Source organism: Anomaloglossus baeobatrachus, chromosome 5 (assembly GCF_048569485.1).
Source record: "Anomaloglossus baeobatrachus isolate aAnoBae1 chromosome 5, aAnoBae1.hap1, whole genome shotgun sequence".
In the NCBI taxonomy this organism is placed as follows: Eukaryota; Metazoa; Chordata; class Amphibia; order Anura; family Aromobatidae; genus Anomaloglossus; species Anomaloglossus baeobatrachus.
Window position 1 is genome coordinate 385,970,985 of NC_134357.1, and position 144,179 is coordinate 386,115,163.

A 144,179-nucleotide genomic window follows, 5' to 3' on the forward strand; every position below is an offset into this window, starting at 1 on the left:
TTTATGTCACCTGTGTTTTCTCCGGTACGTGTCACACTGTCACATAGGTCACATCAGTGTGCCGTCCGTGTGACACCCGTGCTGCTGGCAGAAAACGGACATGTCGCTGCATGGAGCACACGGACATGTGTGTGCTCCATATGGACACAGGGTCAATGTCAAAACACAGATGTGTGCGCAGACCCATTGATTTTAATGGGTCTATGTTGCGGGCGGGGTACAGACCATGGCAGGAGGGCTGCTCGAGACGCTCAGATCCGGGCGGTTGCTGTTGCTCCGTGGTAGCCGGACCCGGGCTCGCGCAGCGGTCCGTCGCCCACAAGTGAAATAAAGGAATTATTTACAGGGGAGAGTTTGTCAGTGACACCACCCGTGGGTTGCGATGATTGTTGGTGACACCGCCGCTGTCTGGTATGGGTGCCCGGGGCTGATGGAGCGGGGCAGCAGGAGGTATCCCCTCCACGGGTAGGGGAGGTGTTGTCCCGGGGCCCAGGTGTAGTTGGAGTGCTGGGGCGCAGTCTGCAGGGCTGGACCGGATGATACCGGTGTACTCACTATTTTGAATAAAGTCACACAGAGTCCAGATAGTAAACCAAGTGCCTGATACAGGTAGCCTCCGGAGGGGTGTACTCGGGTCCCGCACACCGGTAGACAGGACAGGATCCCTTCCTCCTGTACTTCTGTGTTGCTGTCTTGTGTGTTGACTAGTCCGCTTGAAACGGGGAAAGTCCACTCCCTGTGACTTTTCTGTGGGAGCTGTGGCCCGCGAGATCTGACCCTTGGGATTTTAACAGACACTTGCAGATGCCCTATCCCCCACGTTGGGCTTCCATCTCGCTCTATCTGGGCTGCTAGTGGGACAAGACTTGGAATCTTGTCCCCTACTAGTTAATTGGAAAGGTGCTTGCAGCTGTCCTCGCACCCAGGGTCTAGGTACCCCGACTGTGCATGGCCTCCGGACCGGATTCCCACTGTCGGCACCGGTGGGCTACAACCCTGCACCGGTCCACTTAAGGTGTCCCGCGACCGGATCTCCGTCTCCTGTGGCCCTGCTCTGCCGTCTTCCACCTAGTCAGCTCAGGTAATCCGGTAGTCCGTGAGCTACAACCCCCGACTACCACTTAACTCCTCTCACTTCCACTGTGTCCACTCAACTCCGTCTCTCCACTCTAACTGACGTGTTCCCTCCCCTTGACACCTCAGGTCACCATACCACTGACCCTAGGTGGGCGTCACCATCTGCCTGGCCCCGCCCACTGGTGTGTCCCTATTGTCCTGGGGGGGTGACTAGGCTTTTGTGGCTGGTGTTTGTACCTGTGTGTGGGTTGTGTTGGAGGGCCAAGGAGGAGGGAATCCTGCACCTGGAAAAGGGGTGCAGTCATCTGTGACACCCTGATTTTGTCAGGGCGTCACATCTACACGTGTCTGTGTCTCCGAAACGTGTGAAAACGGAACCACACGTCCCGAAGACACGGATGTGTGAAGGAGGCCTAAGAAATGGAAGGGTCCTGCCCAAATTTCTACTCTTAAGGTGGCGTTACACGCTACGATTTATCTGACGATATGTCGTCGGGGTCACAGTTTCCGTGACGCACATCCGGCATCGTTAGCGACGTTGTTGCGTGTGACACCTACGAGCGACTCCAAACGATCGCAAATAGGTTGAAATTCGTTGATCATTGACACATCGTTCAGTTTCAAAATATTGTTCGTCGTTTGGATCGCAGCAGTAATATTGGTACGTTTGACACCTTGCCAACGACGAACAACATCCAAACGATCGCCTTGGTCAAACAATATATCGCTGAACGATGTTGCATCGTTTGTGCGATTGTTACGTGTGACCGCTAATAAACAACCTATGTGCGATCTCGGCAAATCGTATCAGCGATCTGGGCGTGTCACATCGCTACTGAGATCGTCAGATAAATCGTAGCGTGTAAAGCGGCCTTTAGAAACAAGGACTGGGGCTTGTTACTGACACATTACAGCACAGCCTGGAGACTGACGGCTTCTGGAAGCAAAAACGAAAGCTTCCCATTCACTTTCTGAACGTAGAGGCCTTTAAGGGGTTGTTCTCATTCAAAAAACTTCTGCCCTCTCTTTTAAAACAAACTGAGCTTGGTTAAACCTCCAGTGCTGTCTCTGCTCCTGCTCCAGTCTCTGTTGTTAGGCTGCATTGGTGATGTAACATGGCGCTGCAGCCAATCACTGAGCCAATGTAGACAGCACGGACCGTTTAGTGATTTCACCAGTGCAGCCAAACAATAGACACAGTGCTGGACCCGGGAAGGAATGGAAAGCTCAGTTTGTTTTTTTTAATTGAGCCTATGGGCAAAGATTTTATAAAAGGGGACAACTTCAAAATGTCATAAGAGCGACCTTACAAAACTCAAAACCGTCGAAAAAGAAATGACTTTGTTGCCCATAGCAACCAAGCAGAGGGCTTCTATTTTCCCAAAGCAATTTAAGAACGAAAGTTTAACTGGTTGCTATGGGCAACAAAGTGAGCAATCCTTTTATATAGTTCTGATCGAGGCTGAATAATAAAAGAGAATTAGAGACATTTTCAACAATACAAGAAATAGGCTCTTCCCCAAAAATCATGTATTTTTAAGGTATGATAGAGCCCAGCATTTTGATTGGTTGTTACAGCTGCTCTGCACCTGGCGCTAGGCCCCTCCCACAATGTGTTTACCTTTACACGCTCATAAGACAATAACTCGTAGCGTCTTATCCACCAAAAAAATGGCGGCTCTCTTCTCTTGCGACACTTTTCAGATGAATTGGTGCATCTGACAGATCTATGGGCGGAGCGTCATGCCACTGCATGGAAACAGGCCCCACAGCTGTCACTCAGAAAACCGGAAGTGACGTCGCCTTGTATCGGATACGGGGGGGCCGGCTCCGATGAGGGAGCTGTCGGAGCTCGGGCAGCGGAGCTGGGAGAGGCCGAGGCTCGGGCCGGGGCCTTCAGAGCCACCGGGGACATGCGAGGCGCAGCGGCAGAGGAGGAGGCCGCGTCCTACCGGGTGCTGAGCCGGCTGCTAGGCTGCGGAGCTGAGGCCGGGGAAGAGGCAGCCAGACCCAGGCTCATGGTGTTCCGGAATATGCTACGAGGGGAAGAGGTGGACGATGCGGAGGCCTCCAATGAGCCGGGGGCAGGAGTGGAAGCGGTGCCTGCTGAAGGGGTGCCTCCGCCGGCAGAGCTCTGCAGCCGGCACCGCAAAGCCGCGCAGCCTGGAGAGGGCCTGGAGCTGCAGCTGGGGGCGCTGGGGCTGCGGGGGGCCGGCTGTCCGTGCGAGGAGACCAGCGATGCTCTGCTGGTGCTGGAAGCCCCTGAAGCCCGGAGGCTGGAGGAGGAGGACGGGGAGGCGATTGAAGGCCAGGCCGGAGCTGCGGCCCGGAGGAGTGCGGGAAGGAAGGGCTCTCTGCGGATCCGGCTCTCCAGGATCTTCCGCACCAAGAGCTGCGCCGGAACCGCGGGGGCTGCCGACAGGAGAGGAGCCGGGGAGCTAGGGGGCTCCGGGGGCAGCCTGACCGACATGTCCCGGGACAAGGAGCTGGAGCTGGGCAGGTGAGGGTCCTTCTCGGGTCTACACAGCTGTGAGGGGGCAGGTGAGGGTCCGCCTGGGGTCTATACAGCTGTGAGGGGGCAGGTGAGGGTCCGCCTGGGGTCTACACAGCTGCGAGGGGGCAGGTGAGGGTCCGCCTGTGGTCTACACAGCTGTGAGGGGGCAGGTGAGGGTGCGCCTGGGGTCTACACAGCTGTGAGGGGGCAGGTGAGGGTCCGCCTGGGGTCTACACAGCTGAGGGGGCAGGTGAGGGTCCGCCTGGGGTCTACACAGCTGAGGGGGCAGGTGAGGGCCCGCCTGGGGTCTACACAGCTGAGGGGGCAGGTGAGGGCCCGCCTGGGGTCTACACAGCTGAGGGGGCAGGTGAGGGTCCGCCTGGGGTCTACACAGCTGAGGGGGCAGGTGAGGGTCCGCCTGGGGTCTACACAGCTGAGGGGGCAGGTGAGGGCCCGCCTGGGGTCTACACAGCTGAGGGGGCAGGTGAGGGCCCGCCTGGGGTCTACACAGCTGAGGGGGCAGGTGAGGGCCCGCCTGGGGTCTACACAGCTGAGGGGGCAGGTGAGGGTCCGCCTGGGGTCTACACAGCTGAGGGGGCAGGTGAGGGTCCGCCTGGGGTCTACACAGCTGAGGGGGCAGGTGAGGGTCCGCCTGGGGTCTACACAGCTGTGAGGGGGCAGGTGAGGGTCCGCCTGGGGTCTACACAGCTGTGAGGGGGCAGGTGAGGGTCCGCCTGGGGTCTACACAGCTGTGAGGGGGCAGGTGAGGGTCCGCCTGGGGTCTACACAGCTGTGAGGGGGCAGGTGAGGGTCCGCCTGGGGTCTACACAGCTGTGAGGGGGCAGGTGAGGGTCCGCCTGGGGTCTACACAGCTGAGGGGGCAGGTGAGGGCCCGCCTGGGGTCTACACAGCTGTGAGGGGGCAGGTGAGGGTGCGCCTGGGGTCTACACAGCTGTGAGGGGGCAGGTGAGGGTGCGCCTGGGGTCTACACAGCTGTGAGGGGGCAGGTGAGGGTGCGCCTGGGGTCTACACAGCTGTGAGGGGGCAGGTGAGGGTCCGCCTGGGGTCTACACAGCTGAGGGGGCAGGTGAGGGCCCGCCTGGGGTCTACACAGCTGAGGGGGCAGGTGAGGGCCCGCCTGGGGTCTACACAGCTGAGGGGGCAGGTGAGGGTCCGCCTGGGGTCTACACAGCTGAGGGGGCAGGTGAGGGTCCGCCTGGGGTCTACACAGCTGAGGGGGCAGGTGAGGGTCCGCCTGGGGTCTACACAGCTGTGAGGGGGCAGGTGAGGGTCCGCCTGGGGTCTACACAGCTGTGAGGGGGCAGGTGAGGGTCCGCCTGGGGTCTACACAGCTGTGAGGGGGCAGGTGAGGGTCCGCCTGGGGTCTACACAGCTGAGGGGGCAGGTGAGGGTCCGCCTGGGGTCTACACAGCTGAGGGGGCAGGTGAGGGCCCGCCTGGGGTCTACACAGCTGTGAGGGGGCAGGTGAGGGTGCGCCTGGGGTCTACACAGCTGTGAGGGGGCAGGTGAGGGTCCGCCTGGGGTCTACACAGCTGAGGGGGCAGGTGAGGGCCCGCCTGGGGTCTACACAGCTGTGAGGGGGCAGGTGAGGGCCCGCCTGGGGTCTACACAGCTGAGGGGGCAGGTGAGGGTCCGCCTGGGGTCTACACAGGTGAGGGTCCGCCTGGGGTCTACACCGCTGAGGGGGCAGGTGAGGGTCCGCCTGGGGTCTACACCGCTGAGGGGGCAGGTGAGGGTCTGCCCCGGGGGGCACAGCTCAGGTGGCGGTCCGCTTGAGGGCCACAACACAGCTCAGGTGGCAGGTGAGGGTCTGCCCGGGGGCCACAGCACAGCTCAGTTGGTGGTTGGAGGTCCGCCCGGGGGCCACAGCACAGCTCAGGTGGCGGGTGGAGGTCCGTGCAGGGTCTACACAGCACATCTCAGGTGGCAGGTTGGGGGGGTCTGCCTCGGGTCTACATAGCTCAGGGGGCAGTTTAGGTCTGGGTGCCACACAGCTCAGGGGGCAGTGAGGGTGTCCACGTCAAGGAAACACAGCTGAGCTTTGGGGGCAGGATCCGGTGCCTGTGGCTCAAAGTTAGCAAAGCTTCTGATTACCAGGGGTCTACATCTTTGGGTGACTTGGCACGGGCAGACTGTGATCAGCGGCATCGTGTTCTAACGCAGACGCACAGTACCAGCCACACGTCCTAGCAGTGTAGTCACCAATCTGGAAGTGGAGCCAGAGGACCCCATCAGGGGAGCGCTGTGCTCCTGAAGAATGCCGTGAGATCACCTCTTTCAGGCTTTGTTCATGTCTGTTGGGTAAATCAATTTCCATGTTCGGTGAGTAGGTAATTCCTGCTACAGATACAGGACAGATTGTAATCGCACCCAGGATTCCCACTGCCTATAATGGGAGCCATTTAGTTTATCTACTGGGATAACTGACGTTGTACTTTTATTTTATTTTTTCCTGGTAAAATGCTGGACTCCATAACGGATACCAGTCTCACCCTTTCTTGCTAATGGTGTTTTCTGGTGCTTTTTGTGTCATGTAATGGATCCATCCTCTCCATGAGTCACCGTATTTTTCGGTTTATAAGACGCACCCCAAATTTAGAGCAAGAAAAGGTGAAAGGAAAAAAATGGGTCCATCTTGTAATCTGGTGGTGTCTTACCGGAGGCGGCAGTAGCGGTGTTGGAGGAAGCTGTGCTGGTGCAGACTCTGCGGCGGAGACTGGGGCTCGAGCTGCGGCGGAGGCTGGTGCTGCCGTGCTGGGGCAGCTGTGCTTGGGCTCGGGCAGAGGCTCATGCTCAGGCTGCGGCGGAGGCTGGTGCAGCTGTGCTCGGGCTGCGGCGGAGGCTGGTGCTGCTGTGCTGGGACTCAGGCTGCGGTGGCTGCTACTGCGGCGGCTGTGGACGGTGAGGGCTTCAGAGAAAAGGCACCCGGAGTCAGCGCAGATTGAGCTCTAGGCTTAATGGCAAGCTGAAATTTCATCTGCGCAAGCGCCAATTCCGGGCACAATTTTCCTGAAGTCTGCTGCAAGGATTAATGGGCCGGAGACAGCGCCTGTGCAGAAGAGAGCATGAGCCGAGAGCTCCAACCGCGCATGCGCCTACTCCGGGCGGAATTTGAAGTCATCACCGCCCGATCCGCAGCGCCAATAAAGCCGTTGGAGACCCTGCACAGCAGCCCCAGGACCAGTTGCTGAAGGCCACGCTCAGGCCCCGCACAGCAGCTGTGGACATTGAACAGCCGTCCCAGCACCAGCCCAGCCACCGCAGCCCCTGCACAGCCGCGGCAGCATTCCCCCAGCCACTTGCGACCCCTCTCCACCACCCGGTAAGCTACATTCAGATTATAAGATGCATTCTCACTCTCAAATTTTTGGAAGGAAAAGTGCATCTTATAATCAGAAAAAATACGGTAGCTTTCTCATCCTAGACCCATTTTTCCACACAGATACTGTAGTATTGATTTTTATAATCTACTTCTTTTGAGTGTTCTTGCTACAGATTTCATCCCTTTGTAGCCATAAGGAGTAAATTCTGCACCTGTTATGAAAGCTGTCCAGTGCTGTGCTGTGCCACTTCTGGTTGCTGCCGGAGCTGATAGCCTCTGATTGGTGGGAGTGCGGAGTTTGATTGACAGATCTGATATTGATGCGCTATCCTGAAGATGGGTCATTAATATCAAAGTAGTGGGCGACCCTTTTAAAAAGTTGAGTTGCAAGAGCACACTGCTCATCTGACTCCAAGCTTCCTACTTCCCGGGAGGCTGCACGCTACTGATTGATCGATAGTTTATAATGTTGGGCTGCCTGCCCATATTATGCACTCTGATGCTGACAAATGAGCAGCTTTGCTTCTGCAGCATCAGAGAAGTGCAGTTTCACTGAAACAGGCCACATCTGGAGATAAGTGCGCTCTAGTAATTCCCCTTGAGCAGCGCTTACAAACTCGATTGTAAAAAGCTAAACACTGCACATATTTTGCCACCAGTGACTTGATAACATAGGCCATAGGTAGTAAGCTTTAGAATCCATCTGCTCTTGAGAGCGGAGAGGATGTTGTATAACAAATTGCAAAGTTGCTTGTTTTTGAAAACACTTTGCAAATTTTAACTAATAAAGAAGCATGAGAATAATCTTTTAAAGGCTTATCAAGGACTACATTTGTATGCCCATAGTAAAAAAACAAACAAACATAGGCAGATAGTTGCTAACTACCTGCCTGTTCTACCCGAGGCTGGCTCAGATTGGTCACAGACCGTTCCTGCCTGCGATTCAGCTGCTCCACGTCAATAGAGCAGCTCTCCCACTTCTGGGCTACTCTGTGGACTGGCCATGACTGCCGACGTCCTGCTGACAGTCTGCTGCAGTTAGGCAGCATGGAGCTAGCTGTTAATCAGCATAATGTTTGAGATCACTCCTTATCAACCGAGTAGAAGAGAAGCCACCGCTCTGTCAAAATCATATTAGTAGAATCGCTGGCAGAAGTAGTCTATTGACCACTCTGAGCTTGGAGACATCGGCGCTGGGCACAAACAGGCAGGTAGTTAGCAACTACCTGCGTGATTGGTCTTGGGCTTATGATAAAAATTAAATAGTCTAGGATAACCCCTTTAAGGATTTCACAGCAGTCATTGAAATCAGTAGATTTGCTACTTAAGATGTACCCTATGTATTGATTTCCAATAGGTAAATGTGGTGCCCAGCTTGAAGCCATCCTTTTCAGTAAGGAAGGAAGCTGGCCTTGTTGCCTTGACAAATGGGCACCATAATCTGAGGGACTGTAGTTTTCCACAATTTCTAATCAGGACCGTTATGACAGGTCTGTAGGATAATTTTACTAGGCTGCTAACAGGAGCAATTGCAAATTAAGCCATAGAGATTTACTGCAGTTTCCCAAATGTATTCTTGAAGGGGGTTTCCAAATTGTCATTGCCTGGGGTAGTTGTGGCACACAGAGGTCCACAGCTGTGAGAAATTGGAGCAGAAAGTTTGTGTTGTCATCCAGCCATCAAATCACAGCTTTGTCAGGAGCCGGAATATATGTAAAGCTTGTTACTTTCCATAAAGAGCAGTGGTTTTATCATTTAGGCTTAGAGAAGACCTTCTTAGTTGTCCATTAGGAGGCAATGTTACTGCAAAGAACCCCACATTCTGTCAGTACTCTAGTTTTTTCCTACCACCCATGACAGCACCACGGAGAGAGGGTATACGTGGTGCTATCATGGGTTTCGAAAAAACATTGTCGGTAAGTAATTATGTATTTTCTTGGTAAAGCATTGACGCAATGTTCGTAGACATCGAATGTCTCACTGGTGAGCGTGGGACCATGAAATGTAAAGGTGATAGTAACTCTTAGGCTCCTTCGCTGCAGTCCCTAGTAGCTGACAGTCCCTGTATATGTGGCTGTGCCTACTAGTGCCGCTCAGCTCTGCTCCGTGCTGGGTCTGGTACTATGGCTCCTTTGTTCTGCTGATTGGTGTGGATAACTGGTTGGACCACCAATTACTTATGGTCTTTCCTACGGATCTACTGTCTCTTCACTACTTGTAAATGGAGTAATTGCAGATACACATGATCTAATGAGAGAGACCAGTTGCACCCTACAGACCTTATCTAAGAGTTTGTGCTGAATGCAGCACTATTTTTGTGAAATGTCAAAAAAAACAACCATGCTTTCGGTATAACTTCTTATACAGATTGATCCTACGAAGTTTAAAGGGGTTGTCCCCTTCCAGAAAATTTTGGTTCCTCATCGCAGTTCATTTTTTAAAAAAAAAAATATTTGCTTTACTCACCTTTCTTGGGTCAACCACTGAGTCAGTGCTGATGCTCCCAATGTCTGATTTTGGTCTGCAGTGCTGACATCATGTTGACAGCACAATAGCCAATCATCATTGAGCTCCGCATCTCTGAGCTGGCAATCCCTAGTACACTGGCAGAGCCGCTGAGCTCACAGATTAGCTGCCTCGCTAATGGCGCTGACTAGCTAGGGGAACTAATGTCCAGTTGCTTAGTCACTGCACTCATTATCATACGGTAAAAGATCTTTAGAAATAGTTTTTCTTAAGATCTCTTTATCTATGCGACTGTATACAGGGATGGTTAGGCAGGGATTATCAATATGCACCCAGAACTGCCCATGGTTCTGGATATATATATATTACCCCCGACAGGTTCCCTTTTAATCCCTCACCACTTTTAACCACTGGCCCATGTTTCCTCTGGCCACATGGGCATGAGATGACTGACAAAATCTGATTATGACTGGAAATGGTTTTATTTTGGAAGATGGGTTATTTTTCTTGTATGTATTCAGCATCACACATGCTGACAAATACATTGATCGGCCCTGTCGGTGACGGCGCTGGCCTTCATCTATCCCAGTTGCACCGTGCTAGTGCTACTGTGCACTTGTTATGGATGAAGGCTAATCATGGGCTAGGCATAATCACTCATTTTTGCTTGCTGGTCCTACAATTTGGTGAAGTAGGGTTCTCAGGGAATGCACACACATGATTAACTTTTTGTATTGGATTATACTATTGGCTTGGTAGAATGTATTTTCTAGCTCCTGACCCAATGGTTTCTTTTTTACCTTAACCCCTTCAGCCCCGGGGCACTTTCCGTTTTTGCGTTTTTTTGTTTTTTTGCTCCCCTTCTTCCGAGAGCCGTTACCTTTTTTATTTTTCCGTCAATCTTTCCATATGAGGGCTTGTTTTTTGCAGGACAAGTTGTACTTTTAAATGAAACCATAAGTTTTACCATATGGTGTACTGGAAAACAGCAAAAAAATTCCAAATGCGGAAAAATTGCAAAAAAAGTGTGATGGCACAATAGTTTTTGGGATGTTTTCTTCACGGTGTTTACTATATGGTAAAACTGATGTGTGGGTATGATGCCTGAGGTCGGTGCGAGTTTGTAGACACCAAACATGTATAGGTTTACTTGTATCTAAGGGGTTAAAAAAAACCCACAAGTTTGTCCAATAAAAGTGGCGCACGTTTTGCGCCATTTTCCGAAACACGTAGTGTTCTTATTTTTTGGGATCTATGGCTCAGTGACGGCTTATTTTTTGCGTCTCGAGCTGACGTTTCTAACGGTACCATTTTTGCGCAGATGCTACGTTTTGATCGCCTGTTATTGCATTTTGCGTAAAACTTGCAGCGACCAAAACTTAATTTTGGCGTTTGGAATTTTTTTGCCACTACGCCGTTTACCAATCAGATTATATGATTTTATATTTTGATCGGGCATTTCTGAACGCGGCGATACCAAATGTGTATATTTATTTATTTTTTAACCCATTAATTTTCAATGGGGGGAAAAGGGGGTTGATTTGAACTTTTAGTTTTTGTTGTTGTTTTTTTTTTATTTTTTAAAACTTGTTTTTTTTATTTTATTTTACTAGTCCCCCTAGGGGGCTATAGCGATCAGCAATCCGATCGCTCTTATCTATCTGCTGATCACAGCTATACAGCTGTAAACAGCAGATACAGTCACTTTCTTTTTCCCTCTGCTCGCGGCCGAGGGAAAACGAAAGTGAAACATCATAGCTGCAGGCGTCATCACATGACCCTGTGCTACGATGGCAACCACCGATAGTCACGTGATCACGCACGTGACTTCCGGTGGGGGCAGCGGTAAGTAAAAAAACATGGCCGCGCGCATTTAGATCTTGCTGCCAGACTTTGGCAGCAAGATTTAAGGGGTTAATGGCCATGGGTGGAAGCGATTCCACCCGCGGCTAGCAGGCACACATGTCAGCTGTTGAAAACAGCTGATGTGTGCCGACCGCCGCCTGCCCGCGGCAGGGGGCGGGGCTTAATGGGACACGCTCCATGACGGATATATCCGTCCATGGTCGTGAAGGGGTTAAAGGGAACCTGTCACCAGTTTTTTGCTTTATAAGCTGCGGCCACCACCAGTGGGCTCCTATATACAGCATTCTAACATGCTGTATATAAGAGCCCAGGCCGCTGTGTAGAACATAAAAAACATTTTATAGTTACCTAAACCGGTCGCTGCTGTGGATGTGGCTCAAATGGGCGTCTTCGTCCTCCGGTGCTGGTGCCTCCTCTTTCGGCTATCTTCGTCTTCCTTCTGAAGCCTGTGTGCATGACACGGCTACGTCATACACACTCGCCGGTCCCGTGCATGCGCACTACAATACTCTGATCTGCCCTGCTCAGGCCCGGAATGCCAGCGAGTGTGTATAACGTCGGATGCGTCATGCACCACGGCTAGAGAAGGAGGACGAAGATGGCCAAAAGGCGGCGCCGACACTGGAGGACAAAGACGCCCATTGGACCCACATCCACCTCAGTGACCGATTTAGGTACGTATTATAAAGTGTTCTTTATGATCTACACTGTGGTCTGGGCTCTTATATACAGCATGTTAGAATGCTGTGTATAAGAGCCCACTGGTGGTGGCCACAGCTTACAGGGCAAAAAAGTGGTGACAGGTTCCCTTTAATAACAGATGTGACGTAATGAAGCATGCACATCTACATCAGTTTGTCAGGGGCTTGGAAGGTGGTACCTGCTCGCCGTGCTGTAGAGGGAGCAGGAATTATTTTCTTTGGCCGCTGTTTGAATGGAAAGCACCAGATGTGTGAAGGTTTACGTAAAATCCGCACACAGTGTCATTCCGTGACCCAGCAGAGCCGTGGACATGCGGCCTGCGCTGATCCCAGAGACGGGGAGACGCTTGCCGTATGTCTTTTGTGGGGGCAGTGTTATGACTGCTGCAGCATTTGATATTTTTGAGTTTCTTTGCCATGGGAACTCTGTATTTTCTTGCATGATTCGTGACAGGGTGCCAGGCCCTCCTTCGAATCCTCTGTCTGTGCACAGTGGAGGTGGCATCACATTGCTCTACAGGCTTTGTGTTTTCTCTCTAGTTATGGCAGGTTGCAGAGAAGTAATTTCAAGTGGTGGAGGGGGTAAAGAAAAAGTACTGGACCTGAACATGTGGTATTCTGGTGTGGACCGCATGGCATATAGATAAGTGAAGGATTTAAGGATCTTTCCATTAACTTCCATCTGTGGCTCATTATGTGGTTATATATCATAAGGTTACAACCTGTGATATCGTCTGTAGTGTTCCTAATGACTGACTACCATGGACGCAACCATTTTAATTATCCAAATCGTATTGTTGTACTTGACGAATGAGAATCTCATCCTTTATTCTGATCTGTTCTAGAAGGTGGCAGTATTGATTTAGTCTGGCTACATTATCCCCTTAAGTGCTATGATGAAATATGTAGTGAAATTTAGTGTATACATGACTCCTGGAGTTGTCAGAGGTATCTGACTCGTTTGGGTGTCTCTGTAGAAGACCGTCCAATGTGTATATTTCAGGCTGCCTATCTTATTGCTCTTGGAAATAAGACACTGCCATGTCTGACACCTCATGGAAAACATGAGTGCTCGGCTAATTGATCTCCCCGTGTATGGAAGAGCTGGCCATGATGGCTTCCATGAACCATCATTTGGTTGATGGCTACATGTGTATGGCAGGCTTTAGAGAACAAAAAGATTAGCAGTCAAAAATCAGATATGCCGGATCCTTAACGCTCCCAATGATCATCGATCAGGCTTTCTCATACTCATTAGGTTGCTGAACTCAGCGATATCGGTGGCTTTGGATGGTGTTAGTTAATTATGCATGGGGGTATAAGTCCTGTCCAAAGCACAGATAAGGATTATTTGATTTCATATAATTGCACTCTGCTTGGGGAGGAGTAATAATCTTGTATTAAGATATATATGATACTCGCAAAAAGTTAAAGATATTTGGCTTTTGGGTGAAAGTTCAGAATGATTTTAAAATGCTCTTGCACCTTTTCAGGTGAACGTAATGTGACCGTCTGTAAACTTCTGAATGCACATGTCCAACTATTGGACATGTTGCTGGACAAAGAGCCAACTGTTCAATGTCTCGGTACTATTTGCACAACTTGCTGTTCTCCAACAATGAGCTTAATGGCAAAATTCACAACGGGTGTTTGATCCGTGAATTGTCCCAAAAATTTCAGGGTTCAATTAGAATTGGTATTTAAACCAATGGTATTTTAGTCCTCATACTATAAACATTTTACACCATGAGACCAATAAGACACCCAACAATTGATCAGCAGTACCTCTCCATTACGAGGCTTAAAGCAGGATGTTCTAGAGAGAAGTGGCCACTGAGCTTAGTGTCATCAGCAGGTTGCAACAGAGATACAAAGAGCCTAGAAAAGTCACAAAGTCATAGAAGTGGACATCCTTTAGCCACATCCCACACTAATGACCCCTTCATTGTGAATGATGACCTTCAGAACTGGATAATGAATGCCACACAACTCCAGGCATATGTAAAGGAGGTGAGAGGCACCCAAGTGTCACTTCAGACCATTCAAAACAGTTTACATCAGTGTGCTAAACAACCTACAGGTATCATCGTGTTGCTGGACAAGGGGCCAGTGGGCCTCTGCTGTGCACTGATCAGTCGGTTCACACTGATCAGTCGGTTCACGCTGAGTGAAAATGATGGCCGCCAATGATGTTGGAGTTGTCAAGGAAATCGCTATGCATCAGCCACAGCTGTCACCATAGGAGCCTTTGGTGGTGTCAGTGTGGGCAGGTGTGTCTAGTCAATACAGAACTGCCCTACACTTTGTGAATGGTACAGTAACAAGCCCCTACTATTTGAATAACCTCTTTAGTCCGGTCATTGTGCCTCTGCATGAACAACTCAGGCCTAATTTCATCTTCATGGATGTCAGTGCTCCAGCTCATCAAGGTTGCATCGTTAGGGGACTGCTGCTGGAGACTGGCATACCTCCTCAAATGGAGTGGCCTGCAATTTTTTCAGACCTGAATCCCATAGAAAACCTATGGGACCAGCTAAGTCACTGTGTAGAGGCTCATAACTCTGTACCTCGGAACTGAAATGACCTGAGAGCCGCCCTTCAAGAAGAGTGGAGTGCCATACTTCAGAGGACAATAACTCCACTTGTGAACTGCCGTAATTGATGTTGAAGGTCACATGACAAGCTATTGAGACACTGACATTTTGGGGGGGGGGGGGTTATACCCGCCACTGTTGCTGGCTCTTGTTTCAATAAATTGAGATGAGGAATCACCATACAATGCTCCTACTTAAATGCCCTACTTTCATGATAAAATATCACTGTAACATAAACATTTTCTATTTTTCATCAATTTCACCTGAAAGCCATATATGCCTCACTTTTTGTGATGAGTAGTGTGTCCTGCATTTGTGTTTTCTATGTTGCCATTGAATTGACAGTGTGGTTTTTCACAGGAAGCCCCGTTTGACCAGAACTCAAAGTGCCTTCTCTCCGGTCTCCTTCAGTCCCCTCTTTACTGGTAAGTGGTTTAAAAATAAAACAAAACTTCTCTCTGGACCATGCATTTTCCCATTCCATTGTCTAATGTAATTTTCTACGTGACAGGTGAAACAGTATCTCTTGTGGACGTGGACATATCACACCGAGGTTCATGCTCTACCCACCCCCCTACTCCACCCCCACCTCCTCGCAGGAGCCTGAGCCTTCTAGGTAATGCTCTGTTCATTGTCTACTTGTTATATTTTTAAATGGTTTAGGCCACCAGAAGATGAACTATTGTTTAAATTATTTTATGTTAAAAGGAACCTGACAGCTGCATCAGCACCTAGAAACTGATTATATGGCTGCATCTGTCTTTAAGGCTCATACAGGCAACCCCATTGTGTGGGGAACGTTTACAGTTGGCCACACCTAGAATATGGGATCCATTTTTGTGTCCCACATTTTAAGAAGTATATTCAGACGTTGGTTCAAAGGTAGAAACTAGATTATTACAAAAGAAATGTCAAAGAGGATCTCATATGTATAAATACATTGTAGTCAATATGAAGGACTGCACCTGACTTACTCCTTCCAAAGACCATGCAAAGGACCAGGAGGCACTTACTGCAGGTGGAAGAAAGGCGATTCCAGCAGCTTAATAGGAAAGGGTTCTTTACAGTTAGAGCAGTTTATGGAATGTGCTATCGCAAAAGGGATGGGCGCTTTCCTCAGCACAAATGGCTTTATGGGTTATAATCTTGTGAAAGAGGAGTGGGTGACGAAAGATTGAACTTAATGGACCTAATTTTTTTTTTTTTTTCCTCCTTTTGTGACTGTTATATAGTGACACTCCTCTTTTAAAACTTTTAGCGCACATTCAAAGGACCTTAACTGTGAGTGGCCCTGTCTGCTGATAGCACACACCCCGAGGCGTAATTATGGTCCGTTTTCCGGCCACACTTTTTTATTTATTTTTTTTCTTTTCCGCCCAAAGCTTTGTATTCCATGTCTGCTTGTCCACTTATAAACACATCCAATTGTGGAACTTATGTCAAGGTTCTACTGATTAAAATTAACTTTTAAAATACAGATGCAGCCATATAATTGGTTTATCGGTGTTGATCCAGCTGTCAGGTTGCCTTTAAATTTTATTTTTAAAGATTTTTGATAACTTTTTTTTTTTTTTTAGCAATTTTCACACTGGCTACTAAACCTAACAGGCTTTTAAAGTACAGTATATCACAAAAATAAGTACACCCCTCACATTTTTGTAAATATTTTTTTCTTTTCTTGAGACAACACTGACGATATGACACTGCTACAATGTAATGTAGTCAGTGTCCAGCTTGTATTAGTGTAAATTTGACATGTTCTATAACTCAACACACAACCATTTAATGTCTAAACTGAGGGTTACAAAAGCGAGTACACCCCTAAGTAAAAATAGGCAAATTGTGTTAATATTTTGTGTGGTCACCATGATTTTCAAGCACTGCTTTAACTCTCTTGGGCATGGAGTACATAGAGCTTCACAGGAGCCGCTGGAATTCTCCAGCTTCTTTTTGAGGATGCCCCACAGATGTGGAATAGTATTTACGTCTAGAGACATACTTGGCCAGTCCAGCACCTTTACCCTCAGTTCTTTTAGCAAGCCAGTGGTCATCTTGAAGGTGTTTGGAGTCGTTATGATGTTGGCACACTGCTCTGCGGCTCAGTTTCTGACGGGAAGGGATCATGCGCCACTTCAGTATGTCACAGTACATGTTGGCATTCAAGGTTCCCTCAATGAAGCCAGCAACACACATGCAGCCCCAAACCATAGCACTCCTACCACCATGCTTGACTATAGGCAAGACACACTTATTTTTCTACTTGTGAAGAGCTGAGGTTGTAGGTTGTATTAATCACCTAGGTGGGTTAATGATGCAATTATTTCTTTGTCGCTCCTAATTGGGAGACCCAGACAATTGGGTGTATAGCTACTGCCTCCGGAGGCCACACAAAGTATTACACTAAAAAGTGTAAGGCCCCTCCCCTTCTGGCTATACACCCCCCCCGTGGGATCACGGGCTCCTCAGTTTTATGCTTTGTGCGAAGGAGGTCAGACATCCACGCATAGCTCCACTGTTTAGTCAGCAGCAGCTGCTGACTATGTCGGATGGAAGAAAAGAGGGCCCATACTAGGGCCCCCAGCATGCTCCCTTCTCACCCCACTTTCTGTCGGCGGTGTTTGTTAAGGTTGAGGTACCCATTGCGGGTACGGAGGCTGGAGCCCACATGCTGATTCCTTCCCCATCCCCATTAGGGCTCTGGGTGAAGTGGGACTTTACCGGTCTCCAGGCACTGAGACCGTGCTCCTTCCACAGCCCCCGGAGAATCGGCTGGATATGGAGCTGAGTATCGTCAGGGACAGGGCCCTGCTTCGTTAAGGTACTCTGTGTCCCCGGGCATACCGCGCGCACACCGCAGCATGCTGGGCGTGTTAGTGCGCCGGGGACATCAGCGCTGCTGCGCTTGTGCCATTCCTCACTACAGCGCTGCTGAGTGAGTAGACTTAGTACGAACGGCCGCGCCGGCCGCTGGGGTCAGTTTTCACTGCGACGCGGCTGGGACTTGTGGTGCGCCGGGGACTTCCGCGCTAGCCGTGCATGTATGACGGCCGCGCTTATTACTACAGTCCCCGGCTTTTGCGGCCTAGTTCGTTTCGTTCCCGCCCCCAGACCTGCCAGTCAGGGGGAGGGCGGGACGCTGTACAGACCATCAGCGCTGAGGGCTGGAGTCTGCTTTACATACTCCAGCCCTCACACTGGGCACAGTGGGACGCCAGTTTCCCGCACTTTGTTTGTGGCACGCCCACGGTCCGCCCCTCCTCACAGGACGCCGGCAGCCATTCCTGTCTGCACGCTGAGCTGGAGAGGGGAGACTGGGAGACCCAGACACGGGATTCTGCGACCTCACACCCGCTTTTCAGCGGGCGGTAAGCAGCCCTCAAGGGCTCACCCCCACTTGTGCCGAAGTGTACTTTGTATTTTTGTGCTTGCATGCTATACATTACACTGTACGGTCGCTGGTGACTCTCTGCTATATACCCTCCTAGGTTACTCAAGGCAGACAACAGCATGTCGTCCGCAAAAAGCAAACGTGCCAAGGCACAGACTTTATATGCTGCTTGTACCGCATGTGGGGCTGCTCTACCGGCAGGTTCCACTGACCCCCATTGTGTGCAGTGCTCGGCCCCTGTGGCACTTGCTCAGCCGGGGCCGCTGCTAGAGGCGACCCAGGGAGAACCACCTGTGAATGCTGTCCAGGTGACAGGGACGGAGTTTGCAGTTTTTGCTGACAGATTGTCTATGACTTTGTCTAAAATTCTTGAAACATTGCAGTCTAGACCAGTAACTCAGACCATGGGCACTGTTGAATCATTGCTCCCTGGTCCCCCTCAGCTGGAACACTCCCGAGCTCAGGAGGTGTCGCATGCACCCCAGGGTGACGACTCTGACTCGGACGACAGTCCCAGACGGCCTAAGCGGGCTCGCTATAAGCGGCCCTCAACTTCATCACACTGGTCAGGGTCCCAGCTGGACGACTCTCTGTGTGATGAGGCGGATGTGGCTGATCAGGATTCTGATCCTGGGACCGTTCTCAATCTGGATACACTTGATGGTGACGCCATAGTGAATGATCTTATAGCGTCCATCAATAGAATGTTAGATATTTCTCCACCAGCTCCTCCTGCGGAGGAGTCAGCCTCACAGCAGGAGAAATTCCATTTCAGGTATCCCAAGCGTAAATTGAGCACTTTTCTGGACCACTCTGACTTTAGAGACGCTATCCAGAAACACCACGCTTATCCAGATAAGCGTTTCTCCAAACGGCTTAAAGATACACGATATCCTTTTCCCCCTGACGTGGTCAAGGGCTGGACCCAGTGTCCCAAGGTGGACCCTCCAATCTCCAGGCTTGCAGCTAGATCCTTAGTTGCAGTGGAAGATGGGGCGGCACTTAAAGATGCCACTGACAGACAGATGGAGCTCTGGTTGAAATCCATCTATGAAGCTATTGGAGCGTCGTTGGCGCCAGCATTCGCAGCCGTATGGGCACTCCAAGCTATTTCAGCTGGGCTTACACAGGTCGACACGGTCACACGTACATCTGCTCCGCAGGTGGCGCCCTTGACCTCTCAAATGTCTGCATTCGCGTCTTACGCGATTAATGCTGTCCTAGACTCTACGAGCCGTACGGCAGTGGCGTCTGCCAACTCCGTGGTTTTACGTAGAGCCTTGTGGTTGAGAGAATGGAAGGCAGATTCTGCTTCCAAGAAGTGCTTAACCAGTTTGCCTTTTTCTCGTGACCGACTGTTTGGTGAGCGTTTGGATGAAATCATTAAACACTCCAAGGGTAAGGATTCAGCCTTACCGCAACTCAGACAAAACAAACCCCAACAGAGGAGGGGACAGTCTGGTTTTCGGTCCTTTCGAGGCTCAGGCAGGTCCCAATTCTCCTCGTCCAAAAGGACTCAAAAGGATCAGAGGGGCTCAGATTCTTGGCGGACTCAATCACGACCAAAAAAGACAGCCGGAAGAACCGTTACCAAGACGGCTTCCTCATGACTTTCAGCCTCCTCTCTCCGCATCCTCGGTCGGTGGCAGGCTCTCCCGCTTTGGCGACATTTGGCTGTCACAGGTCAAAGACCGTTGGGTGAGAGACATTCTGTCTCACGGGTACAGGATAGAGTTCAGTTCTCGTCCTCCAACTCGCTTCTTCAGAACTTCTCCACCTCCCGACCGAGCAGATGCTCTTCTGCAAGCGGTGTCCGCCCTAAAGGCGGAAGGAGCGGGCTGGCGACAGCCCCTCGGGTCTTTACCAAGGTTATGGCAGCAGTAGTGGCAGTCCTGCACTCGCAAGGTCACTCTGTGATTCCGTATTTGGACGATCTACTTATCAAGGCACCCTCTCAAGAGGCATGCCAGCACAGCCTGAACGTGGCACTGAAGACTCTCCAGGGTTTCGGGTGGATTATCAACTTTTCAAAGTCAAATCTAACCCCGACCCAATCACTAACATATCTTGGCATGGAGTTTCATACTCTCTCAGCGATAGTGAAACTTCCACTGGACAAACAGTGTTCACTACAGACAGGGGTGCAATCTCTCCTTCAGGGCCAGTCGCACCCCTTGAGGCGCCTCATGCACTTCCTAGGGAAGATGGTAGCAGCAATGGAAGCAGTTCCTTTCGCGCAGTTTCATCTGCGTCCACTTCAATGGGACATTCTCCGCCAATGGGACGGGAAGTCGACATCCCTCGACAGGAATGTCTCCCTCTCTGACAGCCAAGGACTCTCTCCGGTGGTGGCTTCTTCCCACCTCATTGTCGAAAGGAAAGTCGTTCCTACCCCCATCCTGGGCGGTGGTCACGACAGACGCGAGCCTGTCAGGGTGGGGCGCAGTGTTTCTCCACCACAGGGCTCACGGTACGTGGACTCGGAAAGAGTCCACCCTTCAAATCAATGTTCTGGAAATCAGAGCAGTCTATCTTGCCCTACAAGCCTTCCAGCAGTGGCTAGCAGGCAAGCAGATCCGAATTCAGTCGGACAATTCCACAGCGGTGGCATACATCAACCACCAAGGGGGAACACGCAGTCGGCAGGCCTTCCAGGAAGTCCGGCGGATTCTGACGTGGGTGGAAGACACGGCATCCACCATATCCGCAGTTCACATACCAGGCGTGGAAAACTGGGAAGCAGACTTTCTCAGTCGCCAGGGCATGGACGCAGGGGAATGGTCCCTTCACCCGGACGTGTTTCAGGAGTTCTGTCGCCGCTGGGGGATGCCGGACGTCGACCTGATGGCGTCACGGCACAACAACAAGGTCCCGGTTTTCATGGCGCGATCCCACGATTACCGAGCTCTGGCGGCAGACGCCCTAGTTCAGGATTGGTCGCAGTTTAGGCTACCTTATGTGTTCCCACCTCTGGCGTTGTTGCCCAGGGTGCTGCGCAAGATCAGGGCCGACTGCCGCCGCGCCATCCTCGTCGCTCCAGACTGGCCAAGGAGGTCGTGGTACCCGGATCTGTGGCACCTCACGGTAGGCCAACCGTGGGCTCTGCCAGACCGTCCAGACTTGCTGTCTCAAGGGCCGTTTTTCCATCTGAATTCTGCGGCCCTGAACCTGATTGTGTGGCCATTGAGTCCTGGATCCTAGCGGCCTCAGGTTTATCTCATGAAGTGGTTGCCATCATGAGACAGGCTAGGAAACCATCCTCCGCCAAGATCTACCACAGGACGTGGAAGATATTCTTATCTTGGTGCTCTGCTCAGGGAGTTTCTCCCTGGCCATTTGCATTGCCTATTTCTTCGGCGCTCCATTGGGAGACCCAGACGATTGGGTGTATAGCACTGCCTCCGGAGGCCACACAAAGCATTACACTAAAAAGTGTAAGGCCCCTCCCCTTCTGGCTATACACCCCCAGTGGGATCACTGGCTCACCAGTTTTCTGCTTTGTGCGAAGGAGGTCAGACATCCACGCATAGCTCCACTGTTTAGTCAGCAGCAGCTGCTGACTATGTCGGATGGAAGAAAAGAGGGCCCATACTAGGGCCCCCAGCATGCTCCCTTCTCACCCCACTTGTGGTTTGTAAGGTTGAGGTACCCATTGCGGGTACGGAGGCGGGAGCCCACATGCTGTTTTCCTTCCCCATCCCCCTGAGGGGCTCTGAGGAAGTGGGATCTTACCGGCCCCCAAGCCCTGAGGCCGGGCTCCGTCCACAGACCCATTGAACCTGCTGGATAAGGAGCCGGGGTACCGTTCAGGGACAAGGCCCTGCAACATTCAGGTACTCTGTGTCCCCCTATGGACTGGCCGCGCACACTCCAGACTTGCTGGGTGTGCTAGTGCGCCGGGGACAGTAGCGCTGCGCGCTGGGGTTTGAGTCACTGCAGCTTGGCTGAGTGACTTTATGTGTTGGGAACTACCGCGCCGGCCGCTCCGGGAGCGGCGGCGCGGCTGGGACTTGTAGTGCGCCGGGGACTTAGCGCCGACCGTGCTTTTACGACGGCGGCGCTTATAAATCTAGTCCCCGGCTTTTGCGGCCTAGCTCCGCTTCGTTCCCGCCCCCTCCCTGTCAATCAGGGAAGGGGACAGGCGTTGTGCAATCGTCAGCGCCGAGGGCTGGAGCCTTATTTACATGCTCCAGCCCTCTCACTGGGCACAGTGGGACGCAGGTTTCCCGCTTTTTGTCTGAGCACACCCAGGGCCCGCCCCCCCTCCACAGAGACGCCGGCAGCCATTCCTGCATGCAGTCTGGCTGGGGAACGGAAACAGGCTCTGGGAGACCCAGACAAGGGATTTCTGGCGACCACACACCCGCGTTAAGCGGGCGGTAAGCAGCACATTCGTGCTGGCCCCACTAGTGCCACAGTGTTATTTGGTGTACTTTTTCCTGTACCAGATATATCTATATATATTGCACTGTAAGGTCGCTTCTTGGCTGTATACCCCTATTGCTCTGAGGAGACGACAACATGTCATCTGCAAAACGCAAGGGTGCCAAGACACAGGCTGTGAACGCTGCTTGTGCTGCTTGTGGGGCTAATCTACCGGCAGGTTACAATGACCCCCATTGTGTGCAATGTTCGGTCCCTGTGCCACTTCGTCAGCCGGAGCCTATGGTGGTAGTGGCCCAGGCAGAGTCGCCGGTGAATCCTGTCCCGGTGACGGGGACAGAGTTTGCTGTTTTCCCTGACAGGATGTCTGTCACTATGACAAAAATCCTAGAGACCTTGCAGGCCAGGCCAGTTACTCAGTCCATGGACACTGCTGCGGCAATGTTCCCCGGTCCCCCTCAGTTGGAGTTAATCAGTGCTTCAAGGGGGTCCCAGGCATCTCAGCCTGACGGCTCTGATTCAGATGACAGTCCCAGGCAGCCTAAGCGTGCTCGCTGGGAGAGACCCCCCACGTCATCACGCGGATCAGGGTCTCAGCGAGAAGAGTCTCTACATGATGAGACAGAGGAGGGTGATCAGGAGTCTAATCCTGAAACCGCTCTCAATCTGGATACTCCTGATGGTGACGCCATGGTAAATGACCTTATAGCGGCCATCAATAGACTGTTGGATATTTCTCCCCCAGCCCCTTCTGCAGAGGAGGCAGCTGCACAGCAGGAGAAGTTCCATTTCAGGTATCCCAAGCCTAAACTGAGTACTTTTCTGGACCACGCTGACTTCAGAGAATCAGTCCAGAAACACCATGCCTACCCAGATAAGCGTTTCTCCAAACGTCTTAAGGATACACGTTATCCCTTTCCCCCTGACGTGGTCAAACGCTGGACCCAGTGTCCAAAGGTGGATCCCCCAATCTCCAGGCTTGCAGCTAGATCCATAGTTGCAGTGGAAGATGGGGCTTCACTTAAAGATGCCAATGACAGACAGATGGACCTTTGGTTAAAGTCTGTCTATGAAGCTATTGGCGCGTCGTTTGCTCCAGCATTCGCGGCCGTGTGGGCACTCCAAGCTATTTCAGCTGGCCTGGCACAGGTGGACTCTATCATATGTCCAGCAGTGCCGCGAGTAGCGTCCCTAACCTCGCAAATGTCTGCGTTTGCGACTTACGCTATCAACGCTGTCCTGGACTCTACAAGCCGTACCTCAATTGCGTCTGCCAACTCTGTTGTCTTGCGCAGAGCCTTGTGGTTAAAGGAATGGAAAGCGGATTCTGCTTCCAAAAAATGTTTAACCAGCTTGCCGCTATCTGTAGATAGACTGTTTGGTGAACAATTGGCTGAAATCATTAAGCAATCCAAGGGTAAGGACTCCTCCTTACCCCAGCCCAGATCAAGCAAACCTCAACAGAGGAAGTGGCAGTCGAGGTTTCGGTCCTTTCGAGGCTCCAGCAAGACCCATTTCTCCTCGTCCAAAGGGACTCAGAAGGAGCAAAGGAGCTCAGATTCCTGGCGGGCTCAGTCACGCCCCAAGAAAGCAACTGGAGGAACCGCTTCCAAGGCGGCTGCCTCATGACTTTCGGCCTCAGCCCTCCGCATCCTCGGTCGGTGGCAGGCTCTCCCGCTTTTGCGACATTTGGCTGCCACAGGTCAAAGACCGGTGGGTAGCAGACATTTTGTCTCACGGGTACAGGATAGAATTCAGTTCTCGTCCTCCGCCTCGGTTCTTCAGAACCTCCCCACATCCCGACCGAGCAGATGCCCTTCTGCAGGCGGTGTGCTCACTAAAAGCAGAAGGAGTGGTGATCCCTGTTCCTCTGCAGGAACAAGGGCAAGGTTTTTACTCCAATCTCTTCGTGGTTCCAAAAAAGGACGGCTCGTTCCGTCCTGTTCTGGACCTAAAGCTGCTCAACAAGCATGTGAACGCCAGGCGGTTCCGGATGGAATCCCTCCGCTCTGTCATTGCCTCAATGTCTCAAGGAGATTTCCTTGCATCAATAGACATCAAAGATGCTTATCTCCACGTGCCGATTGCTACAGAGCACCAACGTTTCCTACGTTTCGTGATAGGAGACGACCATCTCCAGTTCGTAGCTCTGCCATTTGGTCTCGCGACAGCCCCACGGGTTTTCACCAAGGTCATGGCGGCAGTGGTAGCAGTCTTGCATTCTCAGGGTCATTCGGTGATCCCTTACTTAGACGATCTACTTGTCAAAGCACCCTCTCAAGAGGCATGCCAACACAGCCTGAATGTTGCGCTGGAAACTCTCCAGACTTTCGGGTGGATCATCAACTTTTCAAAGTCAAACCTGGCACCGACTCAATCACTAACGTATCTTGGCATGGAGTTTCATACTCTCTCAGCGATAGTGAAGCTTCCGCTGGACAAGCAGCGGTCTCTACGGACAGGGGTGCAGTCTCTCCTTCAGGGTCAGTCGCACCCCTTAAGGCGCCTCATGCACTTCCTAGGGAAGATGGTGGCAGCAATGGAGGCAGTCCCGTTCGCGCAGTTTCATCTGCGTCCACTTCAATGGGACATTCTCCGCCAGTGGGACGGAAAGACAACTTCCCTAGACAGGAAAGTCTCCCTTTCTCAGACGGCCAAGGATTCTCTGCTATGGTGGCTCCTTCCCACCTCATTAACGCAGGGAAGATCATTCCTGCCCCCATCCTGGGCAGTGGTCACGACAGACGCGAGTCTGTCAGGGTGGGGAGCAGTTTTTCTCCACCACAGGGCTCAAGGGAAGTGGACTCAGCAGGAGTCCACCCTTCAGATCAATGTTCTGGAAATCAGGGCAGTGTATCTTGCCCTATTAGCCTTCCAGCAGTGGCTGGAAGGAAAGCAGATCCGAATTCAGTCGGACAACTCCACAGCGGTGGCATACATCAACCACCAAGGAGGGACACGCAGTCAGCAAGCCTTCCAGGAAGTCAGGCGAATTCTCATGTGGGTAGAGGAAAGAGCTTCCACCATATCAGCAGTTCACATCCCGGGCGTAGAAAACTGGGAAGCAGACTTCCTCAGTCGCCAGGGCATGGACGCAGGGGAATGGTCCCTTCACCCGGACGTGTTTCAGGAAATCTGCCGCCGCTGTGGGGTGCCGGACGTCGACCTAATGGCGTCTCGGCACAACAACAAGGTCCCGACCTTCATAGCGCGGTCTCGCGATCAAAGAGCTCTGGCGGCAGACGCCTTAGTGCAAGATTGGTCGCAATTCCGGCTCCCTTATGTGTTTCCACCTCTGGCACTCTTGCCCAGAGTGTTACGCAAGATCAGATCCGATTGCGGCCGCGTCATACTAGTCGCCCCAGACTGGCCGAGGAGGTCGTGGTACCCGGATCTGTGGCATCTCACGGTCGGCCAACCGTGGGCACTACCGTACCGTCCAGACTTACTGTCCCAAGGGCCGTTTTTCCATCGGAATTCTGCGGCCCTGAACCTGACACTGTGGCCATTGAGTCCTGGATCCTAGCGTCTTCAGGATTATCCCAAGGGGTCGTTGCCACCATGAGACAGGCTAGGAAGTCCACTTCTGCTAAGATCTACCACAGAACGTGGAAGATTTTCTTATCCTGGTGCTCTGCACAAGGAGTATCTCCCTGGCCATTCGCGTTACCTGTCTTTCTTTCCTTCCTACAATCTGGGTTGGAAAAGGGCTTGTCGCTCGGCTCCCTTAAAGGGCAAGTCTCGGCACTATCCGTGTTTTTTCAGAAGCGTCTAGCACGACTTTCTCAGGTGCGCACGTTCCTGCAGGGGGTTTGTCATATCGTACCTCCGTACAGGCGGCCGTTAGATCCGTGGGATCTAAACAAGGTCCTTGTTACTCTCCAGAAGCCGCCCTTCGAGCCTCTGAGGGATGTGTCACTTTCTCGACTCTCACAGAAAGTGGCCTTTCTGGTAGCGGTCACGTCTCTTCGGAGAGTGTCTGAACTAGCAGCGCTGTCATCCAAAGCTCCTTTCCTGGTGTTCCACCAGGACAAGGTAGTGCTGCGTCCCATTCAGGACTTTCTCCCTAAGGTGGTATCCTCTTTTCATCTTAATCAGGATATCTCCTTGCCTTCCTTTTATCCGCATGCAGTTCATCGGTATGAAAAGGATTTACATTTGTTGGATCTGGTGAGAGCACTCAGAATCTACATTTCCCGCACGGCGCCCCTGCGCCGCTCGGATGCACTCTTTGTCCTTGTCGCTGGTAAGCGCAAAGGGTCGCAGGCTTCCAAAGCCACCCTGGCTCGATGGATCAAAGAACCAATTCTTGAAGCCTACCGTTCTGCTGGGCTTCCGGTTCCATCAGGGCTGAAGGCCCATTCTACCAGAGCCGTGGGTGCGTCCTGGGCATTACGGCACCAGGCTACGGCTCAACAGGTGTGCCAGGCAGCTACCTGGTCGAGTCTGCACACTTTCACCAAACATTATCAGGTGCATACCTATGCTTCGGCGGACGCCAGCCTAGGTAGAAGAGTCCTGCAGGCGGCAGTTGCCTCCCCGTAGGGGAGGGCTGTCTTTGCAGCTCTAACATGAGGAATTTCTTTACCCACCCAGGGACAGCTTTTGGACGTCCCAATCGTCTGGGTCTCCCAATGGAGCGCCGAAGAAGAAGGGAATTTTGTTACTTACCGTAAATTCCTTTTCTTCTAGCTCCTATTGGGAGACCCAGCACCCGCCCTGTTGTCCTTCGGGATTTTTGGTTGTTTTTCGGGTACACATGTTGTTCATGTTGAATGGTTTTCAGTTCTCCGATGTTACTTCGGAGTGAATTTGTTTAAACCAGTTCTTGGCTTTCCTCCTTCTTGCTTTTGCACTAAAACTGGTGAGCCAGTGATCCCACTGGGGGTGTATAGCCAGAAGGGGAGGGGCCTTACACTTTTTAGTGTAATGCTTTGTGTGGCCTCCGGAGGCAGTGCTATACACCCAATCGTCTGGGTCTCCCAATAGGAGCTAGAAGAAAAGGAATTTACGGTAAGTAACAAAATTCCCTTCTTTTCTTTCCTTCCTGCTGTCTGGGTTGGAAAAAGGTTTGTCGCTCGGCTCCCTTAAAGGTCAAGTCTCCGCGCTATCCGTATTTTTTCAGAAGCGCCTAGCGCGACTTCCTCAGGTACGCACGTTCCTGCAAGGGGTTTGTCATATCGTCCCCCCTTACAAGCGGCCGTTGGAGCCCTGGGATCTGAACAAGGTCCTAATTGCTCTCCAGAAGCCGCCTTTCGAGCCTTTGAAGGATGTTTCCCTTTCTCGTCTTTCACAGAAAGTGGCCTTTCTAGTGGCGGTCACGTCTCTTCGGAGAGTGTCCGAGCTGGCGGCGTTATCATGCAGATCTCCCTTCCTAGTATTTCACCAGGACAAGGTAGTTCTGCGTCCAATTCCAGAATTTCTTCCTAAGGTGGTATCCTCCTTTCATCTCAACCAGGATATTACTTTACCGTCTTTGTGTCCGCATCCAGTTCACCAATTTGAAAAAGGTTTGCATTTATTGGATTTGGTGAGAGCACTCAGGATCTACATTTCCCGCACGGCGCCCCTGCGCCGCTCGGATGCACTCTTTATCCTTGTCGCTGGTCAGCGTAAGGGGTCGCAAGCTTCCAAATCCACCCTGGCGCGGTGGATCAAGGAACCAATTCTTCACACCTACCGTTCTGCTGGGCTTCCGATTCCATCAGGACTGAAGGCCCATTCTACCAGAGCCGTGGGTGCGTCCTGGGCATTACGGCACCAGGCTACGGCTCAGCAGGTGTGCCAGGCGGCTACCTGGTCGAGTCTGCACACTTTTACCAAGCATTATCAGGTGCATACCTACGCTTCGGCGGATGCCAGCCTAGGTAGACAAGTCCTTCAGGCGGCGGTGGCCCATCTGTAGGAAAGGGCTGTTTGACGGCCCTATCACGAGGTATTCTTTTACCCACCCAGGGACTGCTTTTGGACGTCCCAATTGTCTGGGTCTCCCAATTAGGAGCGACAAAGAAGGGAATTTTGTTTACTTACCGTAAATTCCTTTTCTTCTAGCTCCAATTGGGAGACCCAGCACCCGCCCTGTTTTCTTAGGGATTTTGTTTTTTCGGGTGCACATGTTGTTCATGTTGAAGAGTTCAGTTCTCCGATGTTGTTCCTCGGATTGAATTTGTCTTTAAAACAGTTATTGGCTTTCCTCCTTCTTGCTTTTGCACTAAAACTGAGGAGCCCGTGATCCCACGGGGGGGTGTATAGCCAGAAGGGGAGGGGCCTTACACTTTTTAGTGTAATACTTTGTGTGGCCTCCGGAGGCAGTAGCTATACACCCAATTGTCTGGGTCTCCCAATTGGAGCTAGAAGAAAAGGAATTTACGGTAAGTAAACAAAATTCCCTTCTTTTATTCTTCGTCCATGGTGTTACAGCAACTCTGGGTAGATGGCCAAAGCAATGGAATAACACCAGACTTGGGAAGCTGGCGGAGGACCGCAAAGCCTGAAGTCAGGTGACTGGATTGCCCCCAAGCTGGATTCCTTCCTTAGGTAGTCCTTGATCTCTCAGCCGAATCCTTGCATTCGATGCTGAAGTCCATGTAGTAGTATAATTCCGGTTCGGTTATGGCTTGCCAATCGGATCCGCAGATCCTAGATTAGTATCATGTAGCCTGAGTGTCTCTGGGCAATGGACAGTCCTCCTTATACACTGAGCTCTCCATTCAGACCATTGAGGTCTTCACGATTGGTGGATAAGACTGGGCTCTTATTGGCTAGATTTCAAGCCGTATACAAAATATTCCTAGTAGTAATAGTCTCTGGCAGAGACGAGGGAGAGACAGCCAAGTTACATCGCATCTAGCAATACACACAGTAATACAATGGGAGGTTCGCATAATTCATTTGTCTGGGTATCTGACCTTCCCGGCCAAGGCAATTACATGAGTCAACAAGAATTTTAACACTAGACTCCTAATGCTGGGTTTACACACTGCAACATCGCAAAGGACATCGCTGTAACGTCACCGGTTTTGTGACGTTACAGCGACCTCCCCAGCGACATTGCAGTGTGTGAAACACATCAGCGACCTGGCCCCTGCTGTGAAGTTGTGATCGCTACAAATCGTTCAGGACCATTCCTAGGTCCTTTGTTTCCCGCTGTGCAGCATGCATCGCTAGAAAGTTTCAGTGTGTAAAGGGGACTTTAAAAAAAGCAAGTGAACTTCACCCGACTTCATTTAATGCCGCGCGGCTCTGTCTGTGTGCCGTGTAAATAAATAATTAAAAAATCCGGCGTGCGGTCCCCCCCTATTTTAATACCAGCCAGATAAAGCCATACGGCTGCAGGCTGGTATTCTCAGGATGGGGAGCCCCACGTTATGGGGAGCCCCCCAGCCTAACAAAATCAGTCAGCAGCCGCCCAGAATTGCCGCATACATTATATGCGACAGTTCTGGGACTGTACCTGGCTCTTCCCGATTTACCCTGGTGCGTTGGCAAATCGGGGTAATAAGGAGTTATTGGCAGCCCATAGCTGCCACTAAATCCTAGATTAATCATGTCAGGCGTCTCCCCGAGATTCCTTCTATGATTAATCTGTAAATTACAGTAAATAAACACACACCCGAAAAATCCTTTATTAGAAATAAAAAACACTAACAAATTCCCTCATTACCAATTTATTACCCACAACAAAGCCCTCCATGTCCGTCGTAATCCACGGTCCTCCAGCGTCGCATCCAGCTTTGCTGCATGCAGGTGACGGGTGCAGCAGAAGACGCAGCCGCTCCTGTCACCTCCACGCAGCTAATGAAGACAGCCTTGTGATCGGCTGAGCTGTCACTGAGGTTACCTGGATCCAGCGGTGGATGCAGCGGTGGCCGCGGGTAACCTCAGTGACAGTTCAGCTGATCGCGCTACTCACAGCCGCTCCTGTCAGCTCCACAATGAGGTGAGTAGCGCGATCAGCTGAGCTGTCACTGAGGTTAATCGCGGCCACGGCTGGATCCACCGCTGCATCCAGTGACAGCTCAGCCGATCACAAGGCTGTCTTCATTAGCTGCGTGGAGGTGACAGAAGCGGCTGCGTCTTCTGCTGCTCCTGTCACCTGCATGCAGCAGAGCTGGATGCGACGCTGGAGGACCGTGGATTACGCCGGACATGGAGGGCTTTGTTGTGGGTAATAAATGTAATGAGGGAATTTGTTAGTGTTTTTTATTTCTAATAAAGGATTTTCGGGGTATGTGTGTTTACTGTAATTTACAGATTAATCATGGAAGGTATCTCAGGGAGACGCCTGACATGATTAATCTAGGACTTATTGGCAGCTATGGGCTGCCAATAACTCCTTATTACCCCGATTTGCCAACGCACCAGGGCAAATCGGGAAGAGTCGGGTACAGTCCCAGAACTGTCGCATATAATGTATGCGGCAATTCTGGGCGGCTGATATTGTTAGGCTGGGGGGCTCCCCATAACGTGGGGCTCCCCATCCTGAGAATACCAGCCTGCAGCCGTATGGCTTTATCTGGCTGGTATTAAAATAGGGGGGGACCGCACGCCGGATTTTTTAATTATTTATTTATTTATTTATTTATTTATTTACACGGCACACAGACAGAGCCGCGCGGCATTAATGAAGTCGGGTGAAGTTCACTTGCTTTTTTTTACACGTCCCCAACGACCAGCTAGTCGCTCTGCAGGTCCGGATCGCTGTTTGGTCGTTGGCCAGGTCTGCCTGTTTGACAGCTCACCAGAGACTTTGTAGCGATCCCGGCTAGGTTGAGATCGCAGGTTGGGATCGCTAGAAAGTCTGTGTAAACCCAGCTTAAGAGTCTTGTTAGAAATAATGAGGGGCTTATCCCCAGTTTATAATGTCTGCCCCGAATTTTCAGAAACTAAACCCATGCTAGGCACTGACAGTCCATGTCGTCACATAGGCCTCTCATATTCACTTGAAATAGAATGTGCAAAAAAAAATTAGTTTTGTAAATTTTATTGGAAAAATGAGAAATTGCTGATGAACTTTTAAACCTAACTTCCTAACAAAATACATTAGCAACATTTTAAATGTAAAATATAATTTAACTAATTAGAGTGACAGAACTCTGTTTAAGGGCATAAAAATTTAAAGAGGTTTTTAACGCACATCACAGCCCAGCATTGCACGTGCTTGTGGCTCTCTATTAAGGAAGCGGTGAAGGAGAGGGCGCGCACGCAATGCTGGGCTGTGCTGTGTGGTGAAACTCCTCCCACAGCCCAGTCACTCAGGGAGATTGGATCCCGCCTCGGTGGTGCCAGGTAAACTTCAATTCTGGAACTTGATGTGACCTCACCGGATATCAGAGAATGCTGCAGCCTGGGTCACGTGATGTGGACTGAGTAGACAGCGATAGCGCCGCTCACAGACAGAATTGGCAACAGAAGGGATTTAGAAAGTCTTCATTCTCCGCTTTAAATTGATGTGACTACCATACATTGTAGTGGACCACCTCTTTCATGTTAGAAAATTACAACATTTTTGCCAAAATGCCGATATTTTCACAATAGGCATAAATAATTTCTACCTAAAGTTATGACTAACATGAAATACAAGGTGTCATGAAAAAAGTCTCTGAATCAGTGGATCCGTTGAAGAGTTCTAGAGTTATTACCTTGTAAAGTGACTGGTCAGAATTGAAAAAAATTGACCTGGCCATTAAGGGGAAACAGGCTTTGGCGGTAAGGGGTAAAGGACTCCCAGTTAAGTAGAAAACAAAAAACAGATTGCATCCTACAGCAACTAATCCGAATTTAGTTTTCATAGATGAAATGTATGGAAAAGCGTGGAAGGTGCTCTAGGATTCTGTCCATTTTGTGTATATTTTGGCACGCTATAGTGTGTATATACATTTTCCTTCTTCCAGATGATATTGGAGGTATACAACCAGCATCTGTTCTAGTAGGTCCTATGGGGTCCTCGCTACAGTCGTTCCCACTGCCCCCTCCGCCACCTCCACATGCTCCTGGTTAGTCTTTACTACTATAAATTCTGTTATCAGAGGTAACCTTTGTATTGACATTACATTTGATTGTATCAATTCATTGTAAGGTTTTTTTTTTCTCTCATTAGCTCATTGTTCATGTTTAAAATCTTTTAATGGATTGTGACCTTAAAGGGAACCTGTCAGGTGCAATATTCACCCAGAACCATGAGCAGTTACGGGTGTATATTGCTAATCCCTGCCTAACCGTCCCTGTATACACTAGCATAGATAGAGATCTTTAATAAAAATATTTCTAAAGATCCTTCATGATATGTTAATGAGCGCAGAGACTTGTAAGGGCGTTAGTTCCTGCACTCATTCTGCCCTCTTAGCATGTTAGCACACCCGCTGGGCAATGCGCATGACTGGAAGTGCGGTGACTTGTGATCTCTGCCCCGCATCTGATGCGGTGACAGTGGACACAGGTACGTGCGTCACTGTGGAGGACGCTGGGCAATGGGCATTGAAAAGCATGTTAGCATGCCCCTATGGGCAATGGGCATTTAATAGCATGTTAGCATGCCCCTATGGGTAATGGGCATTGAAGAGTATGTTAGCATGCCCCTATGGGCGTGTTAACATGCTAAGAGGGCAAAATGGGCGCAGGAACTAACTTTCTTCGTCGCTCCATTGGGAGACCCAGACGATTGGGTGTATAGCTACTGCCTCCGGAGGCCACACAAAGCATTACACTAAAAAGTGTAAGGCCCCTCCCCTTCTGGCTATACACCCCCAGTGGGATCACTGGCTCACCAGTTTTCGGCTTTGTGCGAAGGAGGTCAGACATCCACGCATAGCTCCACTGTTTAGTCAGCAGTAGCTGCTGACTATATCGGATGGAAGAAAAGAGGGCCCATATGGGGCCCCCAGCATGCTCCCTTCTCACCCCACTGGTGGTTTGTAAGGTTGAGGTACCTATTGCTGGTACGGCGACTGGAGCCCACATGCTGTTTTCCTTCCCCATCCCCCTGAGGGGCTCTGAGGAAGTGGGATCTTACCGGCCCCAAAGCCCTGAGGCCGGGCTCCATCCACAGACCCATTGAACCTGCTGGATGTGGAGCGGGAGTGCCGTTCAGGGACATGGCCCTGCACCATTCAGGTACTCTGTGTCCCCGTACACACAGGCACAGCACACTCCAGACTTGCTGGGTGTGCTAGTGCGCCGGGGACAGTAAAGGGTTACAGTCACTGCAGCCTAGCTGAGTGACCTTTATTTATGGGGAACTACCGCGCCGGACGCTCCGGGAGCGGCGGCGCGGCTGGGACTTGTAGTGCGCCGGGGACTTAGCGCCGACCGCGCTTTTACGGCGGCGGCGCTTATAAATCCAGTCCCCGGCTTTTGCGGCCTAGCTCCGCTTCGTTCCCGCCCCCACCCTGTCAATCAGGGTAGGGGAGAGACGCTGTACAATCAGCAGCGCCGAGGGCTGGAGCCTTATTTACATGCTCCAGCCCTCTCACTGGACACTGTGGGACGCCGGTTTCCCGCTCTGACTTGGGGCACGCCCACGGCCCGCCCCTACTCACACGAGCTGGAGAAGGACGCCGGCAGCCATTCCTGCAGTCCGAGCTGAGAGATCGGACTCTGGGCAACCAGGCACAGGACCAGGGCGACCACACACCCGCTTATAGGCGGGCGGTAAGCGGCACCTGAAGTGCTGACCCCACTAAATACCGCAGTTTGTCCATTTGTATTTTATGCGTACACTATCAGCAGCAGGAAAGCATTGGTGCTAAGGCACAGGCTTTCTATGCTGCTTGTATTGCACGTACTGAAGTGTTCATGTGTATTTATGCTTGTATGCTATACACTGCACTGTACGGTCGCTAGTCTTGGCTATATTCGCCATAGAATGGCTAGACTACAGCAGCAGAAAAGCAAGGGTGCTGAGGCACAGGTTTTTTTCTATGCTGCTTGTATTGCAGGTGTTGCAGTGTTCATTTGTACTTATGCTTGTATGCTATACATTGCACTGTATGGTCGCTATTCTGGGCTATATTCCCCTAGATGGCTAGTCTACAGCAGCAGAAAAGCAGGCTTTCTATGCTGCTTGTATTGCATGTGCTGCAGTGTGCATTTGTACTTTATGCTTGTATGATATACATTGCACTGTACGGTCGCCATTCTTGGCTCTATAAGTCGGCAGCAGCATATAAGCAACACAGGCTTTCGATGCTGTTTTTACTGCATGTGATACTGTTCCACGGCACTGAACCCCATTGTGTGCAATGCTCCCCTGTAGCACTTGGTCAGCCGGGGTCTCTACTAGACGTGGCCAAAGGAACCACCTGTCAACCCTGTCCAAGGACAGGGATGGATTTGCAATGAGATAGAGACTTGCAGTCCGGACAGGCCATAGGCAATCTGGATCATTGCTCCCTGGCCACCCTCATTGGGAATAAAATCGGTGCTCCGGGGGGGTCCCAGGAGGCTCTCTGTATGATGAGGCAGACGTAGCTCATCAGGACTTTGATCCTGACACCGCTCTCAATCCGGATACACCGGATGGTGACGCCATAAGGAATGATCCTATAGCGTCCATCAATGGAGTGTTGGATCTTTCTCCCTCAGCTCCTCCAGCGGAGGAGTCAGCTTCACAGCAGGAGAAGTCCCTTTTCAGTAGCTACGCTTACCAGATAAGCGTTTTCTCCAAACGTATTAAGGATACACGTTATCACTTTCCCCCTGACGTGGTCAAGCGTTGGATCCAGGGTCCAAAGGTGGATTCTCCAATCTCCAGGCTTGCGGCTAGAGCATAGTTGCAGTGGAGATGGGACTTCACTTACAGATGCCATTGACAGACAGATGGACTCTGGTTGAAATCTGTCTATGAGGCTATCGGCGTGTCGGTTGCTCCGGCATTCACAGCCGTATGGGCACCCTAAGCTTTTCAGCTGTTCTTGCGCAGCTGGTCTTGAGCACATGTACATCTGTGCCGCAGGGGCGTCCGTAACCTCGCAATGTCTGCATTGCGACTTACCCTATTAATGCTGTCCTGGAAGGACAGTCGAGGTTTCGGTCCTTCCCAGGCTCGGGCAGGTCCCAATTGTCCTCGTCCAAAAGGGCTGAAAAGCCTCAGAGGGGCTCAGCTTCCGGCCGGGCTCAATCACGCCCAAGGAAGGCAGCCAGAGGAACCGCTACCAAGACGGTCTCCTCATGACTCTCAGCTCTCTCATCTCTCCGCATCCGCGGTTGATGGCAGACTCGCTCGCCTTTGGCGACATTTAGCTGCCACAGGTCACAGACCGGTGGGTGAGGTACACACCTCCCCACCGAGCGGATGCTCTTCTGCAGGCAGAAGGAGTGGTAATCCCGGTTCCTCTTCAGGAACAAGACACGGCTTTCCTCCAATCTGGTTGTGGTGCCAAAAAAGGATGGCTCTTTCCGTTCCGTTCTGGACCTAAAACTGCTCAACAAGCACGTGGAGGCCAGGCGGTTCCGGATGATACCCTCCGCTCCGTCATTGCCTCAATGTCTCAAGGAAATTTCCTAGCATCAATAGACATCAAAGATGCTTGTCTCCACGTGCCGATTGCTACACAGCACCATTGTTTTTCTACGTTTCGTGATAGGAAACGACCATCTTCAGTTCGTAGCTCTGCCATTCGGGCTGACAACAGCCCCACGGGTGTTCGCCAAGGTCATGACGGCAGTGGTAGCAGTCTTGCACTCACAGGGACACTCTGTGATCCCTTACTTGGACGATCTACTTGTCAAGGCACCCTCTCAAGAGGCATGCCAACTCAGCCTGAATGTTGCGCTGGAGACTCTCCAGACGTTCGGGTGGATCATCAACTTCTCAAAGTCAAACCTGTCACGACCCAATCACTAACGTATCTTGGCATGGAGTTTCATACCCTCTCAGCGGTAGTGAAGCTTCCGCTGGACAAGCAGAGGTCACTACAGACTGGGGTGCAGACTCTCCTTCAAGGTCAGTCGCACTCCTTAAGACGCCTCATGCACTTCCTCGGGAAGATGGTGGCGGCAATGGAGGCGGTTCCGTTTGCGCAGTTTCATCTGCGTCCACTTCAATGGGACATTCTCCGCCAATGGGACGGGAAGTCAACATCCCTGTACAGGAAAGTATCCCTTTCACAGACGGCAAGGACTCTCTGCAATGGTGGCTTCTTCCCACCTCATTATCACAGGGAAGATCCTTCCTACCACCGTCTTGGGCGGTGGTCACGACAGACGCGAGTCTGTCAGGGTGGGGAGCGGTTTTTCTCCACCACAGGGCTCAGGGTACGTGGACTCAGCAGGAGTCCACCCGTCAGATCAATGTTCTGGTAATCAGAGCAGTGTATCTTGCCCTACTAGCCTTCCAGCAGTGGCTGGAAACAAAGCAGATCCGAATTCAGTCGGACAACTCCACAGCGGTGGCATACATCAATCACCAAGGAGGGACACGCAGTCGGCAAGCCTTCCAGGAAGTCCGGCGGATTCTGATGTGGGTGGAAGCCACGGCCTCCACCATATCCGCAGTTCATATCCCCGGCGTAGAAAACTGGGAAGCAGACTTCCTCAGTCGCCAGGGCAGGGACGCAGGGGAATGGTCCCTTCACCCGGACGTGTTTCAGGAAATCTGTAGCCGCTGGGGAAGGCCGGACGTCGACCTAATGGCGTCCCGGCACAACAACAAGGTCCCAACCTTCATGGCACGGTCTCGCGATCAGAGAGCGCTGGCGGCAGACGCCCTAGTGCAAGATTGGTCGCAGTTCCGGCTCCCTTATGTGTTTCCACCTCTGGCACTCTTGCCCAGAGTGCTACGCAAGATCAGATCCGATTGCAGCCGCGTCATACTCGTCGCCCCAGACTGGCCGAGGAGGGCGTGGTATCCGGATCTGTGGCAGCTCACGGTCGGCCAACCGTGGGCACTACCAGACCGACCAGACTTACTGTCCCAAGGGCCGTTTTTCCATCGGAATTCTGCGGCCCTGAACCTGACTGTGTGGCCATTGAGTCCTGGATCCTAGCGTCTGCAGGATTATTCCACGGGGTCGTTGCCACCATGAGACAGGCTAGGAAGCCCACGTCCGCTAAGAACCACAGAACGTGGGGGATATTCTTATCCTGGTGCTCTGCTCAGGGAGTGTCTCCCTGGCCATTTGCATTGCCTTACCTTTCTTTCTTTCCTGCAATCTGGGTTAGAAAAAGGTTTGGCGCTCGGCTCCCTTAAAGGTCAGGTATCGGCGCTATCCGTCTTTTTTCAGAGGCGTTTGGCACGCCTTCCTAAGGTGCGCACGTTCCTACACGGGGTTTGCCATATCGTTCCCCCGTACAAGCGGCCGTTAGATCCATGGGATCTGAACAGGGTACTAGTTGCCCTCCAGAAGCCGCCCTTCGAGCCTCTGAGGGAGGTTTCACTTTCTAGACTATCCCAGAAAGTGGCTTTTCTGGTAGCGATCACATCTCTTCGGAGAGTGTCTGAGCTGGCAGCGCTGTCATCCAAGGCTCCCTTCCTGGTCTTCCACCAGGACAAGGTAGTGCTGCGCCCCATTCAGGAGTTTCTCCCGAGGGTGGTATCCTCTTTTCACCTTAATCAGGATATCTCTTTGCCTTCGTTTTCTCCTCATGCAGTTCATCGGTATGAGAAGGATTTACATTTGTTAGATCTGGTGAGAGCACTCAGAATCTACATTTCCCGCACGGCGCCCTTGCGCCGTTCGGATGCACTCTTTGTCCTTGTCGCTGGTCAGCGCAAAGGGTCGCAGGCTTCTAAGGCCGCCCTGGCTCGATGGATCAAAGAACCAATTCTTGAAGCCTACCGTTCTGCTGGGCTTCCGGTTCCATCAGGGCTGAAGGCCCATTCAACCAGAGCCGTGGGTGCGTCCTGGGCATTACGACACCAGGCTACGGCTCAACAGGTGTGCCAGGCAGCTGCCTGGTCGAGTCTGCACACTTTCACCAAACATTATCAGGTGCATACCTATGCTTCGGCGGACGCCAGCCTAGGTAGAAGAGTCCTGCAGGCGGCAGTTGCCTCCCCGTAGGGGAGGGCTGTCTTCGCAGCTCTAACATGAGGTATTTCTTTACCCACCCAGGGACAGCTTTTGGACGTCCCAATCGTCTGGGTCTCCCAATGGAGCGACGAAGAAGAAGGGAATTTTGTTACTTACCGTAAATTCCTTTTCTTCTAGCTCCTATTGGGAGACCCAGCACCCGCCCTGTTGTCCTTCGGGATTTTTTGGGTTGTTTCGGGTACACATGTTGTTCATGTTAAACGGTTTTTCAGTTCTCCGATGTTACTCGGAGTGAATTTGTTTAAACCAGTTATTGGCTTTCCTCCTTCTTGCTTTTGCACTAAAACTGGTGAGCCAGTGATCCCACTGGGGGTGTATAGCCAGAAGGGGAGGGGCCTTACACTTTTTAGTGTAATGCTTTGTGTGGCCTCCGGAGGCAGTAGCTATACACCCAATCGTCTGGGTCTCCCAATAGGAGCTAGAAGAAAAGGAATTTACGGTAAGTAACAAAATTCCCTTCTTTACGACTACTCCCTGCGCTCTTTAGCATATCATGTAGAAAAACCTTTACTAAAGATGCCTTTTATCTATGCTAGTGTATACAGGGATGGTTAGGCAGGGATTAGTAATATGCACCCAGAACTGTTCGTGGTTCTGAGTGCATATTGGACCTGACTGGGTCCCTTTAAAGGATAGCTCCTGGGTGCACTATAATCCTATTCATTGCATTGATAGAAATCCACTTTCCATGTTGTGACTTTCTAGTTGGCTTGTGCTAATACATGGCAGTCATCTGACCATGCAGCGCTGCAATGTAAAGTATTGGGGAAGATAGCAAATAACATTAGTGTAAAATCACATATTTGCTGGATTAACAAATGAGTTGCCCTTCATATATATTACTTTGTATATTGGAATGCAATAGGAGGTAGCTGTACATTTTGTCTGAAAGCAGATGCATGTAAATGTGTTTTGTTACTGTTTTGCAGATCCCCTCCCTCGATTGGTACCTCTTCGGCCGCCTGAGTGTGCACCAGTCCCATTGGTACAGCCCTTACAGTGCCCGATTCTTCGGCAGGATCCTAGTAGTTTTGCTGCAAGTCTGAGAGAACTGGAAAAGGTTGATCTTGTTTTCGATCTTCTACCATCTCTTCTTTTAAACTCTTTATTTTACTTTGCTTACCTTTTTTTCAGTGCGGTTGGTACTGGGGTCCTATGAACTGGGAGGATGCGGAAATGAAACTAAAAGGGAAGCCAGATGGTTCATTCCTTGTACGAGATAGCTCAGATCCCCGCTATATATTGAGCCTCAGCTTCCGATCACAGGGCATCACCCACCACACACGCATGGAGCATTATCGAGGTGAGCAAATGGGTCCACATCTGAAGCAACAGATTAATGGTTGACAATTGCTTGATTGTTATGTAGGTGCAGCAATAAGAATGGCGTATATTCAAGAAATTGGCTTGGATATTTCTACACTAGTTACTTTTTTTTCTTTGTCGCTCCATTGGGAGACCCAGACAATTGGGGTGTATAGCTTCTGCCTCCGGAGGCCACACAAAGTATTACACTTTAAAAAGTGTAACCCCTCCCCTCTGCCTATACACCCTCCCGTGCATCACGGGCCCATCAGTTTTATGCTTTGTGTTGAAGGAGGCACACATTCACGCAAGCTCCACATTTTAGTCAGCAGCAGCTGCTGATTGTATCGGATGGAAGAAAAGAGGGCCCCCACGGGGCCCCCGGCATGCTCCCTTCTCACCCCACTAAGTCGGCGGTGCTGTCAAGGTTGAGGTACCCATTGCGGGTACAAAGGCTGGAGCCACATGCCGTTTTCCTTCCCCATCCCTTAGAGGCTCTGGGAGAAGTGGGATCCTAACCGGTCACCTTTCACTGGGACCGGGCTCCCTCCGCAGCCCCTGGGGGAATCTGACGGACAGGAGACTGGGTATCATCAGGGACAGGCCCTGCATCTAAAAGGTACTCTGTGTCCCCTTGGGGACGGTGCATGCAGCGCCTGTGTTACAACGCTGCAGCGGCTGCTGTTTTTCTGTGACAACCGGGACTACCGCGCCTACCGCGCCTGATCGCCGGCCAGCGTTATTAAATTTAGTCCCCGGCTTCTGCGGCCTAGTACCATAACTCCCGCCCCCGGGCCTGCCAGTCAGGGGTAAGGGCGGGACGGTCGACTGGACGTCGGCAGTGAGGGCTGGAGCATACTTGGGTGTCCTCCTCCCCCCTCACTGAGCACCGTGGGGCACCAGATTCCCGCACTTTATTAGTCACGCCCACGGCTCCCTCCTCCCCTGAGAACTCTGGCAGCCATTGTTACAATCACTTCTGCCGGTGGAGGATTTCAGAACGAGCTCTGTAGCTCTGGGAGGCCCAGGCTGGGAATCTGGTGGACACACAACCGCTTTGGCGGTCGGTAAGCCACACCGGTTACCAGGTGCTGGCCCCCCTAGGGTGCCGAAGTGTGTGTGTGTGTGTGTGTATGTATGTGTATATAATATATATATATATATATATATATATATATATATATATATATATATATATATATATATATATATATATATATATATATATATATATATATATATATATATATATATATATATATATATATATATATATATATATATATATATATATATATATATATATATATATATATAATTATACATTTTCTCTGTTCGGCCGCATTATTTTGCTATTGGCTATATACCCTCACTGATCACTCTGAGGAGACAACAGCATGTCGTCCGCAAAGAGCAAGGGTGCCAAGGCACAGGCTTATTTTGCAACCTCTACCTCTTGTGCGGCTATGTTACCTGCAAGTTCCACCTACCCTCACTGTGTGCAATGCTCGGCCCCTGTGGCACTCACTCAGCCGGAGCCTCGGGCACTGGTGGGACCCTCGGCTCAGGTAGAACCGCCGGCTTCCACTGTCCAGGTGGCAGGGACAGAGTTTGCAGTTTTGGCTGAGAAACTCTGAGTCGCTTTCACAATCCATGGCTCAGTCTATGGACAAATGGTCTGCTAAGATACTAGAAGCCTTGCAGTCCAGATCGGTAACACAGGCCCAGGGCACTGTGAGTTCATCGCCCCCAGGCCCCTCTCGGTCGGTGCAGCGAAGTGCTCCTGGGGTGACACCTAGGTCCCACGGTGAGGACTCCGACACGGACCGCAGTCCCAGACCGGCTAAGCGGGCTCGCTGGGAACCTTCCCCGACTTCATCACGCTGTTCGGGGTCTTAGCATGAGGACTCTCTGGAGGATGAAGAGGAGGTCGCAGCTCAGGGCTCTGATCCTGACGTTGCTCTCAATCTTGATACACCTGAAGGGGACGCCATAGTAAATGACCTTATAGCGTCCATCAGCCAGGTGCTAGATCTTTCTCCCCCAACTCCACCTATAGAGGAGTCTGCTTCGCAGGAGGAGAAGCACCAGTTTAGGTTTCCCAAACGTACACGGAGTGCGTTTTTCGATCACTCTAACTTCAGAGATGCTGTCCAGAAGCACAGAGCATTTCCGGACAAGCGCTTTACTAAGCGCCTTAATGACACCCGTTACCCCTTCCCCCCTGACGTAGTTAAGGGTTGGGCTCAGTGTCCCAAGGTGGATCCTCCAGTCTCTAGACTGGCGGCTAGATCCGTAGTATCAGTGGCAGATGGTTCATCGCTCAAGGATGCCACTGACAGGCAAATAGAGCTCCTGATGAAATCCATCTATGAAGCCATAGGCGCGACTTTTGCTCCGGCCTTTGCAGCTGTGTGGGCACTCAAAGCTATCTCAGCTTGTCTGTCTGAGATTAATGCGGTCACACGTACCTCTGCTCCGCAAGTTGTGTCTTTGACTTCTCAGGCGTCGGCCTTTTTGTCCTACGCCATGAACGCCGTCCTGGACTCTGCGAGCCGTACAGCGGTAGTGTCCGCCAATTTGGTGGCAGTCCGCAGGGCCATATGGCTACGCGAATGGAAGGCAGACTCTGCTTCCAAGAAGTTCTTAACCGGTTTGCCATTTTCTGGCGACCGTTTGTTTGGCGAGCAATTGGACGAAATTATTAAACAATCCAAGGGAAAGGACTCGTCCTTACCCCAGTCCAAACCAAACAGACCTCAGCAACGAAAAATACAACCGAGGTTTCGGTCCTTTCGGCCCTCAGCCAGGTCCCATTCCTCCACGTCCAACAGGTCACAGAAGGGCCAGAGGAACTCTTCTGCATGGCGGTCTAAGTCACGTCCTACAAAGACCGCTGGAGGAACCGCTTCCAAGGCGGCCTCCTCATGACTTTCGGCCTCCCCAAACCGCATCCTCGGTCGGTGGCAGGCTCTCCCGCTTTTGCGACGCCTGGTGGCCACATGTCCAAGACCGATGGGTGAGAGACATTCTGTCTCACGGTTACAGGATAGAGCTCAGTTCTCGTCCTCCGACTCGTTTCTTCAGAACATCTCCGCCCCCCGAGCGAGCCGATGCACTTTTTCAGGCGGTGAACACTCTGAAGGCAGAAGGAGTTGTGATCCCCGTTCCCCTTCAGGAACGTGGTCGCGGTTTTTACTCCAACTTGTTCGTGGTGCCAAAAAAGGACGGATCATTCCGTCCCGTTCTGGACCTCAAACTGCTCAACAGACACGTGAGAACCAGACTGTTCCGGATGGAATCTCTCCGCTCTGTCATCGCCTCGATGTCCCAAGGAGACTTCCTAGCATCAATCGACATCAGGGATGCTTATCTCCATGTGCCGATTGCACCAGAGCATCAACGCTTCCTGCGTTTCGCCATCGGGGACGAACACCTTCAGTTCGTGGCACTGCCTTTCGGCCTTGCGACAGCCCCACGGGTCTTCACCAAGGTCATGGCAGCAGTGGTGGCGGTCCTACACTCTCAGGGCCACTCGGTGATCCCTTACTTAGACGATCTTCTAGTCAAGGCACCCTCCCGGGTGAAATGTCAACACAGCCTGACCATTGCTCTGGAGACTCTCCAGAGGTTCGGGTGGATCATCAATTTCCCAAAGTCAAAATTGACACCGACCCAATCACTGACTTACCTCGGGATGGAGTTTCATACTCTCTCAGCGATAGTGAAGCTTCCGCTGGACAAACAGCGTTCGCTGCAGACAGGGGTGCACTCTCTCCTTCGGGCCCAGTCACACCCCTTGAGGCGCCTCATGCACTTCCTAGGGAAGATGGTGGCAGCAATGGAGGCAGTTCCCTTTGCGCAGTTTCATCTGCGTCCACTTCAATGGGACATTCTCCGCAAATGGGACAGGAGGTCGACGTCCCTAGACAGGAACGTCTCTCTTTCACTGGCAGCCAAAACCTCTCTTCAGTGGTGGCTTCTTCCCACTTCTTTGTCGAAGGGAAAATCATTCCTGCCCCCATCCTGGGCTGTGGTCACGACGGACGCGAGTCTGTCAGGGTGGGGAGCGGTCTTCCTCCACCACAGGGCTCAGGGTACCTGGACTCAGCCAGAGTCCTCCCTTCAGATCAATGTTCTGGAGATAAGGGCAGTGTATCTAGCCCTAAAGGCGTTCCAGCGGTGGCTGGAGGGCAGGCAGATCCGAATACAGTCGGACAACGCCACGGCGGTCGCGTACATCAACCACCAGGGCGGCACACGCAGTCGTCAAGCCTTCCAAGAAGTTCGGCGGATTCTGCTGTGGGCGGAAGCCACAGCCTCCACCATCTCCGCAGTTCACATCCCGGGCGTAGAAAACTGGGAAGCAGACTTTCTCAGTCGCCAGGGCATGGACGCAGGGGAATGGTCTCTTCACCCGGACGTGTTTCAAGAGATCTGTTGCCGCTGGGGAACGCCGGACGTCGACCTCATGGCGTCTCGGCACAACAACAAAGTCCCGGCATTGATGGCACGGTCTCAAGATCACAGAGCTCTGGCGGCGGACGCATTAGTTCAGGATTGGTCGCAGTTTCGACTGCCTTATGTATTTCCTCCTCTGGCACTGCTGCCCAGAGTGTTTAGCAAGATCAGGTCCGACTGCCGCCGCGCCATCCTCGTCGCTCCAGACTGGCCGAGGAGGTCGTGGTACCCGGATCTGTGGCACCTCACGGTGGGTCAACCGTGGGCACTCCCAGACCGACCAGACTTGCTGTCTCAAGGGCCATTTTTCCATCTGAATTCTGCGGCCCTCAACCTGACTGTGTGGCCATTGAGTCCTGGCTCCTAGCGTCCTCAGGGTTATCTCAAGATGTCATTGCCACCATGAGACAAGCCAGGAAACCAACGTCCGCCAAGATCTATCACAGGGCTTGGAGGATCTTCTTATCCTGGTGCGCTGATCAGGGTTTTACCCCCTGGCCGTTTGCCTTACCCACTTTTCTTTCTTTCCTTCAATCCGGAATGGACAAGGGTTTGTCTCTCGGCTCTCTCAAGGGACAAGTATCGGCGCTTTCCGTGTTTTTTCAAAAGCGTCTAGCCAGGCTTCCGCAGGTCCGCACGTTCCTGCAGGGAGTTTGCCACATAGTCCCACCTTACAAGCGTCCGCTGGAACCCTGGGATCTTAACAGGGTGCTAACGGCTCTTCAGAAACCACCTTTCGAGCCGATGCGGGATGTCTCTCTATCACGCCTTTCGCAGAAGGTGGCCTTCCTAGTGGCAGTCACATCACTTCGGAGAGTGTCTGAGCTAGCAGCGCTTTCATGCAAAGCCCCCTTCATGGTGTTTCACCAAGATAAGGTGGTTCTGCGTCCGGTCCCGGAATTTCTCCCTAAGGTGGTATCCCCTTTTCATCTCAATCAGGATATCTCCTTACCTTCTTTTTGCCCTCATCCAGTTCACCAATGTGAAAAGGATTTGCACTTGTTAGATCTGGTGAGAGCACTTCGGCTCTACATTTCTCGCACGGCGCCCCTGCGCCGTTCTGATGCGCTCTTTGTCCTTGTCGCTGGCCAGCGTAAGGGGTCGCAGGCTTCCAAGTCAACCTTGGCTCGGTGGATCAAGGAACCGATTCTTGAAGCCTACCGTTCTTCTGGGCTTCCGATTCCTTCAGGGCTGAAAGCCCATTCTACCAGAGCCGTAGGTGCGTCCTGGGCATTGCGGCACCAGGCTACGGCTCAGCAGGTGTGTCAGGCGGCTACCTGGTCGAGTCTGCACACTTTTACAAAACACTATCAGGTGCATGCCTATGCTTCGGCAGATGCCAGCCTAGGTAGGCGAGTCCTTCAGGCGGCGGTTGCCCACCTGTAAGAGGGGGCCGTTTTCGGCTCTTTTTATCGAGGTATTCTTTTACCCACCCAGGGACTGCTTTTGGACGTCCCAATTGTCTGGGTCTCCCAATGGAGCGACAAAGAAGGGAATTTTGTTTACTTACCGTAAATTCCTTTTCTTCTAGCTCCTATTGGGAGACCCAGCACCCGCCCCTGTTCCCTTCGGGCTGTTGTTCTTTTATGTACACATGTTGTTCATGTTGAATTGTTCTTTGGTTCATGGTTTCAGTTCTCCGAACATCCTTCGGATTGAATTTACCTTAGACCAATTTATAAGTTTTCCTCCTTCCTGCTTTGGCACCAAAACTGATGGGCCCGTGATGCACGGGAGGGTGTATAGGCAGAGGGGAGGGGTTACACTTTTTAAAGTGTAATACTTTGTGTGGCCTCCGGAGGCAGAAGCTATACACCCCAATTGTCTGGGTCTCCCAATAGGAGCTAGAAGAAAAGGAATTTACGGTAAGTAAACAAAATTCCCTTCTTTTTTTTCTTTCTTTTTTTTACCCTACAAAAATCAATAACTCATTGTGCTGATGCCTGCATAGTTTTTTACCAATATGTGTGGGGGAGAGTTCGTTTTATGCAAATTTGTTCCAGATTATTAATGCTAAATCCACACTGTCTGAATGTGGTTTTATGGTTACTTCTAAATTTCACTTTCTGCAATGTACATGTAAGGCTGGAACATTAACCTTTGTGTTCCACGCGTTTTAGGCACATTCAGTTTGTGGTGCCATCCCAAGTTTGAAGATCGGTGTCAGTCCGTAGTGGAGTTCATAAAACGGGCTATCATGCACTCAAAAAATGGGAAGTTCCTGTATTTCCTGCGCTCGCGGGTGCCAGGTTAGTATCAGAATGAACGTGTGCAGTCACTGCGCAAGGTGTGTAAGACTGCCTGATAAGGCATCACATATGACATACTCCCAGCCTTCCTTGTATGTCGCCTGCTTAGACTGTGTATGTGATTTAGAAAGTTTGTAGAATTTTTAATCTGACCCCTCTTTTTCAGGTCTTCCTCCTACCCCAGTCCAACTGCTATACCCCGTGTCCCGCTTCAGCAATGTGAAATCTCTGCAACATTTATGCCGCTTCCGTATTAGACAACTGGTCCGGATAGACCACATTCCTGAGCTCCCTCTACCTAAGTGAGTATCGAGGACTTAGTTCGTGGCCTGAGGACGAATCTTGCTGTATGTTTTCTGTAGTGTTCTTGGGTAGTTAAAGGTCACAACAGACTGGAGGAACTTGTAGAACAGATTCACAATGTCCAATTCACACACTCTCCACGTGCAGTAACATTAGATTGAAACCTTATTTCTTTGTCGCTCCATTGGGAGACCCAGACAATTGGGTGTATAGCTTATGCCTCCGGAGGTCACACAAAGCATTACACTTAAAAGTGTAAACCCCTCCCCTCTGCCTATACACCCTCCCGTGCATCACGGGCTCCTCAGTTTTTATTGCTTTGTGGAAGGAGGCACACATCCACGCAAGCTCCACATTTTAGTCAGCAGCAGCTGCTGACTATATTGGATGGAAGAAAAGTGGGCCCATATAGGGCCCCCAGCATGCTCCCTTCTCACCCCACTCGGGTCGGCGGTGCTGTTAAGGTTGAGGTACCCATTGTGGGTACATCGGCAGGAGCCACATGCTGTTTTCCTTCCCCATCCCTTAGGGGCTCTGGGTGAAGTGGGATCCTGACCGGTCACCAGGCGCTGGGACCGCGCTCCCTCCGCAGCCCCTGGGGGAATCTGCTGGACAGGAGCCGGGTATCATCAGGGACAAGGCCCTGCGACTCTGAGGTACTCTGTGTCCCCTTGGGGACGGCGCATAGTGCGCCTGGGTAATGGACACTGCAGCAGCTGCTGGGTGTGTTAGTGCGCCGGGACTACCGCGCTGGCCGCGCTTGTTTGCCGGCCGCGCTTATAACTTTAGTCCCCGGCTTTTGCGGCCTAGTGCCGCATATTCCCGCCCCCGGGCCTGCCAGTCAGGGGTAAGGGCGGGACGCTGCACTGGACGTCAGCGCTGAGGGCAGGAGCATACTTTGTATCCTCCTCCCCCCTCACTGAGCACCGTGGGGCACCAGATTCCCGCACTTTTACAGGCACGCCCACGGCCCCCTCCTCCTCTCTGAACGCCGGCAGCCATTGCTACAAGACGCTGGAGAACTTCAGAGGGGAGACAACTGAGCTCCACAGCTCTGGGAGGCCCAGGCAGGGATCTGGTGGTCACACAACCGCTGGGAGCGGTCGGTAAGCCGCACCTGTTACTAGGTGCTGGTCCCCCTGGGTGCCGAATTGTATATTTATATGCTTATAGTGTATACAATTACTCTGTACGGCCTCACTGTTAGCGTTTGGCTATATACCCTCACTGATTATTCTGAGAGGAGAAACAGCATGTCGTCTGCAAAAAGCAAGGGTACCAAAGCACAGGCTTACTTTGCAACCTGTACCTCATGTGCGGCAATGCTTCCTGCAGGTTCCACCTACCCTCATTGTGTGCAATGCTCGGCCCCTGTGACACTCACTCAGCCGGAGTCTCAGCCACTGGTGGGACCCCCGGCCCAGGTGGAACCTCCGGCCCCCACTGTCCAGGTGACAGGGACAGAGTTTGCAGTATTTGCTGACAAACTTTCTGAGTCTATGGATAGATGGTCTGCTAAGATACTGGAAGCTTTGCAGTCCAGACCTGTAACACAGGCCCCGGGCACTGTTGATTCATTGCCCCCATGCCCCCCTCGGTCGGAGCAGCAAAGAGCTCCTGGGTCAACTCATAGGTCCCAAGGGGAGGACTCCGACACGGACCGCAGTCCCAGACCGACGAAGCGGGCTCGCTGGGAGCGTCCCTCGACTTCATCAGACTGTTCAGGGTCTCAGCATGAGGACTCTCTGGAGGATGAAGCAGATGCGGCAGATCAGGACTCTGATCCTGACGCCGCGCTCAACCTTGATACGCCTGAAGGGGACGCCATAGTAAACGACCTTATAGCGTCAATCAATCAGGTGTTAGATCTTTCTCCTCCACCCCTTCCGATTTGAGGAGTCAGCTTCTCAGCAGGAGAAATTTCATTTTAGGTTTCCCAAACGTACACGGAGTGCGTTTCTTGATCACTCCGACTTCAAACACGCAGTCCAGAAGCACCGAGCTTTTCCGGATAAGCGCTTTACTAAGCGACTTCATGACACACGTTATCCCTTCCCCCCTGACGTAGTTAAGGGTTGGGCCCAGTGTCCCAAGGTGGATCCTCCAGTCTCTAGACTGGCGGCCAGATCCATAGTTGCAGTGGCAGATGGTGCATCACTAAAGGATGCCACTGACAGGCAAATAGAGCTCCTGATGAAATCCATCTATGAGGCTATCGGCGCGTCCTTTGCTCCGGCATTTGCTGCCGTATGGGCACTACAAGCTATCTCAGCTTGTCAGTCTGAGATTAATGCACTCACACGAGCCGCGACTCCGCAGGTTGTGTCATTAACCTCTCAGGCGTCGGCGTTTGCGTCCTACGCCATGAATGCGGTACTAGACTCTGCGAGCCGTACAGCGGTAGCATCCGCCAATTCAGTGGCAGTCCGCAGGGCCATGTGGTTACGTGAATGGAAGGCAGACTCTGCTTCCAAGAAATTTTTAACCGGTTTGCCGTTTTCTGGCGACCGCCTGTTTGGCGAGCAATTGGATGAAATCATTAAACTATCCAAGGGTAAGGACTCGTCCTTACCCCAGTCCAAACCTAACAGACCTCAACAACGGAAGGTACAATCGAGGTTTCGGTCCTTTCGGCCCTCAGGCAGGTCTCAATTCTCCTCGTCCAACAGGCCTCAAAAGGATCAGAGGAACTCTGATTCATGGCGGTCTAAGGCACGTCCTAAAAAGACCGCCGGAGGAACCGTTCCCAAAGCGGCCTCCTCATGACTTGCGGACTCCCCAAACCGCATCCTCGGTCGGTGGCAGGCTCTTCCGCTTTTGCGACGCCTGGTTCCCACATGTCCAAGACCGATGGGTGAGAGACATTCTGTCTCACGGTTACAGGATAGAGTTCAATTCTCGTCCTCCGATTCGTTTCTTCAGAACATCTCCGCCCCCCGAGCGAGCCGATGCTCTTCTGCAGGCGGTGAACTTTCTGAAGGCAGAAGGAGTAGTTATCCCCGTTCCCCTTCAGCAATGGGGTCACGGTTTTTACTCCAACTTGTTTGTCGTACCAAAAAAGGACGGATCTTTCCGTCCCGTCCTGGACCTCAAACTGCTCAACAAACACGTGAAAACCAGACGATTCCGGATGGAATCTCTCCGCTCCGTCATCGCCTCGATGTCCCAAGGAGACTTCCTGGCATCAATAGACATCAGGGATGCTTATCTCCACGTGCCGATTTGCACCAGAGCATCAGCGCTTCCTGCGTTTCGCCATCGGGGACGAACACCTTCAGTTCGTGGCATTGCCTTTCGGCCTGGCAACAGCCCCACGGGTCTTCACCAAGGTCATGGCAACAGTGGTTGCAGTCCTACACTCTCAGGGACACTCAGTGATCCCTTACTTGGACGATCTTCTTGTCAAGGCCCCCTCTCGGGTGGCATGCCAACACAGCCTGAACATTGCTCTGGAGACACTCCAGAGGTTCGGGTGGATCATCAATTTCCCAAAGTCAAAACTGACACCGACACAATCGCTGACATATCTCGGGATGGAGTTTCACACTCTCCCAGCGATAGTGAAACTTCCGCTGGACAAACAACGATCACTACAGACAGGGGTGCGATCTCTCCTCCGAGCCCAGTCGCACCCCTTGAGACGCCTCATGCACTTCCTAGGGAAGATGGTGGCAGCAATGGAGGCAGTTCCATTTGCACAGTTTCATCTGCGTCCTCTTCAATGGGACATTCTCCGCAAATGGGACAGGAAATCGACGTCCCTCGACAGGAACGTCTCCCTTTCTCGGGCAGCCAAGGCATCCCTTCAGTGGTGGCTTCTTCCCACTTCTTTGTCGAAGGGGAAATCCTTCCTGCCCCCATCCTGGGCTGTGGTCACGACGGACGCGAGTCTGTCAGGGTGGGGAGCGATCTTCCTCGACCACAGGGCTCAGGGTACCTGGACTCAGCCAGAGTCCTCCCTTCAGATCAATGTTCTGGAGATAAGGGCAGTGTATCTAGCCCTGAAGGCGTTCCAGCCGTGGCTGGAAGGCAGGCAGATCCGAATTCAGTCGGACAACGCCACGGCGGTGGCATACATAAACCACCAAGGCGGCACGCGCAGTCGGCAAGCCTTCCAGGAAGTTCGGCGGATTCTGCTGTGGGTGGAAGCCACAGCCTCCACCATCTCCGCAGTACACATCCCGGGCGTGGAAAACTGGGAAGCGGACTTTCTCAGTCGCCAGGGCATGGACGCAGGGGAATGGTCTCTTCACCCGGACGTGTTTCAAGAGATCTGTTGCCGCTGGGGGAAGCCGGACGTCGACCTAATGGCGTCCCGGCACAACAACAAGGTCCCGGCATTCATGGCACGGTCTCAAGATCACAGAGCTCTGGCGGCAGACGCCTTAGTTCAGGATTGGTCGCAGTTTCAACTGCCTTATGTCTTTCCTCCTCTGGCACTGCTGCCCAGAGTGTTACGCAAGATCAGGTCCGACTGCCACCGCGCCCTCCTCGTTGCCCCAGACTGGCCAAGGAGGTCGTGGTACCCGGATCTGTGGCATCTCACGGTGGGTCAACCGTGGGCACTACCAGACCGACCAGACTTGCTGTCTCAAGGGCCATTTTCTTCGGCGCTCTATTGGGAGACCCAGACGATTGGGTGTATAGCACTGCCTCCGGAGGCCACACAAAGCAATTACACTTAAAAGTGTAAGGCCCCTCCCCTTCTGGCTATACACCCCCAGTGGGATCACTGGCTCACCAGTTTTCGGCTTTGTGCGAAGGAGGTCAGACATCCACGCATAGCTCCACTGTTTAGTCAGCAGTAGCTGCTGACTATATCGGATGGAAGAAAAGAGGGCCCATACTAGGGCCCCCAGCATGCTCCCTTCTCACCCCACTGGTGGTTTGTAAGGTTGAGGTACCTATTGCTGGTACGGCGGCTGGAGCCCACATGCTGTTTTCCTTCCCCATCCCCCTGAGGGGCTCTGAGGAAGTGGGATCTTACCGGCCCCAAAGCCCTGAGGCCGGGCTCCATCCACAGACCCATTGAACCTGCTGGATGTGGAGCGGGAGTGCCGTTCAGGGACATGGCCCTGCACCATTCAGGTACTCTGTGTCCCCGTACACACAGGCACAGCACACTCCAGACTTGCTGGGTGTGCTAGTGCGCCGGGGACAGTAAAGGGTTACAGTCACTGCAGCCTAGCTGAGTGACTTTATTTATTGGGAACTACCGCGCCGGACGCTCCGTGAGCGGCGACGCGGCTGGGACTTGTAGTGCGCCGGGGACTTAGCGCCGACCGCGCTTTTACGGCGGCGGCGCTCATAAATCCAGTCCCCGGCTTTTGCGGCCTAACTCAGCTTCGTTCCCGCCCCCACCCTGTCAATCAGGGTAGGGGAGAGACGCTGTACACTCAGCAGCGCCGAGGGCTGGAGCCTTATTTACATGCTCCAGCCCTCTCACTAGACACTGTGGGACGCCAGGTTTCCCGCTCTGACTCGGGGCACGCCCACGGCCCGCCCCTACTCACACGAGCTGGAAAAGGACGCCGGCAGCCATTCCTGCAGCCCGAGCTGGGAGAACGGACTCTGGGCAACCAACAGGAATGGGGCGACCACACACCCGCTTATAGGCGGGCGGTAAGCGGCACCTGGGGTGCTGACACTAAATACCGCAGTTTTGTCTATTTGTATTTAAGCACACTGCATAGGTCGCTATTTCGGGCTATATGCCCTCTTAGATGGCGACACATCAGCAGCAGGAAAGCATGGGTGCTACGGCACAGGCTTTCTATGCTGCTTGTATTGCACGTACTGAAGTGTTCATGTGTATTTATGCTTGTATGCTGTACACTGCACTGTACGGTCACTAGTCTTGGCTATATTCGCCATAGAATGGCTAGACTACAGCAGCAGAAAAGCAAGGGTGCTGAGGCACAGGTTTTTTTCTATGCTGCTTGTATTGCAGGGGTTGCAGTGTTCATTTGTACTTATGCTTGTATGCTATACATTGCACTGTATGGTCGCTATTCTGGGCTCTATTCCCCTAGATGGCTAGTCTACAGCAGCAGAAAAGCAGGCTTTCTATGCTGCTTGTATTGCATGTGCTGCAGTGTTCATTTGTACTTTATGCTTGTATGATATACATTGCACTGTACGGTCGCCATTCTTGGCTCTATAAGTCGGCAGCAGCATATAAGCAACACAGGCTTTCGATGCTGTTTTTGCTGCATGTGATATTGTTCCACGGCACTGCTCCCCATTGGGTGCAATGCTCCCCTGTAGCACTTGGTCAGCCGGGGTCTCTACTTGACGTGGCCAAAAGAACCACCTCTCAACCCTGTCCAAGGACAGGGACGGAGTTGCAATGGGATAGAGACTTGCAGTCCGGACAGGCCATGGGCAATCTGGATCATTGCTCCCTGGCCACCCTCACTTGGATTAAAAATCGGTGCTCCGGGGGGGTCCCAGGACGCTCTCTGTATGATGAGGTAGACGTAGCTCATCAGGACTTTGATCCTGACACCGCTCTCACTCCGGATACACCGGATGGTGACGCCATAAGGAATGATCCTATAGCGTCCATCAATGGAATGTTGTATCTTTTCTCCCTCAGCTCCCCCAGCGGAGGAGTCAGCTTCACAGCAGGAGAAGTCCCATTTCAAACTCAAACGTATATTGAGTAGTGTTCTGGGCACGCTGACTTCAGAGAAGCAGTCCAGAAACACCACGCTTACCAGATAAGCGTTTTCTCCAAACGTATTAAGGATACACGTTATCACTTTCCCCCTGACGTGGTCAGGCGTTGGACCCAGGGTCCAAAGGTGGATTCTCCAATCTCCAGGCTTGCGGCTAGAGCCACAGTTGCAGTGGAGATGGGACTTCACTTACAGATGCCATTGACAGACAGATGGACTCTGGTTGAAATCTGTCTGTAAGGCTATCGGCGTGTCGGTTGCTCCGGCATTCACAGCCGTATGGGCACCCTAAGCTTTTCAGCTGTTCTTGTGCAGCTGGTCTTGAGCGCAAGTACATCTGTGCCGCAGGGGCGTCCGTAACCTCGCAATGTCTGTATTGCGACTTACCCTATTAATGCTGTCCTGGAAGGACAGCCGAGGTTTCGGTCCTTCCCAGGCTCGGGCAGGTCCCAATTGTCCTCGTCCAAAAGGGCTGAAAAGCCTCAGAGGGGCTCAGCTGCCGGCCGGGCTCAATCACGCCCAAGGAAGGCAGCCGGAGGAACCGCTACCAAGGCGGTCTCCTCATGACTCTCAGCTCTCTCATCTTTCCGCATCCGCGGTTGATGGCAGACTCGCTCGCCTTTGGCGACATTTAGCTGCCACAGGTCACAGACCGGTGGGTGAGGGACAGTGTGCCCACGTGCACAGGACAGAGTTCTGTTCTCGTCCTCCGACTCGATTCTTCAGAACGTCCCCACATCCCCACCGAGCAGAGGCTCTTCTGCAGGCAGAAGGAGTGGTAATCCCGGTTCCTCTTCAGGAACAAGACACGGTTTTCCTCCAATCTGGTTGTGGTGCCAAACAAGGATGGCTCTTTCCGTTCCGTTCTGGACCTAAAACTGCTCAACAAGCACGTGGAGGCCAGGCGGTTCCGGATGATACCCTCCGCTCCGTCATTGCCTCAATGTCTCAAGGAAATTTCCTAGCATCAATAGACATCTAAGATGCTTATCTCCACGTGCCGATTGCTACAGAGCACCAATGTTTTTCTACATTTCGTGATAGGAAACGACCAGCTTCAGTTCGTAGCTCTGCCATTCGGGCTGGCGACAGCCCCACGGGGGTTCGCCAAGGTCATGACGGCAGTGGTAGCAGTCTTGCACTCACAGGGACACTCTGTGATCCCTTACTTGGACGATCTACTTGTCAAGGCACCCTCTCAACAGGCATGCCAACTCAGCCTGAATGTTGCGCTGGAGACTCTCCAGACATTCGGGTGGATCATCAACTTCTCAAAGTCAAACCTGTCACGACCCAATCACTAACGTATCTTGGCATGGAGTTTCATACCCTCTCAGCGGTAGTGAAGCTTCCGCTGGACAAGCAGCGGTCACTACAGACTGGGGTGCAGACTCTCCTTAAAGGTCAGTCGCACTTCTTAAGACGCCTCATGCACTTCCTCGGGAAGATAGTGGCGGCAATGGAGGCGGTTCCGTTTGCGCAGTTTCATCTGCGTTCACTTCAATGGGACATTCTCCGCCAATGAGACGGGAAGTCAACATCCCTGTACAGGAAAGTATCCCTTTCACAGACGGCAAGGACTCTCTGCAATGGTGGCTTCTTCCCACCTCATTATCACAGGGAAGATCCTTCCTACCACCGTCTTGGGCGGTGGTCACGACAGACGCGAGTCTGTCAGGGTGGGGAGCGTTTTTCTCCACCACAGGGCTCAGGGTCCGTGGACTCAGCAGGAGTCCACCCTTCAGATCAATGTTCTGGTAATCAGAGCAGTGTATCTTGCCCTACTAGCCTTCCAGCAGTGGCTGGAAAGAAAGCAGATCCGAATTCAATCGGACAAGTCCACAGCGGTGGCATACATCAATCACCAAGGGGGGACACGCAGTCGGCAAGCCTTCCAGGAAGTCCGGCGGATTCTGATGTGGGTGGATGCCACGGCCTCCACCATATCCGCAGTTCACATCCCCGGCGTAGAAAACTAGGAAGCAGACTTCCTCAGTCGCCAGGGCATGGACGCAGGGGAATGGTCCCTTCACCCGGACGTGTTTCAGGAAATCTGTCGCCGCTGGGGAAGGCCGGACGTCGACCTAATGGCGCCCCGGCACAACAACAAGGTCCCAACCTTCATGGCACGGTCTCGCGATCAAAGAGCGCTGGCGGCAGACGCCCTAGCGCAAGATTGGTCGCAGTTCCGGCTCCCTTATGTGTTTCCACCTCTGGTACCTTTGCCTAGAGTGCTACGCAAGATCAGATCCGATTGCAGCCGCGTCATACTCGTCGCCCCAGACTGGCCGAGGAGGGCGTGGTATCCGGATCTGTGGCAGCTCACGGTCGGCCAACCGTGGGCACTACCAGACCGACCAGACTTGCTGTCCCAAGGGCCGTTTTTTCCATCGGAATTCCGCGGCCCTGAATCTGACTGTGTGGCCATTGAGTCCTGGATCCTAGCGTCTTCAGGATTATTCCACGGGGTCGTTGCCACCATGAGACAGGCTAGGAAGCCCACGTCCGCTAAGAACCACAGAACGTGGAGGATATTCTTATCCTGGTGCTCTGCTCAGGGAGTGTCTCCCTGGCCATTTGCATTGCCTACCTTTCTTTCTTTCCTGCTATCTGGGTTAGAAAAAGGTTTGGCGCTCGGCTCCCTTAAAGGTCAGGTATCGGCGCTATTCGTCTTTTTTCAAGAGGCGTTTGGCACGCCTTCCTATGGTGCGCACGTTCCTACAGGGGGTTTGCCATATCGTTCCCCCGTGCAAGCGGCCGTTAGATCCATGGGATCTGAACAGGGTACTATGCCCTCCAGAAGCCGCCCTTCGAGCCTCTGAGGGAGGTTTCACTTTCTAGACTATCCCAGAACGTGGCTTTTCTGGTAGCGATCACATCTCTTCGGAGAGTATCTGAGCTGGCAGCGCTGTCATCCAAGACTCCCTTCCTGGTCTTCCACCAGGACAAGGTAGTGCTGCGCCCCATTCAGGAGTTTCTCCCGAAGGTGGTATCCTCTTTTCATCTTAATCAGGATATCTCTTTGCCTTCGTTTTGTCCTCATGCAGTTCATCGGTATGAGAAGGATTTACATTTGTTAGATCTGGTGAGAGCACTCAGAATCTACATTTCCCGCACGGCGCCCTTGCGCCGTTCGGATGCACTCTTTGTCCTTGTCGCTGGTAAGCGCAAAGGGTCGCAGGCTTCTAAGGCCACCCTGGCTCGATGGATCAAAGAACCAATTCTTGAAGCCTACCGTTCTGCTGGGCTTCCGGTTCCATCAGGGCTGAAGGCCCATTCTACCAGAGCCGTGGGTGCATCCTGGGCATTACGACACCAGGCTACGGCTCAACAGGTGTGCCAGGCAGCTACCTGGTCGAGTCTGCACACTTTCACCAAACATTATCAGGTGCATACCTATGCTTCGGCGGACGCCAGCCTAGGTAGAAGAGTCCTGCAGGCGGCAGTTGCCTCCCCGTAGGGGAGGGCTGTCTTGCAGCTCTAACATGAGGTATTTCTTTACCCACCCAGGGACAGCTTTTGGACGTCCCAATCGTCTGGGTCTCCCAATAGAGCGCCGAAGAAGAAGGGAATTTTGTTACTTACCGTAAATTCCTTTTCTTCTAGCTCTTATTGGGAGACCCAGCACCCGCCCTGTTGTCCTTCGGGATTTTTGGTTTGTTTGCGGGTACACATGTTGTTCATGTTGAACGGTTTTCAGTTCTCCGATGTTACTCGGAGTGAATTTGTTTAAACCAGTTATTGGCTTTCCTCCTTCTTGCTTTTGCACTAAAACTGGTGAGCCAGTGATCCCACTGGGGGTGTATAGCCAGAAGGGGAGGGGCCTTACACTTTTAAGTGTAATTGCTTTGTGTGGCCTCCGGAGGCAGTGCTATACACCCAATCGTCTGGGTCTCCCAATAAGAGCTAGAAGAAAAGGAATTTACGGTAAGTAACAAAATTCCCTTCTTTCCATCTGAATTCTGCGGCCCTCAACCTGACTGTGTGGCCATTGAGTCATGGATCCTAGCGTCTTCAGGGTTATCTCAAGAGGTCATTGCCACTATGAGACAGGCCAGGAAACCAACGTCAGCCAAGATCTACCACAGGACGTGGAGGATCTTCTTATCCTGGTGCTCTGATCAGGGTTTTATTCCATGGCCATTTGCCTTGCCCACTTTTCTGTCTTTCCTTCAATCCGGAATGGAAAAGGGGCTGTCTCTCGGCTCTCTTAAGGGACAAGTCTCGGCGCTCTCTGTATTTTTTCAAAAGCGTCTAGCAAGGCTTCCGCAAGTACGCACGTTCCTGCAGGGGGTTTGCCACATAGTCCCCCCTTACAAGCGCCCGCTAGAACCCTGGGATCTGAACAGGGTGCTAATGGCTCTTCAGAAACCACCTTTCGAGCCAATGAGAGATATTTCTCTTTCTCGCCTCTCGCAGAAGGTGGTCTTCCTAGTGGCAGTCACATCACTTCGCAGAGTGTCTGAGCTAGCTGCACTGTCATGCAAAGCTCCCTTCCTGGTGTTTCACCAGGACAAGGTGGTTCTGCGTCCGGTTCCGGAATTTCTCCAGAAGGTGGTATCCCCTTTTCATCTCAATCAGGATATCTCCTTACCTTCTTTTTGTCCTCATCCAGTTCACCAATGTGAAAAGGATTTGCACTTGTTAGATCTTGTGAGAGCACTCCGGCTCTACATTTCTCGTACGGCGCCCCTGCGCCGCTCGGATGCGCTCTTTGTCCTTGTCGCTGGCCAGCGTAAAGGGTCGCAGGCTTCCAAGTCAACCTTGGCTCGGTGGATCAAGGAACCAATTCTTGAAGCCTACCGTTCTTCTGGCCTTCCGGTTCCTTCAGGACTGAAAGCCCATTCTACCAGAGCCGTGGGTGCGTCCTGGGCATTGCGGCACCAGGCTACGGCTCAGCAGGTGTGTCAGGCGGCTACCTGGTCGAGTCTGCACACTTTCACGAAGCACTATCAGGTGCATACCTACGCTTCGGCAGATGCCAGCTTAGGTAGGCGAGTCCTCCAGGCGGCGGTTGCCCACCTGTAGGAAGGGGCCGTCTTTCGGCTCTATTACCGGGGTATTCTTTACCCACCCAGGGACTGCTTTTGGACGTCCCAATTGTCTGGGTCTCCCAATGGAGCGACAAAGAAGGGAATTTTGTTTACTTACCGTAAATTCCTTTTCTTCTAGCTCCAATTGGGAGACCCAGCACCCGCCCCTGTTCCCTTCGGGCTGTTGTTCTTTTATGTACACATGTTGTTCATGTTGAATTTTTTCTTGGTTCATGGTTTAAGTTCTCCGAACATCCTTCGGATTGAATTTACCTTAGACCAATTTATAAGTTTCCTCCTTCCTGCTTTTGCACCAAAACTGAGGAGCCCGTGATGCACGGGAGGGTGTATAGGCAGAGGGGAGGGGTTTACACTTTTAAGTGTAATGCTTTGTGTGACCTCCGGAGGCATAAGCTATAAACCCAATTGTCTGGGTCTCCCAATTGGAGCTAGAAGAAAAGGAATTTACGGTAAGTAAACAAAATTCCCTTCTTTCTTCACGCAACCTTTAGCGTACTTTCCAACTTAGCGATTATTTTGCAGATTTTCCAGCGGACTATCTGCAGCATATTAAAGTTAGCAGCATTGTGGATAAGATTTGACTCAAATCTGCAGCATAAAGTGACCTGTGGGGCACATTTACAACCTATAACATCAATTTATGCTGTGGAATTCACCCTTTGCAGTGGAAACTGTGAAATCTGCAGCTTACCTACGTTTTTGGAAGATTTAGTGTGAAGCTTGCTGCTGTTGGTTTTACAGAACATTTCCTGCTGCTGTCTGCTGCGGATCATTTGTGCAGAATTTGTGGTTTGCTGCTTGTTTCCAAATCTGTAACGTGTCAATTGTTGCATGTTTGCAGATCTTGCTATGAGTTTCAAAGGGTAAACTATGCTTTATTCACCACTTCTAGTCTTATCAAAAATGTATCTATACATAAAATTCTAAGTTTTTTTTTTTTTTTTTTTTTGTTTTCCTGTAAAACTTTTTAATTTTTGCCAATGATGAGCGTACCTGGACTGTAACTGCTTCCAGGTCCACTCATTCACTTTCGGGGCCGCTCATTACCTTTATTGCAAATGCACTGCTTCCCCCGCCCACTGGCATCTGTGATTTGGTTTTAGTTGGACAGCACCCTCATGCTGAGTGACAGTGTGTCTGACACTTCCAAACACAGAACCTGTCTTCTGGTCTGTAGTACAGTAAAAATAAATCAAAAAATGGCATGCGGTCCCCACGTATTATGATACCCAGCACAGAAAAAGCATACGGCTGCAGCCCCCAGTCGTACGCTTATCTTGGCTTTTGTATCAAAATAAGAGAAACCGTATGCGTCTTTTTTTTAAAATTATTATTTAAATAATTTTTTAAAAAACAACTGTGTGCAGTCCCTCCCCAATTTTGGTGCCCAACAGCCGGGGGCTGGTATTCTCAGACTGGGGAGAACCCTGCTTATTGCCCCCCTCCAGCCTAAAAATAGCAGCCTGCAGCTACCCAGAATTGTCACATTCATTAGATGCAATAATCCCAGCACTTTTCCCGCTCTTCCCAATTTTGATGCCCAACAGACGGGGGCTGGTATTCTCAGACTGGGGAGAACCCTGCTTATTGCCCCCCTCCAGCCTAAAAATAGCAGCCTGCAGCTACCCAGAATTGTCACATTCATTAGATGCAATAATCCCAGCACTTTTCCCGCTCTTCCCGATTTGCCCTGGTGAGGTGGCAGAGTAATAAGGGGTTAATGACAGCTAGCAGCTACCACTAAGCCCTAGATTAGTAATGGGCGTGAGGTTCTCAGACACCATTACTAATCTGTAAGTGGAAAAGAAATAAACACAAACGCTGAAAAATCCTTTATTTGAAATAAAATACAAAAAAACACCCTCTTTCACTCTTCTATTAATGCCAAAAGCACCCCTTATTACCCCGATAGCCACCGCACCAGGGAAGTCTGGAATTGCCGGGTAAAGGTCTGGGATTGTCGCATCTAATGGATTTCTGGATTGCTGCAGGCTATTTTTAGGCTGGGCGGCCCAATAAAGCGGGGTCTCCCCAGCCTGAGAATACCAGGCCACAGCTGTTGGGCTTTATCTTGGCTGGGTATTAAAATTTGGGGGACAGCACACTGTTTTCTTTATCGTTCCTATGGGAGACCCAGACCATGGGTGTTTTAGCTTCTGCCTCCGGAGGACACACAGTACTACACTCAAAAGTGTAGCTCCTCCCTCTGAGCTTATACACCCCCTGGAGAACCAGATCTAGCCAGTTTATCGCTTTGTGTTCAGGAGGCATACATCCACACATGCATTCTCATCTGATTTTTGATTTTTGGAAAGAGTTTGAAGAAAAACGGGTCCAAGCCTGGACCCCCGGCATGTCCCTTCTCACCCCACTGTGTCGGCGGTGCTGTTAAGGTTGATTCCAAGGCTGGAGCCTTACATGCCGTGCTCCTTCACCATCCCTCCTGGGCTCTGGCTTGAAGTGGGAGCCAGCACGGTTCTCCATGCTTGGCAGGAGACCGGTCTCCATCCGCAGCCCTTCAGGATCCTGCTGAACCGGAGCACTCATCCCCAGGGACTTGGAACCCTGCGTCTCAGCAAGCTAAGTACCTGAGACGTTTTTATATTGGGGGTCCCTGTACTTTATTGTTGTGGGAGAGTGTGCTGAGTGAGTTTTATGACATTTCCGGCGGGTTCTCTGGCTGTCGCCTGAGAACCGCGCCGATGGTGCCTGCGCGCCGGCCGCACCGCTCAAATTTAGGCCCCGGCTTCGCCGGAGGCCTACTTTCGGTTTCACTGCCCTCGCATGTCATTCATGCAGAGGGACAGTGCGGCTCCGCCCAGCGGCCGTTCTGCACAGGGGAGGTTCTACTACAAAACACTGCACTCTCATTGACATGAAATAAAGTAAAGTAAATCAACAGATTCGTTTTTTTGCGTGAAAAAATAAGTGTATTTATTTATACAAAATTTGTGGGAGGGACTAAAGGACGTTTCGGCCCAACCTGGGCCTTCTTCATACCAAGTCACACTCCATACATAGAAGCGCAATTTTCACTAGGGGAATCCTTCTTTTCTTATTACAGAAGTTATTATGGGTGCAAAGCCAGTGGAAAATTCCACCCAGGAGCAAATGGTTGAAATAATCTGTGTATAAGCCCTTGCTTGTTTTCACAAGTAGTTTATTCATGCAGTTTGCTCTATGAAAATGAGGGATTTTAGTGACTCGTGGTCCCTTCAATTTACAGTATGAGACTAAGGTCACATGCATGGAGCATTGGTTTAAGGATATAGAGGGCTTTTTCTCTGTTTGTTTGGAGGCATAAGCGTAGCGATGGGTAGTGAAGTCCCCTTTGTGGCCGTCTTCCCAGACTGTGGCACGTGCCACAGTCTGGGAAGACGGCCACAAAGGGGACTTCACTACCCATCGCTACGCTTATGCCTCCAAACAAACAGAGAAAAAGCCCTCTATATCCTTAAACCAATGCTCCATGCATGTGACCTTAGTCTCATACTGTAAATTGAAGGGACCACGAGTCACTAAAATCCCTCATTTTCATAGAGCAAACTGCATGAATAAACTACTTGTGAAAACAAGCAAGGGCTTATACACAGATTATTTCAACCATTTGCTCCTGGGTGGAATTTTCCACTGGCTTTGCACCCATAATAACTTCTGTAATAAGAAAAGAAGGATTCCCCTAGTGAAAATTGCGCTTCTATGTATGGAGTGTGACTTGGTATGAAGAAGGCCCAGGTTGGGCCGAAACGTCCTTTAGTCCCTCCCACAAATTTTGTATAAATAAATACACTTATTTTTTCACGCAAAAAAACGAATCTGTTGATTTACTTTACTTTATTTCATGTCAATGAGAGTGCAGTGTTTTGTAGTAGAATTTTATAGCTTGGACCTAGGTCCCCTCACTAGCACCTCATATAAACTAATTATTTAAGACAGTGTTCACACCATATATATTTTTCTAATACTGCACAGGGGAGGGACACTCCTCACTGAGTACATGTCTCCTCCCCTGTAAGTCTCTATGGCCCTCCAGATCCCGCTGCCAGAGTAAGTCCCGCCCCCTCTCTTCGCTCCGGCGGCCATTTTCTCAGCGTTTTCCCTGCGATCAGCACTGGTCTGCAGCATCCCTGCTGAGGTGCTTGGGGGTCCGGGCTCCAGCGGTCTGGTAAGCCACAACCTCTGGTTGTGGACCTCTGTATATACTCTCTGGGGGTCATTCTGGCAGAGCCCCCACTCCAGCAGCATGTCTCACACGAGGAGCAAGGCTCCAAAGCTGTATTCAGTATGCACTGCATGTAAGCTCCTACTGCCTGAACCGAGCACCTATCCACATTGTGATGCCTGCTCTAACCTGACGATGCCTCAGCCTGGAATCGCACCCCCAGTGGTCTCTCCGGCTGCTCCGGCTCCTGTCGCTGAACCCCCGGCTTGGGTAGATCCTTATCTAGGTCTATCTCCCAGTCTTTCTTCAGCGCTCTATTGGGAGACCCAGACGATTGGGGTATAGCTACTGCCTCCGGAGGCCACACAAAGCACTACACTAAAAAGTGCAAGGCCCCTCCCCTTCTGGCTATACCCCCCCGTGGTATCACGGGTTCTCCAGTTTTCAAGCTTTGTGCGAAGGAGGTCAGACATCCATGCATAGCTCCACAGATTTTAGTCAGCAGTAGCTGCTGACTATTTCGGATGGAAGAAAAGAGGGCCCATATAGGGCCCCCAGCATGCTCCCTTCTCACCCGTTAATGGTGTTGTAAGGTTGAGGTACCTATTGCTGGTACGGAGGCTGGAGCCCACATGCTGCTTTCCTTCCACATCCCCCTGAGGGGCTCTGAGGAAGTGGGATCCTGCCGGCCTCAAAGCTCTGACGCCGGGCTCCATCCACAGACCCATTTGAACCTGCTGGATACGGAGCTGGAGTACCGTTCAGGGACATGGCCCTGCACCATTACAGGTACTCTGTGTCCCCGTACACACAGGCACAGCACACTCCAGACTTGCTGGGTGTGCTAGTGCGCCGGGGACAGTAAAGGGTTACAGTCACTGCAGCTTTGCTGAGTGACTTTGTGTATTGGGAACTACCGCGCCGGACGCTCCGGGAGCGGCGGCGCGGCTGGGACTTGTAGTTCGCCGGGGACTGGGCGCCGACCGCGCTTTTACGGCGGCGGCGCTTATAAATCCAGTCCCCGGCTTCTGCGGCCTAGTGCCGCTTCGTTCCCGCCCCCTCCCTGTCACTCAGGGAAGGGGACAGACGCTGAGCAATCAGCAGCGCCGAGGGCTGGAGCCTTATTTACATGCTCCAGCCCTCTCACTGCACACTGTCGGACGCCGGATTCCCGCTCTGACTTGGGGCACGCCCACGGCCCGCCCCTCCTCACACGAGCTGGGGAAGACGCCGGCAGCCATTACTGCAGTCCGAGCTCGGACTTTCGGCAACCAGGCAGGACGGTGGCGACCATACACCCGCTTATAGGCGGGCGGTAAGCGGCACACATAGTGCTGACCCCAATATATACTGCAGTGTGTACATGTGTATTTTAACTGCATAGGTCGCTATATGCCCGCTTGGAGAGCGACACATCAGCAGCAGGAAAGCAGGTGTGCTAAGGCACAGGCTTTCTAGGCTGCTTGTATTGCACGTACTGAAGTGTTCATTTGTGTTTATGCTTGTATGCTATACACTGCACTGTACAGTCGCTAGTCTTAGCTATATTCTCCTGGAATGGCTAGACTACAGCAGCAGAAAACCAAGGGTGCTGGGGCACAGGTTTTTTTCTATGCTGCTTGTATTGCATGGGCTGCAGTGTGCATTTGTACTTGTGCTTGTATGCTATACATTGCACTGTATGGTCACTCTTCTGGGCTATATTCCCCTAGATGACTAGTCTACAGCAGCAGAAGAGCAGAGGTGCCAGGGCACAGGCTTCTATGCTGCTTGTATTGCTTGTGCTGCAGTGTTCATTTGTACTTTATGCTTGTATGCTATACATTGCACTGTACGGTCACCAATCTTGGCTATATACTTCTAGATGGCTAGTCGGCAGCGGCAAAAAAGCAACACAGATTTTCAGTGCTGTTTTTACTACATGGGATGCTGTTCATGACACCGTCCCATTGTGTGCATGCTCCCCTGTAGCACTTCGTCTGCCGGGGTCTCTAGCACTTCGTCTGCCGGGGTCTCTACTAGTCGTGGCCAAAGAAACCACCTGTCATCCCTGTCCAAGGACAGGGACGGAGTTGCAGTTTCGACAGATATATTGTCATAAGATAGAGACTTGCAGTCCAGACAGGCCATGGGCAATCTTCCTGACCAACCTCATTTGGAACGGGGGGGTCCCAGGAGGACTCTCTGTATGATAAGGCAGCTCTCCAGGACTTTGATCCTGACATCGCTATCAATCCGGATACACCGGATGGTAACGCCATACGGAATGATCCTATAGCGTCCATCAATGGAAGGTTGGATCTTTCTCCCTCAGCTCCCCCAGTGGAGGAGTCAGCTTCACAGCAGGAGAAGTCCCTTTTCAGTATCTCAAACGGATATTGAGTATTTTTCTGGCCACGCTGACTTCAGAGAAGCAGTCCAGAAACACCACGCTTACCAGATAAGCGTCTTCTCCAAACGTTTTTAAGATACACGTTATCCCTTTCTTCAGCGCTCTATTGGGAGACCCAGACGATTGGGGTATAGCTACTGCCCTCTGGAGGCCACACAAAGCACTACATTAAAAGTGCAAGGCCCCTCCCCCTCTGGCTATACCCCCCCGTGGTATCACGGGTACTCCAGTTTTAGCTTTGTGTGCGAAGGAGGTCAGACATTCCATGCATAGCTCCACAGATTTTAGTCAGCAGTAGCTGCTGACTAGTTCGGATGGAAGAAAAGAGGACACATATAGTGTCCCCAGCATGCTCCCTTCTCACCCCTGGATGGTGTTGTAAGGTTGAGGTACCTATTGCTGGTACAGGGCTGGAGCCTGACATGCTGTTTTCCTTCCACATCCCCTTGGGGGCTCTGTGGAAGTGGGATCCTGCCGGCCTCAAAGCTCTGACGCCGGGCTCCATCCACAGACCCATTAGAACCTGATGGATACGGAGCAGGAGTACCATCAGGGACCGGGCCCTGCATCATACAGGTACTCTGTGTCCCCGGCAGGCACAGACACACTCCGGGCTGGCTGGGTGTTGTAGTGCGCCGGGGACCGTACACTGAGCTGGTGTTCCTACAGTTTAACTGGGGGACTTTGTGTTCTGGGAACGCAGCGCCGACCCTCACTGGACCGGGCGGCGCTGCTGGGACTTGTGGTGCGCCGGGGATACGCCGACCGCGCTTTTACGGCGGCGGCGTTTATAACTCTAGTCCCCGGCTTTTGGGCCTAGGACGCCGGCAGCTCCGATCGTTCCCGCCCCCCACCCTGTCAATCAGGGTAGGGGAGAGACGCTGTTTCACGGCAGCGAGGAGGGCTGGAGCCTGATTTACATGCTCCAGCCCTCTCACTAGGCACAGAGGGAAGCAGGCTTCCCGCTCTTGGTCAGGAACGCCCAGGGCCCGCCCCCCTTCTTCTCTCAGGACGCCGGCAGCCATTACATGCATGTCTGGCTGGAGGAAGGACGCAAGGCTCTGGGAGACCTAGACTGAGGGGCTTTGGAAGACCACACACCCGCTCTTAAGCGGGCGGTAAGCGGCTTTTCAGCTGGCCCCTCTAGTGCCTCAGTGTATGTTAGTGTATTGTGTCACTGGACATAGATATTTATTGATTTCTTGCACTGTGAGGTCGCTTCCTGGCTGAATACCCCAGATCGCTCTGAGGAGGCAGCAACATGTCATCCACAAGACGCAAGGCTGCCAAGGCTAGGGCTGTGTGCACTGCGTGTGCTGCATGTGGGGCTGCTCTACCAGCAGGCTCCAAGGACCCCCATTGTGTGCAATGCTCAGATCCGGTGCTGCTTCGCCAGCCGGAGTCAGGAGAGATAGTGACCCAGGCTGAGACGCCTGTAAGTACTGCCCCGGTGTCGGGGACAGACTTTGCAGTTTTTGCGGTTAATATGTCTGTGACTATGGCAAAAATCCTGGAAACTTTGCAATCCATGCCTGGGGCTCAGTCTATGGACACGGCGAGGTCTATGTCCTCTAATCCTCCGCAGTTGGATTTAATCCAGACTGCAAGGGGGTCCCCGGCTTCTCAGGATGAGTATAATGACTCAGATGATTGCCCCAGCCACCCCAAGCGGGCTCGCTGGGAAAGACCCTCAACGTCATCACACTGCTCAGGGTCTCAGCGCAATCAGTCTCCCTGTGATGTGTCTGAAGAGAGTGATCAGGAGTCTAATCCTGGAACCCCTCTCAATCTGGATACCCCGGATGGGGACGCCATGGTAAACGATCTTATCTCAGCCATCAATAGGCTGTTAGATATTTCTCCCCCAGCCCCTTCAGCAGAAGAGGCAGCGGCAGAGCAGGAGAAATTTCGTTTCCTCTATCCCAAGCGTAAATTAAGTGCTCTGTTGGATCACTCTGACTTCAGAGAATCAATCCAGAAACACGACGCTCATCCAGAAAAGCGTTTCTCTAAACGTTCTAAGGATACACGTTATCCTTTCCCCCCTGATGTGGTCAAGCGCTGGACCCAGTGTCCAAAGGTGGACCCCCCGATTTCCAAGCTTGCAGCTAGATCCATAGTTGCAGTGGAGGATGGCGCTTCACTTAAGGATGCCAATGACAGACAGATGGACCTTTGGTTAAAATCTGTCTATGAAGCTATCGGCGCGTCGTTTGCTCCAGCATTCGCAGCCGTATGGGCACTCCAAGCTATTTCAGCTGGTTTAGCAAAAGTGGATGCTATCTTACATCCAGCGGTGCCGCAAGTGGCGTCCCTTACCTCGCAGATGTCCGCGTTTGCGTCTTACGCTATCAATGCGGTCCTAGAATCTACCAGCCGCACCTCAATGGCGTCTGCCAATTCGGTAGTTTTGCGCAGAGCATTGTGGTTAAAGGACTGGAAAGCAGATGCTGGTTCCAAAAAATGTTTAACCAGCTTGCCTTTATCTAGAGATAGACTGTTTGGCGAGCCATTGGCTGACATCATTAAACAGTCCAAGGGTAAAGACTCCTCTTTACCCCAGCCCAGATCAAGCAAACCTCAGCAGAGAAAGTGGCAACAGAAGTTTCAGTCCTTTCGAGGTTCGGGCAAAACACAATTCTCCTCGTCCAAAGGGACTCAGAGGACGCAAAGAAACTCAGATTCCTGGCGGGCTCACTCACGCCCCAAGAAAGCAAATGGAGGAACCGCTTCCAAAGCGGCTACCTCATGACTTCCAGTCCCCTCCCTCCGCATCTCCGGTCGGGGGCAGGCTCTCCCGCTTTTACGACACTTGGATGTCACAGGTCAAAGACCGGTGGGTGACAGACATTTTGTCGCGCGGGTACAGAATCGAGTTCAGTTCTCGTCCTCCAGCTCGGTTCTTCAGAACCTCCCCACATCCAGACCGTGTAGATGTCCTGCGGCAGGCGGTGGACTCCCTAAGAGCGGAAGGAGTAGTGGTTCCTGTACCGTCTCAGGAACAAGGGAGAGGGTTTTACTCCAATCTCTTTGTGGTGCCAAAAAAGGACGGCTCGTTCCGTCCTGTTCTGGACCTAAAACTGCTCAACAAACATGTGCACGCCAGACGGTTCCGGATGGAAACCCTCCGTTCTGTCATTGCCTCAATGTCTCAAGGAGACTTCCTTGCCTCAATAGACATCAAAGATGCTTATCTCCACGTGCCAATTGCTACAGAACATCAACGTTTTCTACGTTTTGTGATAGGAGACGACCATCTTCAGTTCGCAGCTCTGCCATTCGGTCTGGCGACAGCCCCCCGGGTCTTCACCAAGGTCATGGCGGCGGTGGTAGCAGTCTTGCACTCTCAGGGACACTCGGTGATCCCTTACCTAGACGATCTACTTGTCAAGGCACCCTCTCAAGAGGCATGCCAACTCAGTCTACAGGCTACGCTGGAGACTCTCCAGACTTTTGGATGGATCATCAACTTTCCAAAGTCAAATCTGTCACCGACACAGTCACTAACGTATCTTGGCATGGAGTTCCATACTCGAGCAGCGAGAGTGAAGCTTCCGCTAAACAAGCAGCGGTCCCTACAGACAGGGGTGCAATCTCTCCTTCAGGGCCAGTCGCACCCCTTACGGCGCCTCATGCACTTCCTAGGGAAGATGGTGGCAGCCATGGAAGCAGTTCCCTTTGCGCAGTTTCATCTGCGTCCACTTCAATGGGACATTCTCCGCCAATGGGACGGGAAGACGACTTCCCTAGACAGGAAAGTCTCTCTTTCCCAGACGGCCAAGGACTCTCTACAATGGTGGCTCCTTCCCACCTCATTGTCTCAGGGAAGATCCTTCCTGCCCCCATCCTGGGCAGTGGTCACGACAGATGCGAGTCTGTCAGGGTGGGGAGCAGTGTTTCTACACCACAGGGCTCAGGGGACGTGGACTCCGCAAGAGTCCACCCTTCAGATCAATGTTCTGGAAATCAGGGCAGTGTATCTTGCCCTACTAGCCTTTCAACAGTGGCTGGAAGGAAAGCAGATCCGAATCCAGTCGGACAACTCCACAGCGGTGGCATACATCAACCACCAAGGAGGGACGCGCAGCCGGCAAGCCTTTCAGGAAGTCCGGCGCATTCTGAATTGGGTGGAGGACACAGCATCCACCATCTCCGCGGTTCACATCCCAGGCGTAGAAAACTGGGAAGCAGACTTCCTCAGTCGCCAGGGTATGGACGCAGGGGAATGGTCCCTTCACCCGGACGTGTTTCAGGAAATCTGTCGCCGCTGGGGGGTGCCGGACGTCGACCTAATGGCGTCTCGGCACAACAACAAGGTCCCGGCATTCATGGCGCGGTCGCGCGATCAAAGAGCTCTGGCGGCAGACGCCTTGGTGCAAGATTGGTCGCAGTTCCGCCTCCCATATGTATTCCCGCCTCTGGCACTCTTGCCCAGAGTACTACGCAAGATCAGATCCGATTGCAGCCGCATCATACTCGTCGCCCCAGACTGGCAGAGGAGATCGTGGTATCCGGATCTGTGGCATCTCACGGTCGGCCGACCGTGGTCACTTCCAGACCGTCCAGACCTGCTGTCTCAAGGGCCGTTTTTCCATCAGAATTCTGCGGCCCTGAACCTGACTGTGTGGCCATTGAGTCCTGGATCCTATCGTCAACAGGCTTATCCCAGGGAGTGGTAGCCACAATGAGACAAGCTAGGAAGTCAACTTCTGCTAAGATCTACCACAGAACGTGGAAGATTTTCTTAACCTGGTGCTCTGCTCAGGGAGTGTCTCCCTGGCCATTTGCATTGCCCACTTTTCTGTCTTTCCTGCAATCAGGGTTGGAAAAGGGCTTGTCGCTCAGCTCCCTTAAAGGGCAAGTCTCGGCACTATCCGTGTTTTTTCAGAAGCGTCTAGCACGTCTTCCTAAGGTGCGCACGTTCCTGCAGGGGGTCTGTCATATTGTGCCCCCGTACAAGCGGCCGTTGGATCCATGGGATCTGAACAGAGTACTAGTGGCTCTCCAGAAACCGCCTTTCGAGCCTCTCAAAGAAGTTTCTTTTTCTCGCCTGTCACAGAAAGTGGCGTTTCTTGTTGCGATCACATCGCTTCGGCGAGTGTCTGAGCTGGCAGCTCTGTCATCCAAGGCTCCCTTCTTGGTGTTCCACCAGGACAAGGTAGTGCTGCGCCCCATTCCGGAGTTTCTCCCTAAGGTCGTATCCTCGTTTCATCTTAATCAGGATATATCCTTGCCTTCCTTTTATCCTCATCCGGTTCACCGGTATGAAAAGGACTTGCGTTTGCTAGATCTGGTGAGAGCACTCAGGATCTACATTTCCCGCACGGCGCCCATGCGCCGTTCCGATGCACTTTTTGTCCTTGTCGCCGGTCCGCGCAAGGGGTTGCAGGCTTCTAAAGCCACCTTGGCTCGATGGATCAAAGAACCAATTATAGAGGCCTACCGTTCTGCTGGGCTTCCGGTTCCTTCAGGGCTAAAAGCCCACTCAACCAGAGCCGTGGGTGCGTCCTGGGCATTACGGCACCAGGCTTCGGCTCAACAGGTGTGTCAGGCAGCTACCTGGTCGAGTCTGCACACTTTCACCAAGCATTATCAGGTGCATACCTACGCTTCGGCGGATGCCAGCTTAGGTAGAAGAGTCCTGCAGGCGGCAGTGACATCCCCGTAGGGGGGGGCTGTTTTGCAGCTCTAACATGAGGTATTTCTTTACCCACCCAGGGACAGCTTTTGGACGTCCCAATCGTCTGGGTCTCCCAATAGAGCGCTGAAGAAGAAGGGAATTTTGTTACTTACCGTAAATTCCTTTTCTTCTAGCTCTTATTGGGAGACCCAGCACCCGCCCTGTTGTCCTTCGGGATTGTTTTTGCTGTTTGCGGGTACACATGTTGTTCATGTTGAACGGTTTTTCAGTTCTCCGATGTTACTCGGAGTTAATTTGTTTAAACCAGTTGTTGGCTTCCTCCTTCTTGCTTTGGCACTAAAACTGGAGTACCCGTGATACCACGGGGGGGTATAGCCAGAGGGGGAGGGGCCTTGCACTTTTAATGTAGTGCTTTGTGTGGCCTCCAGAGGGCAGTAGCTATACCCCAATCGTCTGGGTCTCCCAATAAGAGCTAGAAGAAAAGGAATTTACGGTAAGTAACAAAATTCCCTTCTTTCCCCTGACGTGGTCAAGCGCTGGACCCAGGGTCCAAAGGTGGATTCTCCAATCTCCAGGCTTGCGTCTAGAGCCATAGTTGCACTGGAGATGGGGCTTCACTTAAAGATGCCATTCACAGACAGATGGACTCTGGTTGAAATCTGTCTAGGAGGCTATCGGCGTGTCGGTTGCTCCGGCATTCACAGCCGTATAGGCAACCTAATCTTTTCAGCTGTTCTTGCGCAGCTGGCCTTGAGCACATGTACATCTGTACCGCAGAGGCGTCCGTAACTCCGCAATGTCTGCACTGCGACTTACCCTATTAATGCTGTCCTAAAAGTACAGTCGAGGTTTCGGTCCTTCCCAAGCTCGGGCAGGTCCCAATTGTCCTCGTGCAAAAGGGCTACAAAACCTCAGACGGGCTCAGTTTCCGGCCGGGCTCAATCACGCCCAAGGAAGGCAGCCGGAGGAACCGCTACCAAGGCGGTCTCCTCATGACTCTCAGCTCTCTCTCTCTCTCTCCGCATCCGCGGTTGATGGCAGACTCCCCCGCCTTTGGCGACATTTAGCTGCCACAGGTCACAGACCGGTGGGTGACGGACATTGTGCTCACGTGCACAGGACAGTGTTCTGTTCTCGTCCTCCGACTCCATTCTTCAGAACGGCCCCACCTCCCCACCGAGCAGATTCCCTGCTGCAGGCGGTGGACGCTCTAAGAGCAGAAGGAGTGGTGATCCCTGTCCCCCCTTAGGAACGAGGGCGAGGGTTTGTACTCCAATCTCTTTGTGGCTCCAAAAAAGGACGGCTCCTTCCGTCCTGTTCTGGACCTAAAACTGCTCAATAAGCATGCGAACGCCAGGCGGTTCCGGATGGAATCCCTCCGATCCGTCATTACCTCAATGTCTCGAGGAGACTTCCTTGCCTCAACAGACATCAAAGATGCCTATCTCCACGTGCCAATTGCTACGGAGCACCAACGTTTTCTACGTTTTGTGATAGGAGACGACCATCTTCAGTTCGTAGCTCTGCCATTCGGTCTGGCGACAGCCCCACGGGTGTTCACCAAGGTCATGGCAGCAGTGGTAGCAGTCTTGCACTCTCAGGGACACCCGGTGATCCCTTACTTGGACGATCTACTCGTCAAAGCACCCTCCCTCGAGGCATGACAACGCAGCCTGAATGTTACGCTGGAGACTCTCCAGACTTTCGGGTGGATCATCAATTTGGCAAGGTCAAATCGGTCACCGACTCAATCACTAACGTATCTCGGCATGGAGTTCACACTCTATCAGCGATAGTGAAGCTTCCGCTGAACAAGCAGCGTTCACTGCAAACAGAGGTGCAGTCTCTTCTTCAAGGCCAGTCGCACCCCTTAAGGCGCCTCAGGCACTTCCTAGGGAAGATGGTGGCAGCCATGGAGGCAGTTCCCTTTGCGCAGTTTCATCTGCGCCAACTGCAAGGGGACATTCTCCGCCAATGGGACGGGCAGTCAACCTCCCTGGACAGGAAAGTCTCCCTTTCCCAGACGGCCAAGGACTCTCTGCAATGGTGGCTTATTCCCACCTCATTGTCACACTGAAGATCCTTCCTACCCCCATCCTGGGCAGTGGTCACGACAGATACGAGTCTGTCAGGGTGGGGAGCAGTTTGTCTCCGCCACAGGGCTCAGGGGACGTGGACTCAGCAGGAGTCCACCCTTCAGATCAATGTTCTGGAAATCGGGGCAGGGTATCTTACCCTACTAGCTTTCCAGCAGTGGCTAGAAAGAGAGCAGATCCGAATCCAGTCGGACAACTCCACAGCGGTGGCATACATCAACCACCAAGGAGGGACGCGCAGTCGGCAAGCCTTCCAGGAAGTCCGGCGAATCCTCATGTGGGTGGAGGACACAGCATCCACCATATCCGCAGTTCACATCCCGGGCGTAGAAAACTGGGAAGCAGACTTCCTCAGTCGCCAGGGTATGGACGCAGGGGAATGGTCCCTTCACCCGGACGTGTTTCAGGAAATCTGTCGCCGCTGGGGGGTGCCGGACGTCGACCTAATGGCGTCTCGGCACAACAACAAGGTCCCGGCATTTATGGCACGATCGCGCGATCACAGAGCTCTGGCGGCAGACGCCTTAGTGCAAGATTGGTCGCAGTTCCGGCTCACATATGGGTTTCCACCTCTGGCACTCTTGCCCAGAGTACTGCGCAAAAAATCAGATCCGATTGCAGCCGCGTCATACTCGTCGCCCCAGACTGGCCGAGGAGATCGTGGTACCCGGATCTGTGGCATCTCACGGTCGGCCGACCGTGGTCACTACCAGGCTGGCCAAACTTACTGTCCCAAGGGCCGTTTTTCCATCGGAATTCTGCGGCCCTGAACCTGACTGTGTGGCCATTGAGTCCTGGATCCTAGCGTCTTCAGGATTATCCCAAGGGGTCGTTGCCACCATGAAACAGGCTAGGAAGTCCACCTCTGCTAAGATCTACCACAGAACGTGGAAGATTTTCTTAACCTGGTGCTCGGCTCAGGGAGTGTCTCCCTGGCCATTTGCATTGCCTACTTTTCTTTCCTTCCTGCAATCGGGGTTAGAAAAGGGCTTGTCGCTCGGCTTCCTTAAGGGGGAAGTCTCGGCACTATCCGTGTTTTTTCAGAAGCGTCTAGCACGTCTTTCTAAGGTGCGCACGTTCCTACAGGGGGTCTGTCATATCGTACCCCCGTACAAGCGGCCGTTAGATCCATGGGATCTCAACAGGGTATTAGTTGCTCTCCAGAAGCCGCCTTTCGAGCCTCTGAAGGAAGTTTCCTTTCTCGCCTGTCACAGAAGGTGGCGTTTCTCGTTGCGATCACATCGCTTCGGCGAGTATCTGAGCTGGCAGCTCTGTCATCCAAGGCTCCCTTCCTGGTGTTCCACCAGGACAAGGTAGTGCTGCGCCCCATTCCGGAGTTTCTCCCTAAGGTCGTATCCTCATTTCATCTTAATCAGGATATATCCTTGCCTTCCTTTTGTCCTCATCCGGTTCACCGGTATGAAAAGGACTTACGTTTGTTAGATCTGGTGAGAGCACTCAGACTCTACATTTCCCGCACGGCGCCCATGCGCCGTTCCGATGCACTTTTTGTCCTTGTCGCTGGTCCGCGCAAGGGGTTGCAGGCTTCTAAAGCCACCCTGGCTCGATGGATCAAAGAACCAATTCTAGAGGCCTACCGTTCTGCGGGGCTTCCGGTTCCTTCAGGGCTAAAAGCCCACTCAACCAGAGCCGTGGGTGCGTCCTGGGCATTACGACACCAGGCTTCGGCTCAACAAGTGTACCAGGCAGCTACCTGGTCCAGTCTGCACACTTTCACCAAGCATTATCAGGTGCATACCTATGCTTCGGCGGATGCCAGCTTAGGTAGAAGAGTCCTGCAGGCGGCAGTGACACCCCCGTAGGGGAGGGCTGTTTTGCAGCCCTAACATGAGGTATTTCTTTACCCACCCAGGGACAGCTTTTGGACGTCCCAATCGTCTGGGTCTCCCAATAGAGCGCTGAAGAAGAAGGGAATTTTGTTACTTACCGTAAATTCCTTTTCTTCTAGCTCTTATTGGGAGACCCAGCACCCGCCCTGTTGTCCTTCGGGATGTTTTTGTTGTTTGCGGGTACACATGTTGTTCATGTTGAACGGTTTTTCAGTTCTCCGATGTTACTCGGAGTTAATTTGTTTAAACCAGTTATTGGCTTTCCTCCTTCTTGCTTTGGCACTAAAACTGGAGAACCCGTGATACCACGGGGGGGTATAGCCAGAAGGGGAGGGGCCTTGCACTTTTTAGTGTAGTGCTTTGTGTGGCCTCCGGAGGCAGTAGCTATACCCCAATCGTCTGGGTCTCCCAATAAGAGCTAGAAGAAAAGGAATTTACGGTAAGTAACAAAATTCCCTTCTTTGCCGACTCCATGGGACAGCTGTCCAGGACTTTGCTGAACATGCATCAGCCCCCTTCACACGGTGCCTCTGCTGCTAGGGCTCTCTCAGGACCGGAGCTCACAGAGGATTCATCATCTGGTCCCAGACCCCGTCCTCCTAAGAGGAGACGCAGGGCTCCCTCTCCTTCCTCGTCCCGCGGCTCTGTTTCAGAAGCTGACTCGCGGGACGAGGAGGATGCCTTTACAGGGGGCTCGGAGGATAACTCCATGTGCCCCATTGATCTGTCCGAAAGTGACTCAGATGTTAGTGATTTGATTGCGTCCATTAATTCTGTACTGGATCTCAATCCGCCAGTATCAGAGGAACAACCCTCTCTGGCAGAAAAGCACCAGTTTACCTCGCCTAAGAGGACAAAGAGTGTGTTCTTTAACCACTCCAGTTTTCAGGCCGCTGTGACCAAGCCTAGGGCCTGTCCTGACAAACGCTTCCTAAAGCGTGGTTCTGATGACCGTTTTCCCTTTCCACCTGAGGTGGTCAAGGAGTGGGCTCATTCACCAAAGGTAGACCCCCCGGTGTCTAGATTCTCAGCCCGGACCGTTGTATCAGTGGCTGATGGCACCTCTCTTAAGGATTCCACTGACCGCCAGGTTGACCTTCTGGCCAAATCTGTATATGAGGCGGCAGGGGCCTCGTTCTCCCCGACTTTTCAGCAGTGTGGGCTCTCAAAGCCATCTCTGCTTCTCTAGAGGAGATGCATTCCCTCGCCAGGGAATCTATGCCCGAAATGGTTACCTTAACTTCCCAAGCTTCAGCTTTTTCATCCTATGCCATGTCTACCATGCTGGAGGCTTCTCACCGCACTGCGGTGGCTTCGGCTAATTCCCTCGCTATCCGCAGGATCTTGTGGCTTCGAGAGTGGAAGGCAGATGCTTCTTCAAAGAAGTACCTTGCTGGACTCCCTTTTGCTGGGTCCCGGCTGTTCGGTGAACAGCTGGATGAAATTATTAAGGAAGCTACTGGCGGGAAGAGTACTTCCATGCCACAAACCAAAACCAGGAAACCTGTCCAGGGTAGGAATCAGTCGAGGTTTCGTTCCTTTCGTTCCTCCAACTGGTCGTCCTCTAAGCCCTCGGCCTCGTCCACTAACTCAGCCAAGGACCAAAAATCCAACTGGTGCACAAAAGCGCGTCCACAGAAGACCGCAGGAGCTGCTGCCACTAAGGCAGCCTCCTCTTGACTATCTGTCCGCGCCAGCAACGTCCTTAGTCGGTGGCAGGCTCTCCCACTTTGGCGACGCGTGGTTTCAACACATCTCCGATCAGTGGGTGCGGGATATCCTCTCCCACGGCTACAGGATAGAATTCTCTTCCAACCCGCCAGACAGATTTTTTTCTGTCAACTCCCCCTCTGCTCCAAGGCCGCCGCCTTCTCTCAGGCCGTGGCATCCTTGCAGGCCAACGGAGTAATTGTACCGGTTCCCGCCCGGGAACGGTTCAGAGGTTTCTACTCAAATCTCTTCCTAGTCCCCAAAAAGGACGGTTCCTTCTGGCCCATCCTGGATCTCAAGCTTCTCAACAAGCATGTTCAGGTGTGGCATTTTCGCATGGAGTTTCTGCGGTCAGTCATTGCCTCAATGACCCAAGGGGATTTCCTGGCATCCATCGACATCAGAGATGCCTATCTGCATGTGCCAATTGCAGTTTCACACCAGCGTTGGCTACGTTTTTCAATCGGAGAGGAACATTTCCAATTCGTGGCTCTTCCCTTCGGGTTAGCCACGGCCCCTCGGGTATTCACCAAGGTCATGGCAGCAGTGGTTGCGGTTCTGCACCTCCAGGGGTTGGCAGTGATTCCTTACCTGGACGACCTTCTAGTCAAGGCTTCATCCAGCGCAGACTGTCAGCGGAGTGTCTCGCTCACTCTCGCCACTCTAGCCCAATTCGGGTGGCTTGTCAATCTGCCCAAATCCACTCTGACAACGACCCAGAGGCTCACGTACCTAGGGATGCAGTTCGAGACTCTGCCGGCACTTGTGAAGTAGTCCTTAATCAAACAGCAGTCCCTCCAACTGGCGGTGCGCTCTCTGCTGAGGCCCCGCCGTTATTCCATCAGGCACCTGATGCAGGTGCTGGGTCAGATGGTGGCGTCAATGGAGGCTGTTCCCTTTGCCCAGTTCCATCTGCGTCCACTGCAGCTGGACATTCTCCGCTGTTGGGACAAGCGGCCTTCCTCCTTGCACAGGTTAGTGGCTCTGTCGCCACAGACCAGGAGCTCTCTTCAGTGGTGGCTTCGGCCCCTCTCTCTGTCTCAGGGACGCTCCTTCCTGGCCCCGTCCTGGGTGATCCTCACCACGGATGCCAGTCTATCCGGCTGGGGAGCGGTATGTCTCCACCACCGAGCACAGGGCACTTGGACTCCGTCCGAGTCAGCCCTCTCGATCAATGTGCTGGAAACCAGAGCCGCGCTTCTGGCTCTCCTAGCTTTTCACCACCTATTGGCGGGCAAGCACATCCGAGTCCAGTCAGACAACGCGACAGCGGTGGCCTACATCAATCACCAAGGCGGGACACGCAGCCGCCTGGCAATGTTGGAGGTACAACGCATCCTTCAATGGGCGGAGGACTCCAAGTCCACCATATCCGCAGTCCACATCCCAGGCGTGGAAAACTGGGAGGCAGATTATCTCAGCCGTCAAACCGTGGACAGTGGCGAGTGGTCCCTGCATCCGGCAGTGTTTCAGTCAATCTGCCGCAAGTGGGGCACTCCGGACGTGGACCTAATGGCATCCCGTCACAACAACAAGGTTCCGGTTTACGTGGCTCACTCCCACGATCCTCAGGCATTCGCCGCGGACGCTCTGGTTCAAGACTGGTCCCAGTTTCGTCTGTCCTACGTGTTTCCCCCTCTAGCTCTCTTGCCCAGAGTTCTGCGCAAGATCAGAATGGAGGGCCGTCGAGTCATCCTCATTGCTCCGGACTGGCTCAGGCGAGCTTGGTACCCAGACCTGCTCCATCTGTCCGTAGAGGTGCCGTGGCATCTTCCAGACCGTCCAGACCTTCTCTCACAAGGTCCGTTTTTCCGCCAGAATTCTGCGGCTCTCAGATTGACGGCGTGGCTCTTGAGTCCTGGATCTTGACGGCTTCTGGTATTCCCCCTGAAGTCATCTCCACTATGACTCGAGCCCGTAAGTCTTCCTCTGCCAAGATCTATCACAGGACTTGGAAAATTTTCCTGTCCTGGTGTCGCTCTTCCGGCCATCCTCCTTGGCCTTTTTCCTTGCCGACCCTTCTGTCCTTTCTACAGTCCGGTCTGCAGCTGGGACTGTCCCTCAACTCTCTCAAGGGACAAGTCTCGGCTCTGTCAGTGCTGTTCCAGCGGCGTATCGCCCGGCTGGCTCAGGTCCGCACCTTCTTGCAGGGCGCGTCTCACATCATTCCGCCTTAACGGCGGCCCTTGGATCCCTGGGACCTCAATTTGGTTCTCACGGTTTTGCAGAAACCCCCCTTTGAGCCTCTTAGGGAGGTTTCTTTGTTTCGTCTTTCACAGAAAGTGGTTTTTCTAGTGGCCATAACTTCCCTCAGGAGAGTCTCTGATTTGGCTGCGCTCTCTTCGGAGTCACCTTTTTTGGTTTTTCATCAAGACAAGGTGGTTCTCCGTCCGACTCCGGACTTTCTTCCTAAGGTGGTCTCTCCTTTCCACCTTAACCAGGACATTACCCTACCTTCCTTTTGTCCGGCTCCTGTTCATCGCTTTGAAAAAGCGTTGCATACTCTGGATCTGGTGCGTGCTCTCCGGATCTGTGTCTCGCACCGCTGCTCTTAGGCGTTGCACCTCTCTTTTTGTGCTAACCACAGGTCGGCGTAAGGGCCTCTCTGCTTCTAAGCCGACCTTAGCCCGTTGGATTAGGTCGACCATTTCGGATGCCTACCAGTGTTCTCAGGTGCCTCCCCCGCCGGGGATCAAGGCACACTCGACCAGAGCTGTCGGTGCCTCTTGGGCTTTCAGGCACCAGGCTACGGCTCAGCAAGTCTGTCAGGCTGCCACTTGGACTAGCCTGCATACCTTTTCAAAGCACTACCAAGTGCATGCTCATGCTTCGGCAGATGCGAGCTTGGGCAGACGCATCCTTCAGGCGGCTGTCGCCCATTTGTGAAGTTAGGCTCCGCTTACTTCTTAGTTTTTCTGCTTATTCCCACCCATGGACTGCTTTGAGACGTCCCATTGTATGGGTCTCCCATAGGAACGATAAAGAAAGAGAATTTTGTTTACCGTAAATTCTTTTTCTTATAGTTCCGTATCGGGAGACCCAGCACCCTCCCTGTTGCCTGTTGGCAGTTTCTTGTTCCGCGTGTTATCACCGGCTGTTGTCGTGGACAGAGTCTCTGGTTGTTCCAGTTCTTGCTCTGTTTTTACTTGTGGGTGGCTATTCTCCTTCAGCTTTTGCACTAAACTGGCTAGATCTGGTTCTCCAGGGGGTGTATAAGCTCAGAGGGAGGAGCTACACTTTTTAGTGTAGTACTTTGTGTGTCCTCCGGAGGCAGAAGCTATACACCCATTCTCTGGGTCTCCCAATACGGAACTATAAGAAAAAGAATTTATGGTAAGTAAACAAAAATTCTTTTTTTTATTTATTTAAATAATAAAAAAGCCGCATGCGGTTCCTTTTACTGTGATACACAGCCAAGATAAGCTCACAGCTTGGGTTTGCAACCTGTAGCCGTATGCATTATCTGTTCTGGGTATCATAATATTGGGGGACCACACGACAATTTTTCTATTTTTTTTTTTTTTTTTTTATTTATTTTTATGCCACGATAGAGATGCACATAGCACCTGTGATTGGAAGCAGTCAGACACGCTGCCACTTAAGGTGGGAGCGGGTCTGACAACAACCAATCACAGATGCCAGTGGGCGGGAAAGCAGTGCATATACAGTGAAGGTAATGAGCTGCCCAGAAGTGAATCAGTGGCAAGGAAGAAATTACAGCTGCGCTGGAGATTCGGTAAGTATAGTTTGCTTGTTTGTATCCCCCTGTCTCTTCTATGACCATTTTTAATCTCCGGATTTGGGTCCCCATAAACTTTTATATGGGGACCAGTGTCTGGCCAGATACCTGGGATCAATCCCTAGCCTGAACTGTTTTTTTTTTTTTTTTTTTTTTTGGTGGGTGGTTTAACCCGCTTAGACCCGCCAGTCCCGGGTATCTGCGAGCCCGCCTATCACTATATGATTCTTTTTGGCCTCTCCTTTTTTAGAATATATTTTATTGCAACCTGATGCCATTTGGATTTCATCCTGTGCTCAAGCGTGAAGAATTTCCAACCCATCAATATTGTATAGAAATAGTCATGTAGGGATCATGAGGACGAGATCACATGAAAATAACTGACTGGTTCAGTATGACCAGCGAACATTGTGATCTGCTCTTGACCTAATGTACACCAGCCTGGCTTAAGAACTGGTGATCATTGCCACACTTTGACACTCGTGCCAAGTTTCTACAGAATGTTTGTTGTTTGTTTTTTTTTACCCCTCCCATGATTTGACTGAAATAAAAGTCTAAAATCTGTGTGTAATATAAATATAATACACACACATACAAATATATACAAACACATACATATATGTGTGTGATGTACCGTATGTACAAGGCCAGCCATCTCTTCCCTACTGCTGTGCAGATCAGTGTGTGTATGTAAATACAATTCTCCTCCCCCTATAATTATCATTTCCAGCATCCTCACTAATTATTAGTCACAGCCAGGCAGAGCCCCTGTAAGTGCTGTTTATGCTTCTCTGGGAGGCCTGGGGGCTGTGCTGTTGTCTGCTGCCGTCTCGCCGCTTGTTCACCCCCTGTCAGAACATAGACTGCATTGCTGATTGTAATACGCTCCTGTATGACCCACATTGTGGAATGGAGGCTATGGACTTTTGAATACAGAAACCACTTCTCTTTATTTACCACTTAGTTTCCTAGCTTGTAACGTTGAAGGTAGACTTAAGCATAATGAAATAACAGTGACTTTCTCCCCAGATTCTCCTTTTATGCAAAAAAAGATATAATTAGGTCTAAGGACTTTATAGCAGCTCATTGATAGAGTATTTTCCCTTAAAATCAATGTCGCTAATAAACATTTTAACTGGTTTGATAGTGATAAATAGATGCTCACCATTGCCTCTAGTAGCAGGATTATCTAATATATAAAGCTGAATATATGTATGTGTGTATGTATGTGTGTGTGTGTATGTCCGCTAAATGAATCCGCACAGTCGCTTTTACAATCACGAAATTTTGCACAGACACTCCATGTGACCCAGGGAACGTTGTAGACTATGTTTTGACGGGAAAATTTAGCCCACGCTTTACAGTTACTCTCCAAAAAACCTGCCTCCTTTAAAGTGAATGGAGCCTGGAACTACAGGTCATTAATAGCAGCTGTAATTGGTTGCAATAGTTACAAAGGACATTCTCAGTATAAGAAGCTTATGTGTGAGGTAATACAATGTCGGTTGGGAGGCCGATAGAGAGAGACAGACGGGGAAAGAGGCAGACTGGGTCAGTCGGCCCGACGAGGACAGAGACTGGCAGACGGTTACTATCCTGGGCAACACCGGGTACTACAGCTAGTTATATATAAAGCTTTATAAGAACGTTGTCTCAAACCTGTTGCTTACAAACTACATGCATTGACTTTCAGGGTTGCCGGGAGTTGTACTTCTACATCATCTGAAGTCACCAGTTCATCCTAATACTTTTGTATTATTGCTTTTCTAAAAATGAAATCTAATCTAGGCCCAACTAAATAGAATGTTAAGGTTGGGTGTTTTGGGATTAGATATTTAGGGATGAGCTGCAGTGTCAGACTCCGCTTGTGAGGAATAGATAAAACATTTTCAAAACCTAAATGCTTGGCAGCCCAATTTTAATATTCGATATATAGATGGGGCAAATTGGAAAATGGTTAATTAGACTGTTTTGTTAGGTTCTTTAACTTTCTAGAGTTTGGAATATCCCTTTATCATCTATAATGACAGATTATACCTATTTCTAAAATCACATTTTTATTGAAAGATCTATTTAAAAGCACAAACTCAACAAAAAAAACCATACAATACATATATATTCACACCATATAGTGGTTGACACGTGTTATTACACAATATCCCATAAGAGGGGAGGACCTTTAAGGTAACCTTACACAGTAGTAGAGGTATCCCTGATGATTATAGGGGTATATGGATATTTTGTACTTGGTCCCTAAGCTGTTTTCCTGCCTGTCAATGGAGTACACCCTTATTTCTTCGGCGCTCCATTGGGAGACCCAGACGATTGGGTGTATAGCACTGCCTCCGGAGGCCACACAAAGCATTACACTAAAAAGTGTAAGGCCCCTCCCCTTCTGGCTATACACCCCCAGTGGGATCACTGGCTCACCAGTTTTCTGCTTTGTGCGAAGGAGGTCAGACATCCACGCATAGCTCCACTGTTTAGTCAGCAGCTGCTGACTATGTCGGATGGAAGAAAAGAGGGCCCATACTAGGGCCCCCAGCATGCTCCCTTCTCACCCCACTTGCGGTTTGTAAGGTTGAGGTACCCATTGCGGGTACGGAGGCGGGAGCCCACATGCTGTTTTCCTTCCCCATCCCCCTGAGGGGCTCTGAGGAAGTGGGATCTTACCGGCCTCCAAGCCCTGAGGCCGGGCTCCGTCCACAGACCCATTGAACCTGCTGGATAAGGAGCCGGGGTACCGTTCAGGGACAAGGCCCTGCAACATTCAGGTACTCTGTGTCCCCCTATGGACTGGCCGCGCACACTCCAGACTTGCTGGGTGTGCTAGTGCGCCGGGGACAGTAGCGCTGCGCGCTGGGGTTTGAGTCACTGCAGCTTGGCTGAGTGACTTTGTGTTGGGAACTACCGCGCCGGCCGCTCCGGGAGCGGCGGCGCGGCTGGGACTTGTAGTGCGCCGGGGACTTAGCGCCGACCGTGCTTTTACGACGGCGGCGCTTATAAATCTAGTCCCCGGCTTTTGCGGCCTAGCTCCGCTTCGTTCCCGCCCCCTCCCTGTCAATCAGGGAAGGGGACAGGCGTTGTGCAATCGTCAGCGCCGAGGGCTGGAGCCTTATTTACATGCTCCAGCCCTCTCACTGGGCACAGTGGGACGCAGGTTTCCCGCTTTTTGTCTGAGCACACCCAGGGCCCGCCCCCCCTCCACAGAGACGCCGGCAGCCATTCCTGCATGCAGTCTGGCTGGGGAACGGACACAGGCTCTGGGAGACCCAGACAAGGGATTTCTGGCGACCACACACCCGCGTTAAGCGGGCGGTAAGCAGCACATTCGTGCTGGCCCCACTAGTGCCACAGTGTTATTTGGTGTACTTTTTCCTGTACCAGATATATCTATATATATTGCACTGTAAGGTCGCTTCTTGGCTGTATACCCCTATTGCTCTGAGGAGACGACAACATGTCATCTGCAAAACGCAAGGGTGCCAAGACACAGGCTGTGAACGCTGCTTGTGCTGCTTGTGGGGCTAATCTACCGGCAGGTTACAATGACCCCCATTGTGTGCAATGTTCGGTCCCTGTGCCACTTCGTCAGCCGGAGCCTATGGTGGTAGTGGCCCAGGCAGAGTCGCCGGTGAACCCTGTCCCGGTGACGGGGACAGAGTTTGCTGTTTTCGCTGACAGGATGTCTGTCACTATGACAAAAATCCTAGAGACCTTGCAGGCCAGGCCAGTTACTCAGTCCATGGACACTGCTGCGGCAATGTTCCCCGGTCCCCCTCAGTTGGAGTTAATCAGTGCTTCAAGGGGGTCCCAGGCATCTCAGCCTGACGGCTCTGATTCAGATGACAGTCCCAGGCAGCCTAAGCGTGCTCGCTGGGAGAGACCCCCCACGTCATCACGCGGATCAGGGTCTCAGCGAGAAGAGTCTCTACATGATGAGACAGAGGAGGGTGATCAGGAGTCTAATCCTGAAACCGCTCTCAATCTGGATACTCCTGATGGTGACGCCATGGTAAATGACCTTATAGCGGCCATCAATAGACTGTTGGATATTTCTCCCCCAGCCCCTTCTGCAGAGGAGGCAGCTGCACAGCAGGAGAAGTTCCATTTCAGGTATCCCAAGCCTAAACTGAGTACTTTTCTGGACCACGCTGACTTCAGAGAATCAGTCCAGAAACACCATGCCTACCCAGATAAGCGTTTCTCCAAACGTCTTAAGGATACACGTTATCCCTTTCCCCCTGACGTGGTCAAACGCTGGACCCAGTGTCCAAAGGTGGATCCCCCAATCTCCAGGCTTGCAGCTAGATCCATAGTTGCAGTGGAAGATGGGGCTTCACTTAAAGATGCCAATGACAGACAGATGGACCTTTGGTTAAAGTCTGTCTATGAAGCTATTGGCGCGTCGTTTGCTCCAGCATTCGCGGCCGTGTGGGCACTCCAAGCTATTTCAGCTGGCCTGGCACAGGTGGACTCTATCATATGTCCAGCAGTGCCGCGAGTAGCGTCCCTAACCTCGCAAATGTCTGCGTTTGCGACTTACGCTATCAACGCTGTCCTGGACTCTACAAGCCGTACCTCAATTGCGTCTGCCAACTCTGTTGTCTTGCGCAGAGCCTTGTGGTTAAAGGAATGGAAAGCGGATTCTGCTTCCAAAAAATGTTTAACCAGCTTGCCGCTATCTGTAGATAGACTGTTTGGTGAACAATTGGCTGAAATCATTAAGCAATCCAAGGGTAAGGACTCCTCCTTACCCCAGCCCAGATCAAGCAAACCTCAACAGAGGAAGTGGCAGTCGAGGTTTCGGTCCTTTCGAGGCTCCAGCAAGACCCATTTCTCCTCGTCCAAAGGGACTCAGAAGGAGCAAAGGAGCTCAGATTCCTGGCGGGCTCAGTCACGCCCCAAGAAAGCAACCGGAGGAACCGCTTCCAAGGCGGCTGCCTCATGACTTTCGGCCTCAGCCCTCCGCATCCTCGGTCGGTGGCAGGCTCTCCCGCTTTTGCGACATTTGGCTGCCACAGGTCAAAGACCGGTGGGTAGCAGACATTTTGTCTCACGGGTACAGGATAGAATTCAGTTCTCGTCCTCCGCCTCGGTTCTTCAGAACCTCCCCACATCCCGACCGAGCAGATGCCCTTCTGCAGGCGGTGTGCTCACTAAAAGCAGAAGGAGTGGTGATCCCTGTTCCTCTGCAGGAACAAGGGCAAGGTTTTTACTCCAATCTCTTCGTGGTTCCAAAAAAGGACGGCTCGTTCCGTCCTGTTCTGGTCCTACAGCTGCTCAACAAGCATGTGAACGCCAGGCGGTTCCGGATGGAATCCCTCCGCTCTGTCATTGCCTCAATGTCTCAAGGAGATTTCCTTGCATCAATAGACATCAAAGATGCTTATCTCCACGTGCCGATTGCTACAGAGCACCAACGTTTCCTACGTTTCGTGATAGGAGACGACCATCTCCAGTTCGTAGCTCTGCCATTTGGTCTGGCGACAGCCCCACGGGTTTTCACCAAGGTCATGGCGGCAGTGGTAGCAGTCTTGCATTCTCAGGGTCATTCGGTGATCCCTTACTTAGACGATCTACTTGTCAAAGCACCCTCTCAAGAGGCATGCCAACACAGCCTGAATGTTGCGCTGGAGACTCTCCAGACTTTCGGGTGGATCATCAACTTTTCAAAGTCAAACCTGGCACCGACTCAATCACTAACGTATCTTGGCATGGAGTTTCATACTCTCTCAGCGATAGTGAAGCTTCCGCTGGACAAGCAGCGGTCTCTACGGACAGGGGTGCAGTCTCTCCTTCAGGGTCAGTCGCACCCCTTAAGGCGCCTCATGCACTTCCTAGGGAAGATGGTGGCAGCAATGGAGGCAGTCCCGTTCGCGCAGTTTCATCTGCGTCCACTTCAATGGGACATTCTCCGCCAGTGGGACGGGAAGACAACTTCCCTAGACAGGAAAGTCTCCCTTTCTCAGACGGCCAAGGATTTTCTGCTATGGTGGCTTTTTCCCACCTCATTAACGCAGGGAAGATCATTCCTGCCCCCATCCTGGGCAGTGGTCACGACAGACGCGAGTCTGTCAGGGTGGGGAGCAGTTTTTCTCCACCACAGGGCTCAAGGGACGTGGACTCAGCAGGAGTCCACCCTTCAGATCAATGTTCTGGAAATCAGGGCAGTGTATCTTGCCCTATTAGCCTTCCAGCAGTGGCTGGAAGGAAAGCAGATCCGAATTCAGTCGGACAACTCCACAGCGGTGGCATACATCAACCACCAAGGAGGGACACGCAGTCGGCAAGCCTTCCAGGAAGTCAGGCGAATTCTCATGTGGGTAGAGGAAAGAGCTTCCACCATATCAGCAGTTCACATCCCGGGCGTAGAAAACTGGGAAGCAGACTTCCTCAGTCGCCAGGGCATGGACGCAGGGGAATGGTCCCTTCACCCGGACGTGTTTCAGGAAATCTGCCGCCGCTGGGGGGTGCCGGACGTCGACCTAATGGCGTCTCGGCACAACAACAAGGTCCCGACCTTCATAGCGCGGTCTCGCGATCAAAGAGCTCTGGCGGCAGACGCCTTAGTGCAAGATTGGTCGCAGTTCCGGCTCCCTTATGTGTTTCCACCTCTGGCACTCTTGCCCAGAGTGTTACGCAAGATCAGATCCGATTGCAGCCGCGTCATACTCGTCGCCCCAGACTGGCCGAGGAGGTCGTGGTACCCGGATCTGTGGCATCTCACGGTCGGCCAACCGTGGGCACTACCGTACCGTCCAGACTTACTGTCCCAAGGGCCGTTTTTCCATCGGAATTCTGCGGCCCTGAACCTGACTGTGTGGCTATTGAGTCCTGGATCCTAGCGTCTTCAGGATTATCCCAAGGGGTCGTTGCCACCATGAGACAGGCTAGGAAGTCCACTTCTGCTAAGATCTACCACAGAACGTGGAAGATTTTCTTATCCTGGTGCTCTGCACAAGGAGTATCTCCCTGGCCATTCGCGTTACCTGTCTTTCTTTCCTTCCTACAATCTGGGTTGGAAAAGGGCTTGTCGCTCGGCTCCCTTAAAGGGCAAGTCTCGGCACTATCCGTGTTTTTTCAGAAGCGTCTAGCACGACTTTCTCAGGTGCGCACGTTCCTGCAGGGGGTTTGTCATATCGTACCTCCGTACAGGCGGCCGTTAGATCCGTGGGATCTAAACAAGGTCCTTGTTACTCTCCAGAAGCCGCCCTTCGAGCCTCTGAGGGAGGTGTCACTTTCTCGACTCTCACAGAAAGTGGCCTTTCTGGTAGCGGTCACGTCTCTTCGGAGAGTGTCTGAACTAGCAGCGCTGTCATCCAAAGCTCCTTTCCTGGTGTTCCACCAGGACAAGGTAGTGCTGCGTCCCATTCAGGAGTTTCTCCCTAAGGTGGTATCCTCTTTTCATCTTAATCAGGATATCTCCTTGCCTGCCTTTTATCCGCATGCAGTTCATCGGTATGAAAAGGATTTACATTTGTTGGATCTGGTGAGAGCACTCAGAATCTACATTTCCCGCACGGCGCCCCTGCGCCGCTCGGATGCACTCTTTGTCCTTGTCGCTGGTAAGCGCAAAGGGTCGCAGGCTTCCAAAGCCACCCTGGCTCGATGGATCAAAGAACCAATTCTTGAAGCCTACCGTTCTGCTGGGCTTCCGGTTCCATCAGGGCTGAAGGCCCATTCTACCAGAGCCGTGGGTGCGTCCTGGGCATTACGACACCAGGCTACGGCTCAACAGGTGTGCCAGGCAGCTACCTGGTCGAGTCTGCACACTTTCACCAAACATTATCAGGTGCATACCTATGCTTCGGCGGACGCCAGCCTAGGTAGAAGAGTCCTGCAGGCGGCAGTTGCCTCCCCGTAGGGGAGGGCTGTCTTTGCAGCTCTAACATGAGGTATTTCTTTACCCACCCAGGGACAGCTTTTGGCGTCCCAATCGTCTGGGTCTCCCAATGGAGCGCCGAAGAAGAAGGGAATTTTGTTACTTACCGTAAATTCCTTTTCTTCTAGCTCCTATTGGGAGACCCAGCACCCGCCCTGTTGTCCTTCGGGATTTTTGGTTGTTTTTCGGGTACACATGTTGTTCATGTTGAATGGTTTTCAGTTCTCCGATGTTACTTCGGAGTGAATTTGTTTAAACCAGTTCTTGGCTTTCCTCCTTCTTGCTTTTGCACTAAAACTGGTGAGCCAGTGATCCCACTGGGGGTGTATAGCCAGAAGGGGAGGGGCCTTACACTTTTTAGTGTAATGCTTTGTGTGGCCTCCGGAGGCAGTGCTATACACCCAATCGTCTGGGTCTCCCAATAGGAGCTAGAAGAAAAGGAATTTACGGTAAGTAACCAAATTCCCATCTTTTCTGGTGCCCCCATTCCTCCACGGCTTTCCCTTTTGTATCCCTATTCGGGCATACAATTTAAATAGATAGTAAATGTAAGGTTACACCTCTTCCTCCTAAATTCTGGGTAGTGTCAACCCACTAACTACACATCTCAGGTTAGTACCCCAGAATGTTAAAGTCAAAAACAATTATTAAATTTAATTCCTAACTATCCCTCAATAGGCTGTACCCTTCCTGTCAATGGAGTACATTCTAATTTAAACAATGCCCCCATTCCGCGGCGGCTGCCCCTCAATAATTTGCTGCATCAAATAACAGTGCTACAATAACCAACAATGAGGGACAAATCAGATATATTCAAATGACTTATCTGCTGATTATTTGAGGTCCTAAGATGTCTCTTATATCCATCAATAATTGTGTTTGAAACTCGACGCGTTTCCCTCCATCTCCTTATTAAACGGAGTTCATCAGGAGATTCAAAGCATGGGTGTAATAGCCTCCTTCAATGATGTGCTCCCCATAGGTCAAAAAATGGTATGACTTTATCATCTAGTAGATAATTGTCAGATTGGTGTGCGTTTCATTGCTGAGACTCCACCGATCACCGCTGAGGGTTTTTCCTCCCTTGGTTCCTACTTGGCCACACGACCATGGCCAGGAGGCATTGAAGGCTGCGGCTACATTCACATGTCCAGTAATCCTCTGACAGATCAGATCCTTTAGCAATCTGTTGGCAAAAAAAAATGTGCAGAGATTACTTTTATGTCTGTTTTAAATAATTATCAGCTGGTTCAGGTTTTTTTTTTTTTTTTTTTTATGGATCCATTGTTTAACCATCTGTTTTCCTGGTTTTTTATTTTGTTTTGTTTTTTCTTACTGGATCAGTTTCAAATGGAACATAAATAATTCATTAACGGATCCGTTTTCCATAGGCTCCAATGTCTGATCCGGCAGACATCAGTTATTTTAAAAATGGCCAAAAAAGTTGTTTCAGAACTTTTTTTTTTGCCAGTGGCTCTCTGCAGGACTCATTCTAACAGATGATTACTGGAATGGGAACTTATCCTAAGCCAGATGTGTATACGCCCGGCCTCTGCATTCATTTTCCATGTACCACGGAGCAGATAATGGCCAAGTGCCGATCCTCGTTGGCTTCATCAGTACCATAGATCATGCTAGAACGGCGGGGCACATGAATGTATGCCTGCTATACTCAACCCTTCTGGGCCATGGTCTTGCTGCCTGTGAAAAAGGAGGGCAGACCTGCCTTGTTTTTGGTGAATGGTTGAGCACTAGCACGGACCTATACCGGTCTAACAGTTTTTTCCTTTTGCAGTTGTTAAGGTTTTGGAGACTGGAACACCCATATTATTTGTCTATTCTTTATTGGTGTACACTTGTACTGGAAATGGTCCATTATTATCACCTTCCTTAATAATAAAGTACAAACAACCTTGATTACTACCCTGAAGAATATTTACTCATTGTGTTTACTAACTGCCTCTTTAAGACTGCATTATTTGTTCTGGGATTCCATCTACAACAATATGGAATAGTTTACATGCGCATTTGTGCTTTTGATGTGTTTTTATTAATAAAGTCATAAAGGGCCTTTTAAAAATCATTAAAGCATCTCCACCCTAGTTAATTAGCAATGTAGTGTATTATGGAAACATGATCCTGCAAGCTCAGTCTTCACATTTCTTCTTCAGGCCTCTCATCTCATACCTGCGCAAGTTCTACTACTATGACCCACAAGAGGAAATATACCTGTGTCTAAAGGAATCCCGTCATGTTCCCAAAATGGAGTCCGGGACAGAGAGCTCCACGTAGCAAGGCTTCTACTTGTAACTTATTGTGTTGGACCAGGTAATTAAGAAGAAAATTCTCATTGTAGCTTAAAGTGTAACATTTCTTTTACTTTTGGGGTAGTATTTCTGTACATGGCTCTAATTCCCTCTCATCCATACACATATTTTTTCCTAGAGAAGCCCACTGTGTTCTTGTAAAACGTATAAGTCATTATAGAGTAGCTCGAGGATGCTGAGGATGCACACTTCGGGTGGGCTCGTTAATTCGAAAAGTCACTATAAAATCCTAATTGGCCTGATGAGGCTTCTGATCATCAAAGCTGGATCCACGCTGATGGGTTTTATTACTCTGATTTGCATGTAACCCTTTCCCAACATTTGTTATGACGGCGGTCAAATGTAGATGTATAGAGCAGACTCAGGACCTAAACCAGCTCCATAATAATTGGCAGGTGCCATACAGCCAGGCATCTGCCTCGAACAGCAGTGATTGGAGATGCACAGAAGTAATCAGAGCTAATTGCTTCAATGCCACTGTTAATTACCGACAGCAGCATTTAAAGGGGTGTTCCCATCTCCAAGATTCTGTCGCAATATATAGTAGGCATAAAAATACTAGAAAATACCTCCAATTAGAAATGTAGTATACTTCTCCTTACATAGCTATGTGTCTCACCTCATGTGAAAGGCAGCTTGGGTATACATGGTTACGACCACGAGCCACTAACTTTCTTGAGTGGACGAAATCATGGCTACCTTAGCTGCAATGCCTCGCACCTGAGGTAAGAGACATGACTATATCCGGAGAAACTATACTACATTTCTAATTAAAGTCATTTACTAATAATAAGCTTACTGCATCTTGGGATAGGATTATGGAGAAGAGAACCTGTCACCAGACTTGTCCCGTATAAGCTACGGCCACCACCAGTAAGCTCTTATATACAGTATTCTGGAATGCTATATATGAGCCCAAGCTGCTAGTATAACAGCTTGTATTATACGCTCCTGCTGAGTTGTCGGGTTTGATGGGCATCACAGGTCTCAGTCCGGCGCCTCCTCTCCTTGCAATCACCGTCCTCTTCCCTGCTCTGTGTGGATGACGTGTCATACGTCATTCACACAGAGGCCACCATTGCGCTCCTGCGCATGCTTAATTTTCTCTGCCCTACTGTGGGCACAGCAAAGTACTGTAATGCGCAGGCACGGAAAAAGGTCAAAGAACACCTGCGCATGTGCACTACAATACCCTCAGCAGGGCAGAAAGAAGTGCGCTTGCACAGGAGCATAATGGAGGCCTCTGTATGGATGACTTGGGACGTGTCATCCACACAAAGCAGGGAAGCAGGATGGCAATTGCAAGAAGATAGGAGGCGCTGGACCGAGAGTAGTGACTCCCATTGGACTGGACCGCCCCGCATTTGACTTGTATATAAAAAAAAAACAACTTTTCTTTGTCGCTCCTAATTGGGAGACCCAGACAATTGGGTGTATAGCTACTGCCTCCGGAGGCCACACAAAGTATTACACTAAAAAGTGTAAGGCCCCTCCCCTTCTGGCTATACACCCCCCCCGTGGGATCACGGGCTCCTCAGTTTTATGCTTTGTGCGAAGGAGGTCAGACATGCACGCATAGCTCCACTGTTTAGTCAGCAGCAGCTGCTGACTATGTCGGATGGAAGAAAAGAGGGCCCATACGGGGGCCCCCAGCATGCTCCCTTCTCACCCCACTTGCGGTCGGCGGTGTTTGTTAAGGTTGAGGTACCCATTGCGGGTACGGAGGCTGGAGCCCGCATGCTGATTCCTTCCCCATCCCCATTAGGGCTCTGGGTGAAGTGGGACTTGACCGGTCTCCGGGCACTGAGACCGTGCTCCATCCACAGCCCCTGGAGGATCTGCTGGATACGGAGCGGAGTTTCCTCAGGGACAGGACCCTGCTTCATTAAGGTACTCCGTGTCCCCGTGCTTACCGCACGCACACTGCAGCATTGCTGGGTGTGTTAGTGCGCCGGGGTAAACAGCGCTGCTGCGCTTGTGCCGTTACTCACTACAGCTCTGCTGAGTGAGGAGACTTAGTACGATCGGCCGATCCGGCCGCTGGGGTCAGTGTTTACTGCGTCGCGGCTGGGATTTGTGGTGCGCCGGGGACTTCCGCGCTGGCCGTGCATATATGACGGCCGCGCTAGATTACTACAGTCCCCGGCTTTTGCGGCCTAGTTCGTATCGTTCCCGCCCCCAGACCTGCCAGTCAGGAGGAGGGCGGGACGCTGTACATACCAGCAGCGCTAAGAGCTGGAGTCTGTTTTACATACTCCAGCCCTTACACTAGGCACAGTGGGACGCAGTTTCCCGCACTTTTGTTTGTGGCACGCCCACGGTCCGCCCCTCTTCACAGGACGCCGGCAGCCATTCCTGCCTGCACGCTGAGCTGCAGAGGGGAGGCTGGGAGACCCAGACAAGGGATTCTACGACCTCACACCCGCTTTTCAGCGGGCGGTAAGCAGCCCTCAAGGGCTCTCCCCCACTTGTGCCATAGTGTACTTTGTATTTTGTGCTGGCAATACTTTACACTGTACGGTCGCTGGTGATTTTCTGCTATATACCCTCCTTAGATTTCTCAAGGAGACAACAGCATGTCGTCCGCAAAAAGCAAAAGTGCCAAGGCACGGACTTTATATGCTGCCTGTACCGCATGTGGGGCTGCTCTACCGGCAGGTTCCACTGACCCCCATTGTGTGCAGTGCTCGGCCCCTGTGGCAATTGCTCAGCCGGGGCCTCTGCTAGAGGTGACCCAGGGAGAACCACCTGTGAATGCTGTCCAGGTGACAGGGACGGAGTTTGCAGCTTTTGCTGACAGATTGTCTATGACTATGTCTAAAATTCTTGAAACATTGCAGTCTAGACCAGTAACTCAGACCATGGGCACTGTTGGTTCATTGCCCCCTGGTCCCCCTCAGCTGGAACACTTCCTAGCTCCGGGGGTGTCACATGCCCCCCAGGGTGACGGCTCTGACTCGGACGACAGTCCCAGACAACCTAAGCGGGCTCGCTATGAGCGACCCTCAACTTCATCACACTGGTCAGGGTCCCAGCGGGACGACTCTCTGTGTGATGAGGCGGATGTAACTGATCAGGATTCTGATACTGGGGCCGCTCTCAATCTAGATACCCCGGATGGTGACGCCATAGTGAATGATCTTATAGCGTCCATCAATAAGATGTTAGATATTTCTCCACAAGCTCCTCCTGCGGAGGAGGCAGCTTCACAGCAGGAGAAATTCCATTTCAGGTATCCCAAGCGTAAATTAAGCACTTTTCTGGACCACTCTGACTTTAGAGACGCAATCCAGAAACACCACGCTTATCCAGATAAGCGTTTCTCCAAACGGCTTAAAGATACGCGCTATCCTTTTCCCCCTGACGTGGTCAAGGGCTGGACACAGTGTCCCAAGGTGGACCCTCCAATCTCCAGGCTTGCAGCCAGATCTCTAGTTGCAGTGGAAGATGGGGCGGCACTTAAAGATGCCACTGACAGACAGATGGAGCTCTGGTTAAAATCCATCTATGAAGCTATTGGAGCGTCGTTGGCGCCAGCATTCGCAGCCGTATGGGCACTCCGAGCTATTTCAGCTGGCCTTACACAGGTCGACACGGTCACACGTACATCTGCTCCGCAGGTGGCACCATTGACCTCTCAAATGTCTGCATTCGCGTCTTACGCGATTAATGCTGTCCTAGACTCTACGAGCCGTACGGCGGTGGCGTCAGCCAACTCCGTGGTTTTACGCAGAGCCCTGTGGTTGAGAGAATGGAAGGCAGATTCTTCTTCCAAGAAGTGCTTAACCAGTTTGCCTTTTTCTCGTGACCGATTGTTTGGTGAGCGTTTGGATGAAATCATTAAACACTCCAAGGGTAAGGATTCAGCCTTACCGCAACCCAGACAAAACAAACCCCAACAGAGGAGGGGACAGTCTGGTTTTCGGTCCTTTCGAGGCTCAGGCAGGTCCCAATTCTACTCGTCCAAAAGGACTCAAAAGGATCAGAGGAGCTCAGATTCTTGGCGGACTCAATCACGCCCAAAAAAGCCAGCCGGAAGAACCGTTACCAAGACGGCTTCCTCATGACTTTCAGTCTCCTCTCTCCGCATCCTCGGTCGGTGGCAGGCTCTCCCGCTTTGGCGACATTTGGCTGTCACAGGTCAAAGACCGTTGGGTGAGAGACATTCTGTCTCACGGGTACAGGATAGAGTTCAGCTCTCGTCCTCCAACTCGTTTCTTCAGAACTTCTCCACCGCCCGACCGAGCCGATGCTCTGCTGCAAGCGGTGTCCGCTCTAAAGGCGGAAGGAGTGGTGACTTCCGTTCCTCTTCAGGAACAAGGCCACGGTTTTTACTCCAATTTGTTTGTGGTGCCAAAGAAAGACGGGTCGTTCCGTCCCGTCCTGGATCTAAAGCTGCTCAACAAACACGTAAAAACCAGGAGGTTCCGGATGGAATCTCTCCGCTCCGTTATCGCCTCAATGTCTCAAGGAGATTTCCTAGCATCAATAGACATCAAGGATGCTTATCTCCACGTGCCGATTGCACCAGAGCATCAGCGTTTTCTACGCTTCGTTATAGGAAGCGAACACCTGCAGTTCGTAGCTCTACCTTTCGGGCTGGCGACAGCCCCTCGGGTCTTCACCAAGGTCATGGCAGCAGTAGTAGCAGTCCTGCACTCGCAAGGTCACTCTGTGATCCCGTATTTAGACGATCTACTTATCAAGGCACCCTCTCAAGAGGCATGCCAACACAGCCTGAACGTGGCACTGAAGACTCTCCAGAGTTTCGGGTGGATCATCAACTTTTCAAAGTCAAATCTAACCCCGACCCAATCACTAATATATCTTGGCATGGAGTTTCATACTCTCTCAGCGATAGTGAAACTTCCACTGGACAAACAGTGCTCGCTACAGACAGGGGTGCAATCTCTCCTGCAGGGCCAGTCGCACCCCTTGAGGCGCCTCATGCACTTCCTAGGGAAGATGGTAGCAGCAATGGAAGCAGTTCCTTTTGCGCAGTTTCATCTGCGTCCATTACAATGGGACATTCTCCGCCAATGGGACGGGAAGTCGACGTCCCTCGACAGGGAGGTCTCCCTCTCTCAGGCAGCCAAGGAATCTCTCCGGTGGTGGCTTCTTCCCACCTCATTGTCAAAAGGAAAGTCGTTCCTACCCCCATCCTGGGCGGTGGTCACGACAGATGCGAGTCTATCAGGGTGGGGAGCAGTGTTTCTCCACCACAGGGCTCAAGGTACGTGGACTCGGAAAGAGTCCACCCTTCAGATCAATGTTCTGGAAATCAGAGCAGTCTATCTTGCCCTACAAGCCTTCCAACAGTGGCTGGAAGGCAAGCAGATCCGAATTCAGTCGGACAACTCCACAGCGGTGGCATACATCAACCACCAAGGGGGAACACGCAGTCGGCAAGCCTTCCAGGAAGTCCGGCGGATTCTGACGTGGGTGGAAGACACGGCATCCACCATATCCGCAGTCCACATCCCAGGCGTAGAAAACTGGGAAGCAGACTTTCTCAGTCGCCAGGGCATGGACGCAGGGGAATGGTCCCTTCACCCGGACGTGTTTCAGGAGATCTGTCGCCGCTGGGGGATGCCGGACGTCGACCTGATGGCGTCACGGCACAACAACAAAGTCCCGGTTTTCATGGCACGGTCTCACGATCACCGAGCTCTGGCGGCAGACGCCTTAGTTCAAGATTGGTCGCAGTTCCGGCTACCGTATGTGTTCCCACCTCTGGCATTGTTGCCCAGAGTGCTCCGCAAAATCAGGTCCGACTGCCGCCGCGCCATTCTCGTCGCTCCAGACTGGCCAAGGAGGTCGTGGTACCCGGATCTGTGGCACCTCACGGTAGGCCATCCGTGGGCACTACCAGACCGTCCAGACTTGCTGTCTCAAGGGCCGTTTTTCCATCTGAATTCTGCGGCCCTGAACCTGACTGTGTGGCCATTGAGTCCTGGATCCTAGCGGCCTCAGGTTTATCTCATGAAGTGGTTGCCACCATGAGACAGGCTAGGAAGCCATCCTCCGCCAAGATCTACCACAGGACGTGGAGGATATTCCTATCTTGGTGCTCTGCTCAGGGAGTTTCTCCCTGGCCTTTTGCATTGCCTACTTTTCTTTCCTTCCTGCAGTCTGGGTTGGAAAAAGGTTTGTCGCTTGGCTCCCTTAAAGGTCAAGTCTCCGCGCTATCCGTATTTTTTCAGAAACGCCTGGCGCGACTTCCTCAGGTACGCACGTTCCTGCAAGGGGTTTGTCATATCGTCCCCCCCTTACAAGCGGCCGTTGGAGCCCTGGGACCTGAACAAGGTTCTAATTGCTCTCCAGAAGCCGCCTTTCGAGCATATGAAGGAGGTTTCCCTTTCTCGTCTTTCACAGAAAGTGGCCTTTCTAGTGGCGGTCACGTCTCTTCGGAGAGTGTCCGAGCTGGCGGCGTTATCATGCAGATCTCCATTCCTGGTGTTTCACCAGGACAAGGTAGTTCTGCGTCCAATTCCAGAATTTCTTCCCAAGGTGGTATCTTCCTTTCATCTCAATCAAGATATCACTTTACCGTCTTTGTGTCCGCATCCAGTTCACCAATTTGAAAAGGGTTTGCATTTATTGGATCTGGTGAGAGCACTCAGGATCTACATTTCCCGCACGGCGTCTCTGCGCCGCTCGGATGCACTCTTTGTCCTTGTCGCTGGTCAGCGTAAAGGGTCGCAAGCTTCCAAATCCACCCTTGCGCGGTGGATCAAGGAACCAATTCTTCACACCTACCGTTCGGCTGGGCTTCCGATTCCATCAGGGCTGAAGGCCCATTCTACCAGAGCCGTGGGTGCGTCCTGGGCATTACGGCACCAGGCTATGGCTCAGCAGGTGTGCCAGGCGGCTACCTGGTCGAGTCTGCACACTTTTACCAAGCATTATCAGGTGCATACCTACGCTTCGGCGGATGCCGGCCTAGGTAGACAAGTCCTTCAGGCGGCGGTGGCTCACCTGTAGGAAAGGGCTGTTTGACGGCCCTATCACGAGGTATTCTTTCTTCAGCGCTCTATTGGGAGACCCAGACGATTGGGGTATAGCTACTGCCTCCGGAGGCCACACAAAGCACTACACTAAAAAGTGCAAGGCCCCTCCCCTTCTGGCTATACCCCCCCGTGGTATCACGGGTTCTCCAGTTTTCAAGCTTTGTGCGAAGGAGGTCAGACATCCATGCATAGCTCCACAGATTTTAGTCAGCAGTAGCTGCTGACTATTTCGGATGGAAGAAAAGAGGGCCCATATAGGGCCCCCAGCATGCTCCCTTCTCTCCCGTTGATGGTGTTGTAAGGTTGAGGTACCTATTGCTGGTACGGAGGCTGGAGCCCACATGCTGCTTTCCTTCCACATCCCCCTGAGGGGCTCTGAGGAAGTGGGATCCTGCCGGCCTCAAAGCTCTGACGCCGGGCTCCATCCACAGACCCATTTGAACCTGCTGGATACGGAGCTGGAGTACCGTTCAGGGACATGGCCCTGCACCATTACAGGTACTCTGTGTCCCCGTACACACAGGCACAGCACACTCCAGACTTGCTGGGTGTGCTAGTGCGCCGGGGACAGTAAAGGGTTACACTCACTGCAGCTTTGCTGAGTGACTTTGTGTATTGGGAACTACCGCGCCGGACGCTCCGGGAGCGGCGGCGCGGCTGGGACTTGTAGTTCGCCGGGGACTGGGCGCCGACCGCGCTTTTACGGCGGCGGCGCTTATAAATCCAGTCCCCGGCTTCTGCGGCCTAGTGCCGCTTCGTTCCCGCCCCCTCCCTGTCACTCAGGGAAGGGGACAGACGCTGAGCAATCAGCAGCGCCGAGGGCTGGAGCCTTATTTACATGCTCCAGCCCTCTCACTGCACACTGTCGGACGCCGGATTCCCGCTCTGACTTGGGGCACGCCCACGGCCCGCCCCTCCTCACACGAGCTGGGGAAGACGCCGGCAGCCATTACTGCAGTCCGAGCTCGGACTTTCGGCAACCAGGCAGGACGGTGGCGACCATACACCCGCTTATAGGCGGGCGGTAAGCGGCACACATAGTGCTGACCCCAATATATACTGCAGTGTGTACATGTGTATTTTAACTGCATAGGTCGCTATATGCCCGCTTGGAGAGCGACACATCAGCAGCAGGAAAGCAGGTGTGCTAAGGCACAGGCTTTCTAGGCTGCTTGTATTGCACGTACTGAAGTGTTCATTTGTGTTTATGCTTGTATGCTATACACTGCACTGTACAGTCGCTAGTCTTAGCTATATTCTCCTGGAATGGCTAGACTACAGCAGCAGAAAACCAAGGGTGCTGGGGCACAGGTTTTTTTCTATGCTGCTTGTATTGCATGGGCTGCAGTGTGCATTTGTACTTGTGCTTGTATGCTATACATTGCACTGTATGGTCACTCTTCTGGGCTATATTCCCCTAGATGACTAGTCTACAGCAGCAGAAGAGCAGAGGTGCCAGGGCACAGGCTTCTATGCTGCTTGTATTGCTTGTGCTGCAGTGTTCATTTGTACTTTATGCTTGTATGCTATACATTGCACTGTACGGTCACCAATCTTGGCTATATACTTCTAGATGGCTAGTCGGCAGCGGCAAAAAAGCAACACAGATTTTCAGTGCTGTTTTTACTACATGGGATGCTGTTCATGACACCGTCCCATTGTGTGCATGCTCCCCTGTAGCACTTCGTCTGCCGGGGTCTCTAGCACTTCGTCTGCCGGGGTCTCTACTAGTCGTGGCCAAAGAAACCACCTGTCATCCCTGTCCAAGGACAGGGACGGAGTTGCAGTTTCGACAGATATATTGTCATAAGATAGAGACTTGCAGTCCAGACAGGCCATGGGCAATCTTCCTGACCAACCTCATTTGGAACGGGGGGTCCCAGGAGGACTCTCTGTATGATAAGGCAGCTCTCCAGGACTTTGATCCTGACATCGCTATCAATCCGGATACACCGGATGGTAACGCCATACGGAATGATCCTATAGCGTCCATCAATGGAAGGTTGGATCTTTCTCCCTCAGCTCCCCCCAGTGGAGGAGTCAGCTTCACAGCAGGAGAAGTCCCTTTTCAGTATCTCAAACGGATATTGAGTATTTTTCTGGCCACGCTGACTTCAGAGAAGCAGTCCAGAAACACCACGCTTACCAGATAAGCGTCTTCTCCAAACGTTTTTAAGATACACGTTATCCCTTTTCCCCTGACGTGGTCAAGCGCTGGACCCAGGGTCCAAGGGGGATTCTCCAATCTCCAGGCTTGCGTCTAGAGCCATAGTTGCACTGGAGATGGGGCTTCACTTAAAGATGCCATTCACAGACAGATGGACTCTGGTTGAAATCTGTCTAGGAGGCTATCGGCGTGTCGGTTGCTCCGGCATTCACAGCCGTATAGGCAACCTAACCTTTTCAGCTGTTCTTGCGCAGCTGGCCTTGAGCACATGTACATCTGTACCGCAGAGGCGTCCGTAACTCCGCAATGTCTGCACTGCGACTTACCCTATTAATGCTGTCCTAAAAGTACAGTCGAGGTTTCGGTCCTTCCCAAGCTCGGGCAGGTCCCAATTGTCCTCGTGCAAAGGGGCTACAAAACCTCAGACGGGCTCAGATTCCGGCCGGGCTCAATCACGCCCAAGGAAGGCAGCCGGAGGAACCGCTACCAAGGCGGTCTCCTCATGACTCTCAGCTCTCTCTCTCTCTCCGCATCCGCGGTTGATGGCAGACTCCCCCGCCTTTGGCGACATTTAGCTGCCACAGGTCACAGACCGGTGGGTGACGGACATTGTGCTCACGTGCACAGGACAGTGTTCTGTTCTCGTCCTCCGACTCCATTCTTCAGAACGGCCCCACCTCCCCACCGAGCAGATGCCCTGCTGCAGGCGGTGGACGCTCTAAGAGCAGAAGGAGTGGTGATCCCTGTCCCTCCTCAGGAACGAGGGCGAGGGTTTGTACTCCAATCTCTTTGTGGCTCCAAAAAAGGACGGCTCCTTCCGTCCTGTTCTGGACCTAGAACTGCGCAATAAGCATGCGAACGCCAGGCGGTTCCGGATGGAATCCCTCCGATCCGTCATTACCTCAATGTCTCGAGGAGACTTCCTTGCCTCAACAGACATCAAAGATGCCTATCTCCACGTGCCAATTGCTACGGAGCACCAACGTTTTCTACGTTTTGTGATAGGAGACGACCATCTTCAGTTCGTAGCTCTGCCATTCGGTCTGGCGACAGCCCCACGGGTGTTCACCAAGGTCATGGCAGCAGTGGTAGCAGTCTTGCACTCTCAGGGACACCCGGTGATCCCTTACTTGGACGATCTACTCGTCAAAGCACCCTCCCTCGAGGCATGACAACGCAGCCTGAATGTTACGCTGGAGACTCTCCAGACTTTCGGGTGGATCATCAATTTGGCAAGGTCAAATCGGTCACCGACTCAATCACTAACGTATCTCGGCATGGAGTTCACACTCTATCAGCGATAGTGAAGCTTCCGCTGAACAAGCAGCGTTCACTGCAAACAGAGGTGCAGTCTCTCCTTCAAGGCCAGTCGCACCCCTTAAGGCGCCTCAGGCACTTCCTAGGGAAGATGGTGGCAGCCATGGAGGCAGTTCCCTTTGCGCAGTTTCATCTGCGCCAACTGCAAGGGGACATTCTCCGCCAATGGGACGGGCAGTCAACCTCCCTGGACAGGAAAGTCTCCCTTTCCCAGACGGCCAAGGACTCTCTGCAATGGTGGCTTATTCCCACCTCATTGTCACAGTGAAGATCCTTCCTACTCCCATCCTGGGCAGTGGTCACGACAGATACGAGTCTGTCAGGGTGGGGAGCAGTTTTGTCTCCGCCACAGGGCTCAGGGGACGTGGACTCAGCAGGAGTCCACCCTTCAGATCAATGTTCTGGAAATCGGGGCAGGGTATCTTACCCTACTAGCTTTCCAGCAGTGGCTAGAAAGAGAGCAGATCCGAATCCAGTCGGACAACTCCACAGCGGTGGCATACATCAACCACCAAGGAGGGACGCGCAGTCGGCAAGCCTTCCAGGAAGTCCGGCGAATCCTCATGTGGGTGGAGGACACAGCATCCACCATATCCGCAGTTCACATCCCGGGCGTAGAAAACTGGGAAGCAGACTTCCTCAGTCGCCAGGGTATGGACGCAGGGGAATGGTCCCTTCACCCGGACGTGTTTCAGGAAATCTGTCGCCGCTGGGGGGTGCCGGACGTCGACCTAATGGCGTCTCGGCACAACAACAAGGTCCCGGCATTTATGGCACGATCGCGCGATCACAGAGCTCTGGCGGCAGACGCCTTAGTGCAAGATTGGTCGCAGTTCCGGCTCACATATGTGTTTCCACCTCTGGCACTCTTGCCCAGAGTACTGCGCAAAAAATCAGATCCGATTGCAGCCGCGTCATACTCGTCGCCCCAGACTGGCCGAGGAGATCGTGGTACCCGGATCTGTGGCATCTCACGGTCGGCCGACCGTGGTCACTACCAGGCTGGCCAGACTTACTGTCCCAAGGGCCGTTTTTTCCATCGGAATTCTGCGGCCCTGAACCTGACTGTGTGGCCATTGAGTCCTGGATCCTAGCGTCTTCAGGATTATCCCAAGGGGTCGTTGCCACCATGAAACAGGCTAGGAAGTCCACCTCTGCTAAGATCTACCACAGAACGTGGAAGATTTTCTTAACCTGGTGCTCGGCTCAGGGAGTGTCTCCCTGGCCATTTGCATTGCCTACTTTTCTTTCCTTCCTGCAATCGGGGTTAGAAAAGGGCTTGTCGCTCGGCTTCCTTGAGGGGGAAGTCTCGGCGCTATCCGTGTTTTTTCAGAAGCGTCTAGCACGTCTTTCTAAGGTGCGCACGTTCCTACAGGGGGTCTGTCATATCGTACCCCCGTACAAGCGGCCGTTAGATCCATGGGATCTCAACAGGGTATTAGTTGCTCTCCAGAAGCCGCCTTTCGAGCCTCTGAAGGAAGTTTCCTTTCTCGCCTGTCACAGAAGGTGGCGTTTCTCGTTGCGATCACATCGCTTCGGCGAGTATCTGAGCTGGCAGCTCTGTCATCCAAGGCTCCCTTCCTGGTGTTCCACCAGGACAAGGTAGTGCTGCGCCCCATTCCGGAGTTTCTCCCTAAGGTCGTATCCTCATTTCATCTTAATCAGGATATATCCTTGCCTTCCTTTTGTCCTCATCCGGTTCACCGGTATGAAAAGGACTTACGTTTGTTAGATCTGGTGAGAGCACTCAGACTATACATTTCCCGCACGGCGCCCATGCGCCGTTCCGATGCACTTTTTGTCCTTGTCGCTGGTCCGCGCAAGGGGTTGCAGGCTTCTAAAGCCACCCTGGCTCGGTGGATCAAAGAACCAATTCTAGAGGCCTACCGTTCTGCGGGGCTTCCGGTTCCTTCAGGGCTAAAAGCCCACTCAACCAGAGCCGTGGGTGCGTCCTGGGCATTACGACACCAGGCTTCGGCTCAACAAGTGTACCAGGCAGCTACCTGGTCCAGTCTGCACACTTTCACCAAGCATTATCAGGTGCATACCTATGCTTCGGCGGATGCCAGCTTAGGTAGAAGAGTCCTGCAGGCGGCAGTGACACCCCCGTAGGGGAGGGCTGTTTTGCAGCCCTAACATGAGGTATTTCTTTACCCACCCAGGGACAGCTTTTGGACGTCCCAATCGTCTGGGTCTCCCAATAGAGCGCTGAAGAAGAAGGGAATTTTGTTACTTACCGTAAATTCCTTTTCTTCTAGCTCTTATTGGGAGACCCAGCACCCGCCCTGTTGTCCTTCGGGATGTTTTTGTTGTTTGCGGGTACACATGTTGTTCATGTTGAACGGTTTTTCAGTTAATTTGTTTAAACCAGTTTATTGGCTTTCCTCCTTCTTGCTTTGGCACTAAAACTGGAGAACCCGTGATACCACGGGGGGGTATAGCCAGAAGGGGAGGGGCCTTGCACTTTTTAGTGTAGTGCTTTGTGTGGCCTCCGGAGGCAGTAGCTATACCCCAATCGTCTGGGTCTCCCAATAAGAGCTAGAAGAAAAGGAATTTACGGTAAGTAACAAAATTCCCTTCTTTACCCACCCAGGGACTGCTTTTGGACGTCCCAATTGTCTGGGTCTCCCAATTAGGAGCGACAAAGAAGAAGGGAATTTTGTTTACTTACCGTAAATTCCTTTTCTTCTAGCTCCAATTGGGAGACCCAGCACCCGCCCTGTTTTCTTAGGAAGTTTGTTTTTTTCGGGTGCACATGTTGTTCATGTTGAACAGTTCAGTTCTCCGAGGCTGTTTCTCGGGTTGAATTTGTATTTAAAACAGTTATTGGCTTTCCTCCTTCTTGCTTTTGCACTAAAACTGAGGAGCCCGTGATCCCACGGGGGGGTGTATAGCCAGAAGGGGAGGGGCCTTACACTTTTTAGTGTAATACTTTGTGTGGCCTCCGGAGGCAGTAGCTATACACCCAATTGTCTGGGTCTCCCAATTGGAGCTAGAAGAAAAGGAATTTACGGTAAGTAAACAAAATTCCCTTCTTTTTTTTTTTTTACGTTCTACAATGTGGCCAGGGTACTTTTATATACAGCATTCTAGAATGCCATATATAAGAGCTTACTGGTGGTGGCTTTTGTTTATAGGGGACAAAGCTGGTGACATGTTCCCTTTTGAAGCTTTGCAATTTAGGACAGGTGGGTCCCGTTCCAGTTTCATAGATTTTCAGTATATACCATATTTTTCGGATTATAAGATGTACTTTTCCTCCCAAAAATTTGGGAGGAAAAGGAGGGGTGCATTTTATAATCCTAATGTAGCTTACCAGGGAGGTGGAGTGGGGTCACAGGAGATACTGTGAGGCAGAGGCCGCCATTCTGAAAATGTCGGCAGTGCGGGCTTTAAATACTTGCGCCCGGAGTCATTGCGTGCACAGTTGGAACTCTCAGCTCAAGATCTCTTTTGTGCACGCGCTGCCTCCGGCCCATTGATCTCTCTGCAGTGTTCTTATGGAAGATTGCGCCCGGAGGTTGCGCATGTGCAGATGAGATCTCGAATTGTCATTGAGCCGAGAGCGCCATCCGCACACGCGCCAACTCCGGGCGCCATTTCTTTGGAGCCCGCGTTGCTAACAGTTTCTGGATGCTCCTCCTGCCTCACAGTGACCGCAGCCAGCATCTGGGACACCCACTGCACCGCCCTCAGTATCGCTGTACTCTGGCACTGCCCCTGCCTCCTGTGACCCTGCTCCACCACCACTGCCGCTGTCTCTCCTGTTAAGACACCACCGGATTATAACACGACCCCATAATGCCCCCCCTCACCCTTTTTTATTTTTTTTTTCTCTAAATTTGGAGTGTGAAAAGTACGGTATTGCATTCCCTAACTATTGTGGTGAGAACCATAAAACAATTGCAGATTAAAATCCCTAAGAGGACTAAAATGTATAGATAAAAATAAGAAAGTTAAAATCGCACCTTTTCTTGAAAGCGAAAATAAAGAAACAATAAAAGTTTATTTTATTTTTATCTCTACATCTGTAAAGGCCCTATCTATAAAAATATAAAATTAAAGGGAAGGTGTGGTAAAAAAAAAAAATTCCAATAACTGAAAAGTGTTTTTTAATTTTTAATATTTTGTTTTTAATTGAAAAAAATTAAAAAAAATAAAGTTGGGTATTTTCCACTCATAAACTAGGGGGAGCAGCTGCAGAAATCTTACTGTAGAACTACTGTAAAAGTAGCTCACATTACATCTGCAGTAAAATTGGGTGGAATCTGTTCTCCTGTGTGTGATGGTCACAGCTCCCCCTCCCAATCTGGCTGTTTCCAAAAGGATAAGAGAGAATTAAGTTTAGGATCACAGTGCGGAGCCATTTTGTTGGTGACCGCAGAGTGATCCCTAATATGTATAAAGTTTCACGAAGACCAGCTGCATAGTTCTCCACTGTATCTTATGCCGCACTGTTTCCCTATGCCCCGCTGGCTGTTTCCCTATGCCCCGCTGTATCCCGTGCCCCCCATATAGTGTGTTGCCGGCTGGGATTGGAGGTCCGAGGTGACATGCTGCACGGAGGGGTGATCTGCAGTCTGAGCGGCACTGCACTACAAATGTCATGCAGCGATCACTGCTTCCAGCCTTATGCACTCACCTCAGACCTGCGCCCCTGGCAGCCTGTCCTGTCAGCGATCACAGTACGAGCAGTGGTGGCCCAAGGTGTGCACACAAGGGAGGGGGGGGGAGGAATGGCTAAGCGGAGTAGATGGAGGGGTGAGTGGCAGAGTGCGAGGGTGCACGACAGGATCATTTTACGGTGCAATCACAGTTGCCCGGTACCCCATCCATCCCGGCAGGTGACAAGGAAAGTGGAGCACACAGCATACACAGTGAGCTCCACAAAGATGGTGCTGATCTCCTCCCTCTGCTGTAATTTGGACAGCCCAGGGAGCGCATCCATTTCACAGCAGACGCTGTCTCTGTATTAAGTATAAGGGTCGGAGTCCGACTATCAGAATGAATGCCCTGGACGCTGCCATAAAGGAGGTGAGTAACTGTCGTTACACACAACAAATCCAAGATGGCAGCCCCCAGTGCTTCAGTAACACTAGAATTAAATAAAAACTAAATAAACAGTGAATTTAATTTTGTATTAAAAATACTTAATTTCATAATCATTATTTTTAATACAGAAATAAAAAAAGTGACACCCTACCTTTTAATCTCAGTGAACCTACCTCCTAAAAATAAAAAAAATGCAATAGTGATCCAAGCATCGTATATTCCCTAAAAAGGTAGCCACATAAGGAAAGAAGCCCTCAAACAGCTCAATCGAAGGTAATTATTGTTTTAGACTGCAAAACTTAAAAAAATAAATCTTGATTTTTGTTTTATTTCATGTAACTATGAAGGATGGCCTTTCAGACCAGACTAATTTGTACCAGGTCTCTTGTTTCTTGATAGGAAGCGTTGTGCTGGTATGAGTACACTGGACCCCACCCCAGGGGATGGAGAAATATGAAGGGGGGGACGGACCTTCAGTGGACCACGTCTAAGTCTCCCTCCACATTGCCCCTGTAAAGACTAAGGGGTGATAATTTAACTTGGATTTGGGTGTCACATTGCCAGCACCCTGATGTATCCCCCTAATCCCCAAGAGCCCCCACTGGAATGTAAGCTGCTGGTCACACCGCTCTGCCAGCATCCTTACTATGTTACAGTATTGTATTTTGATGAAATGTCCTTTATAATGAAAGTGAACAACAGGGTTACTTGCCCGTCATAGCTACTGAACAACTGGCCGTCATCTACTGGATTGTCTTCAGGGCTTCCTGTGTGAGCTCCACTTGATATTCATTCTCAAAACTTAGGGGGTCTCATTCCTCCCTACAGAAAGAACAGTTATTTATTTTATTAGTGAAGGTCTGCAGTGACCGTACATCTCATGAACAGAACTGGAAGTCTCCTTGGTCCATTCTCACGTGATGGACAGACTACTACTAATGACCGTCTTGCCCTCAACCTGCTGGAGGGAGGACACATCTGAGTTTTACTACTGATGGAAAAGAGAAATTCTCTGTAGTGCTGAATGTCCTTCCGTCCTGTCATGTGGCTTCTCACATTTTGATCTCTCGACGCAGGTCTTTGTAACACTGGATAAAGGTTACCACTGGAGATAATACATTCATCTCTAACAGCATGGTTATGGCTGTCCGATACACAGGTTAAGTCCTCCGGTAATTATTGCACCCGCAGTGAGTGCCACCCGGCTGCTGTAACCGCCCCGTAAGCCCACACAGAGTTGATTGTGGAACCACAATTGTTAAGCCTTTCTTATTTTAATTTTATTTTTTTATTATTTATCCTGAGGGGTAAGGATTTATTTTTCTTCTTTTGTTGCCCTTAAAAGGGAAAGCTGTAAATTTAAACTCATGGAGGAAAGTGAAAATTATCTCCAGCACAACCTTAAACCCCCCCCCCCTCCTTAAATTCATCGAATTTTGTGTATATTTTTGTTTTTGCGCTTAATTTATTGAGTCTGTGTAATTTATTTTATTGTCTTTTTTTTTTTTTTTTTCCTTGTTGGATTTTAATATATGGAAACTGCTGCAAAACTGGCCCTGCCTGCATATTTGGGATGTCAGGAAAAAAAAAGAAATCAATTTAAGGTGTCCTTCCCAGCCCTGTTTGTATATACTGTGTTATAGGCATGAGAGGGACACATTCTTTCCAATTTAATTTTTTAAGCATATATTTTGGAACCTCCCCAAGAATGATTTCTTTGTAGACGTTGAATAGAAGATAACTGCAAAAATTGTTTTGTGTTAGTGATCAGTCTTTCTATTTTGTCTCTCCCGTCCTCGGCCCACCCCAAGACATTAAAACATTCACCCATGTCTTGATTTAAACTCCTGTCTCTAATTTCTAATTGACTTTTTTTTTTTTTTTTCTGCCGCCATGTTAAATAATCAAGACGGGTGGAGAGTGGGTTTAAAATAAACAATTTAGATATAACTACATCCCCGTGTGTGATTGTTGCCTGCTTTACTGATGCAATGCTCTAGAGTATGTGCACTGGAGCCTACGGCATCATGGCTCGGTCTGTTGGGAGGTTACACAAGTACCTGCATACGTTATATCCAACACAGGTCCTCATTAAGGTAAGCTAACAAGTCTGTCAGTTCTGCAAAAAACACTGAGCCTTTTCTCACATACATGTCATTAGCATATCCGATGATTTCCTTCAATATTAGAGAAGGGGATTTAGCGCCTTATTGCAGTCTCTAGCGTGTCTCTTCTATCCAGGATACCAACTGTGGGACTATACAACATTAAAGTGGCTACTGTAGCCTTACACTCAGATCCAGTCAGGCTTTAAGGTGTACCATGTAATTTGCATGTGTTTTGAAGTTTTTGGCCCATAGAATTCTTCGGTAGTATCAATTTCACCTATTTTTTTCCTCTATAATTTACCAAAAGTGAAATACAAAAGTGGTGGACTAATTTACCAATGCATCTCAATGGGCAACAGTTCGCTAAAATACAATTTATATGTAAATTATTCACCTCTTGAGAGGAACCTGAACTTAACAGCAGACAGAATATTGGCATTTATCAGAAATGTAATAAAATTTCCCTGTGTATTCTGAAAACTAGAATACAGCAGCATGTACAGAGTTAATCTCAGTCTTACTATACAAATAGCCACAGGCAGGCACAGTGAGAAGACTTACTGCATTTACATCTACTGTTACAACTTTTACTTCCTCCTGCTGCTCCATAATATACAGTTGAAACCCATAGTTTAAAGCCACTATCTAAAAAGACACACATGATTTGTTTTTCTCACTATCTGATATGAAATCAGAATAAACCTTTCCCATTTTAGGTCAATTAGGAATCCAAAATTATTCATGTTTGCGTGCCAGAATGAGAGCGTTGTAAAGAATTTTTATTACTTTCTGCCAAATCAAAAGTTTACATACACTAAGAGTACTATGACTTTTAAACAATATGGAAAACAAGGAAGCCGCAGAGACACCATCACATGTTTCTCAACGCTGGCAGGTAATTAGCCAGGTCTTTCACCGGGAAAGAGCAACCACGGGAAGGGCAGTCTCCAGTCAAGGAAACCACCTATGCCAAAACATGGTATCCATCCACAGACAGCTGTTTCGGGGTATTTGCCCCCTCATCAGTGTGGAGTAGGAAACTGGCTAGTGAGAGCAATGCCTAGTAGAAGACTACATAGGTAAGGATGGTTGACCTTAGGGAGATCAACATCCAGCACCGCGGAGCACCATCACGTGTTTCTCAACGCAATGATTCTAGAGCAATGCCCCCTGCAAAATATGCAAAACAAGGAAGCCGTGGAGACACCATCACATGTTTCTCAACGCTGGCAGGTAGCCAGGTCTTTCACCGGGAAGGGCAGTCTCCAGTCAAGGAAACCACCTATGCCAAAACATGGTATCCATCCACAGACAGCTTCTACTAGGCATTGCTCTCACTAGCCAGTTTCCTACTCCACACTGATGAGGGGCTAATACCCCGAAACAGCTGTCTGTGGATGGATACCATGTTTTGGCATAGGTGGTTTCCTTGACTGGAGACTGCCCTTCCCGTGGTTGTTCCTTCCTGGTGAAAGACCTGGCTAATTACCTGCCAGCGTTGAGAAACATGTGATGGTGTCTCTGCGGCTTCCTTGTTTTGCATATTTCCCAGGGGGCATTGCTCTAGAATCACTGCGTTGAGAAACACGTGAAGGTGCTCCGCGGTGCTGGATGTTGATATCCTTAAGGTCAACCATCCTTACCTATTTAAACAGTATGGGACAGCCCATATGATTTCATTGTACCGCCCTGAGAGGTGCCCGGCCGCTTGCTCGGGCCGAGCCGCTCGAGGTCCGGGCTCGGGTGGTCGGTGGCACAAGCGCCTCCGGACCGGGGGCCACGTCGCTCTGTTAGAGGGGAGAGGTAGCTGGGTGGTGGTGGTGGTGACGGGACGAGGCGCGCAGCCAGGGAGGGCTGCGCTGTCGTCCAACGGGTCGTGACGCTACCCACGGATCGTGGTGACGGGATGCACCACCACCGCTGCAGCTGGAGTGAAGGCGGGCTCGTCCTGGATCGGTGTTGCGGCCGCAGCCTAGATGTCAGCCCCTCCATGGGTAGGGGTGGTGTGTCCCGGGGCCCCGGTGGTGGGGACTGGAGCACTGATGTTGTTGTCGGGGTGCCGGGTGCCGTGTCGCGGTGTAGTGTCGTGCCCGGACGGTACTGGTGTACCCACGATTGATTCACACTCCGAGTCACTAGTAAACCAAGGTTCGGATGTGGTCGGTTCCCGCGGCCGGCTGCTGATGTCCCCTGTGGGGTTGATGGTGGTCCCTTTTCCCGTGCACCTCTGGATGTTGTGTTTCGGCTCCCCTGCCTGAGCCAGTGGTAGCCCGCTCCCCGGCGTTGAGCTGCCGGAGGAGCCCTCGGTTGCCCGCAGGCGCTGGCCCGTCGGGTGTTTGGCCCTTGGCAGTGGCGCTCAACCGGTCTCTGTGGACTTTTGCCTTCTTTCGGGACTTTGGGTGTGGATGAACCCGTGAGGTCCAGCCAGCAATCAGTCAATTTGCCTATACTCAGTGGCTTCTAAGCTAGGACTGGGTCTGAGTACCCGGTTTCTGGTGCTCCAGTACACGGTTGAATCCCCGGTTCGGGACCGGCGGGATCCAGCACAGGCCCGGTCCGTACGGTCCCGCCGGTTGCTGTACCGGTACTCCTGCAGACGGCCACCACCGTCTGCCTGCCTGACATTTCCAAGGGGCCCAGGCTCCTACCCGGGTCCCTGACAGCTGCTCCACTACCACTCGCTGTCAACTCAAAACTGTTCTGTTTGAACTTCCTGCCCCAGTACAGTAGTCTCCTCGGTGGGCGTGCCTTTCTGCCTGACTCCGCCCACCTGGTGTGCTGTACTGGCCCTGAGGGAGGCATCAGGTCTCCCTTTCGGTTGACTGTGTGTGACCTCACAGGGGGGGTGGGGGTGTGTGTGTATGTGGTAGATGTAATTACCTGTGACCCCTGGGCTCCAGGGCGTCACATTCCCCCTTGGTTTAATGCAGACCGTCCGCGGGCTGCCCCACCAACTCCAGTTTATTTTTCAACTGTAAAAACGGGAAAACACTTACAATTATAATAACATTTTTACAAACTATGGTTACTGAAGGACTTACCATAACGGGAGGCATTTTGCTTTAACGTTTCAAACTTTATTAAACGGAACGGGTTCATGTCCTTCCGCCTTTCCCACCCAAACAACCTAGCCTTGATACTGCCCCTAAGAAATGGGCAGCACCCCTTTTCCCCAGTCCGGGAACAGGGCCAGGTCACCCAGGCGGGAACAGGTACGGTGCGGCGCACCCGGCAGTTGTCAAGGGCTCCCCGGAGGATGGTCACCGGTCCCGGTGGTGACCGGACCCCAGCCTGCTCTGCTGCGGGTCCTACCTCCATTCTGCCTCTCCGGAGGCTAACGGAACGGGAAGGCATGTTAAAGGGGGCAGACAGGACAATATTTACAAGCCCAAAAGTTTTTCGGTGGCTGGCAAGTCCACTGCCTTGTCCATGAGCAGTCACGCAACAGGGTGTAAACGGGGGTTTAAACACAAGTCCCAACGGGGACGGGTCCTTTTTAGTTAATCAGGTGAGTGTCTCGTCAATTGATTACTGGTTCATTCAACTTATATACATCAAGTCTCGCACCCCTAGATGGCAGTCTCCCTGTACCTAAGCGGGGGCCTACCTAGGTTGGGGTGGGCGGATCGTCTCAGTACTGGAGTGTCAATAAAAGGTAACGGGAGAGCGGGGACAACAGGTCCCTCCTCCCGGGTGTCGGGTGGATTAGGTAGAGGCCATGGGGAACTGGGGACAGGTGCATCCCTGGGCACTGGCTCTGCTGGTTCTCTGGCGGGCGTTTGTCTCCACTTCTTCCGTGGGTTGCGGGAACATTATCACGGGAACAATCACTGCACCATTCTGCATGGGCCAGTCTGCTGGAAAATCTCCCATCACGGTATGGATCACCCCTTTCTTTGTTGCTTCATCACTGGGCACGGGAACTGGGGCTTCTTCTACCAACTTCAGGGGATCTGGGCATTTCTTCAGGTGGGCCCTGGAAACGGTAGCCGTGGTTCTCCCCTGGTCGCGACTGATCAGATAGGTCTTCTCATTCTCCCATCCGGTGGGCTGTATAACATACGGGGTCCTTTCCCACTGATCGTCAAGCTTATGGGTTCTGTGTTTACGCTTAAGCACCACATCTCCCGGTTCGAAAGGAGTAGTCGTAGCTCGTTGGTTAAAACGTTGTTCCTGCTTTTCCCGACTCTGACGCAGGTTCCGCTCCACATACTCCTGAATCCGCCGGTACTGTACTTGGTGTTTGGCATCCCAGTTGGCGGTGGAGGGCAGGGCTTTGGGTGCTTCCAAGCCCATCTCTAGATCTACCGGCAGTCGCTCGGGTCGGGCTCTCATCAGGTATGCCGGGGTACACTTGGTGGAACTACAGGGTATGTTGTACATATCTACCAAGTCGGGCAGCTTCTCCGGCCACAAGTTCTGCTCTTCCAGGGGCAATGTTTTGAGGAGGTTCAGGACCAGATGGTTCATTTTCTCACACATCCCATTGGTCTGGGCATGGTAGGGGGTAGGCCGGATTTCTTTGTCGCTCCATTGGGAGACCCAGACAATTGGGTGTATAGCTTCTGCCTCCGGAGGCCACACAAAGTATTACACTTAAAAGTGTAAAGCCCCTCCCCTTCTGCCTATACACCCCCCGTGCCTCACGGGCTCCTCAGTTTTCATGCTTTGTGCGAAGGAGGCTGACATCCACGCATAGCTCCACATCTTGGTCAGCAGCAGCTGCTGACTAGGTCGGATGGAAGAAAAGAGGGCCCATAACAGGGCCCCCAGCATGCTCCCTTCTCACCCCACTCTGGTCGGCGGTGCTGTTAAGGTTGAGGTACCCATTGCGGGTACACAGGCAGGAGCCACATGCTGTTTTCCTTCCCCATCCCTTAATGGGCTCTGGGTGAAGTGGGATCCTAATCGGTCTCCAGGCACTGAGACCGTGCTCCGTCCGCAGCCCCTGGGAAATCTGCTGGACAGGAGCCGGGTATCGTCAGGGACAAGGCCCTGCTACTGTGAGGTACTCTGTGTCCCCCTGGGGGACCGCGCATGGAGCGCTTGTGCCATACACACTGCAGCACTGCTGTGTGTGTTAGTGCGCCGGGGACTACCGCGCCGGCCGCGCTTATAACTTTAGTCCCCGGCTTTTGCGGCCTAGTATCGCATATTCCCGCCCCCAGGCCTGCCAGTCAGGGGAAGGGCGGGACGCTGCACAGGACGTCAGCGCTGAGGGCTGGAGCATACTCTGTATCCTCCTCCCCCCTCACTCAGCTCAGTGGGGCATCAGATTCCCGCACTTTCTGGGGCACGCCCACGGCTCCCTCCTCCCCACAGAACGCCGGCAGCCATTCCTGTCAGCACTTCTGACGCTGGAGAGGAGAGACAACACGGCTCTGAGAGGCCCAGACAAGGGAATCTGGTGATCACACAACCGCTTTGAGCGGTCGGTAAGCAGCACCTGGGTGCTGGCCCCACTGATTGCCGAAGTGTACATATATATATATATATATATGCTATACATTTACACTGTACGGTCGCACTGTTGATTTTTGGCTATATTCCCTCCTGGATTGTACTCAGAGGAGACGACAGCATGTCGTCCGCAAAAAGCAAGGGTGCCAAAGCACAGGCTTACTTTGCAACCTGTACCTCATGTGCGGCTATACTACCGGCAGGTTCCACCGATCCTCATTGTGTGCAATGCTCGGCCCCTGTGGCACTTACTCAGCCGGAGCCTCTGCTACTGGTGGCCCAGGTGGAACCACCTGCTACCACTGTCCAGGTGACAGGGACGGAGTTTGCAGTATTTGCTGACAAACTGTCTGAGAGTATGGATAAATGGTCTGCTAAGATACTAGAAGCCTTACAGTCCAGACCGGTGACTCAGGCCACGGGCACTGTTCAATCATTGACCCCAGGCCCCCCTCAGTTGGAGCAGCAAAGTGCTTCTGGGGTGACCCATAGGTCCCAGGGTGAGGTCTCTGACACGGACCGCAGTCCCAGGCCGCCTAAACGGGCTCGCTGGGAAATTCCCTCGACCTCATCACACTGTTCGGAGTCTCAGCAGTAGGACTCTCTGGATGATGAAGCGGAGGTAGCAGATCAGGATTCTAATCCTGATGCCGCTCTCAACCTAGATACACCTGAAGGTGACGCCATAGTGAATGACCTTATAGCGACCATCAATCAGGTGTTGGATATTTCTCCCCCAGCTCCTCCAATTGAGGAGTCGGCTTCTCAGCAGGAGAAATTCCGTTTCAGGTTTCCCAAGCGTACATTGAGTACGTTTCTGGATCACTCTGACTTCAGAGAGGCAGTTCAGAAACACCGAGCTTGTCCAGATAAGAGTTTTTCCAAGCGCCTTAAGGATACACGTTATCCCTTCCCCCCTGACGTTGTCAAGGGCTGGGCTCAGTGTCCCAAGGTGGATCCTCCAGTCTCCAGACTGGCGGCTAGATCCATAGTTGCAGTGGAAGATGGGGCTTCACTCAAAGATGCCACTGACAGACAGATGGAGCTCTGGTTGAAATTCATCTATGAAGCTATCGGCGCGTCTTTTGCTCCAGCATTCGCAGCCGTATGGGCACTCCAAGCTATCTCAGCTTGTCATGCGCAGATTAATGCAGTCACACGTACGTCTGCTCCGCAAGTGGTGTCCTTAACCTCTCAGGCGTCGGCGTTTGCGTCCTACGCCATTAATGCTGTCCTGGACTCTGCGAGCCGTACGGCGGTAGCATCCGCCAATTCGGTGGCAGTCCGCAGGGCCATGTGGCTACGTGAATGGAAGGCAGACTCTGCTTCCAAAAAGTTCTTAACCGGTTTGCCATTTTCTGGCGACCGTCTGTTTGGTGAGCGATTGGACGAAATCATTAAACAATCCAAGGGAAAGGATTCATCCTTACCCCAGTCCAAACCAAACAGACCTCAACCACGGAAGGTACAATCGAGGTTTCGGTCCGCGGGCAGGTCTCAATTCTCCTCGTCCAAAAGGCCTCAGAAGGATCAGAGGAACTCCGATTCATGGCGGTCTAAGTCACGTCCTAAAAAGACCGCCGGGGGAACCGCTCCCAAAGCGGCCTCCTCATGACTTTCGGCCTCCCCAAACCGCATCCTCGGTCGGTGGCAGGCTTTCCCGCTTTTGCGACGCCTGGCTGCCACAGGTAAAAGACCGTTGGGTGAGAGACATTCTGTCTCACGGTTACAGGATAGAGTTCAACTCTCGTCCTCCGACTCGGTTCTTCAGAACATCGCCGCCCCCCGAGCGAGCCGATGCTCTTCTTCAGGCGGTGTGCACTCTGAAGGCAGAAGGAGTGGTGATCCCTGTTCCTTTTCAGCAACAGGGTCAAGGTTTTTACTCCAACTTGTTCGTGGTGCCGAAAAAGGATGGATCCTTCCGTCCTGTTCTGGACCTAAAACTGCTCAACAAACATGTAAAAACCAGGCGGTTCCGGATGGAATCGCTCCGCTCCGTCCTCAATGTCCCAAGGAGATTTTCTAGCATCAATCGACATCAAAGATGCTTATCTCCACGTACCGATTGCTCCAGAGCATCAGCGCTTCCTGCGTTTCGCCATAGGGGACGAACACCTTCAGTTCGTGGCACTGCCTTTCGGCTTGGCGACAGCCCCACGGGTCTTCACCAAGGTCATGGCAACAGTAGTAGCAGTTCTGCACTCTCAGGGACACTCGGTGATCCCTTACTTAGACGATCTGCTTGTCAAGGCACCCTCTCAAGTGGCATGCCAACACAGCCTGAGCATTGCTCTAGAGACTCTCCAGAGTTTCGGATGGATCATCAATTTTCCGAAGTCAAATCTGACACCGGCCCAATCACTGACATATCTTGGCATGGAGTTTCATACTCTCTCAGCGATAGTGAAACTTCCGCTGGACAAACAGCGTTCACTGCAGACAGGGGTGCAATCTCTCCTTCAAGGCCAGTCACACCCCTTGCGGCGCCTCATGCACTTCCTAGGGAAGATGGTAGCAGCAATGGAGGCAGTTCCTTTTGCACAGTTTCATCTGCGTCCACTTCAATGGGACATTCTCCGCAAATGGGACAGGAAGTCGACGTCCCTCGACAGGAACGTCTCCCTGTCTCGGGCAGCCAAGGCTTCCCTTCAGTGGTGGCTTCTTCCCTCTTCTCTGTCGAAGGGGAAATCCTTCCTGCCCCCATCCTGGGCTGTGGTCACGACGGACGCGAGCCTGTCAGGGTGGGGAGCGGTCTTTCTCCACCACAGGGCTCAGGGTACTTGGACTCAGCAGAGTCCTCCCTTCAGATCAATGTTCTGGAGATAAGGGCAGTGTATCTTGCCCTAAAGGCGTTTCAGCCGTGGCTGGAGGGCAGGCAGATCCGAATTCAGTCGGACAATTCCACAGCGGTGGCTTACATCAACCACCAAGGCGGAACACGCAGTCGGCAAGCCTTCCAGGAAGTCCGGCGGATTCTGCTATGGGTGGAAGCCACAGCCTCCACCATATCCGCAGTTCACATCCCGGGCGTAGAAAACTGGGAAGCAGACTTTCTCAGTCGCCAGGGCATGGACGCAGGGGAATGGTCCCTTCACCCGGACGTGTTTCAAGAGATCTGTTGCCGCTGGGGGATGCCGGTCGTCGACCTAATGGCGTCCCGGCACAACCACAAGGTCCCGACATTCATGGCACGGTCTCAAGATCACAGAGCTCTGGCGGCAGACGCTTTTAGTTCAGGATTGGTCGCAGTTTCAACTCCCTTATGTGTTTCCTCCTCTGGCACTGTTGCCCAGAGTGTTACGCAAGATCAGGTCCGACTGCCGCCGCGCTATCCTCGTCGCTCCAGACTGGCCGAGGAGGTCGTGGTACCCGGATCTGTGGCATCTCACGGTGAGCCAACCGTGGGCACTACCAGACCGACCAGACTTGCTGTCTCAAGGTCCGTTTTTCCATCTGAATTCTGCGGCCCTCAACCTGACTGTGTGGCCATTGAGTCCTGGATCCTAGCGTCTTCAGGGTTATCTCAAGAGGTCATTGCCACTATGAGACAGGCTAGGAAACCAACGTCCGCCAAGATCTACCACAGGACGTGGAGGATATTCTTATCTTGGTGCTCTGATCAGGGTTTTACTCCCTGGCCATTTGCCTTGCCCACTTTTCTTTCCTTCCTTCAATCCGGATTAGAAAAAGGTTTGTCGCTCGGCTCCCTTAAGGGACAAGTCTCAGCGCTCTCTGTGTTCTTTCAGAAGCGCCTAGCAAGACTTCCACAGGTCCGCACGTTCCTGCAGGGGGTTTGTCACATAGTCCCTCCTTACAAGCGGCCGTTAGAACCCTGGGATCTGAACAGGGTGCTGGTGGCTCTTCAGAAACCACCTTTCGAGCCAATGAGGGATATTCCTCTCTCACGCCTTTCGCAGAAAGTGGCCTTCCTAGTAGCAGTCACATCACTTCGGAGAGTGTCTGAGCTAGCAGCGCTGTCATGCAAAGCCCCTTTCCTGGAGTTTCACCAGGACAAGGTGGTTCTGCGTCCGGTTCCGGAATTTCTCCCTAAGGTGGTATCCCCCTTTCATCTCAATCAGGATATCTCCTTACCCTCTTTTTGTCCTCATCCAGTTCACCAATGTGAAAGGGATTTGCACTTGTTAGATCTGGTGAGAGCACTCAGACTCTACATTTCTCGTACGGCGCCCCTGCGCCGCTCGGATGCACTCTTTGTCCTTGTCGCTGGCCAGCGTAAAGGGTCACAGGCTTCCAAATCAACCCTGGCTCGGTGGATCAAGGAACCTATTCTCGAAGCCTACCGATCTTCTGGGCTTGCGGTTCCCTCAGGGCTAAGGGCCCATTCTACCAGAGCCGTGGGTGCGTCCTGGGCATTGCGGCACCAGGCTACGGCTCAGCAGGTGTGTCAGGCAGCTACCTGGTCGAGCCTGCACACTTTCACGAAACACTATCAGGTGCATACCTATGCTTCGGCAGATGCCAGCCTAGGTAGGCAGGTCCTTCAGGCGGCGGTTGCCCACCTGTAGGAAGGGGCCGTTTTACGGCTCTATTTCGAGGTTTTACTTTACCCACCCAGGGACTGCTTTTGGACGTCCCAATTGTCTGGGTCTCCCAATGGAGCGACAAAGAAGAAGGGAATTTTGTTTACTTACCGTAAATTCCTTTTCTTCTAGCTCCAATTGGGAGACCCAGCACCCGCCCCTGTTCCCTTCGGGCTGTTCTTTGTGTACACATGTTGTTCATGTTCAATGGTTTCAGTTCTCCGAAATTTCTTCGGATTGAATTCACTTTAAACCAATTTATAACTTTTCCTCCTTCTTGCTTTTGCACCAAAACTGAGGAGCCCGTGAGGCACGGGGGGTGTATAGGCAGAAGGGGAGGGGCTTAACACTTTTAAGTGTAATACTTTGTGTGGCCTCCGGAGGCAGAAGCTATACACCCAATTGTCTGGGTCTCCCAATTGGAGCTAGAAGAAAAGGAATTTATGGTAAGTAAACAAAATTCCCTTCTTTCTTGCACCCGTACAAGTGGCAGAACTCCTGAAACACTTCTGCTTCAAAGGCCGGACCCTGATCCGTAAACACTTTCTCCGGGTAGCCTTGGGGCCGGCAGAAGTAGGCTTGAATGGCCCTGGCGGCGGTGCGGCCAGTCAGATCTTTTACTGGGACAACCACCATGAATCTGGAGTAGTGGTCCACGATGGTTAAGGCGTAGGTGTACCCGTTTCGGCTGGGCGCAAGCTTGACATGGTCCAAGGCAACCAATTCCAGCGGCTGGTGGGTAACAATCGGCTGTAGCGGGGCTCTTTGGCTAGCTTCATCCCGTCTTCTCAGCGTACAAGGGCTGCACTCTCGGCACCACGCCTTTACGGAATTCCGCATCCCACTCCAGTAGAACCGCTCTCGTAACAGCATCTCCAGCTTCTTCCACCCGAAGTGCCCAGCGCCGTCATGATAAGCTCGAAGGACCTTGGGTACACAATCCTGAGGCACCACCAACTGACGAACCTTCTCGTGGGTCTTCGGGTCGATCAACTCCCGGTACAACTTCTGCTGGTACAGGCACAGGCGGTCCCTCTCTTTCCACAGTCGCTGGGCCTCGGAGGGGGCCGCCGGGTCCATCCGGCGCACGCCTTGGGCTAGCAGGGTCTTAACCAGTCGGACCGCAGGCGTCTGGTCTTGGGCTTCCCGCCACTCCTGACTGGGCAGTGGATCGAGGTCCACCTGCTGCTGGGACACACAGGGCTTCTCCTCCTGTGGCCGGTAGAACCGCGGGCAGGTCTAGCTCTTCCAGACGGTCCTCTTCCGCCCCCTCATCAGATAGATGCGGCATCCTGGATAGGCGTCTGCGTTGGTGTTCTTGCGACCGGCCCGGTACTTGACGGTGAAGTCGTAGTTAAACAGCTGAGCCATCCACCTTTGCTCGAGAGCACCCAGCTTGGCCGTGTCCAGGTGCGTTAACGGGTTGTCAGTGTAGGCGGTGAACTTTGCTGCGGCCAGGTAGTGCTTGAACCTTTCGGTTATTGCCCACACCAGGGCCAGGAACTCCAGTTTGAAGGGGCTGTAGTTCTCGGGGTTCCGCTCGTTGGGTCTAAGCTTCCGGCTAGCATAGGCGATCACCTTCTCCTTTCCATCCTGGATCTGGGACAGTATAGCGCCTAGGCCCACATTGCTGGCGTCCGTGTACAACACGAAGGGAAGGCCGTAATCTGGGTAGGCTAGGATCTCCTCTCCTGTCAATGCCGACTTCAGTTGCCGAAAGGACTCTTCCTGCTGTTCACCCCACACAAACGGGGCCCCGGATGGTCTGCCGACCTTGGTCTGTCCCACGAGGAGGTCTTGCATCGGGGAGGCCATTTTCGTGTACCCCTTGATGAAGCGGCGGTAGTAGCCTACAAGGCCCAAGAACTGTCGCACCTCTCTCACTGTGGTCGGGCGAGGCCATTCCTGAATGGCTGTGGTCTTCTCCAAGTCCAGGGCCACACCCTCAGCACTCACCACATGTCCGAGATACTGTACTTTGGGTTTCAGCAGGTGGCATTTGGACGGCTTCAGCTTCATCCCGTATTTAGCCAGGGCCGCAAACACTTCCGCCAGGTGCTCCAGATAGGATTCATATGTCCTGGAATATAAAATCACATCATGCAGATACAGCAGGACTGTTTCGAAGTTAAGATGACCAAGACAACACTCCATCAACCTCTGGAAGGTCCCCGGGGCATTATACAGCCCGAACTGCATGCTGTTGAATTCGCAGAGTCCCATCGGGGTAGTGAACGCGTTTTTTTCACGGTCCTCTGGCGCAACGGCCACCTGTCAGTAGCCACTGGTGAGATCAAGAGTGGAGAAATAGTGGTTTTCAACGCAGCCAGAGACTTTTCGAGGCGGGGGAGAGGATAGGCATCCTTATGTGTGATATGGTTGATTTTGCGGTAGTCCATGCACATCCTCATGGTGCAGTCCTTCTTTCTCACTAGCACCAGTGGGGCTGCCTAGGGACTACAACTATCCCGAATGACCCCTGCCTCCTTCATGTTGTGCAGCATATCTTTAGCGCACTGATAATGTGCTGGGGGAATTGGCCTATACCTCTCCTTAATGGGCAGGTGTGTGCCTGTAGGGATATGGTGTTGGATCCCCTTAATCCTCCTGAAGTCTAGTGCATGTTTGCTAAAAACTTGCCCGTACTCCTGAACCACTCGGTATACCCCCTCTATGTGATGTGCTGGGGTAGATTCGGTGCCGACATGTAGCTCCCGGCACCAGGCCTCTGCCTGTAAGGGTGATGTATTGTGGCTAGTGTCAGGTGCAGGAACAGTGGTAGTCGTCTCGTGGATGGTGTGGGTGTCTATGGTGAACAGCTTAGCTATCGTGGCGTAGCGGGGGAGCCTTCTTCCTCTCCACAGTTCAGCACTCTCACCAGCACTCTCCCCTTCTTGACGTCAATCACCCCTCTAGCGGCCATTACAGTGGGCCAGTGCTCCGAAGGCGAGGGTTCCACCATCGCCGGGTAATCCCGACCCTGGGGGCCGACTGCTGCTCTGCACCAGATCATCATTTCGTTCCTGGACGGCACCACCAGGGGTGCCACATCCATCACCCGCGCACCACCAATCTCTCCACCTGTCAGGTTCACTTGCTGCCGCTGCAGCAGGGCTCAGATCTCACGCTGGAATGCCCTCTGCCGGCCCCCTCCTGCCGTGGCAGACAACTCCTGCAGCAAGCTCAACACCTCACCCATGCAATGCTCCATAACATTCGTCCCTAACACTATCTTCGGGTTACGGTCACTGGACTCATGCAGCACTACAATCATTCCCTGGCGCTTCAGTTTCAGTTCTGTCCTCCCCACAGTCAGGGTCACTTCCTTAAGCCCCACTTGCGTCATAGGGAGTCCGTTAGCTGCAACAACAGTCATGCCACTATCTGGAGGGCTAAGTTCACTGTCAGTCCAATACCGCTGGTACAACGTATAGGGCATGGTCGTTACCTGTGATCCAGTGTCCAATAAGGCTGTGGTCGGGATCCCATCCACTGCCACCGAGATGATATGTTGGAGGCCGCCCTATTGATTCCGCCAGTCCGCCGGGCCATGGGGGTCTACTCCTGAGGGTTGGCCCTTGGCCCCAGGGGTTGCTCGTTTAACGGACAGCGACTAGCATAATGGCCAGGCTGGTTCCACTGGTAGCACACCGGCTGCCTATACCGGGGGTCGTTGGCCCTCCTCCGCTGCATCCACGGGACATCCTTGGGGCGATCGGCGAGCTGGATGGTCTCCAGGGGCTTGACTCTCGGCGGAAGCTTGAGGACGGCGATCACACGGGCAAGATCCTCATTCATGCGTTGCACCTTATCAGCCAGTTCGTCTCTTGCTCCCGTGGGTGTAGCCGGGGCTGGTAGGGACAGCAGTGGGGGTAGTACAGCTACAGGAGCGGTGGTGACCGGCCAGGGGGCCGCGTCCGGGGGGTTGATCTCCAGGGGCTGCAGGGCCTTGATTGCAGTAGTGAAAGAGCGGGCAAAGTCTAGAGCAGGGTGCTCGAGGGTCCACAACTGCAGCTGCTTGCGGTCTTCAGCAGACCCCAGGCCCCGTAGGAACTGCTCCACCAACATCTTGTTGCTATCGGCCTCGCTGATGGTATCCACCCGCTTCAGGGCGCGGAGGGCTGTCTGCAGACGTAAGGCGTAGTCCCTGATGCTGTCTGCTGGCCGCTGCTCGCAATGGTAAAACTGCACCTGGCATTCAACTGCGGTGCGAGTCTCGAAAGCGGCCTGGAGCTTTTCAAAGATGGTGGTCACAGAGGCCCGGTCTGCATCAGCCCCGGTCTCCGTCTCCTGCTCAGCTGCCCCAAGACTACCACCGCACGCTGCTTGCCAGTCATGGCATACAGGTCGAGAACCGAGCATATCTTTTTCCGGAAAGCCTGCAATGTATCAGGCTACCCGTCGTACTGGGTTAGCCAGGCTGCACCGGGCACATAGGGCAGGGAGACTGGCATTACCTCGGCGACCGCCGGGACCGCGGCCCCTTCTGCTCGTGCGACCGGAGCAGGGACAACTGTATCCCCGCCGTCGGGCGCTGCCGTTCCGGCGGCCTGCGCCATCCCATCGTCGCCGTCGGGTGCCGACATGTTCTTGACGCTTCCCCCTTGGTTTTCTCTTCGCACTCCTCCTTCGGGGGCGAGGCTTCACTTTTGCGCCTTCACTGCTCGGGGAAGACGACTCGAGCAGGAAACTTTCGCGCCAAGATGGCGGGACTTCAACTTTTTCGTCAGGATGCCGCTGACGGAAACTTCTAAGGTGCACTTTCCACAGGTAAGTGGACTGTCTGAATCCTATTCGTGACGCCAGAAGAGTCGATGTGTACCGCCCTGAGAGGGGCCCGGCCGCTTCCTCTGCTTGCTCGGGCCGAGCCGCTCGAGGTCCGGGCTCGGTTGTCGGTGGCACGAGCGCCTCCGGACTGGGGGCCACGTCGCTCTGTTAGAGGGGAGAGGTAGCGGGGTGGTGGTGGTGACGGGACGAGGCACGCAGCCGGGGCGGGCCGCACTGTCGTCCAACGGGTCGTGACGCCATCCACGGGTCATGGTGACTGGATGCACCACCGCTACGGCTGGAATGAAGGCGGGCTCGTCCGGGATCGGTGTTGCGGCCGCAGCCTAGATGTCAGCCCCTCCGTGGGTAGGGGCGGTGTGTCCCGGGGCCCCGGTGGTGGGAACTGGAGCACTGATGTTGGGGTGCAGGGTGCCGTGCCACGGTGTAGTGTCGTGCCCGGATGGCATTGGTGTACTCACGATTGATTCACACTCAGTCACTGGTAAACCAAAGTTCGGATGTGGTCGGTTCCCGCGGCTGGCTGCTGATGTCCCCTGTGGGGTTGATGGTGGCCCCTTTTCCCGTGCACCTCTGGATGTTGTGTTTCGGCTCCCCTGCCTGAGCAGTGGTAGCCCGCTCCCCGGCATTGAGCTGCCGGAGGAGCCCTCGGTTGCCCGCAGGTGCTGGCCCATCGGGTGTTTGGCCCCTGGCGGTGGCGCTCAGCCGGTCTCAGTGGGCTTTTGCCTTCTTTCGGGACTTTGGGTGTGGATAAACCCGTGAGGTCCAGCCAGCAATCAGTCAACTTGCCTATACTCAGTGGCTTCTAAGCTAGGACGGGGTCTGAGTACCCGGTTTCTGGTGCTCCGGTACACGGTTGACTCCCCGGTTTGGGACCGGCGGGCTCCAACCCAGGCCCGGTCCGTACGGTTCCGGCGGTTGCTGTACCGGTACTCCTGCAGACGGCCACCACCGTCTGCCTGCCTGACGTTTCCAAGGGGCCCAGGCTCCTACCCGGGTCCCTGACAGCTGCTCCACTACCACTCGCTGTCAACTCAAAACTGTTCTGTTTGAACTTCCTGCCCCAGTACAGTAGTCTCCTCGGTGGGCGTGCCTTTCTGCCTGACTTCGCCCACCTGGTGTGCTCTACTGGTCCTGAGGGAGACATCAGGTCTCCCTTTCGGGTGACTGTGTGTCACCTCACAGGGGGGTGGGGATGTGTGTGTATGTGGTAGATGTAATTACCTGGGGTGCAGGGCGTCACATCATGTCTTTGGAAGCTTCTGATTGTTTATTGGCAACATCTGAGTTAGAGACAAACCTGTGGCTGTATTTTATTGCACACCTGAAACACACTGCTGCTTTGTGTAGCATCATGGGAAAGTCAAAAGAAATCAGCCAAGATCTCAGGAAGAGAATTGTGGACTTACACAAGTCTGGTTAATTCTTGGGTGCAATTTCCAGATACATGAAGGTGCCTCCTTCATCTGTACAAACAATTATACGTAAGCACAAACAAGATGGGAATGTCCAGCCATCAATACCGCTCAGTAAGGAGACTGGTTCGGTGTATCAGAGATGAATGTCCTTTGGTCAGAAATGTGCATAGCAACCAAAGAACAAAAGGAAAAGACCTTGTGAAGATGCTGGCGGAAGCTGGAAAGATTGTGTCATTATCCACAGTGAAACGAGTACTGTATCAACATGGGCTGAAAGGCCACTCTGCCAGGAAGAAGCCATTACTCCAAAAGAAACATAAAAAAAAAACCAAAACAGATTAATGTTTGCAAATGCACGCAGGAACAAAGACCTTAATTTTTGGGGACATGTCCTGTGGTCTTGAAGTGATGGCCCAGGGAGGCCTCTGGCTGTGTAGTCGTGACCTCAGTGAATGCAAGGCACAACCCTGGCTCCACCACTCCTTCAATGCTGGGGACTGACTTGGCAGGACAATGTGTGTCAGTATCTTCAGCAAAAGGTGCACAAACAGTCCTCAGGCAGAAGTTGATGCCAATAAAAGATAACATTTATTGTTCACAGATGCAATCCGGACAGCACGGCAATTCCTGTGGAGCTGGGGACAACCTGACCAAACGCGCCCTCTAGTGGGGATATGCCCTGGGTACTCCGCTTCTCCGGGCTCCCACTCCTAGGTCAAGCACACACCGGACCCACACCAGCGGAATTAGACCTTGAGGTTGCGTACTCCTCCGTTACTCCGGCGTCCCCTGATGTTCCGCTCAGACACACGGCCACCGATGTCACACACTGCTGTCCCGGATCCGACTGACTTCTACACACACAGCCCTTCCCTAGACATTCAGCCGACTCCTCCTTCCCCGGTGGCAACAGCCGTCCCACCCGGCCACCAGGGGGTGCCCTAACACTACAACACATTACAATAATAAAAATCAACATTTTTAATGACAATTCCGGGTAAACGATGCTGGTACTAGTAGGGGGTAGGCCCACCCACTACATGCCTCCCCTCTTAAAATCCGAGCCTCCCGGCACGGCTCTTCTTGTAAAACACACATAACGTACATAAAACCTTTGATCTCCTTCACAACGCAGAGGCACCAGTTCAGCGGCGCTCCCGATCTGTAGGTAGCGCCCGGAGACGCAGCAGCGCTCCCGGTCTTTAGGCAGCGCCCGGAGGCTCAACAGCGCTCCCGGTCTTAGGTGGCGCCCGGAGGCTCGACAGCGCTCCCGGTCTTTCGATGGCGCCCGGAGGCTCAACAGCGCTCCCGGTCTTTCGATGGCGCCCGGAGGCTCGACAGCGCTCCCGGTCTTTCGATGGCGCCCGGAGACGCAACAGGTTTCAGAACTTGCAACAAAAACTTCTGCCGGTTAAACAACACTACCGGACTTCAAACAGGTTGACTGAAGAGATTTACTCTGGAGGCCAGGACCGCTTCCACTCCTCCGCCTGTGCCTGGATATAGGCTCCCAGAGACTGCCCCGGCTGGCGGCGGATCCTCCGGAAGGACAAGGGGGCAAAGGGTGGCTCCGCTGACGCAGCTGCTTCAGCTCCTCGCGGAGGCGATGGTGTCGAAACCCGGGATGGTGGTGGCGCGGGTGGCGGCGTGTCCAGAACGATGACCGGTTTATTGGTCACATGTTGACTCACGGTTACCACTGGGGGAACCTTCTCCGGGTCAGATGATGCTTCCGGAGCAGCGGGCAAGGTGCGCCGGGAATGAGAGGGCGCGGGCTGGACCGGTCTGGAATGGCTCCGGCGTCGCTCCTGCTGCTCCTCCCACTCCAGCTCCTCCTGCCACTGGGCCGCTTCCCGGGCGGTCGGCATCCGATTAACGGCAACGGCAAACAGGCCGCGACTTCCTGCGTCCGGCAAGAATTGGACTTTCTCGCCCGGCCAAAGTGTATGGAGTCGCTTGGGCAGCCCCTCCACATCCAGATGGACTCTATTATAGAAATAGTCGTCCCCGGTCTCTACTTCTCGGATGAACCCGTATCCCTCCTGCTGGTTAAATTTAACCACCACTCCGGTGGTAAACTGCAGGGCCAGCTCCTCGCCGCCGGGACCGGACAGCATTTCCCGGACGACGGTTTCAGCCATCAGGCGTTCTCTGACAGGGTCGGGTACCGGGGATGGAGCTCTGGGGTGCTGCACAGGGGAAGGGACGATGACCGGATCCCACACAAAGCCCAGGTGATCCTCCTCCAGCTGCTCAGCTAGCTCTTCGGCCGGCACTCCGTATGAGGCAGTTGGTGCGGCAGCGAGGGTGCCCGGCTGTAGGGTCTCCCACGGGGGACGCGTGGCGTAGGTTGCCCGGACCTCTGTGATCGTGCCACCGGTCTTTGCATCCCACGTTGTTTTCCAGGACACCTTTTCGGGCCGTGTGGAACCTCCCGGTCCAATCGGCAGGTCCACAAGAGAGGCTTCACTTGCAGCCGCAAACTTAGGCCGCCCACGGCCTAGACTAACCAGAGCCATGGTGGTGGCGAGCTCTTCCGGTTGTCCTGTCCTCTCCATGTCTGTCGCTGTTGGCGATATGACTAATGGCGACGTTGTCAAAGTTGAGACTGAGGGAAGAGGAGGCGGACCTTCGTTTCCCGCTCTTAAACAGAATCCTCCCCCAGCCTCATGCATCCTCTTAACTCCTCCGCGGCGGTACTTCTTTTTCTTCCGAACAACGCCCACTTCGTATCTTTTCTTCAATGCCCTGGAACTGGCGCCTCCCCTCTTTGGGCGGAGTACTCTGTACCTCTTCCTCGGTACCGGCCAGCCCCAGGCTCTTCTTTCGGCGCCAACTTTTCGCGCCTTTTCTTGTACCCGGTCCAACGCTACGGGCACTATGTTCTCTTCCCACCAGGGGACTGGAAATCTTCCCTCGTAGTCGGGATCCTGTGTCTCAGGCACGACCTGATCTCCAGCTTCTTGGGTCCCTGGCAGGGGACTCGCATCCTGCCGACTACGCCACATGAAGTGATGGCCCAGGGAGGCCTCTGGCTGTGTAGTCGTGACCTCAGTGAATGCAAGGCACAACCCTGGCTCCACCACTCCTTCAATGCTGGGGACTGACTTGGCAGGACAATGTGTGTCAGTATCTTCAGCAAAAGGTGCACAAACAGTCCTCAGGCAGAAGTTGATGCCAATAAAAGATAACATTTATTGTTCACAGATGCAATCCGGACAGCACGGCAATTCCTGTGGAGCTGGGGACAACCTGACCAAACGCGCCCTCTAGTGGGGATATGCCCTGGGTACTCCGCTTCTCCGGGCTCCCACTCCTAGGTCAAGCACACACCGGACCCACACCAGCGGAATTAGACCTTGAGGTTGCGTACTCCTCCGTTACTCCGGCGTCCCCTGATGTTCCGCTCAGACACACGGCCACCGATGTCACACACTGCTGTCCCGGATCCGACTGACTTCTACACACACAGCCCTTCCCTAGACATTCAGCCGACTCCTCCTTCCCCGGTGGCAACAGCCGTCCCACCCGGCCACTAGGGGGTGCCCTAACACTACAACACATTACAATAATAAAAATCAACATTTTTAATAATGACAATTCCGGGTAAACGATGCTGGTACTAGTAGGGGGTAGGCCCACCCACTACAGTCTGACTAAACTAAAGTTGAACTGTTTGGCCGTAATGATCATCGTTACATTTGGAGGAAAAAGGGAGAAGCTTTGAAGCCTAAGAACCGTATCCCACCTGTGAAACGGGGGTGGCACCATCATGTTGTGGGGCTGTTTTGCTGCAGGAGGGACTGGTGCACTTCACAAACTAGATGGCATCATGGCAATACTGAAGCAACATCCTCATTCTTTCTCTCATCCAGCATGACTAAGACCGCACAGATCTCACCTATGCTTCAATGCGGCACACTTGGGATTTCCACTTTAGTGTCAGAGCTATCACATTAGTGAGACAAAGGAAAGCATGACTTCAGGTTCTCTTGGATTTTTATTTTTTTTGTTCTAGGGCTAAGAACTTACTGGCAGGTATTACCCAAAGACTACTTTTGCAAGAGATGCTCCTGCTAGACAGAGCAGTTCCTTTTCTTCCGCTCTGCTCTGTCAAGAAGGCATCACTGTTGTCATGTTAATTGACTGTAAGCACTCTGCTGCCAAATTGAAGGCAGCCATTTGCCAGCAAGCATGATGTTGGCAGTGAAGCCCAGTCAACAGAGCAGATGAGAAGTGAAAGAACTGCTCTGTTGACGTGAAAACAAATAAAGCTGCAGAATCGCCGCCTTAGCCTGGAACAGACAAATTAGCAACTCTTTAGCCCTATAGCCAAGAAACCACAAAGTCCCTGATTATCCATTTAATATAAATCTGCGACTAACACTTTATTTTTTTTACAATGAACAGTAAATGATTACTAATTGTTAATCTAGAGCCTAAAGGCCACTTTACACAGAGATAAATCTTTGGCAGATCTGTGGTTGCAGTGAAATCATGGGGGCCACAAAAAGTACAGGAACCTTGCTAGAATGCAGCCCAGGAGCTGCAGAGGGGGAAACTTTTAGGTTTCAAGCTAAATTTCTGATGACAGGTTCCCTTTAAGCTTTACATTATAAGCTGTTTCTAGCAGAGCACATCTCTCTTGCATGTCTCCACAAACGCAGTACAGAGTTGTTTGTTGCCTGATGTAGATAAATGCTGCCCTGTTGATACATGTAACAAAAGATAATTCTCTGTAATATTCATCAACAGATCGGAATTTGCAGTTTCACATCACTGGTCTCTCGGCAGCAAGGAACAAACACAGCTCATCTAATCTCATCCCCAATACACTGAACCTTATACTGCAGTATATCCTCTCAAACCCTCTTGACAAAGCCCCATCCTGCAGTACATCACTCCTTGTAGCCCCCTGTACATCCTGCAGAACATCACTCCTCTGTTACCAGCATACAGGTACCACTGCTTCTTGGTATGAGCTCTGCACTGGAATCAAGAAGACTTAGGCTACTTTCACACATCAGGTTTTTTCCATCAGACACAATCCGGGAAAAAACGGCTAAAACGGATCCGGTACCGCATCCGTTTTATCCCCATAGATTTGCATTGTTACCGGATTGTGCCTGATGGCTTTGCGTTGCATCCGGTATTTTCCGGATGCGGCAAAATTAAGTAAAGCGGCGGCCGGAGGCAACGTATCTTGTAACGTTTTTTTGTCCGGCAAAAAAACCGCATCGCGCCGCATCCGGCCGCTGCGGCGCATTTTTACAATGCATGCCTATGGACGCCGGATGCTGCGCGATGCGGAAAAAACCGCATCCGGCCCACCGCATGCGGTTTCTTCCACTGCGCATGCTCAGTAGCGTGCTGCAACCGGAAAAAAACGGACGGGCCGCATGTACTTATGCAAAGGATGCAGTGTTTTCGCTGCATCCATTGCATAGGTGTCACAGCTGGATTGAGCCGCACTGCTCAAACCGGATGTGTGAAAGTAGCCTTACTTTCCATTAGAATGTCCCTCACAGAAGAAACAGTTCTAAAAAAAAACCCCAGCAGTTATGCTGGCAAGAACACTGCTAAAAGAGCCTGCACTGTGCATGATCGACCATGAGTTAGAACTATTAAAGAACAGTTACATTGGCAATTAAAGAATCACAAGAGCCTGGGGGATGGGGGCATTCTTTTGGCTTGATGTCTCAACTTCCTTTTTGTTGATAATCTTCCAAACTACTGCCCCTTTAATCAGTCAGGAAAGTGTCCAGCCTCTACTATAGCGCACTCCTGTGCAGCAAAGGACATAACAAATACAGTACCTTGTGAAAGTATTCACACTTGGGCTTTTTACCTATTTTTGTTAAATTCCAACTTGTTTAAACATTTTTGTAATCTGATTTGCATGTGATGCATCAGCACTAAATAATCTAAGTTGGGCAAGAGAAGTTAGAAAAATATAATATATTGTATAACATAACCAAAAATGACCATGTACATATGTATTCACCCATTTTGCTACGAAGCCCCTAAAAACTTCTGGTGCAAGCAATTACCTTCATAAGGCACATGCGTTGTGAAAGGAAGTTCACCTGTGTGCAATCTAAGGCTAGTTTCACACATCCGGCTTTTCGCCGGTTTGCCGGATTCGGCGCACGTCAGTACAGTGTATACAGTACAGTGGCAGCGCTGTAACTTCTGGGTCACATGCTGTATGCAAATTTCTAATCTTCAGTTACATGGCGTCGGAGTTGGCGCCTGCGCAATAGCGCTTATCTCCGGCGCCATGTTTTTGAAGCCCGCACACAGTGTTTGGTGTCTGAGAGGGCGGCCCAGATGAACGCTATGCAACTCTGACACCGTGTAACTGATTAGAAATTTGCATACAGCCAGACAGATGGAGGAGCAGGCGCGGTGGGGGGGGGGGGGGTTGTTTGGGGTGGCGGGAATCATGTGCATAACCTGCCTGGACATTATCTGGAGAGGTGCACACGTCAATCAAAAAGTGGATGAATTTTCAAACTTCATAAACATGTATTTCACAGCCTAAACATCCAAGCTGCCTACTAATGGTATGCTCAACCTGTGCCTGATAGTGCCAGTACTGCACTGGCTTTACCTTATATACCAAAATCCTGATGTTTGGTTCCCTTTAAGCAAGAGTCACCACTAACCAAACTGAAGACAAAGGAGATCGCCAAACAAGTCATAGATAAAGTTGTTGAGAAGTACAAGTCAGGGTTGGGTTCAAATAAATATCCCAATCTCTGATGATTTACCAGAGTTCAATCAAATCCATTATCAAATGGAAAGAGCATGGTGCCACATCAAACCTGCCAAGAGAGGGCTACCCACCAAAACTCTCAGCCTGGGCAAGGAGAGCATTCATCAGAGCAGCAGCAGAGAGACCAAAGGTAACCCTGAAGACGTTGGAGTTTCCAAACAGATTGAAGTATCTCTCCATACGACCACAATAAGCCATACACTCCATAGAGCTGGCCATTATGGAAGAGTGGACAGATAAAGCCTTTTTCAGCCCAAAAAAATTAAAGCTTGTTTTGACCTTTTCAAAAGACATGTGAGAGACTCCCCAAATATATGGAGGAAACCAAAGTGAATGCTATGTCTCCAGCACAGCTCATCACTCCAAGAACACCATCCCCACAGTGAAACATGATGGTGGTACTAGGGGCTGCCGATAAGTCTTTGGTTTTGGGATTTTTTTTTGTTTCTATGGTATCGGATGTTACATCACAGGAAAACCTTATGTATCTTAGGGCTCATTCACATGACCATTCCGTCTGTCCTGGTCAGTTCCTGTTTTTTTGCGGATCCACAGACCGTACCATCTTTTCAATGTCTTTTGTGTAGGATCGGATGGCACACGGTAGCACTTTTGTGTGCATCCGATCCTGCAAAAAAAAACAACACATCGGATACCGTATTTCCGTTCCGTTATTATGGAACATTTCCTATTCTGTTCCGTAATAATGGACCGTGACTCAATACAAGTCAATGGTTCCGCAAAATCCCTGGAAGCCACACGGAACAACTTCCATGTGACCTCCGTCGGGTGCCCGTGCAATCTGTGTCCCGCTCCAGCCCCGCGGCTGCCCGCACTACAGTGTCAGTGTCTGCCCACACTGCAGTATCAGCAGCTTCTCACACTGCAGTGCGGGCAGCCGCGGGGATGACAAGCGCTGCTGTCAGGAGGTTAGATGAGATCATTACCTGCTATGACTATTTCCTGCACTCCTGACTTCAGCGCTGTCACTGCCTTCTATGCCCGCCGCGTTCTAACGTCACGTCTAACGGGCGGCCCGAGACTGTCACTAGCGGTGACGTCACGGGCTCCCGCAATACTGCTGAGAACGCGGCTGGCAATGGAAGTCAGTGACAGAGCTGATGTCAGGAGTATAGGAGATAGTCAGAGCAGGTAATGATCTCATCTAACTTCCTGATGGCAGCGCTCAAGGGGACAGACTTGAGTGGAAAAAAAAATCCTTTGTTTCAATAAAACAACGTTTTTTGCATTATCCCGGATCTTGTTTTACCTCTCTTGTGGTGTGCCGGAGCTTCTTTTCCTAATATTGGACTATTTTCTCCAGAGCACCCCAACTTTTATAGTTGAGCCAGGTCTACCACTACTCTTGGCAATGGAAGTCAGTGACAGAGCTGACGTCAGTAGTACTGGAGATCGTCAGAGCAGGTAATGATCTCATCTAACTTCCTGATGGCAGTGCTCATCATCCCCTGCAGTGACCTGGGCTGACCTAATGATGTTAGCTCAGGTCACTGCACTGCACTGCTCTCCCAGCCCATGGGGCACATTCTGTTCTTCATTGACTGGGACAGGGACTATGGTATGGATCGTCGTGGGACCTCCTTATTGGATTATGCCAGGCCCAGATTTAATTGTTCTTTTCAATAAATTGGTGAAAGAGGGAATGTTTTTGGGAGTGTTTTTTCAAATAAAACTTTTTTTGTTGTCTATTTATTTATTTATTTATTTTTTATTACTTACTGGGTTCGTGATGTCGGGTATCTGATAGACGTCCCTAACCCTAGGTCTTGATGCCAGGTGACATTACACATCTGGCATCAACCCCATATATTACCCTGTTTGCCACCTCACCAGGTCAATGGGGTGAGTTGGGGAAAAGCGCCAGGATTGGCACATCTAATGTATGTGCCACTTCTGGGGCGGCTGTGGCCTGCTATTGTTAGGCTGGGGAGTGTCCAATAACTGTGAAACAATTTTTTTTTGTTTCTATGGTATCGGATGTTACATCACAGGAAAACCTTATGTATCTTAGGGCTCATTCACATGACCATTCCGTCTGTCCTGGTCAGTTCCTGTTTTTTTGCGGATCCACAGACCGTACCATCTTTTCAATGTCTTTTGTGTAGGATCGGATGGCACACGGTAGCACTTTTGTGTGCATCCGATCCTGCAAAAAAAAAAAAACACATCGGATACCGTATTTCCGTTCCGTTATTATGGAACATTTCCTATTCTGTTCCGTAATAATGGACCGTGACTCAATACAAGTCAATGGTTCCGCAAAATCCCTGGAAGCCACACGGAACAACTTCCATGTGACCTCCGTCGGGTGCCCGTGCAATCTGTGTCCCGCTCCAGCCCCGCGGCTGCCCGCACTACAGTGTCAGTGTCTGCCCACACTGCAGTATCAGCAGCTTCTCACACTGCAGTGCGGGCAGCCGCGGGGATGACAAGCGCTGCTGTCAGGAGGTTAGATGAGATCATTACCTGCTATGACTATTTCCTGCACTCCTGACTTCAGCGCTGTCACTGCCTTCTATGCCCGCCGCGTTCTAACGTCACGTCTAACGGGCGGCCCGAGACTGTCACTAGCGGTGACGTCACGGGCTCCCGCAATACTGCTGAGAACGCGGCTGGCAATGGAAGTCAGTGACAGAGCTGATGTCAGGAGTATAGGAGATAGTCAGAGCAGGTAATGATCTCATCTAACTTCCTGATGGCAGCGCTCAAGGGGACAGACTTGAGTGGAAAAAAAAATCCTTTGTTTCAATAAAACAACGTTTTTTGCATTATCCCGGATCTTGTTTTACCTCTCTTGTCGTGTGCCGGAGCTTCTTTTCCTAATATTGGACTATTTTCTCCAGAGCACCCCAACTTTTATAGTTGAGCCAGGTCTACCACTACTCTTGGCAATGGAAGTCAGTGACAGAGCTGACGTCAGTAGTACTGGAGATCGTCAGAGCAGGTAATGATCTCATCTAACTTCCTGATGGCAGTGCTCATCATCCCCTGCAGTGACCTGGGCTGACCTAATGATGTTAGCTCAGGTCACTGCACTGCACTGCTCTCCCAGCCCATGGGGCACATTCTGTTCTTCATTGACTGGGACAGGGACTATGGTATGGATCGTCGTGGGACCTCCTTATTGGATTATGCCAGGCCCGGATTTAATTGTTCTTTTCAATAAATTGGTGAAAGAGGGAATGTTTTTGGGAGTGTTTTTTCAAATAAAACTTTTTTTGTTGTCTATTTATTTATTTATTTATTTTTTATTACTTACTGGGTTCGTGATGTCGGGTATCTGATAGACGTCCCTAACCCTAGGTCTTGATGCCAGGTGACATTACACATCTGGCATCAACCCCATATATTACCCTGTTTGCCACCTCACCAGGTCAATGGGGTGAGTTGGGGAAAAGCGCCAGGATTGGCACATCTAATGTATGTGCCACTTCTGGGGCGGCTGTGGCCTGCTATTGTTAGGCTGGGGAGTGTCCAATAACTGTGGACCTCCCTAGTCTGAGAATACCAGACCACAGCTGTCCGCTTTACCTTAGCTGGTGAGCCAATTTGGGGGGGACCCCCACGTTTTTTGTTTTAAATTTATTTAATGTAAAATAACAGTGTGGGGTGCCCTCTGTTTTGGATTACCAGCCAAGGTGAAGCTGCCAGCTGTGGTCTGAAGGCTGCAGCCACCTGCTTTACCCTAGCTGGCTACAAAAGATAGGGGGGGACCCCACGTAGTTTTTTTTTTAAATTATTTTTTTTTTTGCTAAACACAAGGCTAAGCACCCTTTAGTGCCAAATGAAAATCACTAAAGGTTGCCAGCTTAGAATATGCAGGAGGGTGGGACATTATATGTCTCTCATCTATTATCTATCTATCCATCCATCCCTCTATTCATTCATTCATTCATCCTTCAATCCCCCTAGCTCTCTGTCTCTACAGTATATCTATCTTTCCATCTCTATATCTACCCATCTATTTATCTTTGTAGCTGCTTCCGTTTTTTGTGGTCCGCAAAAAAAAAGTAAGGCACACGGACCGTATACGGAACGGATGTCATACGGATGCCACACTGATACATCCGTGAAAAAGACGGACCGTTTTTTGCGGACCACAAAAACGGAACTGTCATGTGAATGTAGCCTAATATATGTTTTCAAAATTATGTTTGTTGCTTATGGCAGCAGTGTTCTACACATGTGGGAAAACAAAATGGCAGAGTCTAATGCAATATTCACAGCAACTGAGAGCAAGAGGGGTGATAAAATTCTTGTTTCTTTAAAGGATATTCATGGTGATATGTCGCAAACAGTGGGGGATCAATGCCATTCATATTCCACAGTTATTTGGTTGCCAAATTTAAAACGGCCACTTCAGCACCAATGATGAACGTCCAGGATGACCGAGAGTGGTGGTTGCTCCGGAGATCGTCGATGCTGTGCACAACCTCAAACTGGAGAATCAACGAATTTCACCTAAAGCAATAGCAGACATCATGGGGATTTCCTGTGAATGTGTTTCAATATCCATAAACATTTGGACATGAGGAAGCTATCTGCAAAGTGAGTCCCCAAATGTTTGATAGCAGATCAGAGAAGTATGGGAGTGAAAACTTCCTGGTCCATTTGTCAGCGTTTCCAGACTGATCAGAACTTCCTGGATCGACTAGTCACTATGGATGAGACATGGATTTATTTGTATGACCCTGAAAACAAGGAGCAGTCAAAAGAGTGGAGGCACAGTGGTTTTCCTCGTCCAAAGAAATTCAGGGTGCAAAAATCAGCCACTACGGTGATGGCATCTGTTCTGTGTTCTGGGATAAGGAGGGCGTGCTGCTAGTAGACTGTCTTCAAAAGGGTTCCATCATCAATGCAAGGTATTACATTGAACTTTTGGACCAATTGAAGGCAGCTCTGGAGGCTAAAAGGCGCGGCAAGCTGTCTAAAGCAGGGGTGGGGAACCTTTTTACTGCCGGGGGCCATCTGGAAATTTCTACGAACCATCGGGGGCCGCACAAAATTATCAATGTGAAAATTACCCGGCTACATTTGGTCAAGCAAATAATTAACTCACCCCTATTGTGGTGGCCAGAGATGCTTCTCTTTGGCGCAGCGGTTCATTTTCGGTGTTATTGATCATGTTACTTCTCACAGCTGCTTTTCCAGGATTGTCTCTGTCTGGAGCAGTCAACTCTTTGTGATAATAAGATTGGTAAATCATATACATCACAACTGACACTGGGACTGCTGTATATATATATACACATCACAGGAGGGGCTGGGGGTATATACATCACATAGGAGACGCTGGAACAGCTGTATATATATTAAAGGAGATGCCCCAGCCCCTCCTGTGATGTATATGCCACCAGCCCCTCCTGTGATGTATATGCCCCCAGTGTCTCCTGTGATGTGTATGCTCCAGCCCCACCTGTAATATATACATTACAGGAGACAATGGGGCATATACATCACAGGAGGGGCTGGGAGCATATACATCACAGGTGGGGCTGGGAGAATATATACGTCACAAAAAAGGCTGAAGACATATACATCACTGGGAGGCATAGATATGGCTTTGGAGCGCAGACAGCACTGGGGGGGGCACGGCCAGCACTGGGGGGCACGGCCAGCACTGGGGGGGCACGCACAGCAATAGGGGGGCACGGGGGAAACTGACAACACATGCAGAGCCCAGACATTGCAACGGGGGCGCAGACAGCATGGGGGAGCATGGACATCACTGGGGGCACAGCACTAGGGGGTAGGGGGGGGGAGTCACACAGCTCTGGGGGAGTTGGGGGCACACAGACCTAGGGGAGGGGGGGCCACACAGACCTAGTGGAGGGGGGCCACACAGACCTAGTGGAGGGGGGCCACACAGACCTAGTGGAGGGGAGGGCCACACAGACCTAGTGGAGGGGGGGACACACAGACCTACTGGAGGGGGGGGACACACACACACACACAGACCTAGTGGAGGGGGGGGGGGCACACACACAGACCTAGTGGAGGGGGGGGCCACACAGACCTAGTGGAGGGGGGGGGCACACAGACCTAGGGGGCCACACAAACCTCGGGGACACAACCCTGGGAAAGAAGCACACAACCCTGGTGGAGCGGACACAGAGGGAGCAGGCACACGGCACAGTGGGAGCGCTCACGGGGGAGCTGGCACAAAGGAGCGAACACGGAGGAGTGGGCACAAAGGAGCTGTAACGGAGAAGCGGGCACGCAGCACGGGGGAGCGTGCACGGAAGAGCTGGCACGTAGCAGGGGGGAGCGCTCACCTACTAGTTGAAGCCGTCAAACTGCTGCTGGGCTTCTGTGGGACGGGGCGAAAGTGTTAACCCCGCCCTCAAAATAAGTCCTGAGTACACACGCACTGACCTGCATTCAGTAGTGAACGCTGAATGCGCGTCCTCGTAGCGCGCATGGGGATTTAAAGGGCCGGCAACCGGCAAGACGCAGCTGCCGGCAGAGTCCCGGGGGCTGTAGAAAAGGTCTTCCCCACCCCTGGTCTAAAGGAATCTTGTTCCTGCAAGACAACGCCTCCGCTCACACTGCACAAGGGACCACGGCAAAACTGACAGAACTGGACTTCCCACCTTAACACCAGATCTAGCTCCCTCCAACTATAATCTGTTTCCAAACCTGAAAAAAACACCTCAAGGGTACCAAATTTCACACCATTTCTGATGCCATGCCTGCTATGGATGTCTGGTTTGAGGCACAACTGAAATCCTTTTTTGCTAGGCTTACAGAACTTGGAATACCGATGTAAAAAGTGTGGTGACATCAGTGGAGAGTATGTGGAATAAATGTAAAGTTTCATCATCCTATCTTGTTTGTTTCTGGGTAAAGCCAAAGACTTATCAGCAGACCCTCGTAGTATGCTGTGGGGATATTTTTCGGCAGAGTCGGAAACCTGTCTGATTCAAGGGGAAGATGGATGGTATGAAATAAAGGGATATTCTTGAGCAAAACCTGTTTGTCAATGATTTGAGACTGGGACAGAGGTTCACCTTCCAACAAGACAATGACCCAAATAATACTGCTAAAGCAACACCGGAGTAGTTTAAGTGGAAATGTGTAAATTTATTGGAGTGACCTAGTTAAAGTCCAGACCTTAATTCAATTTGAGAACCTGTGGTCAGACTTGAAGATTGCTGTATACCAGAAGAAACCATCTAACTTGAAGGAGCTGGAGCAGTTTTGCCTTGACGAATGGGCAAAAATTCTAGTGGAAAGCTGACAGAGACTTATCCAAAGTGACTTGCAGGTGTAAATGCCACAAACCGAGGTGCTACAATATACTGATTTTAGATTTGTGACTAGTTATGTACACTGACGTTTTCAGTTATTTTGTCCTATTTGTTTGCTTCACAATAAAAAGAAAACCAAATGTTCACAGTTCTTTACATGAACTGATGCAAACCTGCAACAAAATAAAATAAACCACTTGATAGTACAGGTTGTGAGGTAGCAAACATGAAAAATACCAAGGGGTTGAATACTTTCACAAGGCACTTTCTGTATGTCAAATACTGTTATCACATTTACTTTTGCACACCATCCAGGCCACAATTTATGGCCCCACAACCCCACGGTCAGTGCAGGTAAGCAAAAGCTGCCTATCAGAACTTACTGTATATGGGCACAAGTCATCTGGATAGTAAACATCTTTCTTTTTTTTAATTCGGCCTAATGTGACAATAGATAGATATGAACATGTTTTGTTTTAGACATTATGACCTACACTTTCATGGATGGTTACTAGGGCAGAGTTTGGAAAACCAATGGGACCAGCTATCGACCTTTCTGTATAAAAGTATATTTTTGGGGGTTCCCATTAATTTACAGCTCTGGAAAAAATTAGGAGACCACTTCCAAATATTCAGTTTTTCCGATTTTTCTCTTTGTAGCTATATTTTTGAGTGAAATGTAAATTGTTCTTTAATTCTATAACCTACTGTTATGTCTCCGAATTTCCAAGCAATACATTTTGTATTTTGTGAAAATGAGAAATGGTCAAAATAACAAACAAAAATGCATTGCTTTCAGACCTCAAATAATGCAAAGAAAACAAGTTCATAGTAATTTAGAAACAACAATACTAATATTTTCTCTCAGGAAGAGTTCAGAAATCAATATTTTGTTGAATAACCATGATTTTTAATCACAGCTTTCATGCATCTTGGCATGCTTTCCACCAGTCCTTCACACTGCTTTTGGGTGACCTTATGCCACTCCTGCCGCAAAAAAATGGAAGCAGTTCTTCTTTGTTTGATGGCTTGTGACTATCCATCTTCCTCTTGATTACAATTCAGAGGTTTCAATGAGGTTCAGGTCTGGAGATTGGGCTGGCCATGACAGGGTTTTGATGTGATGGTCCTTCATCCACACATTGCTCCATGCCACACAGCTAGGTCAATCATTGTCTTGCTGGAAAAAAAAACAGTCCTCAGAGTTGGGGAACATTGCCTGAGCAGAAGGAAGCAACTGTTTTTCCAGGATAACCTTGTATCCGACTTGATTCAAGCTGAAAATTAGGTAAAGAAAATTCAACAAACATCTTTGCAAAGGACGTATGAATCAAGCCGCATACAAGGTTATCCTGGGAAAACAGTTGCTTCCTTCTGCTCAGGTAATGTTCCCCAACTCTGAGGACTGTTTTATTCAACAGGACAACGCGCCATGCCATACAGCTAGGTCAATTAATGTGTGGGTGAAGGACAACCACATCAAAACTCTGTCATGGCCAGCCCAATCTTCAGACCTGAACCCTATTGAAAATCTCTGGAATGTAATCACAAGCCATCAAACAAAGAAGAACTGCTTCCATTTTTGCGTGAGGAGTGGCATAAGGTCACCCAAAAGCAGTGTGAAAGACTGGTGGAAAACATGCCAAGACGCATGAAAGCTGTGAATAAAAATCATGGTTATTCCACAAAATATTGATTTCTAAACTCTTCCTGAGGTAAAACATTAGTATTGTTGTTTCTAAATGATTATGCACTTGTTTTCTTTGCATTATTTGAGGTCTGAAATCAATGCATTATTTTGACCATTTTTCTTTTTCAGAAAATAAATACAAATTGTATTATTTGGATATTCGGAGACTGTGTCAGTAGTTTATAGAATAAAAGGACAATTTACATTTTATTCAAAAATATACTTATAAAGATAAAAATCAGAAAAACTGACAATTTGGAAGTGGTCTCTTAATTTTTGCCAGATCTGTATTTATGTATGGCATTAAGATAATTCACCTTGATTCTCTTTTTTGATCCCAGTATTCATTTTTATTTGCCTCTATGACAATTGCAAATTTTTTCCTTTTTTTTTCCTCATATCCCAATTTTCTAAGACATCGGGTTATCTTTTTCCAAAATCTGCCTAAATGCGGCTTTAGCAACATAAATTAGAAACCGAGCTGCAAAAACATAAACTCTAAGGGCTTTTAAATGTGATTTTTCCATGTGTAATGTATCTAATATTCCTTAATGATCACATGAATTATTTTTAAAATGTGTTACATATAAAACAGACTAGTATTATTGCATTTTACCACTAGAGGGCAATATTTTCCATATTCTTGTTCTGTATTCACAGGGTGAAACTGATGCTAGATCACATCTGATGAAATTCACTTGGTTTAACACTAATTTGTTTTTCTATTACAAAAAAAATCTTAGAATTTTTTTGGAAGTTTTTATTTTTAGATTAAGAGGTTTTGTATTATTATTTTTTTTTAATTGCACCATTATAAATATAGGACAAAGCATAAGAACTTAATTTTGCTGTTCATTTAGCAATTCTGTAAACGTAACCTAACACCATGCGGCATTCTAAATACAGACACTCCGATCTTGTGACCTCTCCCCTAGATGACCTGATGGCTGCAGTCTGGAAATTCCATTTCGTGGGTTGTGGTTGCCATGGGAACACTTCCTCCTTGATATATTTTGATGGTGGTCCGACTGGTAAAGGATATGAGTCTGCATTCACCTTACTTCATACTGCCAATCAGCCTCCGCCCTGCTCAGAGGCCTGAATTACAATCCGCTCATTCATTCCTGACGACCTCATATCCTGAGATCCAGGGCAGTGTGTGTTTGTGTGTGTTTGCTCGCATGTATATGTATATATGTGTGTGTTTTTGTATAAGTTTTGGGTAGGCAAAAATTAAAAATGCTATCAAAATCAAAAGTGTTAATAAATTTCATTAATTAAATGAAATGCCAAGTGAATGAGCAAAAGAGAAATAGAAGTCACATCAACATTTAGTGTGACCATCCTTTGCCTTCAAGCCAACATTAAAGCATCAATTCTTCTAGATACTTGCATAGTTTTTGAAGAAAGTCAGCAGGGAGGTTGTTCCAAACATGTTGGAGAAGTAACCACAGATCTAGTATGTGAGGCTCCTACAAATTCTTCTGTTTCTTGAAATGCCAGACAGACTCATTGATGTTGACATCGACGGCCATATATTTTGGGGTTTGTATTGCTGCAGAATAATTTAGGGGCCAATCAGATGTTGCTCTAGTGGCACTGCGTGATGAATAAGGCTAGATTCACACATCTGTGTGATAACCTCCTTGTTGTATCTTTTTTTTTTTTCTCACTAACGCAAGTAGACCTTTCTTACCGTTCTTAAGACCTTACCTGTCTGACCTTTCTTACCAATGGCTTAAAAAGGTGGCTCACCACTTTTCATAACTGGCCACATCTATATTATGTTGAGAAACAAGGTTTCTCTCAAATATCTTGTGTTACCGATAGCGCCTGTGAGCGGCGCTATTGAGGACCACTCATCCCCATCACGTGACCCCCCCTAATCCCCCTCCCCGTGCTCCGTGACCTCTGGTGATGTAAGGTCAACTTCCTGTTGACTTGACATTACAGAGGCCAACCCCAGTCTTCCTGAGTCACTGGGCTGTGGGCAGCGTTTCACTGCTCATCACAGCCCAGCGTCGCTTCTGCTTGCGCGCTCTGCAGTGAAGGAGGGAGCAGGGAGTTGCTGGGCTGTGACGCTGAGCTGTGATGAGCAGTGAAACGCCACCCACAGTCCAGTCACTCAGGAAGACTGGGGCCGGCCTAAGTTGACATGACATCTCCATCAAAGATCACGGAGCCCGGAGGTCACGCGAACTAGGTGAGCGAACTGCAATAGCTCCGCTCACAGGCACTATTGGCAACACAAGGTATTTGAGAGAAACATTGTTTCTCAACATAATATTGATGTGGCCAGTAATGAAAAGGAGTGAGCCAATTCTTTAAAGTATCAGTTAAATATGGATGAAAGCCTCATTCAAAAGTCAGTTTTTTTGTGTATTTGTGCTATCCATGTTTTTCATGGTAACCTTTTCTGCCGGGGGCCAGTTGGGTATTTCTACCAACCTTCGGGGGTCACAAAAAATTTTCAACATGAAAATTACCCTAATGTTTGGTTTAACAATTAACTCAACCCTACTGTGGAGGTTGGAGCTGCTTCTCTTTGGTGTGGCTGTGATGTTCGGTGATATTGATCATGTTACTTCTCACAACTGCTTTTCCAGGTTTGTCTCAGTCTGGAGTGCAGTCAACAGATTGGTAAATCATATACATCACAGGAGGTGCTGGAGGCACATACATCACGGGAGAGGGTGGAGGACTCACATATACATCACAGGAGGGGATGGAGGGCTCACATATACATCACAGGAGGAGATGGAGGGCTCACATACACATCACAGGAGGAGGTGGAGGGCTCACATACACATCACAGGAGGGGGAGACTCACAGCACTGGATGGAGGTCGGACAGTACTGCAAGGCATGTACAGCAGGGACTCGGAGGCCGGTAAACCTGTTGCTGCTCTTCTGTGGGATGGAGCACACCTTTTGCTTACCTCACCCACAAAGTAAGTTCTCTGGACGCTGACACAGGCCTGCATGCTGAGGATCTGATAGTATGCTGTGTGCATCCTCGTATCACATGACACATTGTGATTTAAAGGGCCAGCAGCCGACAAGACCGCGGCTGCTCCACGAGCACTATAGTCCCCGGGAATGTGCTCAGGGGTCGCATAAAAAGTCACGGCGGGCCGTAAACAGCCTGCGGGCCGGAGGTTCCCCACCCCTGGTCTAGCCATTCGAGGTACTTTATGCTTTTTTTTCCCCCCTCATGATTCATGAGCCTCTTGATTTTTAGCATCAAGTGTGATGTGCTTGGGACACCTGATATGCAAATCTGTGTTCTTTAGGCCTCACTTGGACGTCCATGAGTCGCATACGTGATTTATCCATGTTTTTCATGCATAGAACATATATCCATTATAGTCTAAAAGGCTGTTCACATGTCTGTTTTTTTGTGGGCCAACTGGCCCAAAAAAATATCACTGCATGTCAGATTTTAGAAGGCTCCTGGCTAAAAAATACAAGTCTAGGTGTCAATAAAAAAAATCACAGAACGCACATGAATAGTAAATGTGTAACCAGTGTGCTGCCTGTAATTAACAGTGTAATGGATAGAATATTTGTCTTTTATTTTTTCTCATCAGTAAAAATCACTGATGAAACACTCATGGTAAAAGCTGACGGATCAAGCTTTAATCCAAAACCATGATAAATGGTCCGTGTTTTTATACATGAGATAAATCACTGACGTTCATATGAGGCCTAATGAGAGAGGGTTGAACAGTTTTGAGACTGCTGTAGACGTTAAAAGCGGTATTTTATGAACAATTTTGAGAAATCATTTATTGTGTTAGTTTTGTTGAACTATTTAAATAGTTTTTATTGACTGACTGATGACAACACATTCTTGCCTAATTAGCGCCTTGAGATTTTCGAATTCCTGTAGCGTTCTTTATCCACCCACTTTGAGGGTTGACCATAGGTTCTCAAAGAGATTGCACTCTAGGGAGATTTCCTAGATTTCAATCATGGACCCAAAATGTTAATGTTTTGTTTATTGAGCCATTTAGCTATCACTTTTGCTTTGTGAAATGCTGGAGAAAGCATTGTTCATCACTTATTGCTTCTGAATTGTGGGAGAGTTTTCTCTTGGAGGATGCTTAGATCCCATTCTTTATTCCTGCCAGTGTTGTTAGGCAAAACTGTGAGTGAGCCCACCCCTTGGATGAAAAGGAACCCCACACATGAATGGTCTCAGTATGCCTTACTGTCAGCATGACTTGGGGTTGCGCTCACCTTTCCTTCTCCAGACAATCATTCTTCCAGATATCCAAAGCAGTATGAAGGGGTCTTCATCAGAGAAAAAAATCTTTAGCCTTGCCCTCTGTGGAACTTCAGTATTTTCACAGTGATTTTTTTTTTCCTCTAATAAAATGGCTT

General features: G+C 51.3%; 1 protein-coding gene across 3 annotated transcripts; it reads left to right on the plus strand.

Moving 5' to 3' along the window:
• Positions 1–2,877: 2,877 nt before the first annotated feature.
• Positions 2,878–107,698, plus strand: SOCS7 (suppressor of cytokine signaling 7). Of its 3 annotated transcripts, none has more exons than XM_075350079.1 (10): positions 2,878–3,577; positions 14,902–14,966; positions 15,053–15,157; positions 32,206–32,307; positions 39,273–39,403; positions 39,478–39,646; positions 46,230–46,358; positions 46,525–46,660; positions 90,042–90,198; positions 106,124–107,698. In XM_075350079.1, exons 1-9 carry the CDS (start codon positions 2,991–2,993, stop codon positions 90,160–90,162), a joined length of 1,545 nt encoding a protein of 514 aa, XP_075206194.1. In that variant the 5' UTR covers positions 2,878–2,990; the 3' UTR covers positions 90,163–90,198; positions 106,124–107,698. The 3 variants fall into 3 exon arrangements, with proteins under 3 accessions (XP_075206194.1, XP_075206195.1, XP_075206196.1); XM_075350080.1 differs by having other exon boundaries at positions 106,143–107,698; XM_075350081.1 differs by lacking the exon at positions 32,206–32,307.
• Positions 107,699–144,179: the final 36,481 nt, after the last annotated feature.

What these genes read in the sequence shown, in the direction of transcription:
- SOCS7 (XM_075350079.1), top strand. Translation starts at nt 2,991, where the DNA reads ATGCGAGGCGCAGCGGCAGAGGAGGAGGCCGCGTCCTACCGGGTGCTG. An exon ending in AAGGAGCTGGAGCTGGGCAG is followed by an intron (nt 3,578 to 14,901) that starts GTGAGGGTCCTT and finishes GGTTTTTCACAG; the next exon opens with GAAGCCCCGTTTGACCAGAA. An exon ending in GCCACCTCCACATGCTCCTG is followed by an intron (nt 32,308 to 39,272) that starts GTTAGTCTTTAC and finishes ACTGTTTTGCAG; the next exon opens with ATCCCCTCCCTCGATTGGTA.